General features: G+C 40.6%; 5 protein-coding genes and 1 long non-coding RNA gene across 6 annotated transcripts; 5 read left to right on the top strand and 1 right to left on the bottom strand.

The window, feature by feature from the left end:
- Positions 1-13,206: 13,206 nt before the first annotated feature.
- LOC117663096 (keratin, type II cytoskeletal 3-like) lies at positions 13,207-16,211 on the top strand. The gene is made up of 4 exons (XM_087885050.1): positions 13,207-13,328; positions 15,054-15,274; positions 15,626-15,660; positions 15,747-16,211. Exons 1-4 carry the CDS (start codon positions 13,245-13,247, stop codon positions 15,932-15,934), a joined length of 528 nt encoding a protein of 175 aa, XP_087741176.1. The 5' UTR covers positions 13,207-13,244; the 3' UTR covers positions 15,935-16,211.
- An 18,122-nt stretch (positions 16,212-34,333) lies between these two features.
- Positions 34,334-47,687, top strand: LOC117662708 (keratin, type II cytoskeletal 6A-like). Its single transcript, XM_034412248.3, has 9 exons — positions 34,334-35,199; positions 36,449-36,663; positions 39,143-39,203; positions 39,326-39,421; positions 41,372-41,536; positions 43,413-43,538; positions 45,488-45,708; positions 46,011-46,042; positions 46,184-47,687. Exons 1-9 carry the CDS (start codon positions 34,615-34,617, stop codon positions 46,501-46,503), a joined length of 1,821 nt encoding a protein of 606 aa, XP_034268139.2. The 5' UTR covers positions 34,334-34,614; the 3' UTR covers positions 46,504-47,687.
- A 21,207-nt stretch (positions 47,688-68,894) lies between these two features.
- LOC148115341 (keratin, type II cytoskeletal 6A-like) lies at positions 68,895-79,516 on the top strand. The gene is made up of 9 exons (XM_087886820.1): positions 68,895-69,518; positions 71,374-71,588; positions 72,467-72,527; positions 72,981-73,076; positions 74,129-74,293; positions 75,045-75,170; positions 76,725-76,945; positions 77,966-78,000; positions 78,940-79,516. The coding sequence occupies exons 1-9, from the start codon at positions 69,003-69,005 to the stop codon at positions 79,092-79,094; spliced, it is 1,590 nt and encodes a 529-aa protein (XP_087742946.1). The 5' UTR covers positions 68,895-69,002; the 3' UTR covers positions 79,095-79,516.
- Positions 79,517-91,474: 11,958 nt separating this feature from the next.
- On the top strand, positions 91,475-101,857 carry LOC117663095 (keratin, type II cytoskeletal cochleal-like). The gene is made up of 9 exons (XM_087886821.1): positions 91,475-92,083; positions 93,991-94,205; positions 95,057-95,117; positions 95,569-95,664; positions 96,781-96,945; positions 97,455-97,580; positions 99,456-99,676; positions 99,958-99,992; positions 100,626-101,857. Exons 1-9 carry the CDS (start codon positions 91,568-91,570, stop codon positions 100,934-100,936), a joined length of 1,746 nt encoding a protein of 581 aa, XP_087742947.1. The 5' UTR covers positions 91,475-91,567; the 3' UTR covers positions 100,937-101,857.
- A 7,385-nt stretch (positions 101,858-109,242) lies between these two features.
- Positions 109,243-119,442, bottom strand: ETAA1 (ETAA1 activator of ATR kinase). The gene is made up of 6 exons (XM_034412246.3): positions 119,174-119,442; positions 117,760-117,897; positions 116,316-116,392; positions 113,023-113,150; positions 110,881-112,775; positions 109,243-110,027 (listed from the first exon to the last, which is right to left on the bottom strand). The coding sequence occupies exons 1-6, from the start codon at positions 119,319-119,321 to the stop codon at positions 109,915-109,917; spliced, it is 2,499 nt and encodes an 832-aa protein (XP_034268137.2). The 5' UTR covers positions 119,322-119,442; the 3' UTR covers positions 109,243-109,914.
- On the top strand, positions 119,376-135,638 carry LOC148115340 (uncharacterized). The gene is made up of 4 exons (XR_015732427.1): positions 119,376-120,020; positions 120,497-120,585; positions 134,061-134,213; positions 135,440-135,638. It is a non-coding gene; the product is annotated as an uncharacterized LOC148115340 (long non-coding RNA).
- The last annotated feature ends 8,541 nt before the right edge of the window (positions 135,639-144,179 follow it).

The raw sequence follows: 144,179 nt of genomic DNA, 5'->3' as shown, positions 1-144,179 counted from the left end.
GGACACTTTTTCAATGTCACATACTTCACAGGGTATTGCAGGCCAGGGGGCATGAAATTGGGAGAGTAAATGCAATGTATGGAGCCATGTGCTTCTGAAAGAAAGGAGAGAGCGAAATCTAACTGTAATAAGGGGAAAGGCATCTTTCTGAGGTACTTTAGTTCACCCCCTGCTAGGAGTGACTGGAAAATTAAATCCCTTTGTTGACACCTTTATTGTGAACCACTTTCTCCCTTCCCCACCTGCCTTCTGGGGAACCAAAAACTGTAATCGTCACCTCACCTGGGTCTGGCTAAATTACAGGAAGGAAAACTAAACAAAAACTTTGGGGAGTCAACAGCCCAGCCAAGCTGAAGCAGGTAATAAGAGGTCACAGGTTAACTCCAGGATTTAAGCATAAAATAAACATATTAAATGTGCCAAAAGAAAACAAGGTTCCATGCATACAAGACATAGTTTAAATACATAATGTAATTCCCACTATAGCTAATGAAGGGTCCTTGGTGCTCTCTCAGCCTGCTTGTTTTCTTGCAAACATTTTATTACCCAAACTAGGTTACATCATCAGTGCTGCATGAGCACTGATGAAATTACTTAGTTTGGGTAATGAAACATCTGCAAGAAAACAAGCAAGCTCAGAGAGCACCAAGGAACCCCACATTTCAACCCTGAGCTACAAATATTCTCCTTTATTGGTTCAACTATAGCTAAGTAACTCCGTTTTCAATCTTGCCTGAGGGTGTCTATGACAACTGACCACAGCCAATTTATCACAGCCAATTCAACACCACCAACTTGCCATGGACAACTCACCATGGGACAACTCACTGCGGGACAAGAGTTACACTAATATTGAAGAAATTGTCAAATACAATCATTAAAAAAAGAATGCCAAAGGAGGGACAAAATAAAATGTGAATGACAAAAATTAAAATATTTTTTTAATTATTTTAAATAGTTAAATTGAATTGTTGAATTGTCCCTCAGCAAGTTGTCCTGCAGTGAGTTGGCCATCGTGAGTTGGCCATGGCGAATTGGCCATGGCGGGTTGTTCTATTCCGGCCTGAGATGACCTCCTCCCTCCAGGACTCCATCTGACAAAGGACCCCCTAAATGCCTCCTGCCCAAGCTCTCACAGAATCTCCTTCTTTTCCTTTATTGGCTCTCAGGGGTCATGTGACACCCTCTGGCTTGTGTTTTAAAGGGTCAGCTGCTCCCTGCTATGCTAATAAAATATAGCAATCACAACCAGGATCAGCCACTACATTGTTAAGTGCTGTGATCACCAAGTGAAGAAATCAAACGACCACAATAGTCTTATGACATTACTTCCCATTTGGTTATTGAGTGAAACGTCACATGACTGTGTGTTATAATCTAACCTCCACCTTCTCTATTTAACTTTTCTTGTTGCAAGCCAGTTGCAAAGTGTTAAATAGTGGGTGCAAAGAAGGACTGGACACAACGTTGAAGTAAACACTTTTATTAGCTCCGTAAATCGCAATGGTTGAGCTAGCCGCGGCAGCTCCTTTTATAGCTAGGAGCTGTCCCCGGCTTCAGCCACTGACGTTCCTCTGAATTTCCCACTCCAGTTCCTATTTCCTGATTGGTCCGTTCAAACCTGTCATTCAATACTCAACACAAAGCACATGAATAATGGCCACATGACTGTCAGATGCTGTGATAGTTATAAATGTGACAATGGGTGGCAAAGCTACTTTTTCTACCATCATAACAGTTGGGTAAGTGTGGACTATTTGTAGAAAAGTGCTATGCTATTGATGTAAATTCTAATACAGATGATTCATTCATCTCTATGACACTGGAACTAAGGAAAAATACTGATGGTGGTGAAAATGAATGATGATTCAGAACACTGCTTAGAGAAATCTCAAAGAATCTCTTTGGACTTAAATCAAAGGAATTATAAAATGTTACAGTATCCGCGTGCTGGTATGAAAGCTCTCCCAAATCTACCACATTACATATATTATCTTGAATTTTTTAAAAAACTAATTTGCAGGATTAGCTCATAAAGGAACTAATGAATCCATTATCCAGTATTAATATATTTAATTCAATTCAATTTATTTTTGTAGCATTGGATGCAAAATGCATAACTCTGGGTTTGCTAAACTAGGAAACTATGTAAGACTCAACAGTAAATGTATAGAGCTTAAAACCAATATAGCAAAATTTGAATGAAGCTTGGAAGAGATGAAAAAGTTGTTGCGGATTATGCAGAAGAAAATAGAGCTTGAAGGCCTTACCTGGAAAATATTAAGAAAAATCAGTTTATCTTCCCAACCCAAAGCATGCAGCAAGGATCAATACCAGGCTGCCACAGCAAACATAGTTATATACATTTTTTAAAAGAAATCATTTGTACTTTTGTTTTGGTCAATACATGTAGTTATATCTCCAGACAAAGCACTGATCACATCCAGTCATTTTATAAGAATGGCTAAAAAAAAATCTATATGGAGCCCAAGATCGTGCAAGCAGTTAATTCTTCGTTTTGCAGCAGTCCAAGTTACTGTAATTGTTTTCTTTTTCTTTGCTTGTTTTTTTTAATATCTTAAAAGATAAGTCAAGAGAGTCAGGGAATTTGAAGGATAGCATTGAAAGAGTAAACTTTCAATAACCAGCTGCCCATCTCTCAGCTGATCTTAAACAGGGAATGCGAAACTATTCAGACAAGCTGTCCTTTTACTAACTCAAACTGGAATTAAGTATTTCCTCCAACTATTTGCTATTGGCAGGCCTAGAAATGCAAACAGCATGAACTAAATGCATAGGAATTTAGGAATCTCTCATCCTCATTATTGCTAGTTATAAGGTCTTTCTGTGAAGATGTTCAGCAGATTTGCTACTGCTTGTCTTCAGTAAACACTATTAACTGTATATGTCATAGCGTAAACTATTATGACATATTTCATAACAATCAACTTAATAGGATTCATGACCAGAATATGTGATGATTTGCACATGCTTAGCTATTTTTCAAACTAATGTCATTCTAAGACAAAAGATTTTTTTTTAAGTAGAGCTGAAATCTTGCAGAAAAATACTGATTTAAAATGCATTGCATTTGTTTTTTGTTCAATATATGTTTCTTGATTGCTGATTATCGTGCTTGTTGCTTGTTGCTGTTGATAAATCTGCTGTGATTCTTTGTACATTCTTCAAAGCCTTTCTGGTTGAGGTGGGTCATTTTCTGTTCTGTCCTAGGCTTCCTGAGAAAGCATAAATCACAATCTTAGTCCCAAAAAACCTCTTTTATTGAGATGGCTGTGAATTACAGTCATTCACAGCCCATAATGATTCACAAACAGTCCGTGCAAATTCCAACAGATGTCTGCTCGAGTTGACACAGTCGTTCAGGGTAATGTTGATAAGCACCCACCTTTATCTCCCTTGAAACGCTGCCAGAGACCTAATTGCCAATTAGTTTTGCAAGGCCACACGTAGCACAGAATCAAACAGGACTTCTCAAAGCTTGAACCAACTATATGAACTAATTGCTTCCTGCAAAGGCTCAGGTCCGTTTGCTCCTCTTTTATGTCTTATGGAAGGGACCAATCAACTCCAAGACTTACTCCCGAGTCACCATTTTTATTCATTTATTTATTTATTTATTTATTTATTTATTTATTTATTTATTTGATTTGATTTGATTTCTATACCGCCCTACTCCCGAAGGACTCAGGGCGGTGCACAGCCAAACAATAAAACACATACATACAAAATTTAAAAGTAGAATTAAAATCAAATTAAATAGTTTTGGCCCAGACAAATTAAAACCCCAAACTATTTAAAACCCAATTTTAAAATTTGAATATATAAAATACTAAAAGATATTTAAAATTAAAAATCTTTTATAAAAGAGGGAGAAAAATTAGGCCAGGCTCGCCTGGTGAAATAATAAGGTCTTTAGAGCGCGGCGGAAAGTGCGCAGATCCGGGATCCTCCGTATCTCCGGGGGGAGCTCGTTCCAGATAGTAGGTGCCCCCACAGAGAAGGCTCTCCCCCTGGGGGCCGCCAGTCGGCATTGTTTGGCCGACGGCACCCGGAGGAGCCCCTCTCTATAGGAGCGTACCGGCCAGTGGGAGGCTATTGGTGGTAGTAGGCGGTCCTGCAAGTACCCAGGTCCTGAGCCATGGAACGCTTTAAAGGTGGTAACCAAAACCTTGAAGCGCACCCGGAAGACAACCAATTATCTTTAATTGTTCTTGCCTTCTGGCAGCTCTGCACATGCGCACACTAAGAACAGGCTCACACTATTCTTCTGCCTCGCTGATGTTGGATTCCGGGGGCTCCGGAGGCAACACATAACTAACAGATGGCCCTGGCCCCCTCTCTGCCTCAGACGCAGAGCCCTCGTCCGAGCCTTCCCCAGACTCCAGGACTGGCCCATGTTCCTCCCCAACCTCCTCACTGTCTGACTCTGCTGCCAGCTCCGCAGGCTGCCGGTGGACCACAACACTTTCCAAAAAGTTGACTGGACCTAGCTTATCTCAGCCTTACAAAAGTAAACTCAAGAGACTGTTGGCTATCATGGATTTGAACTAAAAAGATATTTTAAAAATTGACAAAGGAAGGAAATTCCGGAAGTAAGTAAGAAATATGGGTTAAGATTAATATTGTGATCTTGCATTTAAATGAGAGAGTGAACATTAGAATGCCCTTGGTTCCCATGTAACTCTTATTACACTTCTTCATTCTTACCTACCTGTCCATTTTTCCTATTAATGTTTGTTCTTATACATTGATAGCAGTGCAAGAGTATGAGCATCTACATTATCTCATAGCTGTATTTAACATTTTGGTTTTCTTGGCACACAAAAAATTTTCATTCTTTCTATAGTTATCTGAGGGAGTATATTCATGGACTCAAAACATCTGCACAATGCAACCTATGGGAAGAGAAGATTTTTGGTAGAAAGGCTTGACAAATCTTAAAATTACTGACTGCTACTTATTGTTTTGCTGTGGACTTCCATTTTGGCCTAGATTTTTTTCCTGGATTATTTTTAGTTCCTCAACAATTTGATCCATACCTTTGATCTAACTAGAATCATACACAGAAGCATCCTCTCCCATCACAATATAAAAAGAGCCACAGATATTATCATCAGTTTATGAAGATCTTTTGGGGAACAATGGTTTGGACTAGACTCTAATTAGGGTTAGAAAGGAAATTAATTAAACAATATCCTCTCATCATGTTTGCAAGTCATGCAATTTTTTTTTTATTTCAACCTTTATTTTCTGGTTTACTAGCAGTCTAGCTTCTTGAAGATCATATTTTGCTGCCAGGCATTCCAACCACATGAATCCTCATCTTCTCATGCAACCAAGCCTAGATCCTCAAACACATAAAAGAGAGGCCAACTCAAAAGTCTCCATTGGAAGTGTCTAATATCCAGATCTTTACCCTTCTTCTCTGCAGCCCTTTCTATCAGAGCAAGGCAACATGAGTCGTCAGATTTCAGCGGGCAGCCAACGAAATGCACAAAGCCCTTTGACCCACTGTGGTGCAAGCAGCTCAAGCTCCTGGCAACCTTCTTGCTCCACGAGCAGCAGGAAAATGTCCAACTTTGGAGGAAGGACAACTTTATCCTTGTGTGGAGATCACAAGAGTGGCAGCTGTGGAGGTGGAATCCAAGGAGTATCAAGGAGATACAGCATCCAGGGAGTACATGTTGATCCAAAACTGTTGGAGCCATTCCATGTCAAGATCTCCCCCGAGATCCAGAAAGTGAAATGCAAAGAGATGGAGCAAATGAAGTCCCTTAACAGCAAATTTGTTGGTTTCATTGATAAGGTGAGACTTTTAAATCTGAAGGTTTAAAGTTCCTTACTCTACTGGGCTACTGATAAAACTAGGATTGCTTGTACAATTTGGTACCATTTCTAGATTGATCCTATGTTTTCACCATTTGAGATTACTGTTGCACTAAATATTCTTATTTTGCCAACGTGGTATTATTTTTGGCCAAATATTGTTCTGAAATGCTCATTGCTATTTTTGGTTATCTTCCGCACCCAATATAGTGCTCGCTTGAGTTGAACTGCTAAAGTCCAAGTTTTACATAATCTCTCGTAACTATGTTATATGTATTCTTCCTCGTCTCCTGACATCTTTTAAAGTGTATCTGAAAAAGTCCATAGCCCGGTTGCATGTGTTGAATAAATTGTTTCTATGGAAGCAAACCTAGACATTTTAACAAGCTGAACCAACTTCTAATAATAATTGTGGTTTATTAAGTATTTTGTAAATGAGCCAGTAACTTGATTGGACTACTTAATATTCAAGTCTGAAGCCTTGAGAACCATTGCTGGGCCATGTCTCTGCCATAATTTACATTGAGCAGGCTCTGTTTCTTCCAGTCTTTTCTAATACATATTCTACCTTCTAAATTATTCCTGCTTTGGCTTCCATTTGAATTCCATTTATCAGCCCAATAATGCATTCTGCATCTTTGTTAGATTGCTAAAATGGTGTTTGCATTTCAAAGCATCCTATGAAACAGAACTTCAGCTTTGACTGATGGATTGTTTTAATGTACTGATGGATTCGTGGATGGATTTCACCTTGGATTTTAGGTGCAGTGCCTGGAACAGAAGAACCAACTGCTAGAAATTAAATGGGCCTACCTCCAGCAACAAACTAAACCACCAACTGAAAGCTTACAATACATGTTTGAACAATACATTGCAAGCCTGAAGAAGGAGTTGGAATATTTGCAATATGAGAAGGAGAAATTGCAAAGTGATAGTGAAAGTACAAAGGCACAAACTGCAGATTGCAAGTGCAAGTGAGTTCCTCTTGAATTATGCAGAGAATATTAAAAAATGACAAAGATTTTGTGCTTCTTAACAAATCTGCACTAAGTCTCTTATGATGCTGAAGGTGTTGACTTGGTAGCAAACTTCACCAAAAATATTGAGACTTACAACTGAGTAGAATTAGCATAAGATTGCTCTATCTAATTCCTGTTTTATATGTGTTCAGGATATGTAGCACATGCAGTAAATGTATGAAGTGACTTTCTGAGAAGGAGATCATTGTTTTTTCTATCTGAATTCGTCAAACAGATTTCTCATATTATAATGCTCCCTTTTCCTTTGGTCCTAAGGTAGCTTAAGAAAGTCCTGACGCTAAGCAATGGAGGAGAAATAATGACATCTGGTTGTATTTCAAGAGTCAATCAGGCCTTGAGATGAATATGAAGATAATAAATAAATAATAAATAAATAATTTTATTTCTATACCGCCCTTCTCCCGAAGGACTCAGGGCGGTGTACAGCCTATTTAAAAACACAGAAACAAAACAACAATTTAAAATTTAAAATCATTAAATAATTAGGCTCCAATTAAAATCCCAGAAATTTAAAATACCCCAATTTAAAACGTTATGTTAATAGCCCTGCCTGGCGGAACAACAGATGAAGTAATATACAGAGCTGAGGAAATTGTATGGGAATTTTGGAACAGGGAGTTATTGCATTAAATTGTTTCTTCCACTATTGTTAAGAGAACAAACAAATAACCATGTATTCAGGAAGAACAATCTACTATCACCTGTTACTTATTCCTTTTAACTAGAAATAACTGAGGCTGAGTTTTTCGTGCATGGGACCATTATTCTGTCCATAATTTGCCAATATGTCAGACAACGCTTATTTTCCCAATCCTCTTTCCCAGAGATATTTTGGGAGTGATACATATAGAAACATTTGGAGCAGTGGTGAAATGTAAAATTTGTTACTACCGGTTCTGTGGGCGTGGCTTGGGGGGGTAATATGACTGGGTGGGCGTGGCCAACTTTTTTTAAAAAAAACTTTTTAAAAGCATTTTTTTACAATCTATTTGGGTGAATAGGTTGTAAAAAATGCTTTTAAAAAGTTTTTAAAAAAAGCTCTGATGATCACAGCTGTGGCACGTGATGGTCAGAGCCTTTTTTTTTACCTTTTAAAAGCAGGAAGTAATGACACCTGGGTGGGTGGGCAGAGCCTCGCGCTGCCATTGCTACCGGTTCTCCGAACCACCTGCCATAATCGCTACCGGATCGCCCGATCCGGTCTGAACCGCGAGCATTTCACCCCTGATTTGGAGCCACCATAATACTGCCTCATTGGGAAGACTATAACTTCAGGTCACCCATGTTTACTGTTTGATTCATTTCCCTCTCTATTGTATTCTTGATGGTCCTTCCCACTAGATATGAAGAGAAAGTCAACCAGCATGTTGCAGCACAGAAAGAGATTATAGCACTTAGGAAGGTAAGTAGAACTCCTTTGAACCGTGGTGGCGCAGTGGTTGGAGTGCAGTACTGCAAGCTACTTCTGCTACCTGCCAGCTGCCTGCAATTTGGCAGTTCAAATCTCACCGGCTCAAGGTTGACTCAGCCTTCCATCCTTCCGAGGTGGGTAAAATGAGGATGCAGATTGTTGGGGGCAATATGCTGACTCTGTAAGCCACTTAGAGAGGGCTGTAAAAGTACTGTGAAGCAAGCTATTGCTATTGGTGAAGTTAGTTTTAAAAAATTAAAATCAAGATAATGAGAAATGGGATAAATGTTACATTTGGGGGAAAAAGAACTTCAGATGTTACTATTACCATCATCATTATTTTTCAATGATTCTGGCAATCCAACTTGTTAATTTTTAACAAGAATGAAAGAAAAATATTTTTGTGTAAATAATCAGCCAGACATTTTGGATAATATAATATATCCTATAATAGCATTGCAGTATGGTCTTGCAATGATATCTTTGCAATGGTGAATTTGGAGTAGTATGTTTAAAATGGGTGATGGAGAAATAGCTATGCTGATTAATAAAACTTTCTAAATTATACATTGAATCAGTATTCAGATACTAAAGAGAGTAATTTTGCAAATGTAAAATGTATGGATTTTTAATTATTCAACCAGTACTATTTCTATCCAATTGAGTGGTACATTTATTTCACATTCCTCACATTATTCCATACGAGCCTGTAATTTCTCTTCTTTTATTGGGTTGCAAAACATTTGATTCCCCCCCCCCAAAAAAATCTTATTACAAATAGCTTCATTTATACAACCCATTAAGTTTGGTTAATTTATCCAGGTCAGATTTTTTATGAGTCATAGAATGCTGTATACATCACCTACCTTCTACCAGCTACCTATACTTTCCAGTGTAGTTAGCTGATAGATCCAGGTTTACATTTATCAACTAATTGGTTTAATTGTACATCAAGCATAAAACAAGTTTAGCATGTGACGTGAACACAGAAACTATAAAATACCATTACAAATATTATTATATTTTGATAGGAAACATGTTATGAAATTGTAGATTAAAAATCAAGACTTAAAAGAACATATCAAAATGTTTTTTTTAAAAAAACCCTGCAGAAATAAATACAGAAATAAATAAAATATAAAATAGCAATAATTTTTAAAAATGGACTCACCCTTTCATGTATGCAAGATCTTACTTTAGGCGTGTATTTAAAAATATTTCATTTGCCTCACCTTTTCCAAATACTTGTATGATATGTTTAATTAAAATAAATAGCTGAAAAGAAGAAAAGGTGCCTTCAACAGCGCAGTATTTTTACTCAAGAATAAAAGAAAAACGTATTTTCTACTTAATGCTTTTGCAAATAATAGAATAAATTCCTTGGCACAAAGGGAGATATCCCGCTTGAGTTTAAGAGCCATCACATGGGGACATGGAACTTGGGAATAATGGATTTAAAAATCATGGCATGATTGTTGTTATTATTTATTTAAATTTTTGTAATAACTTTTGATCCCTCTTAATGGTTTAAATGAATTCTGATTCCCCCCTTTCTTTGGAAGTCTTCCCATAAAAAAGAATATAATTCAAGAATGTCATCTGTTTAGGATGTAGACTGTATCTTTTCAAATAATGCAGAGCTGGAGAAGAAAGTCAGTCTCCTGGCCAAAGAGATCAAGTTCTTGAAATGTGTATATAAGAAGGTAAGTAGGGAGGGACCCACTGAAGAGATCCTCTTTCCTTTGCGTGACTGCCACTTGGCCTAGTCAACAGAACTGACAATGCATTTGAATCAACATCTAGGAGAGAGAACAGCTTGACAAACAAGACCAAGACTTGGATGTGGTTGTGAAAATGGACAACAGTAGAAAATTTGACATGGACAACATCATAGCCTTAGTCCGAAAAGAGTATGAGGAAATTATGAAGAGAAGTAAAGCGGAGGCAGATAAATTTTACCAAAACAAGGTATTTCACATCAGTGCAAAAATTGGTAATTTTTATTTGGGGAGAGATACATATATATGCCTGCATGTTAGGCAGTTGTATTAACCTCTGAGCCACAAGTTCTCCTCCCTTCATCAGCTTGAGCCAGGGGAGAGATACAGTGTTTTTCTGTCGAGACACCTGGTCTACCCCAGCATGTGGGAGGAAGCATACTGCATCTCTTTCGCATTTCAGCTCCAATCCAGGAGCCCTCAAGCAGTCGTATTCACGACAAACCATTTTATACCAAATTTATATTTCGCTGATAAAGAATATATATATTCTCTCTTTCTCTCTCTCTCTGTGTGTGTGTGTGTGTGTGTGTGTGTGTGTTTTCATAGATTTTCACGGGTAGAGGTATGCAAGTTTTGGTGTATTCAGGTCTTTTCCCGTGTAAGATTGAGAGTATCTTGGCGACGTTTCGACGAGGTCCCACTCGTCATCTTCAGGCTGGTGTCTTCGGCTTCGTGCTTGTGCGAGGAAAGCGTGATCGGAGCTGCCGTCTCTCTATAAATATTGGTGGGGAGGTGTGGGGTGCTGGCTTTGTTGCTGTGAGTGGGTTGATTGCCAGTGTTGTTACATCTTAATTAGTTGATGGAGTTGATGTTTGCAGATTAGTCAGCTGTTTCGTAACATCCTGTGTGGGTGAAGTCTTTGATGTGTGCCCATTAGTCTTTTGTGTTTTAACGACCTGGGTAATGGGCTGTGTGTTAACATCCTGAGTTCTAGTGTTGTGATATCCTGAGTTTTTTGATGTAGTGTCCTGAGCAGATGGCTGTGATGCCACATCCCGGGCTTTGGTTTGGCTCCGAGTTTGAGGTCTTACCATGTGTTCATGGCGTGTGTCAGTTTGCTTTGTGTGGGATCGGAGGGGGGTGCAGCAGCTGGTGATGCCGCCATGGTCTGGCTTCTGGATGGTGGTTGTATTTCGTCTATGGGATGGGTTTGGGTTTGAATCTGGTGAGGATGATTGGTGGTGGTGTCATGTGTTATCTTGGGTCCGGTGTTAATCTTCATGGCTGGGACTCTTCAGTTGACTAGGGCTAGTTTCCAGATGTCCGGTAGGCAGGAGGTATCGTCACATTTATTCATGTTATGGGGGTGTTTCTCTATTTTGATGGCTTCCATGATTATTCTCTTGTTGAAGTGTTCAGTTTTGGAGATTAATTTGGTTCCTTCAAAGTCAATTTCGTGTCCTGTTGTTGGAAAAGGGAGGAAGTTTTTTCTTCTTTTCTGATTGCGTTCTTGTGTTCTGCAATGTGTGCATTTATTCTCCTATTAGTTTGTCCAATGTATGTGGCTGGGCAGATTTTGCATGGTATTTCATAGAGTCCTTGGTTTTCTAGCTGGATCTTGTCTTTGGGGTTTCTTAAGATGTTGGCTATTTTTTGGTCAGTGCAGAAGACTGTCTTGATATTGTGCTTATGGAGAATTTTGCTGATTTTACCTGTGGTGCCTTTGATGTAAGGAAGGAGGGAGTTAACACACAGCCCATTACAAAGGTCGTTAAAACACAAAAGACTAATGGGCACACATCAAGGACCTCACCCACACAGGATGTTACGAAACAGCCGACTAATCTGCAAAGATCTTCAGGCTGGTGTCTTCAGCTTCATGCTTCGTGCTCGCACAAGCATGAAGCCGAAGACACCAGCCTGAAGATGACGAGTGGGACCTCGTTGAAACATCGCCAAGATACTCTCAATCTTATAGATGTTCCCTGCTTATTTCTCTTGTCACTTCTGCTAACTTTTAAGCATAGTTTTGTATATGTTTGTGGCTTCCTTGCTGACTGATTACCAATCTAGCTTCTTAATATATTTGGGGAGACTGCTCATAAGAAATAGGGCTACTTCTCATTTCATATACAAAGGCCTCTTGAACTAGCAGAAGAATCTTACTCGGATATAAGTGACAGGAGAGTATCCTCTGTTGTCAGAGGTGGTATTCAACTGGTTCGGATTGGTTCAGGCGAATCAGTAGTGGTGACTGCGGGTGGCTCAGTCCACCCGCCCCGGTGTAATTCCATCCTATTTAGCCACGTTTTCGCATGCGTGGAAGGCCAGGCACATGCACGGAAGGCATGCACATGTGCAAAGCAAGGGTGCACGTGTGTGGCAAACCAGTGGTAAGAATATGTGAAACCCACTACTGTCTGTTGTAAAGGACAGCAATGGCATATCTTCCTCAGTCTTCAACATCTTCTTGCTGCTCTGCCTGGCTCTTTCTTGGTCCTCCTTCAAACAAATGTTACAGTAGAATGGCCATAATGTCAGCAACTCTCCTGTAACCACCACATGTATACCATGCATTTTTGAGTGACAGCTTCCATTGGATGGCTTTCCATTCTGCCTACTTCCCTACTTTCTCACTAATTTATTGGAAGAAAGGGATTAGGCAAGACTGATAGACATCCCAGGTAAACAATAAGAGATACTCAGCAGAAGTGTGGCCAACAATCCACTGCTAAATGGTAGGATTCCATTGCTTGTAGCCATGTAGCTATCAGACACTGAATCCTGCAAAAGTTGATACCTGTTCTTCTTTCTGTCTCATCTTCAACTGGCTGAAAAAGGCAAACTAGACTAAGTTCAAAAACTGCTAATGAGGGCAAGCTGAGATCATCAGAATTCTCCAGACAATTATTAATTTTAGATAAGTTAGATATTTTTGCAGTGATCTGGACTAATTTTTTAAAAAATTCTCTTTAAAAATATAAATTTCAGCGGGTGGCATAATCTTACTTTGCATTTATAAAGATTTCCCCTCCCCCCCCAAAAAAATTGCTTTGATAGCAAACTGCCTTGTAATATTTTCTATGTCGTAAGCCACTTTAATTATGATTAGCATGGAAAAGCTGTAATGTAAACATATGATTGTGATAATGTTAAAGAAAGCTGTTATACTGACACCCTTAGTATGAAGAGGCTCAAAGTAAGAGATCTCGTTTTGAATGGGATATGAAGAATCGAGAACAGCAGATTTCAGAACTTATTGAACAAGTTGAAAAAGTCCAGTGTGAAATTCAGAGTTTGCAGAAGGAGGTAAGACTAAAGCAATGCAAATTAAACAACTAGGGTTTGGGTTTTTTTGGCAGAATAATTCAAATTTCAAATTAGCAATGGAATAATTCATTAATGAGTACTATAGAATATATGTAAGGTGCCTCTTTGTGTAAAGAAGCTTATTTGTGCTTACTATTTTTAGTTCCAAAATCTGAATTTGTTTCACTAGTTATGTGTAATTAGTAAAGAGGCAAGGGCATTACAAACACTAGTTGTGAAACATTAAGAAGATATGAAGCCAGGTAAGAAGAATTTGAATCTCTTCTTTTTTGCAAACAGACCTAAAATTGACAGCGTTTCTCATGAAAATGTTGACAAATTTAAATCATGTTTGAAAAAAATGACTTTTAAAGTGAAAAATAGAACTTTCTTGTTTGAATATGCATTTAATATTCTGTACAAAAATATTTTTACATGCCATAGGACTGTGATGGTGAACCTATGGCACGCATGCCACAGGTGGCACATGGAGTCATATCAGTGGGCACGTGAGCTCAGCCAATTTTTGGGTCTTCTGGGCCCACCGGAAGTAGGGTAACAGGCTGTTTCCGGCCTCCAAAGGGCCTTGGGGGGGTGGAGAAGGCTGTTTTTGCCCTCCCCAGGCTCCTAGAAAGACTCTAGAGCCTGGGGAGAGCAAAAAACGGGCCTTCCGGTCCCACCGGAAGTTGGCAAATGGGCTGTTTCGGCCTCCGGAGAGCCTCCGGGGGGGGGAGCTGTTTTCGCCCTCCTAGAGCCTGGGGAGGTGAAAAACGGGCCTACCGGGCCCACTGTGCCATTGTGTGCAAAAGTGGGGGGGGGTGCTGGTGGGTCACGTGCACATGCATGGGGGGGCAGGGCAAATAGAATTATGGGTGTGGGCACACGCATGCACAATCCCCCCCGCTCCCCCCGCTTTTGGCACGCGATGGCAAAAAGGTTAACCATCACTGCCATAGGATATTTATGCTCCACAGGTATAGTAATTCCCAATATCCTGATTACAACATATCCACATTCCTGTTTCCAGTATGCAGTTGGTATAAAGAAACTGGTATCTGTATGCTAAAAGTATGGTGGGGATTGTTTGTATGTTGTTTCTGAGTGTTGGAGGAAATTGTACAAAAGCATATGCAAGACCTGTATTAGCCCATACTACCAACATCTCTTGTTCTGATAAAGATGCTCTCAAGTCTTGAGCTCAGTCCTTAATGCTCACATGGACATAAGCATATGGTTTTCTTGGCAAGATCACACAACTGGTTTGCCATTACTTTTTTCGCTGGATGGTTTTCAATTTTCCAGTTAAGTCTACTGTCTACAATCTTCACTTATGGGTTTCCTTAATCATCTCCCTTCTGGAATACTCAATGCTGATTAATGCTGTCCAGGTCTGGGACAAGATTGGTCAGGTTGTCCCAAAAGTTGTATGTTGTCCATTGGGTTTCCTGGGGAAAAAAGAAGATAATATGTTGAAGGACAGAGCCTGAATTATTAGATGTAATGTTAAATGGATTTCATTATTCTTTCCTTGAATGAATGAAGCAAAGATTCTAATGTTTTTTCCATGATTCCATGGATTCATGTTTTTTATCCTTAAAAACATGATTCCATGTTTTTTAAGGATATGAGCCATACATTTCTAGATACATTTGTTGAAGGGCTGCACACTAGTTGTGTGGGACTAAGAGGTGGGTGATAACATGTCCAACCCTATCACTTTTACAGAACGAAGAGCTCAAGAAGACAATTTGCGAGGCAACCAAAGGAGGTGAACAAGCCTCCGTGGAAGGTCAACAGAAATATGCTGAGCTGGTGAAGGCCCTTCAAAATGGCAAGGATGAACTGGCCAGCCTAGTACGTGACTACCAGGAAGTCCTGAATGTGAAGATAGTTCTTGATATTGAGATTGCAGCTTACAAATGTTTGTTGGAGGGAGAAGAAGAGAGGTGAGTCTCCTATGTTAATTTATTTTAGTTATTTAATTCATTCTAGATCAAGCTTTATAGGATCCCTGTCAGCAAGCATTATATGGCCCAAACTCCAGTTACTTCTGAATATATGTAACAGTACAATACAGAGATATTTTAAAATCCTTCAAATAGCACTTTTAAACAAAGGTATTTTCAAAAGAGATGATGAAACATTGAGCAACGCTTTTTGTATTCTGCATTAAATGGGTATAAACGCTGTGGATTCATTCTTGAGGAAAGAATGAAGATGATAAACTTAAAACAGCGTAAAGGCAGGCCTGGAAGTTGAACAAGAAAAAACAAGTGAATGTTTTCTTCTCTCCACAGGATATCCAGAGATTCTTCAAATTCCATCAGTATCTGTAAGTACTAAGTTGCCTGTTTGCTTGGTTATTTTTCCCAAAAAGGTGTTTCAGGAATAACCATTCGGTGTGTGTTTTCTTTCCAGCTGTGATCAACTCCCCATGCAGTTCTCAGAGTGCAACGAAACAAGGAAAGGAACGCAGTGAGAAGGCCGGAGGCTCCTGTCGATGCAAACCGACTGGATCTAAAACATCCATTTCCACTGAGAGTAAAACCAAGTGTCAGAGTGAAAAGTCATCTACTGTCTGCAAATGGTCCAGTAATACAAAGTAAAATTGAAGAAAGGAAAGTAGACAGGACGCTATCTGACAGTTTCACAAACGATGGAAAGGAACAACTTATCTAGATTTGATAGATGAAAATATTTGTAACTCAGAATTGAAATGAGGGATTCTTGGTGCTTTCTGATGCTGGTTATTTTCTTGCAGATGTTTCATTACCCAAAGGAGGCAACATCTTCAGTGCTAGTAGCAGAGGTGGTATTCAGCCAGTTCACACCAGTTCAGGCGAACCGGTAGTGAAAATTTTGAGCAGTTCTGAGAACTGGCAAATCCCACCATTGGCTGGCCCCACCCCTGCATGCACCTGGCCACTCGCTCCCCGCACCTGCTTGCTCCCCCCTCCCACCTGTTCCCCCCACCCACCCACTCATCACTCGACCCCGCCTACCCACTCATCTGCTCACCCCACCCACCCACTCACCCTGCTCGCCCACTCACCGCTCACCCCCGCCCGCCTGCTCTCCCGCTTGAAATTTTCGGGCACTCTGACAATTATCTGTTCATGATACTACACCTACTTGTTTTGCGCTTTGCTGTACTTTTCTGTCTTGTAGGTAATAAACTAAATGCACACAAAGTACATTGTGTTCTTCTCTTTTCTTATTCCATCTGCATCTTCCCAAGGTTCTGAGGTGGCTTTACTTTTTTTAAACAGCAGTTGACATTAAAATAAACAAAAGGCTAATAAGCTTATGTAATAAACTGCTAGATAAAAAAAACATATAAGCACCACTAGGCAAATAGGAACTATCTTAATTTGCAAACTTCATGAAAAATATCTATTCTGTACTGTGAAAGGGGGGAAAAGGTGCCATGACTAATAGGGAGGGGTTGTTCATTATTTGTACATTGAAGAGTACTCATCCTTGGAAATTCTCATCATCTGCGTAATGATACAATCATGGAAATTTTAAAAGCGGTTCATTCCAGGTGAAGGCCATTGCATTGAATTCCAATTTGGCCATGCCCTCTGCTACTTTACTCATGATATCTTTTTTTAATTTTGTGAAAAACCTTCTGTCTTGCTATGTTGTTGTTATTAGTTGTGAAGTCATATCTGACCCATCACAAACCCCATGGACAACGTTCCTCCAGGCCTTCCTTTCCTCTACCATCCCCTCGAGTCCATTTAAGTTCACGCCTACTGCTCCAGTGACTCCATCCAGCCACCTCATTCTCTGTCATCCCCTTCTTCCTTTGCCCTCAATCATTCCCAGCATTAGGCTCTTCTCCAGTGAGTCTACTATAGTGAGGAAAAAACCCTTCTCCATTGCATTCACTGCCAAGATTCTGTTACTCCCTGACTATTAAACGGAAAAGAATTGTGCAGAGATAGGGCCAAAAAACAGATCTCATATCTTTTATTCAGCACTTCATTTAAGAACCCAATATCAAAACTATCACAAGCTAGTAAGATATCGAAATGGGAATTTTGCAAGCCAAACCTTTTCATCTGAAGAGTTAATAACCTTTTCATCTGAAGAGCCTTGGTAGTACAGTCGTCTAAGGCACCCAGTTATTAAGACCAGCTGCCTGCAATTACTGCAGGTTCGAATCTCGCCAAGGCTCAAGGTTGACTCAGTCTTCCATCCTTTCTAAGGTAGGTAAATTGAGGACCCAGTTGTGGGGGCAATAAGCTGACTTTGTATAAATATACAAAAGAATGAAGGCTATTGCTTAGCACATTGGAAGCCGCCCTGAGTCTCCGGAGAAGGGCGGCATATAAATCAAATTTAAAAATAAATAAATAAATAAAGGAATAAGGTGCAGGCACACTGGAACTGAAATTGAACAAAGGTTCATATTCCAAGTTGGAAGAAATCAGTCATTTTGTGTGACATCACATTCCGGGTGCTGGAAATTACAGGGGGTGGGGAAAGACATATTAGTCTCTGACTTCCAAATGATTGCCCACTCCTTCCCACTTCAGCCCTTCCCTAATATGCCAATGAAGTTGCCATTTCTAACATGGAGCTGAATTGGCCAGAAGGATGGGATTCAATAAAAATCACCATCATGTATTTTTTCCCCAATGAAAATGATCCTTGCAACTGTCTTACTCATTGCTATTCTGAAATTGGCTTTCCCCATCCTGAATTGCATTCCCCTCAACCCAGGTAGGCTAAAGGAGGTGTCATGAGAATTTGAGGTGAGCTAAGCAAGCAAGCAAGCTCTCCCTTTGTTCCCAGACAGATCTAATTACACAGAGAAGGAAATCATTTTCTTTCCAGGTAAGTTTGAATCAACAAGTCAACCTTAAGCACTTTGTGACTAAGGAGCTACTTAGCAAAGCCTTTCTAGAATGACTTCACCCACGAGTTCCTATCCAGCACTCTCTAGAACAGAGGTGGGAAAACAATGCCCCACTTTATTACTTGCAGACTTCAACTCCCAGAATTCCTGAGCCAATTCAATTCTGGGAATTTGTATTTGCATTTATTAGTTTGTCAAACATGTACAAGATAACAGGTATAAATATAAACATGGATATGAACGAAAGAAATGAATACAAATAAATGGGGACAGTAAGACAGGGACGCTAGGCATGCTAGTGTGCTTATGCACGTCCCCTTTATGGACCTCTTAGGAATGGGTGAGGTCCACGGTAGACAGTTTGAGGTTGAAGCTCAATAGAAGTCCACAAGTCATAAAAGGGCCATTGTTCCCCATCCCTGCTCTAGAAAGAAGAATTTTCTTACAGCTGAAATATCTGCTCTCTTTTCCCTTTCCTACCCCTTAGACAAAGGTCTTTTGCCTTGAAATGCCCAAATGTCTGGACTAAGAAGCAAACTCCAACCTAGGTGCAGTGTGCATTTCACTGGTATCATGTGAAAATGTTTGATTGCTTTGTGAAATGTATTGGCTTGATCAATGACGATGGACAATGCGAAGATCATGTAATTAACCGTTTATTAACAACAGCTGTGCTAACTGCCACAGCTATAACTGAAACTGCTGACAGCTCTTATCTTGCCAGCTGTCAGGCGGCTTAACCAATCAACGAACAGAATGTTACTTTAACCAATCAACGAACAGATGTTACTTCCTACTTCAGCAGACTTAATACATTGCACCCCTTTCCACCTGGATGGCGCATGTGTAGTCCAGGAGGTATGCCGGTCGGCGCCAGCTTCTGATCGAACGTCTTAACCCTGCCTCACTCACAGACTCTTGCGAGGAATTACTTTCCCCAGCAGTTCTAATAACTACAGGTATGTTACTGCTTTCGACCTGTATTTCAATTTCTCCCCCGGGGTTTGTCTTGTCCGAAGTAATCTGTCGGCTCAAAATCTGCTGCTCAGCATCTGGTAGCTTCTCAGCTTCTGGTATGCCCCTTAACCCCTGGCTGAAACTCATGTTCAGTGCCCCATCTGACCCTTAGCTGGTTTTGGTGACGTCTCCAAACCTTGCCTTGTCCCATATCAACCTTATATGAGCATGGACCTGTAATATCCACCACCTTACCTGGTAACCATAATGGCTGACCCCCATAATTCCTGGCGTACACTTTATCACCCACACCAAAAGGTTTAGATGTCCTACTTGAATCCAAAGGCTTGGCAGGGGCGTAACGGGGGTGTAACCTATCCAAAATTGTACGCAGCTGGCGACCCATCAGTAATTCTGCCGGACTCTGATTGGTAACCTAACAAGGGGTGGTGTGTTGCACTAACATATACTCCGCTATATGGTCATGCCATTTCCCTGGTCCCATGCAGCCTAATGCCTCCTTTGCGGATCTCACAGCCCTTTCTACAAGGCCATTACTGGCCGGGTGGTAAGGAGAGATAAGGGTATGCCTGATACCTAATTGGGAAAGGAACAATTCAAATGTGGTAGAAGTTAATTGGGGCCCATTATCTGACACCAATAGATCAGGCAACCCGTGGGTTGAGAATAGTGTATGAAGGGCCTTTATGACAGCCTCTGAGGATGTTGAGTGCATAAGTATCAGTTCAATCCATTTAGAGTACGCGTCAACCACCACTAAAAAAATTTGACCATGAAATGGCCCCACAAAGTCTATATGAAGGTGGGACCACGGGCCAGCGGGGTCTTCCCATTCCCTGGGCTTACCCTTAGGGGGCATTGGCCAAGACTCTTGACAAGGGCGGCAAGTGGCCACCCAGTCGGTGATACATTGATCAAGAGTAGGCCATCAGAGATAGGCTCTAGGTAGAGCCTTCATTCGGACTATTCCTGGATGTCCAGAATGCAATGATTTTAACACAGAATCCCGTAAAGATTTTGGAATCACCACTCTGTGTCCCCACAGTAAACAACCACCCATGGTAGATAATTCTGTTTTACGGATAGTGTACAGTTTCCACTTCATGTCCACGGGCCCTTGTGGCCACCCCCTTAGCACCCAGTCCATGACTGTGGAGATCTCTGGATTGCGGGATGAAACTCGAGCGATGTCAGCCGCTGTCAAAACGAAAGGTGAGTCTTCAATCATCAGGACTGACGAGGCGGGAGCTGGGTCAGAGAGCAACGTTGGCATGGGGCACCGGCTGAGGGCATCAGCATGGGCCAGATTCTTGCCTGGCACATACAGGAGCATGTAGTCATAGGCGGATAAAAACACAGACCACCTGGTGAATCTCGGGGATAGGAATTGCGGAGTTTGGCGGTCAGCTGCTAGTAGACCAAGCAGAGGCTTATGATCCGTCACTAGTGTAAAAGGTCGACCATATAGGTAATGATGAAACCGCTTGACTCCAGCTACCAATGCTAGAGCCTCCTTGTCTAGCTGTGAATAATTTCGCTCCGCTGAAGCCAAAGTCCAGGAGAAAAATGCAATGGGGGCTTCATGGCCATCAAGGAAACGGTGATTTAAGACTGCTCCCACCCCATAAGGAGAAGCATCACATGCTAGTACGAGGGGTAGGGACTCGCAGTAGTGAGCGAGGACAGAGTTTGAAACGAGTATATGTTTGACATTAGTAAATGCAGCGGCTGCAGTTGAATCCCAGTTCCAACGTGTCCCCCGGTTCAGCAAATGATGCAAAGGTTCCGCAATAGATGCCTTGTGTGGTATGAAAATTGCATAAAAGTTTAAAAGGCCTAAGAAGGCTTGAAGTTCGGCCTTGTTGGTGGGAGCAGGGGCATGTAAAATAGCGTTCGTCTTAGACTCTGTAGGGTGTATACCCTTACCATCAATTAGGAAACCCAAGAACTTGATTTTGGAAGCAGCTACAATACATTTGCTTTGCTTAACTTTGAGCCCCACTCTCTGGAATTCGGTTAGAACCGATCTGAGTCTTTTAAGGAGTTCGGTGGTGCTGGTGGCCGATACTAATACGTCATCAAAGTACGGTACAACCCTGGGAATTCCATTAAGTAAACACTCCATTATGCTCTGGAAGATTCCCGGGGTGACTGAAACCCCAAATTGGAGGCGGCGGCAATGGAAAGCACCCCGGTGTGTCACTATAGTTTGTGCGTCTGCTATTTGGTCATCCACAGGCAGTTGTTGATATGCCTGTCCTAAGTCTAATTTAGCAAATAGGGAGCCACTACCCAAGGAGTGCAACAATTGTTGCACAACAGGAACGGGGTATGCATGCGCCTGTAATGCACGATTAATTGTTGCTCGGTAATCTGCGCAGATGCGCACTGAACCATCCGTCTTCATGGCAATAACAATGGGGGTCTCCCATGGTGCGTACTCAACAGGCTCCAGGATACGTTGTGCTATTAATTTGTCAAGTTCAGCATCCACCTTTGGTCGAAATGCAAATGGTACTCTTCGCGGCTTAAGGTGGTGAGGCTGCACTTGAGGGTTGAGATTGAATGAAACCGGTTGTCCGGTGTATTTTCCTAATTCCTCAGAGAAAATTGAGGGGAATTCATTACATAACATGTCCAGTTCAGATGATGAGATGGCATTAACCCCTTGTATAGTTAGACCTAATGCATCAAACCAATTAAGGCCCAACAGGCTGAGGAATTTTCCTTCCACAATGGCTAGTGATAATAATCCACTAAACTTCTTAAATTGTACTCAGAATGTGCCACTTCCAACAATCGGAATGTTGGCTCCTTGGCAATCTTTTAGCAGGAGATGGCAGGGGTCTAGTTGTCATTTAGCCAGTTTTGGAACTAGTCGTTTAATTGTACTCCATGACACCAAGGATGTAGCGGAGCCGGAATCAACTTCCATGGTGCACAGTTTCCATTCAATGAATACTGTAAGACGAATCTACTGCTGGCTCAACATATTTGGTGGTGTTACTAAATTCACACCAGAAGAAGATCATTGGTCAATGAACAGATGTTACTTCCTACTTCAGCAGTCTTAATACATTGCACTTTGGGTTTAAAACATATAATTATTTAAATTAATTCATTAATGCCAATGAATGATAGCAGTTTCCTCCCAAACTGATTTGGATAAATTGGATTATGACGCATTGGGGGGGGGGTGTTAAATGTCCTAGGCAATGATATAACCTGAGTGTTAGATCCAGGGCCCATCAGATAGGTGCTTTCCAGGTATGTTAAGATAATGAATGCACTGAAATGTACTTTTGATTCAAGAGCAGGACGTCTGCTATTCAGGGTAGACCAGATCAGGAAGAAGGCTTCATGGGAAGACTAGAAATATACTTTAGTAAGATAGACGATAATTGCAGAATCTCGCAAGTATGTTTGTGCTTTACCTTCCCTCAAATCAAATCAAATCAAACCTTTATTGTCAATGCACAACATGTGTACTAATTAAATTGAATGAACCTCCCTTGGTGCAGCCCCCCTGAAAATACAGAATACATCTCAATAACTCTATAATAAAAGAAAAAGAAATCCCTAAACCCAAATAAGTAATAACTAGCACACATTCCTATATATATATATATATATATATATATATATATATATATATATATATATATATATATATATATATCTTTGGTTATTCGGGTCTTCTCCCACGTAAAATTGGAAGTGTCTTGGCGACGTTTCGACGAAGTCTCATTCGTCATCTTCAGGCTGGTGTTCTCGGCTTCGTGCTTCCAGAAGCACGAAGCCGAGAACACCAGCCTGAAGATGACGAATGAGACTTCGTCGAAACGTCGCCAAGACACTTCCAATTTTACGTGGGAGAAGACCCGAATAACCAAAGACCTACATACAAACACCCGCGAAAACCTGAGAAAACAAATATATATATATATATATATATATATATATATATATATATATATATGTATATAAATATTATATTACACCGGTATAAACATGTTGCATGTTGCACTGGCCCTGCAAGCCTATCTTATTAAACCTGATTGTGGTGTTATGTTGCATTCAAAAGTCTGTCACAGTGGTGGGTTGCCCCCCGTTCGGACTGGTTCGCAAGAACCGGTAGTAAAACCGGCACGAGGCCCCGCCCACCACCCCAGATGTCATCATCGGTGATCTGCACATGCGCAGAAGGGATCCCGTTTCAAACCAGTAGTAAAGGTAAGTAGAACCCACCCCTGCTGACAGCCCACGGATAAAAGCTATTTTTCAGCCTGTTCATTCGGCTGGCTATGCTTCTATATCTCCTGCCCAATGGTCGGAGAGTAAAGAAGTGCTGACCAGGGTGTGAATCATCCCTTCCCATAGTGATATGTTTTAAGACAGGAGATCACAAGGATTGCCTGGCTGCCATTGTGGAAGAATTAGCTGACTCTATGTCATTGCCCAGGGGACGCCCGAATATAGGATTCCTGCACTCTTCAGGGAGGCTTCTTCCTTGTCCATATATCCATATGTCCTTGTCCAATAGCGCTAGTCTCCTCCATATATGAAGAAAGCTCTCCTCTTCACAATGTAACTGTGGTGCTCCAAAGTAGACAGTGCAGGATATTGAGGAATAGTGCCCTCTGGGCAGGGGTGAAATCCAGCAGGTTCTGACAGGTTCTGGAGAACCGGTAGCAGACATTTTGAGCAGTTCAGAAAACCGGCAAATACCACCTCTGGCTGGCCCCAGAGTGGGGAGGGAATGGGGATTTTGCAATATCCTTCCCCCAGAAATGGGGAAGGAATGGGGATTTTGCAGTATCCTTCCCCTGCCACACCCACCAAGCCACACCACGCCCACCAAGCCACGTCCACAGAACCGGTAATAAAAAAATTTGGATTTCACCACTGCCTCTGAGCGCATATCAGAGAAGCCCCAGAGACTTTCTGCAGGTAACGCCATCATGTATTACAGATTACCTTCAAATTTGTAAATAGAATAAATAGTTCCATATTTGCTCATTGAGAATGTAATTGTGATGCATTTTCCCATATTCCACGTCCCATATGTGGAATATGATTGGAAAATTAACTTCATGTCAAAAAAAAAATGATACAGATCAGTGGTGGGATTCAAAAATTTTTACTACCAGTTCTGTGGGCGTGGCTTGGTGGGCGTGGCATGACTTGGTGTGCATGGCAGGGGAAGGATACTGTAAAATCTCCATTCCCACCCCACTCCAGTACACTCCCAGTACACTCCCACCAATCATGCTGAACCACATCAATCTGGATGAAAATAAAAATTAATGCCACAATGATTAGTATTAATATACACATTGTATAGAAAGAAGTATTAGTAAGAGAAGGGAGCAGTAGGAATTGGCTACTGACTCAAAATTAAATCATGCAACCCTTAATTTTAGTTGTGGTGTAATCAACACAAAATAGACTGTTTCAGCAATTTCCGGAATGCTGGACTAATTTCAAAAGGCTACAGCAAGTGTTCACAGGGCAGCCTGGAACATTTTTCTAAATTTAAGGTGTGGTAGATTATAATGTTGACACACTACCTTTAAACGTGGTTCAGTGTTCTGGAATCTGCTGCAACAGTCATCTTACCCAATGCCATGTCCTTTTGAAAAGGCCACAATTGTTTCACTTGCTTAATTTGGGAATAAGTGAAGCTGGCTGATGAGAATTTGATCCTGCAGAAATTACCGAAGACAAAATAAAAAAGAAGATAGAAAATAATACTATTTTTCTGACTATGCACACAGTTACTAATGGTGAACGTTTCTCAAATCAGAAACATTTGAGATGATTTTCTGTTATTCCAGGTCTGTGGTAGTTGAGGATTGAACAATAGTCTTTGTATTTTTTTCTTTGTGTGTAATTGGAGGAAGGCCCTGATCAGCCATAGCGATCTCTGTATTTCTTTAATATGTTTAATTTGGCAAGAGGATTGCAGGGTGATTTTGGCTCCTGGTGGTCTTCCGGGTGCGCTTCAAGGTGTTGATGACCACCTTTAAAGCGCTCCATGGCTTAGGGCCGGGGTACTTACGAGACCGCCTTCTGCCACCAATAGCCTCCCACCGGCCAGTACACTCCCACAGAGTGGGCCTCCTCAGGGTGCCGTCCGCCAGACAATGTCGGCTGGCGACCCCCAGGGGGAGAGCCTTCTCTGTGGCAGCGCCCACCCTCTGGAACAACCTCCCCCCAGAGTTACGTACAATAACAGACCTCCGGATTTTTCGTCGGGCCCTGAAAACCCATTTATTTCAATTAGCTGGGCTGGCTTGAGTCAAATTTTAAACTGATTTTAAATTGGAATGGTTTTAATTACGGCCAAAATTATTTAATTATTTTTAAACAGTTTTTTAGATTTTGTATGTTTTGTATGTATGTCTTGTTTTTACTTTGGCTGTTCACCGCCCTGAGTCCTACATTGGAGAAGGGCGGTATAGAAATTTAAACAAATAAATAAAATAAATAAATAAATAAATATGACTTTGGAGGAAGACAGAAACAGTGATGTGCCCATAAAGAGGTTTCTATCAACCGCAGAAAATCAAGAGTCCAGGCAGTGCAAATGAATATATAGGTTTATTGTGGGCGCGAAGGGACTTGAGACTGATGATGCATTTGACCCCTCGGACTCATCTCCTATAGTTTCCTTTGAAATATCGCAGCATTAATTTTGCAAAATAACAACTCCCCAAAATCCTAAAGGAAAGTGTAGTCTTCAAGATATTGTGATCTAACTTCGCAACAGCTCCTGTTAGCATAGTCAAGGGTGATTTTCTCCCGTTTCTCCAAGTAAGTTTGTTGTCTGTTCTAGGTCAATCAAAGAAAATATAACATACAATGTCTTTCTTGTAAACCCTCCTGATTTTTTTTTTTATGTTTAGCCTAAGAAGGCTACAAAGATGTTTTCTGTCATAACCAAAGGAAGTGAAATATGGTTAACATATTCAAACAGACCTAGATCTCTCCCTTCCTTTCTGTGAATGTTTTTGAAAATGTTGAATGTAGTAAATTATTGGACCATCTAACTGCTTTATGCTTCAGACATTAGCTGTCTCTCATCAGCAAGTTCTACTAAAATGCTGCATGCCTATCCAAAAACTAGCTGCTATAACAATATTCTTCAAAGCATTAATGTCAAGGGGTCTCAGTAAAATGTAGCTGGCAGCCTCAGTGATGGTGCAGTGGTTAGCATTGCAGGCTAACTCTGCCTACTACTAGAAGTTCGATCCTGACCAGCTCAAAGTTAACTCAGATTTCCATCCTTCCAAGGTGGGTAAAATGAGGACCCAAATTGTTGGAGTGGGCAATATGCTGACTCTGTAAATTGCTTTGAGAGGGCTGTAAAGCAGTGTGAAGTGGCGTATAAGTCTAAGTGCTATTGCTATTGCTGGTTAACAAAATGAGGATCTTCTTTCTTGTGTCTTTGGAATCTTTTTTTCCCTCTGGATATCTGAAGAATTCACCCAACCCATACTATAACATCCTCTTATTCTGCCTCACCACTGATTTGGAGTTAGTCTAGAACTTGCATTTCTTCAGCAGACAGTGACTACCCAATTCCATCTTCGTTTGCTCATTTTGCTTAGAGCCCAACTCCATCGCTATTAACTTCCTGCTACTTCAACTTTCATCTCCATGAGAAACTCTGTACATGTGCAAAATCTTATGTTCTTTTCTCCCCACTCTTTTCCAGTCTCTATGACACTACAAGGGCAGATTATATGTATGAATTCAAATGTCAGGATAATAAATTGTATTTACCTCCTCTGTTCTATCACGGTACTCATAGGCTTCAAATATACAATCCCTTTTTCACAGCAAGAGTGCTGTGGACCGGTTGGGGTATGTAGTCTTCAAAATATTCAGTTGATCACCAATTAGTTCTCACTCATTATTAAAAAAATACTTCATGATTGCAGATTAGAGAAGACTGTCGCCTTGAGGATTAGAGATGACTGTCACCATAATTGCGAACCTTGCTTCAGTCTCACTTAGCAATATTTTGTTTTGTTCAATCTATGCCTTTAAGTCTCGAAGAAATATACACTAAGAGGAAAAGGGGGGTTATTGTGCAATTGATATCTCTCTTTCCAGTCCTAATATATCGATAGGTATGGAATAATGCATAAGATAATTCACAGATGAGTTGCTGATCAGCCCTGTGCATTTGTGACCTTTTCACTCTGTTTCTGCAATTTGAAAAGATCAAAGCCATTGCAGGCAAGCATGGTGAGGATTTGCATGAAAGCAATACAAGGCAATTACCAAATACTTCAAGCTGGTGATTCAAAGGATATAAATAAAAATTGGGAAAACTATGAACTAGGTATTTTTTTTTTTGTAATTATCACAATATTGTCTCCTAATATGCAACAGATCAATACTTTAATTCAGAGTGTCTACTGGTTAAGGTTCATTGAGTGGAAACCATCTACAACTGACCCCATTTTCACAGCTTTATTGAAAATTTGTCCATACTGCCCTGGTTTTCGTTGCTCATTGTTAGGAATATGATGCAATACTAAAGAAACCTTTTAAACCTTATTCAGCAGGTGTGTTTTCTTCCATTGGGGAAAGAATGTTAATTACACTAACTTATTTTTTAAAACAGTCTAAAAGGACTAAACCTAATGCAAATATTAGGATTTGGGAATGGAAGACAAGGATCCTTGTCCGTTTCCTCACCAATCAGTTACATCATCTTCAAGAGACCATCCAGCCTTTACTAAGGTGATACAAAGCCTTTCTGCATTACTGTATCTTGGCAGAATGATACTTGGATGATTCTAGAAGAAGCTATAAGCTCCCTGACAGGAAATATTATTTATTTATATAACAATAATTTGTGGATTCTCTATTCATCAGAAAATATTTTAAAGTTTAGCAAAAGAGGAGGACACTTGTGCCTGATTTTATGGCTATCTTTGCAATGGTTGATAAATGAATCTCATGGTTGTTAAGTGAATCCAGCTCCCCCCCCCCTTTGACTTTTCTTGTTGTAAACCAGCTGAGAAGATCGCAACTGGCATGCTGCAACTGGCATAAATACTTACCAATTGCCAAGCATTTGAATTTTGATTACTTGACTGCTATGAAGATGAAGGATCTGTCATAGCTAATCCCACCACTTGCTGGCCCCGCCCACGCCCATTTTCAGGCCATTTTTGGGCCATTTTTCAGGCTGTTTTTCAGGCTGTTTTTCAGCCCTTATTTGGGCCATTTTGGGGCTGGTTTTGGGGCCATTTTGGATGTTCATTAGTAATAAATAAATAGAGAGGGAAATTGAGTCAAAGACCACAACAAGGTACAATTTCTCTCTCTATTTATTTACTACTATTGAACATCCAAAATGGCCTGAAAAACAGCTCAAAAATGCCCTAGAAAACACCCCGAAAACCGGCCTGAAAATGGCTGAAAAACAGGCCAAAAATTGAAGATTTCAAATCTTCAATTACCCCTCTTGAAGCTGTACAACAATCTAGATTTGAAAGGGGAAGAGGAATTTTTAGCTTGTATGGGTGCACATTTCAGACCTCTCAATACCTCACATCCATTGTGCTTTTTCCTGCCTTGCTGCACAAATCTTTTAAACATTTCCTGGCAAACACAAAGTGAGCCTTCACCCCAAAGCTTATTCCCCCTTCTGAATTTAGATTATTACACAACCATATGAAATAGTATAAAATTGCACTACTAAGCACAGTAACACCTGGACTATAGCAAAACTTTGTGAAAAAAAATGATATAAGTTTCCATACCCAATATATAGATTATGTTGAACAAATGTAATGTCTTTGGGTTGATTTAAAGCCAAAATATGAAAATAAAGAAAACAAGAAAATGTCAAAAACTTGAATTGCCATAATATTGTCTTTCTAAAGTCCCTGCTTCCTTCTTTGCTCCAATTACAATTTCTGTACTAATAAACTTCATGTCCAGTTTTAGAACCAATTCTGAGAAAATAAGCTTGAAAGAGGGTCAAAAATCCTTCCACCCACTTGGACCTTTTCCTCATATCAGTACATCAGTAATGGGGTAGGGAAGGGAAGGAATCTTAAGTATCAGTGTAAAGTTCCTTTTTTCCAGTGATAACAGTTCTAGGATAAATCAGATCAATAATAATGTCTGTCCGTGTATCTCTCCTGCTCAGCTTTTCCTCATTATCTGACTATTCCAGAATATAAATAAAGACAGAGGAGGACAGTTTTATGATTGGGAGAACTTTGTGTCTATTTTTAGAGTCCCATACTACAAATAAAGAGAATGGAGGACAATTATTGTTATTGAGAGAACTTTGTGTCTATTTTTAGGGCCAGAATGATCACAGCTCAATGACAGAGCATAGATATTGCATATTCAGGCAAGCAGAGCTGAGGAAAACTTCCATTGAGATCATTGTGAACTTCTCATAAATTATGGTCCATGAAGGTGGGGAGATTAGTGATCCTTAGATGCCTTTCTATATTTTTATGCATAAAACATGTTTCTATTAGAATCTTCCTTCATAGATATGCTGCTCAGGATAATCTGTAATATTTTTTTTTAAGGATACCAAAACACAGATCCCTAAAAAGGATCTTAATTTGTCCATTTTTGACAGGGTTTTTCAAACTTGCAATCCTAAAATGTGTGGACTTCCAGAATTGCCTGGACAGCATTCTGGAAGTTGAAGTCTACATATCTTAAAAGTTGCCAAATTTGAAAAACATTGATCTATCAGAACATCTAGCCCAGGGGTATCCAACCTTGGCAACTTTAAGATTTGTGGACTTCAAAACGGGCGGGAAAATAAGCGGAAATAATTTCTGCTGGTTCGAATCTCTCCAAGGCTCAAGGTTGACTCAGCCTTCTATCCTTTCTAAGGTGGGTAAAATGAGGACCCAGTTTGTGGGGGCAATAAGCTGACTTTGTATAAAATATACAAAAGAATGAAGGCTATTGCTTAACGCATTGTAAGCCGCCCTGAGTCTCCGGAGAAGGGCGGCATATAAATCAAATTAAAAAAAAAAAAAAGCGGGGGCGGGGCCAGCCAGTGTTGGGATTAGCCCGAACCAGTCCGAACCGGCTGAATCCCACCTCTGCCTTTGAGGCAAGTGGCTGGGTGATGAGTAACGTTGAGTTTGCCATGCCCACCCAGTCACATGACCACCCGACCACACCCAATCCAGTCATTAGGACAGAGAACCGGTTGTTAAATTATTTGAATCCCACCACTGGTTGTAAGTCACATTTTTCAATGCCGTTGTAACTTCCAATGGTCTCTAAATGAAAGGCTGTAAGTAAAGGACTACCTGATATATATATATGAAACAGTAAAATTAAAGCTTTTCAACTATGGTTCCCATGTTTTTTTTTCCCCCTCCTAGAGTTATAGAGGAACAGAGGATGAAAAAAAAATTTTTTTCTCAGAGTAATAAAGGTAGTCAATAGAGAGTATCTGCATACCTCTTGTGAAAAACAATCCAGCTAGAATATCTTGGGTGTCTGATGCAAGTACTATGTAGAACTTTGAATAAGTACCCAGGGTTTCCTCATCCTTTTCCAGCTTTTTTTTTTTTAATGTCGTTTAGAGAATAGACAGTTTCATGTGTCTGCTTGTCTCTTCTGAAAAACAATTAAGTTGGGGAGTCTGGTGTCTGATGAGCAGAGATTTCAAAGTACCCCAATTTTTTTTGTTATTCTTCTTCGTCTTCTGAGTTTCAGTAATCTCTTGCAAAGATTGCCGAGAAGGCATGATCTGCATTTCACTTCAAGTGCTTTCTTCCACTACTTTTTTTTTTTCCCAGCGCAACGTATCAGCATTGCAACTTTCCATTGAAAATCAAATTGGGAAAAATCACAAGAACTTTCTGGCTCTTGAGTTTCAGATCCATCTTTGTAAGACATTTTTATCTGAATCAAAGCTTATGGAACACGGAAATTTCAGCAGGGATAAGAAGAAGTTCAGTCTATTTAAAGTAAACCATTCTACGTAATCACTAATTCACCTTTGGGCCTCTTGATTGGTGCCATAGCTATGCCACCTCAGTTTATTCCAGTGATGGTTAACCTTTTTGGCACCGAGTGCCAAAACTGGAGCATGCGCGCATGCTAGAGCACAGGAACCCGGAAGAGAGCAGCTGGCCAGTGCACATACGCACGGCAGCCAGATGCACTTCCAGGTTCCATCGCGCACATGCACACTGGCCAACTGGTCTTCACATGAAGATCAGCTGGCCAGTGCGGATGCGCACACCAGAACCCATAAGAGACCAGCTGGCCGCTCCACACATGCACATGACGGAACCCGGAAGAGCAGCTGGCGTCGGTGTGCATACCCATAAAGAGGGCTCTTCATGCCACCTCTGGCACACGTGCCATAGGTTCCCCATCACAGGCTTATTCTTTAGTTGAAATATTCGGATTTGTGACTGGTTTTGATCAATACAGAGCAAGCATTGTAATATTGAATAACCGTGCCTCTTACGAGTTCATAATGTATATGTAGTACTTATTGAAATATACAGTGTGTGCATGCATTGATTGTTCAGCACTAAACCCCACACTGAATGCTTTTTCATTTCAACTTCTGAACTGACTTCTGCCCAAGGAACGGCTGGGAGGGACAAAAGTTTGTACAAATCACACAAGAATTAAGGTGCGCTCCATTGCTTCACTTCCAAGGTGACAGCACCCCCTTGCTACAGCATAGGCTTCCCTTGCTGTTGAGGTTTCCTTCTAAATAATATCTCAAGTACAATCAAGGATACTTTGATGTGCCTCCAATGTGAATGACTCAAATTCCTGGCAACACATAGCGACAGGAATGCTTGAAAATGAAGCAAAAGACTCTTCAGAATGCTATGAGGAAAGCAATTGGCACTTCGATTCAGGTTCTGTCAAGATTCTCAATAGACTGAGGAGGACAAAAAAAAAAAAAAAAACAGTAACAGTTCATATCATCACCCAGATCTCGGAAAGACTTCAAAATGATTGGACAATGCCGATGCCCTACAGCCATTCAAGTTTGGATAGGCTTGTATCTCACAGGTCTTATGCAAATTCTTATTCTTCTGGGATGGATCTGCCCATTCTACTAGTCTTACCACATAGCTGTCTTCTCTGTATGTAAATGCCACAAAATTGCATATGTCAGCTACTGGGGGTAGCACCAAGTGGCTTCTGTGAGGCTTCCTAGTGGTTTCGGATCCAGAGAAGATTCATTTAGCTGGAATGTAACAGCATGACATGCCCTTCAAACTTCCTTTGGGGTCAAGAAGCCACGATGTGATCCATGTGCACAGTCAAAAAGAAGCATCCAACCTCAACAAATTTCAGATTTTTGAACTGATCAGAGTCTGGGGTAACTGATCCTCGTGTGCACAATTTGTCCTAAAAGTAATGGTTCTCTTAAGGTGACAATTCATTATGGGAAAGGACAACGTAAAATTACCTCTCACTGTCAAAATTTGCTTTTCATGACTTTCTTTTAACTTTCTAGTCTTTGGTTCCGGAGACTATTTCAGAATAAATGATTTAAAAATTATAAGGTGCATGTGTCTGCATGTATGAACAGAGGAAGGCAAAGGAAGATGTATATGCGTAGTAGAAATCAACTATAGGAATATTCTTTTTATTTTAAGGAATTTTAAAAATAAAATTAAAATTAAAGAATTTAATTTTAAAAATAAAACAGGAGTCTTCTTGCCAAAACTAAATGTATTAATAATTAAAATGATATTTATTTAACAGACAATTCCCCTCAGAATATTTGTGGGTAGTGGTGATGGGGGGCATTTAACGTGAGGATTTTTTCATTTGAATTATTGTGATCAATATAAATATTATTTCTAATAAAATGCATTCCTCCATTTAAATAAAAAGCCAATTGTACGAGCCAAAAACAAGTTAGTATGGAAACATGTTGACGTTAGGGGCCTAAAGTTTTTTTTTTAATCTTTTTTTTTTTAAAGTCACGTTTCTTTTTTTAAAACCCTTGATATTTAAACCAAAAAAATATGTAAGAACAGTGCAGCCGAATCTTCCTCCACGCAATGGTCCTCCTTTTCACAGGAGAGAAAGATCAGAGATAAAAGCATAAAATTTCATAGCCGGTAGATATAATCTTGTCCAACTGCACTTGCTCAGGTTCTTGCAATTAGAGTTTCCCCGAGAGTTAGCTGTGCAGCTTCTGCTTAAGTACTTTCCACAAAGGAAAGCTCTTAATTTCCCCAAAGCAGACAAACCCGCAGTCTAATGGCTATTATCCTTTGGAAACATTCCGCTAAATCATAAGATATAGGTGTACCATTCCTTGCTTTTTTAGGAATATTTTAATCTGCCGTGTATGCAAACCACAAGCTGATCTATAGACCCTTCTGATCCTAAATTGCAGTATTCCCAAACAAAAGTAACTTCGGGACTTGTTTGACAGAAGATCTTTACAACAGAATTCAGGCAAATACAGCCACCTACACAGAAATGCATGAAGTCTTACACAAGGGCCATTAGCGATGTGCCAAAGGTGTCTCTGCTGTTACAGGATCAGATGAGGACTTCAAGATTGTAGCCTTGAAAAAGCACATAGGGAGTAATGCCACTCAATACAATATAGTTTGAACTACCACCACCCCTCAAAAAAAAACCCTGTATAAAAGGAAATGCAATCTAGCAAATGGGGCTTCAAGGAATAGAGAACTGAGTTGCGACCTGCTTAACTATGGAATACCTTACTATTGACCATCCTCAGTGTCAAATATATGTATTATATGCAGATTACTTGTGTCCAATCCATTGAATGTGCACAACAAAGACTTTAGCTACAGGGACCTAGTACCGCTCACAAAGGATCACCTATGGACCCAACTAAAGTTAATTTATTGTAAGGTGTCTGTCCCACCTCACAAGTTTGCTCCCAGTGCTCAACACACTGAAGACCCTAGACAGCTCTTGACAGACTGAAAAATATATATATATCTGATATATTTTGGTAATGATCAGAATTATAACTGCTTTCCTTATATTTGATTAAGACAGTTGAGTAGCCAGAGTATAAATGTACAGTATTGTGATTATTATGCTCTGTTTTTATTTGCTTTCTTGCTAATGAAACAGCCTCCTAAAAATAAAAAAAGGGGAAAATGTTGATCCCTTCAAGATCTTTCTCTCTGACACACAAACTCTCTACGCCAGTTCTGTAGTGTTATGTTGACTGGAGTAGGCGTGTCACAGAAGACAAGTTGCTGCAAGGCACATCAAGCATTTGAGTATCCAATTGTCTCAAATTCTGTGCCAGGTTCTTTCCCAAACAGATAAAAGGGGAGGTTTCCTGCTCCTTTATATCAGAGAGGTTCTGCCTTCTTCTTTCTCTGCTTTCTCTGCAGTGCTGCTTATCATCCAAAACTTTCTTCATCTTCTCTCTCTAAGCAAACCATCATGACAAGTCGTGTTTCCTATCGAGCATCCTCCGGAGGAGCTAACAGAGGCTTTACCTCCGGGTCTGCAATTGTTGGTGGTAGTGGTGGCGGGAGAAGAAGTTTCAGCTCCTACTCGGTCTCTCGAGTTGGAGGAGCAAGAGGTGGAGGGGGTGGCAGCTATGGACTTGGTGGATTTGGCAGCCGAAGCCTGCACAACATGGGCGGAAGCAAACGAATTGCCTATGGTACCGTTTGTGGAGGTCTAAGATCTGGTTATGGTGGAGGATATGGCCTTGGAGGAGCTGGTTTGGGTTATGGTATGGGTGTAGGTGGAGCTGGAGCTGGCTATGGCATGGGTGGAGGTGGAGCTGGCTATGGCATGGGTGGAGGTGCTGGGGGCTTTCTGGTAGGTGGACCAGGTTTTGTAAGAGGTGGTCCAGGTTTTCCAGTTTGCCCCCCTGGTGGCATCCAAGAAGTGACCATCAACCAGAACCTTTTGCAACCTCTCCACCTTGAGATTGACCCAGAGATTCAGCGAGTGCGTTCTCAAGAAAGAGAACAGATCAAGACACTCAACAACAAATTTGCCTCCTTTATTGATAAGGTAAGAGGGGGTGATTTTACTTGAACTTTGGGGCCTCTAAATTTGAAGTAACCCTTCACAAACTTAAGTCACCAATCGAGTGGCTATTTATCAGTTGTCTTTGGGTGCTCTCTGATAAGGTCACATCTGATATAGGCAAATGAGCAACAACAGGCAATTACTTCTAATATTGTTCAAAGTCATTGCCACCATCAAATTGTTCAATTAACTTTTTTATTCTGAGGATGAAGGGTCATGTAAAATAACAGAAGGGCTTCTAGCCCAAGATCTGATGAAAAGTAAGGCCCCAATTATAGACAATTTAAACATCTTAGTTTCAAAGTCAGCAATGCCATTCTTAAATATTACAGTGTTGAGAATAAAGCAGTTATTTCCTCTGTTTTTCTGGATTTGTGTACTTAGTTTGTATCCTTTGTGGAATACACAAATACCAACCCTAACTGAGGCCAATTTATCAAAAATATGTTTTAAAAATAGATGGCACAGATATGCTAAATGCTGAGGCCAAGAAAGAATGCTTCATATATTCACCGCAGATAACAGAAGGAATTCACACCCAAATTATAATACCGTTATTAATCTAGCTTGCAACTTAGCATTTTTTGGGAGGGGAGCATGACATGTAACATTCTATCATTGCTTTGGATGTTGCAATCTCATTGCCATGTTAGGGGCTCTCTGCACACTATAGAGTGTGTGTGATTTCACTGAAGCTGTGGAGACTAGGTTACGGAGGATAAAAATATAATTGCTAAATGATCGTTCTGAAAAGTATATATTTTTAACCTTAATTTTCATGTCACTTGGAACAGCAGCTCCGTTCCCTGCTAGCTTTCACAACCTCCTCTTTGGCCCCCATTTTTTCCCCTTCCCTTTTCAGCCTCCTTGCTATTTTTTTGTCCCTCCTGAATTGCTGTTTTTGATTTTGTTCTCTTGTTCAATTTGTTCTGCACATGGTTGACACCATCTAGAGATGTGGAACTTTGCGGGGCTACATAAGAGGCATAATGGTTTTCTGCTACAAGTCGCTGCCAATCTACCCAGTGAGAAGGGACAAGAGAAAATAAGACGGGAAAAGCCATTCAGGTTTTGTTTAAACTGGAGCAAGGGCCAAAGTGGCCAGCAAAAGGCTTCCAGGAACAAGCAGGGTGTGCGCCCATTGATCTCTTTCCCGGACGAGTTCGCTCCACTGAAGTGTTACTTTGCTTACATGCCTCATTTTCATGTCTTTGTCTGTTCCATCTTGCAGGTCCGATTCTTGGAGCAGCAAAACAAAGTCCTTGAGACGAAATGGGACCTCTTACAACAGCAAGGGACTCAGGTTCAGCGACTCAACCTTGAGCCCCTTTTTGAGGGATTTATCAACAACCTCAGGAAACAACTTGATTCTCTAGTAAATGAACGGGGAAGACTGGACATGGAGCTGAGGAATATGCAAGACATGGTGGAGGACTTTAAGAACAAGTAAGCAGTTTTTCATTCTATTCCATTCAGTCTAACATATTGAAAGGGCTGAAATGGGCAAGATGGGGACCAGAGTTGCTTAGGCTAGACTGAACCGTTATGTAAGGACTGAGCAGAATCTCCATCTCTCAAGGCTGGGGAAACAATGGCCAAAAATCCATTGGTTAAAAACATTAAAAAAAACAGGATAAAAACAACAACTCCAAAACAGATTTTGATTTCTGTGTTCTGCCTGATTTCTGCATAAAAGCAGTTTATGTAGGATAGTTGTAAAGTTTCCACTGTAAGCAAATTCCTGACTCTCTGGAGATCCAAGACTTATTGCAGTGCCTGCGTCTACATAAAAGATTGATATTTCTTACTGAATATACAGCCCCATCCCATGCAATTCATTCCAAAGGGGCTTACTGCCAGATACAGTAAATGCAAAGAATCTGATACTAATTATCTGAATGCATAGAACAGCAAGCATTCTCTATTCACCTCAAACCATCCAACGAGCAATATGAACTCATTCTAGTGGGAAGAACCCTGTGCATTTGCACTGCATTCCTATCACAAAACCTGGATTTTGGGTTTAGGGGAGAGGTGGGCAAATGTGGCTCTTTTACAACCTGTGGACTTCAACTCCCAGAATTCCCCAGCCAGCTTGGCTGTCTCAGGAATTCTGGGAATTGAAGTCCACAGGTTGTAAAAGAGCCACATTTGCCCACCCCTGGGTATATGGCTGTATAAGTTTTTAAGAAATGAAATAATGAAATGAAATGAAATCAGATAGCCAGATGGCAGACAACGCCCCTCCTTTCCTTTTCTAAAATATTTGAGAGTTTTGTTTCACCTGTGATTTGAACCAAATGCAAGTTCCAAGGCAGGTGCTTCCCAAATCCACATTATTAACATATTTATTCAGGTTGATAAAGGCTTACATGGAGCTGTAATTCTTAGCCGTGAACCTCATGCCTAACCAAATTATTTATGTTCTTAGAAGTCTAGAAAAGCTTTGGGGGACTAAATTTTGGTTATGAACATTAGTGAACATTATGTCAGAATGAGATCAACAAATGCTAACTACTTCACAAGTATGCAATAGCTTGCTAAATAGCAAACAGAAGTAGAAAGGGGACAAAATAGATTCTGCTCAGTAGTTTGCAACCCTATAGCGAAGTTTACTTTTTTTTTCATACTCTCCCTTAATCACCCAGCCTTCTTTTCTGTGTAGTTCAAACTAATTCAGGTTTAGAAATCCACATGCTCAAAGGCAAAACGGATTAGGGCTATGGTCTGGCACCAAACTGTTCAGAATTAATCTGCAAAACCCTCCCGTCCTTCTTTTGTTCATTCCAGCCCCACCTTTCCTGCCGGATAGTTTGATTTGGCCTGACGTTATGAGACTTCACAGAGGGATGCCTGCAATGTACAAGCTTATCTTGGCAAATCCTCACAAAAGAATTGCAAATTAAATTACGCACCGCTACAAATTAAATACTTCATTTAGACTTTTGCACAACTGTATATCTTTATAACAGTCTCTCTTGTGGCCTTTAGGAGCATTCTACAAGCTATCTGCCAGCTAGCTGGTTGGGGTGAACATTCAGCAAGGAGATCCAATCTATCTGATAAGAATGTTGAATATGATGTGTTTCCCCTCCAGACCTGTGGGTTTTAAATTCATGTCAGCTGTACTTCTTTGAAATTAAGACAATGTTAGATATATATATCCCAAGTAGGTAAAGCATGCAAATCCGCATCAAATATTTGCAATATATGGCTTCAAAACCACCATTACTGAGCCAAGGCATAAGCATCAAAATTGGGGCAAGCATTTGAACACTTAAGGGCAAACTACAGTACCACTGTGTCTCAATTTTATTGCAGCTATAGTCATTATGATTTTATCTATAAAATACTGGGAATTATAGTGTAGGCTGCTTATTGATATTTTGCCAAACCTGTTCACCAAACTACATTTCAGGGTTCCCATTGGAAGAAGGAATGTTAAACCAATGTCAAATGAAGACCTTATGAAGACCTGAGCTTAAAATGTGGCATTCAATTTCAAGTCAAAGATGGTGTTTTAAAATTGCCCTTGCATTTTAAAGCCACATCAAAATTAAAGATAGGCCAAATTAATGAATCACAGTGATGTGCTTATTGAAGCACACTCTTCTCTCACTAACTATAACGAAGAAAGAAAAGATGTACCTGAAATTCTTTGTACTTGCCTATGAAAATTGTGTTTCTGAAAATATATCATGAATGAAGCAGCTGGAGGAATTCCAAGGATTGATCTTCCAAAAACAAAATAGGTTAACTTTCAAAGGAATAATTCAGTTGGCGTAGACTACGAAGATTTCTAGAATGCACTGATAAGATGTGGATTTATATAGTCTTATATATAGTCTGTCTAAGTAATGTTCAGTTCTCATATTGCAACCCATGCATATTGCTAATTCTATCATTCGGTCCTCTTGTCTAACAGATATGAAGATGAAATTAACAAGAGAACAGGTGCAGAGAATGAATTTGTGGTGCTCAAGAAGGTAATTGATTTGCCTACGATATTGGGGTCTCAATGAGATGAAAAAGAAGGTTTGAATGTGTTGAGCCGAGCAAGTTTGCTTTCTGCTCAAAATGCAACAGACTTTTCTTCTGTTTTGTGCAGGATGTGGATGGTGCCTACATGAACAAGATTGAACTTGCTAGCAAATCAGACTCACTGAATGATGAAATTGAGTTCCTGAAAGCACTGTTTGAAGCGGTAAGTTTCCTTTATTACATTATCAAAGTTCTATTTCTAAATTTAAAATAAGCTCTAGGTCTATATTCAATCAGAAGACTAGAGAATTTAGATCTCAATGTAAACCTACACTTGAACCTTAGAAAAAGCCTTAGTAAATCTAAATCTAAATCTAAATCTAAATCTAAATCTAAATCTAAATCTAAATCTAAATCTAAATCTAAATCTAAATCTAAATCTAAATCTAAATCTAAATCTAAATCTAAATGAGCCGCGGTGGCACAGTGGTTAGAATGCAGTACTGCAGGCTACTTCTGCTGATCACTGGCTGCCAGCAGTTTGGCAGTTCGGGTCTCCCCGGCTCAAGGTTGACTCAGCCTTCCATCCTTCCAAGGCCAGTAAAATGAGGAGCCAGATTGTTGGGGGCAATAGGCTGACTCTGTAAACTGCTTAGAGAGGGCTGTAAAGCACTGTGAAGCAGTATATAAGTCTAAGTCCTATTGCTAAATCTTCTACATCTGATTAAAGGCAGAATCTTTCCAAAATCTGTTAATTGGAAGCACTTGGAATTGAATATGGCATTTTATATGTGCAAGGCATGAACTATGATACTACCAGAGATCATGGACTATATTATCTCTCATCCCTTTAATTAATTCTCTTATATTTCTATTTGCCATTAAGTAGACTATAAATATATTGGAGGAAGAACTTAAAAAATGCTACTGAAAGCAAAAAAAAGTTATTTTTATTAACAGAAAAACCAGCTCCCTTTCAATACCAATAAAAAATATGTTAAAAATATTTTTAATCCCGCCTTTATTCTTTTTATAAAAAACTCAAGGTGGTGCACATACCTAATATTTCTTCCTTCTCAATTTTCCTCACAACAACATCCCTGTGAAGTGGATTGAGCTGAGAGACAGTGAATGATCCAAAATCACCCAGCCGTTTCATGCCTAAAGTGGGACTAGAAGTCCCGGCTTCTAGCTTGGTACCTTAACTTAACCACTAGACCAAACTGAATGTATTCAACATTTTACATATCACTCTGAAACTTGATAAATTCTCCAATTTGAAGTCTCCCATTATGTATATTTTCTTCCCCTCACCACTTCCCCTTACCCAGTTATTTGTTAGCACATCAACTTAATGCAGCAGAAAGATATCAGTGTAAAAAAGCAAAATCTTGTCATTAAGAAAAGAAATAAGCAGGGGGAAAGCTATATAATACCATTTTCTTAACAATGCTAAAAGAATGAGGAGTTGGAATTCCTAAGATAATCATAGCAGACTGATTTGTTGAAGCTTGTTGTGTATATTTCTTAATGTTTCACTGCAGGAAATATTAGATCAGTTTTTCCTTCAGAAAGGATATACTCCCAAAGATATCTTCCCTTCACCAGTTTTTACTTGCTTGGTTATATGTTTGAAGAGCTGACTAAATGTTTAGGCAAGCAGAGACTTAATGACATCAATTATCACATCTTTGGCAATATAAACTCAATTTCCTCCAGCTATTCCTGGATCAAGACAGAACTATATTTAAATAAGGGACCTCCACACTTCAGGGATGTCTAGTCTGGACTTGATGCGAGCAAGCAATGGAAAAAAATATCCACTCCCTTCCTTGGCAACTTTTCCGAGTGAAATTAATCACTTTGATTTGGAAACATTTATGAGTTACAGAACATATTTTGACTGAGCTTGGATTCCATTTATTGTGAATCATACCTTCTTTCACTAAAATCCCTAACTCTAACAAAAGGCCTTACTAAGAAAACTAAAGGGCTGCTACAAATTGGAATGTAAATTGAAAGGCTTCAAACAAAATTGAATTAGGATTTCAGAAAGTTCTCTACCCCCGTTAGGTACTTAGTCCATTTTTCCATAACTGCTTCAACAAGAGCATTCTACTTTTGCCCCGGTGTCCAGGTGACCTAATTTTTGTTTTATTTATTTTTTTTGCAGGAATTATCTCAAATGCAGCAGCAAGTATCAGATACCTCTGTCGTACTGTCCATGGACAATAACAGAAGCCTGGACTTGAATAGCATAATTGCTGAGGTCAAGGCGCAGTATGAAGATATTGCCAACAGGAGCCGGACTGAGGCCGAATCATGGTATCAAACCAAGGTTAGTAACTAGAATAATAAATTCATTAAAGGTCTAGAGCAACTTTCAATAATCAGGCCACCTCCTGATTGGTTGGACTACAGTCCCCAGGATTCCCTGCACTAGAGGGCAGCAGGCTGTAAATGTGTTGTCTTCCCATCCTTGACAAAATTATGCCAGTATCAATTGTGCCGGTGAGTGGCGCTGCCCTTCCAGGTTTAATGGGCAAATGAGAAAGAAAGAGACTGATGCACTCGGATATATTTCCCCGCCTAGGGCGTTTCCTATTGCTGGAGAAGCAGCCATCAATCACACTCCAGAACATGTGGTGGCTCAGGATTGGGTGAGCGTAGGCAGGTGTCTCAGGTGAAAGGCTTAGTCCCCTTTCAAATTGTCTGAGGAATAAATCACAGGCACATAGATGTGAGCTGGGATCAGTGGTGGGTTGCTACCAGTTCTCCCCAGTTCAGGAGAGCCGGTAGAGAAAATCTTGATGTGAGAGCGAACTGGTTCGCTCCAACCGTCAGCTGGGCCCTCCTGCCCGCCCCCGTGCTATACCTACTTTTATTCCTTCATTTTTAGCCCAGCTGTAAGGCGCGGCAGAGCGGATTGACATGCCTCTGCTGTATTGAATTACAATGCGTTTGGGCAAAGTGCAAGTTTGGTGTGTGTGCGAGCAAAGCAAGCCTGCACACGCCAATTGTGCGCAAAGCACATGCACGAAGCGAACCAGTGGTAACACCGGTTAGAACCTACCACTGGCTGGGATAGGCCATTTCTGTTTCCCCCAAATCCTTTGGCAGGAAAACAGTGTGGTTATTGGGGAGCGGGAAGGGAGGTGAAGTGAAGTGAAGTGAACTCTTTAGTCCAATGCTCCAATGTTGTTCACCAACTTTCTTTTGCGTCTGGGACTTGTGAGCTGGATGCAGAGGATGGGTGGGTCCCAAGACCAGAGCAGGGAGAGACACTCCCCCCTGCTTCCTTGCTTTTCCCCACCTGTTGCAAAACTGACTTGTTATAGGTACAGAGCATGTGATAAAGCAGGAGGAGGGTGAGAAGTCTGCTCCGTCCTCCTTCACCGTGTCTTTGTGACCATCAGTCTAACATTAGTGTGGCTTCCTTTCTGTTCATTCATTCATATTTTTGTTTATTTATACTTATCTCACTATCTAGAGTGCCTCTGGCTGGTTTACAACAACATAAAAGCATAAATATAAAAGGATAAAAAGCGTTAAAATTAACAATAATTAAATAAAAGGTTAAAACCCCAAAACAGGGATGGTACAGCAGTAGTCCCCTTTTGTCTCTCATTCAATCAGCTACTTCCAGCATAGTTTGTCCCCATTGGGGCCTCAAGCCATCGGGCAAAGCCAGGTTGTAAGGCCTTTCCAGAAGGTCAGAAGGGTGTAGACAGATCTCACCTCTGGTGGGAAGATGTTCTAGAGGGCACGGGCCATGACAGAGAAGACTCTTCTCCTTGAACCTGCTGGCCAAACGACCTTGGCTGACGGGATCTTAGGAAGGCCAAGACATGTGTTCCCGAACTGCAAGCTTCAGGCCTAAGCTTGTGATCCTGACTCTAAGTAACTTCATTTCCTAAACCTACAAAGAGTCCCTTGAAAGAACTTTTGCCCCCACATCAGTGGTGGGTTGCTACCGGTTCGCCCCGGTTCAGGCGAACCAGTAGCGGTGGCAGCGGGAGGCTCCGGCCACCCACCTGGATGCTTCTGCACATGTGCAGAAGCGGCACATGCATGCCCATGAGTGAACCGCTAGCGACGGGTTTTAAAACCCGCCCCTGCCCCACATAATGCCCCACATTCTCCAGCCTCTGTGCTCGGGGTCATTTTCCATCTCCTGTGTTTTGATGATACCATTGTTTATTTCTGAATGTCAGTATGAAGAACTACAAGTGTCTGCTGGGCGCCATGGCGATGACCTTCGTAACACAAAGTCAGAAATTTCTGAGCTTAATCGGCTGGTCCAGAGACTGCGAAGTGAAATCGATGCCGTGAAGAAACAGGTATTTTAATGGATCTTGCCATTTAGTTTGTGAGAACGGACTAAAGAATAGGCCCTTTGCTTTGCCAGAGCAGATTTGTACCACTGATAGGGTGAATAAACAGTTTTCTGAGTACTAATTTAATCCCTTGCATACAGAAAAGAAAACTAGGGAGAAAAGTACTTTGAATTATTTTTCATGATAGTGAGTTTTTTATGAGGAAGCACTCCTGAAGCAGTATATTTTTTTTAAAAAGGGTTTAAGTACTATTTGGTTTGGCTTCAAAATATTGGTAGAAGAAATATTGAGGCAAGTATCACTGGTGAATGAAAAAAAGGAAAGAGAAGCAAAGAGAAAGGAAGGAGGGAGGGAGGGAGGGAGGGAGGGAGGGAGGGAGGGAGGAAGGAAGGAAGGAAGGAAGGAAGGAAGGAAGGAAGGAAGGAAGGAAACTAGCAACAGTTAAATATGTTAACTGAAATTCAAGCAGTTGCCATTTCTGGTTAGCATTAACTAAAATTAATTGATTTGAATGCCAGTTACTGCTAACCAGAAATGATGGCCATTCAGCATTCAGATGACATAAATAAAGAAAAAAATAGGGACTGTGGTTAAACAGCATGCATTACAAGAAATAAGTAAGAAGCATGTGAGGTGCCATTATACACACCAAAGACTATGTCTAAGGAGATTCCCAGTCATCCAGGTCATAGTTATCTCAAAGGTGCTTTTTCAAAAGGCAACCGGACTTGTTTTTTCTTTGAAAACATTTCACTGAAGAAATGGAACTGAAGAAGCTTCTTGGATGAGAAGAAAAACGTTTTTAAGGATAAAACAAGTCCAGTTGCCTTTTGAAAAAGCACCTTTGGGGCACCAAAGACTAGCACACTCGAAAATTCTCCTTTTTAAACAGTATGTTATTCTAATCATAACCACATTTTAGTGTTTCTTGTACTCTGTGGGATTTTGCTAATGAATCCACAGATAGTACATCTCTCATTGTACAAATGTTGCAAGGTATCTACACAATCAAGTTGAACAAGTTGCAGTTAGTTGCTTTGCAATAGCTCTTAGGCATTGCAAATTAAACCAGGAATCCCCTCCTTCATCTTATTACAGCATAGACAAGCAGGCAGACAGGCAGGTTATTATATAAATTATTCCACACCCTAATATGTTCTAAAGGAAGGTAGCCAGGCAACTACAGTGAGCCAGTTTTTCCATATTATTAAAATATTTTTGTTCTTTTATCATCCGTCTTAAAAAAAAAAAAATCAATGATAGATCAGCAGTTTCAACAGCTTCTTTTGGAATTATTCCATTTATATCTATCCGGAGGCATTATTTGCTCAGAGCATGATAAACAACAGAAGATTTGTATATAAATATAAAAATTATCATGCAGTTGTTGAGAACAAGTTGCAAGTGAAGTTTTATAGAATTTTGCCCAGTTCTACCGTATTGCATGGGACAGATCTGCTTTCGCAATAGCGGAGTTTGCATATTCCTCTTTGCTAACTATGGTTTTAAGCCATAATTGGCTAAATTTCCACATAAACTTAGAACTTAAAGGCATAAAATTAGAATTTAAATGGTTCAGGTTACACAATACATTGAGTCAAAAATGAACAATCACCTTATATATAGCTTGTTTCCAGTGTTGGAGAAAATCTGAGCACTTAGTCCCATTTACGGAAATATTATTACAATGTTGGTGCATTGAACTACAAGCATTTGCTTTAGATGCAGATGTGTACTCAGCACCTATGTGTTTTATATACTAATATTGGTAGTATACAATTGTTTTGTTGCCCAGAAGTATGTTTTGTCTTTAAGAAGAGATTTTCAAGTTTTCTGTGCTTACAGGCTGGAAGAGATATTCTTCCTGAATTATCCAAAGAGAACCTGTTGTAACAGTTTTCACATGAATGGCCTCCAAGAACAATAATAAAAATTGTTATACCCATTCCCAGTGTGCCAAACTTCAGGCAGCCATTTCTGAGGCTGAAGAGCGGGGTGAACTTGCCCTCAGGGATGCTAAGCAAAAGCTGAATGAATTGGAAGAAGCTTCACAGAAAGCCAAACAAGAACTTGCCCGGCAACTCAAGGAATATCAGGAGCTCATGAATGTCAAACTGGCCCTGGACATCGAGATCGCCACCTACAGGACGCTGCTAGAAGGAGAAGAAATCAGGTCAGTTGAGATTTGGTCGGTGGGATTTGGGGGTTCTCCGAAATGCACAGAATCTTAGCTAGAGGTTCTCCCGAACCCCTGCGAACCCCCAGCAGCCCAACCCTGCTTCTGCTCCAATATGTGACAGCAGTCTGTCAGTCGTGACATTTGTGCTGTGACATTATGAGGCATGTTTCATCACTTGCCCCTAGACACAGGTTGAGTTCATATTACTGTCATCGCAATACTCCTTTTTATATTAAAAATTTGGTAATTTTACTGTAAGTTGAAGCGTTAACTCCAATTATTACATTGCTTTTTAGACTGCAAGAAGGCGTTGGAAATGTCAGCTATTGTAAGTATCGTCCCTATTTATAGATTTGTGGGTGCATGATTTTTTTTTTTAAAGGGGCCTTGACATGCATTTTCTCTATAGAAGTCACAGAAGCAACTTAATTTTCTTTCTCTCCACCCCTCACCCGCCATTGTTTTCCAGCTGTAGTCAGCAACACTACTACCAGTGGATATGGTGGTGGAAGTGGCCTGGCCTTGGGAGGAGGACTCGGAGGAGGACTTGGAGGAGGACTCGGAGGAGGATTCGGAGGAGGACTCGGAGGAGGACTCGGTAGTGTTGGCGGCGGCTATGGCATTAGCTGTGGCAGCAACTATGGAGGAGCCGGTTTTGGTTCAGGGTTCGGCAGCGGAGGTGGGAGCTGTTACAGTAGTGGAGGAGGTCGCCATTCCTCAGGTGGAGGAGGAGGTTCCAGTGTAAAAATTGTATCAAAAACCAGTACAAGCAGGAAAACTGCCTATTAAAGTCGGGTCCTCTCCTCCTCCTCCTGAATGACAATTCGCATAACCATGCTCACCGTGCCTGTCATGTAAATAATGCCAAGGGAAAACAAAACCACAAAAAAAGCGCTTTTCCTCTCTGACACTTTCACCTTTTCCATCAAGGTCTAGCTCTTAACATTCACCTGGATATCTGCATCCAAATCCAACACACTCAATCTGTTCCTCTGTTGGAACTTGATCTATCATGGCTGAAACACCTGGCACAGCTTTAGCAGGGAGGCCACAGTTGATTCACAGAAGGAAATGCAAACCCATTAAGCAAACCGTTTGTGTAATCGTTTCAGAAAGGTTGACAGTTTGGCGGTTCAAATCCCTAGTACAGGTCTCCTGCGTGAGCAGGGGGTTGGACTAAATGACCTCCAAGGTCCCTTCCAAGTCTGTTACTATTAGATCAGTGAGAGGGCTGTGAGCAGATATTACAAAAAGAATGTCTGCATTTGGACGTTACTTCTACCATTGCAGCATCAGCTGTTCAATCAATATCAGAAATCTTAATGGGTGTAAATCTTGTGCCAAACATTTCTCTAACAAAACTGATTTCTGCAACCTAGCCTTATTCACCTACATCAGCATCTTTTATTTTGTGCAAGAGACATTCCAGTTTGCCAGTTATTGTACTCCTGGACATGTCCAAAGTAAGGGTGGGGGTGGGGGGAAACATTCATACAACCAATAACTGTAAACACTTTCTTGGTTTCTTCAATACATTGTGTTAGCTCTGATATAAAAACAGATATAATGAGGGTTTCTAGACTGGCAAACTTCATGGACTTGTCTCATTCCAAACAACATTTCTGATCTTTTCTCCTTTTTGAGCATATTCTTTGGGTTTTCGGATGGAGTCTATATGAAGCTACAAACTATTTTAACCATGCACTCTTCTACAGAAAATTAGCTTTGAGACACAAATGATCTGTTACCTTGCAATGCTATGCAATGTTATGTTTCCACACAGAGTGCTTATGTTTCCACAGATGAGTACTCGTTCTCATTCTTTCTCTCTTTGTCACCTCTTTTCTTCCTTTCTTTAATGTGAAAGCAATATTGGAAAAGGTGATTGTTTCTGCTGCTGCTATTTTATGAATTGTAATGCTTGATTCTACGCAAGTCTGCATGACAAATAAAGAGCAATTTTAATTTTTGAACGTGCTGTTTTCTGTCATCTTTTCCCCTGGAAATCAAGATAGTTCCTGATCTACTAGAGGTATTTCCACACCATATTTATCTTTTTAAAAAAATAATCAAGCATTCCCTTTTAGTATGCCTGATTTGGGCCAATCCCTATATTCCAAAGATAGCAAGCAATAAAGTTTAATTTTTTCCCCAAAATCCTTAATGAGGCTGCATTAGTGTGAAAGGTGATTTGAAAGAAATGTTACAAATGTCATGCAAACACCACACACCCATTATTCCTTAAGGAACTCATTCTTTTCTCAGGGCAAAAACCTCACAAAAGATATGCTTATTGAAGTGATGGACCCATTAAAGGTGCAACTTTCCCTCCCCCCAAAACACCAAGGAAGTCTGAATAACAGAATAACAGAGTTGAAAGGGACCCCCGAGGTCTTCTAGTCCAACCCCCTGCTCAAACAGGAGACCCTGTACTATTCCAGACAAGTGTCTGTCCAGTCTCAAGTCTCTGGTGATGGAGCACCTACTACTTCTGAAGGCAAGCCGTTTCATTGGTTAATTGTTCTCACTGTTAGAAAATTTTTTCTTAGTTCTAGTTACCCCCTCTTCTTTGTGGCAGCCCCTCAAATATTGGAATACTGCTATCATGTCACCCCTAGTCCTTCTTTTCACTAGACTAGAAATATGCTATTCCTGCAACTGTTTTTCATGTGTTTTAGCTTCCAGCCCCCTAATCATCTTTGTTGCTCTTTTCTTTACTCTTTCCAGAGTCTCGACATCTTTTTTATAATACGGTGGCCTAAACTGGATGCAGTATTCTAAGTGTGGTCTTACTAAGGCTTTATAAAGCAGTATTAATACTTCACATTATCTTGATTCTATCCCTCTATTAATGCAAGCTAGGATTGCATTGGCTTTTTGGCTGCTGTTGTACACTGCTGGCTCATATTTAAGTGATTGTCCACTAGAAACAAAGTCAAATTGAAAAAGGTCAGGCTAATTTAATTGAGAAATGCTGTGCTTATACTGTATGAGGTCTGAAGCACTTCTAAATTATTTTCAAAGCATGCCCAGCCCCAATCTTTACTGTGCTTGTCGAGGTATTTGAGCTACTATGTTTGAGGGAATGACTTAAGGGTACTTAAATAAGACAATGGCAAAATTAAGTAATTCTTTATTTAAAATACAGGATGTGCTTTTAATAGCTTCAAACGTGAAATATTATATAGTGGTTCTCTCACTGCAAGCTTATTCCTCAAAAGTGCACTTGATGCATTTTTCCTTGTTTATCTATCATATTCTTATTATCCCAGGATGTTATTCGGGACTACAATATACATTCCCTGATTAATTTAAAGCCCTTTCTAGTCTCTTTCTGCATGCCTCCTTAAGGTCCTATTTTCAGTATGAAGGGCCATTGAATAGGATTAGGATTTGGTTTTCCCTGTGTGAAAACTAGGAAAGATCTCCACTGATACGAAAGGCAATGTGGTACAATAATCAAGATGCTGCATTAGAAGTGGAGACATAGGTTCTAGACTTCTTACATAAGAATGGAAGCCAGCAGGGTGATTTTTGGCCAGCCACTCCTGGTGACAAGATGACTAATAGATATACAGACATGCATATACATACATACACCCGCGTATATGCCATCGTATCATGCACCTGATACCTTGGTTCTTTTGCTCTGACTGCAATCGAAATACCAGCAAACCCTGCCATTTTATAGACATGCATATATGGTATTAATATGGTATATCATATTATATGGTATATCAAATAATTTATATTTGATCCGAAATGCTTTATCTAATTGCAATACTCAGTCCTGTAAAGCAGTGGCCCCAAATCTTTTGGGCATCAGGGACCAGTTCCACGGAGAAAGGTTTTTCCATGGACTGGAGGCGGAGTGGTTTTGCATTCTTCCTACACCACGCAGATGGAGCTTTGCTTGTTTGCGCAGCTCAGTTGCTGGCATGCCACGGACCGCTGCCAGTCCATGGACCAGGGGGCTGGGTACCCCTGCTGTAAAGTAATTACTAGGGTAAGATGTGGTTACAGTAGAAATATCAGTAGATGTATCAGGTGAAGAGATGCGAAAACTCTTACCGTATTTTTCGGACTATAAGACACACTTTTTTGTCTCCCAAAAGGGGGTGAAAATGTCTGGGTGTCTTATAGGCCAAATATTGCTGAAGCCGCGCCCACCCACGGCTGTTTTTTTTTTTTTGCCTCCGCACATCCCATTTAGGGTTGCCAGGTCTGCTTCCAAAAAATAGCGGACAAGCGGGGGGGGGTGGTGTTAAGTAGTAAAAAAATAAAAAAAATTACAATTAAATTATGTATTTTCTTACAAACATTTTAACACGTATTAAAATAATCACTTCAAAACTTTACTTACAATTCAAAACATCAAATATATTATTATAATAATATGTAAAATATTAAATTACCTTTTAATTTCATCATAAAGCTTTTGAATAAAAAAAATGTCCACTATTTTGTGAAAAAAAAAAATAGTGAACATAATGTGAAAAAAGCGGACTGTCCGCTCAAATAGTGGACACCTGGCAACATTAATCCCATTTTTGGACCTTTTTTGGGCCTTTTTCAGGGCTTTTTTCAGCTCATTTTCAGGGCTTTTTTTCAGCCCGTTTTTGAAGCTTTTTTTGGCCCATTTTTAAGGCTTTTTTCAGCTCATTTTCAAGGCTTTTTTGGCCCATTTTCTTCAGCCCATTTTTTGGCTTTTTTCAGCTCGTTTTTAAGGCTTTTTTGGCCCATTTTCAAGGCTTTTTTCGGCCCGTTTTCAAGGCTTTTTTGGGGGAACTTTTTTTCAGAAAAAAACAGCCTGAAAAAAGCCTTGAAAATGGCCTGAAAAAAGGCTCGAAAATGGACCAAAAAAAAGGCTGGAAAAGGCCCCAAAAAAGGCCCAAAAATGGGGCGCACAGAGGCCAAAAACTTTTTTTGTTGATTTCCTCTTCTAAATTTAGGTGTGTCTTATAGTCAGCTGCGTGTCATAGTCCGAAAAATACGGTATGTCTTTTATTAGGTTTATAGAAGAAATAATTTTATTGAGAACAATTTGTAGATACAAGACCCCTGCCCTCTTTACATTTGACTGGAATTCTGGCAGATCCAATATTGCTCTCAAGGCTTTCAAAGGAAACTTTTTCAGCCCTGCCCATAAATGCCAGAGACTGAATCAAAAATATTCTGCCTTTACTAGCTGGGAAATCTCTACCTGTGTCAGCTTCAGTTCCCAAAATCCCATTACCAAAGTAGCCATCACTAAGAATTCTGGGAACTGCTGAATAGAAAATATCTACCTTAGGGAAGAGCATTCTGCATGGCCTCTTACTTTCTATCCTGATACATGTGGAGATAAAGTCTTTTTAAATAAAAAAATAAATTAAAGTTCTTTGCAGATAATAATCAGCATTGTAGTAAAACCTTAATGCCCTATGAAACAGATATTTAGCTGATTTTACATTCAAATATTAAATAAATAAATAAATAAATAAATAATTTTATTTCTATACCGCCCTTCTCCCGAAGGACTCAGGGCAGTGTACAGCCTATTAAAAACACAAAACAACATCAGTTAAAATAGTTTAAAATTATTAAATAAATTCGGCTAAATTTTAAAACCCCAGAAATTTAAAACCCAATTTAAAAATGTTATGTTGATAGCCCAGCCTGGTGGAACAACAGGGTCTTTAGTGCGCAACGAAACACCCGGAGGTCGGAGATCTTACGTATTTCCGAGGGCAGTTCATTCCACAGGGCTGGGGCACCCACAGAGAAGGCCCTCCCCCTGGGTGTCGCCAGCTGACATAACTTGGCCGATGGCACCCTGAGGAGGCCCTCTCTGTGGGAGCAAACTGGCCGGTGGGAGGCTATTGGTGGCAGAAGTCGGTCTCGAAGGTACCCGGGTCCTATGCCATGGAGCGCTTTAAAGGTGGTAACCAGCACCTTGAATTGCACCCAGAAGACCACTGGGAGCCAGTGCAGCTCGCGCAGGAGGGGTGTCATGTGGGTGCAACGGGTTGCACCCATAACCACCCACGCGGCCGCATTCTGGACCAGCTGGAGCCCCCGAGTGATCTTCAAGGGGAGCCCCATGTAGAGAGCATTACAATAGTCCAGCCGGGAGGTGACAAGGGCGTGAGTGACCGTGCGCAAGACGTCCCGGTCCAGAAAGGGCTGCAACTGGCGAATCAGGCGAACCTGATAAAAGGCCCCCCTGGCCACGGCCGTCATATGCTCTTCTAAAGACAGCCGTGCGTCCAGGAGGACACCCAGATTGCGAGCCCTCTCTGTGGGGGACAGGGATTCACCCCCAATAGTCAGCGATGGCACCTGCTGACTATATCGGGACGCCGGGAGCCACAGCCACTCAGTCTTGGAAGGGTTGAGTCTGAGCCTGTTCCTCCCCATCCAGATCCGCACGGCCTCCAGGCAGCGAGACATCACTTCAAGGGCATCGTTGGGGTATTGATTCTTCATCAGGAATATTTTTATAATATATTATAACAAGCTATAATAGCCTTAATATTTGATTATGGCTATTATAACCTACAACAATAACACATAGTGGGATAAAATTATGAAGAGGAGGCTAAGGTAAAGGTAAAGGTAAAGGTTCCTCTCGCACATATGTGCTAGTCATTCCCAACTCTAGGGGGCAGTGCTCATCTCTGTTTCAAAGCTGAAGAGCCAGCACTGACCGAAGACGTCTCCGTGGTCATGTGGCCGGCATGACTAAACGCCAAAGGTGCATGGAATGCTGTTACCTTCCACCAAAGGTGGTCCCTATTTTTCTACTTGCATTTTTTACATGCTTTCGAACTGCTAGGTTGGCAGAAGCTGGGACAAATAGCGGCACTAGGGATTCAAACCACTGAACTGTAGATCTTTCAATTGACAAGCTCAGCATCTTAGCCACTGAGTCATCGCATTCCTTAGGAGAAGAGGCTAGTAAGGATTATATTTAGAGCTATGAATTCAGTAATTGTTGTTAGACAATGTTTCCAATACAGAAGAAAAATTGCACTAAGTTAAAAATGGTGAATTCCTCATAAGAAAATAAAAAACTGGAGCCTCAACCCCACTTCTAATTAGGAGGAGAAGGAGAAAAGAGCCTTGGAGAAACTATGCACAAATCATTAGCAAAATATGAATTCAGCCTGAGAAGGAAATAAGGTGTTAAAAAGAAAGTGAAAGTTTTCATTTACTCCCTTTAGTATAAGCGCTGCCAGGCTTTCAAGATCCTGTTCTTATATATCAATAATGGTGAACCTATGACACACGTGATATTTTAGGTGACATGCTAGCATTTGCCAACACTGACAACAGCTATTCTCGAAAGCATGTTCCATTCTCACATGATTTTTGAAAATTGTGAAAGACCATGGAAGACCGTTCTCTGAAGCTGGTTCAAGAATGAATGTCTCGTGTGACGCACTGCAGGCCGTGGGGCAGGGGTGGGTTCTACTTACCTTTGCTACCAATTTGCAACGGGATCGCGTGTGCATGCTTGCTTCACATGCACAGATCAACTATGACGACATCCAGGGCGGTGGGCGGTTTTACTACCGGTTCTTGTGAACCAATCCGAACCAGGGGCAACCCACCACTGCCATAGGGCCAATTAACAAAAAGAGAAGACTGACTGAAGGTAAGTGGTGCATGGCAGATCCTGGGGAACACTGGGTCATGGAGGTGATCATGCCATTCCCCAAGGCTTGGATTCCTAATATGAGTTGGACTTTTTGAGTGGCAGTGGTGGTGTTAGGAGTGAAGTCGAAGCCTGTGCTTCCACTTTAGTTACAGCCTCGGTATCACCGCTGACTGCCTTTGTTCAGGATAGCCTAGATTTGGGGGGGGGAGGGAGAGAGGGGGAGAGCAGATATAGAAAATTGTTAGTCTTTTGTTGGGGGGTGGAGTGTCCCTGTGATATGCCAGCAGTCATAAGTCCTTTTCCTAATTTTTGATACCAAGTCCAAAAGGTTTGCCATCACTGACCTATATCAATAAAATAGAATTCTAGTATTTTTTGTGGCATCTATTTTCTGACCTGGTGTAGGAAAAGAGCAAGGGGGGGGGGCAGAGTTAAGTGAGTTATCAGCCTAGAGTCTTTCTTTATCTTTATCTTTATCTTTTATTAGATTTGTATACCGCCCTTCTCCTTTCGGACTCAGGGCGGTGAACAGCCAAAATAAAAACATTTGTACACAAAAGTTAAAATAATTTTTAAAAATAATTAAATGAAATTTGGCCCATAATTTAAAACATTTCAATTAAAAATCAGTATCAAACGTTAAAACCAACATGGAATCAGGCCAGCCTGGCTAACTGAAAAAAGTAAGTTTTTAGGGCCCGACAAGTTCCCACAAATGGTCTAAATCCAACTCTTCTTAAATTCTGTTAACCATTATCTGGTGCCAATTTATTATTTAATGTTAGTTGACAGGAGTCTTGTATACATGTTTGAATAATAAATCTTCTTAACTGCAATTAATATATGGTCTGTTTCTTTGCACCTGACGCCTAGCCTACTTCAAAGGGCTAACAGGGAAGCCTGTTTTAAAATATATTTTATTATCAAATTCAGTGATAATGAAGCATGCATAAAACACTTCTACATTGCATATACATAAAGTATATACATAAAGTATGTGCTGTATATGCTGTGCTTTTACTTTGGTCTGATTCTGCCCTCAGAAATTCTTAAAAAAAAGGTGTAGAGAACAGTGACAAGGGTTACTAAACTTTAAAAACATGGCTGAAAAATGTAACTTTCCAAGGGAAATTCCACAGGGAGGTCCTCTTTGCTCTGGATTTTTAGTGGGTTTAAGTATTATTTGGTTTGCTTCAAAATATTGCTAAAAGAAATATTGAGGCAAGTATCACTGCTGAATGACAAAAAGGAAAGAGAAGCAAAGAGAAAGAAAGAAGGAAGGAAGGAAGGAAGGAAGGAAGGAAGGAAGGAAGGAAGGAAGGAAGGAAGGGGGCACAACATCATTTAAAAGATTTTTAAAAACATTGTTTTGGCACACAGTTCTGTGAATTTTTTTGTTTTGAGGGAATGGGAAATTTTTTCATGACCAAATAAATCAAAACCTACACTCTGTATTAAAAAACAACAACAAACGTTCTTTGAACATTCATCCAAGCCTCTTATTATCAAGTTATGGTGATTCTTTGAAAAGAAATGAAAGTATAAGCCTCCACCGGCATTTCCCTTGAAATATAAAATTATGAAAAAAATGGAGTATGGGCCACACCTTGATCATGTTTCATGTCTTATTTTTGGTACCCAAGTAGAGCAGTTCTAATTACAATACTTCCTCGATACTCTCCACAACAAAGGCTTCAAGATTTCTAAGGAGACTGTTGCTATAAACCTGCTGTAGACATAAAGATGAGGGAATATTTTTAATATGATCTATTGTTGATGCTCTCTGAGCTTGAATGTTTGTTTGCAGACAATTCAATGCTATCTAGAGTACATTCTCCATTAACAAAAACTAATCTAAATCTAGATGATTGTTCTAAATTTCTAATGCAATTGTTTCTCTGGTCAGTCTTTTAGATTCTTTCTCTCTCTTTTTTTGCCTTCACATGCTCAAGTGTCCAATATTATATTTGTCCAGCATGTCCAAATGTCCAACATCAAGCAAAGTAGCTTCAGGAGACAAAGGCTCCAGACTTTGTAGTCTAACCCACTACACTAAGTAATCTCTTTCAAATTTCAGAGCAGATTTTCAAAATTATGCCAGGTAGGATTACTTTTCAGACAAAGCTTCTTTCCGGCAAAGCTCACTGACCATAGAGATTATTCACTAACAGCCCAAAACAGTAGCATTCCAAAAGTCAACAACAGTTCCAACATGGATAAGTCAAAAGGGAACAAATGAGGTGGGCTGAAGAATCTAAATATTCCTTGTGATGCAAGAACCAAGGAATCTAAACTGCAAGACTGAATGGTAGATGGTTGATGATACACTTCTATAATGGAGCCATTTAAATTCATCCAGAGAAGTGGTGAGCCAATGCATTGTTTCAATGCAAAATAGTTAGACAATTAAATTTATTACTAGTGTCTCCTTTAGCAACTCTCAAGCCTGACAATGGCATTACACCTTCAGGAGTGTCTGGTAATAAGGTAACTTTATCTTTGACTGAAAATTTTAGGAGCATAAGGCTGCCCCACCTGAGACTTGGCAGTAAGTTACACATGTCCTGTTTCATCATTTCAGAGTACAACTCAGCTTCTTGGTTTGACTAGGTGGAAAACTGCCTGATATATCTTGGCTAGGCTAAAAAAATCTTTATTTTAGACAAGTATAAAGCCACACAAAACAATTGACTGCCCATAGCCAATGGCAATAGGATTGGGCATTTATACCTTTATGGGTTTAGAGTCGTCTTCCTCCCTCTCTTCAAAATTAACAGATGCTTGTCACAGTTCCTCATCGCCTCAAAATTGAACAATAATGGCCATCTCAGGCTGGGAACTTTTGGTTTCTGCCTTGTCCATCTCAATTCCTAACTCCCCCCCCCTTTATTTTCCTTCTTCCCTCCCCTTTGATTGTAGAATAGCAACAACATTTAGGCTTATATACCAGCTTTTAGCACTTTACAGCACTCTCTGGGCAATTTACAATGTAAGCATTATTTGCATATTGTCCCCAACAATCTGGGCCCTCATTTTACTGATCTTGGAAGGATGGAAGGCTGAGTTAAACTTGAGTCCCATCAGAATTGAACTCCAGGCTATGGATAGAATTAGCCTGCAATATTGCACTTTAACCACTGTGCCACCAGAAGTGTTAGGTGCTTCACCTAATCCTTCCTCTTGCTTTTGTGCAGTTAGAGAGGATTCTCCTTCTCCTTCTGTCACCATTTCGTATTCTTCTAAAACTCCCCCACCTCAAAGAACTCCTCACTTCTTACTCTTCTTAATTGGGGAAGCAGAAAGGGAGGGAATTTCAGGATCTCCTTACCCCTACTTCAGCCCTCATTTTCATGAGGCAATCATGAAAGTATTGTTTACTTGGCAATCATGCAGTTGTTACCTCCCACAATCAAGTCCCTCATCCCTTCGATGTCAGAACATCTGGCAGGGGCAGATACTTTTTCGTTCAACCTGTTCAGCCACTTTGGATTGTGGGGGCACTGTAGTGCAAATATAACTGTCAAAAGAGGCAGGGTGTATGTAGCTCAACTGTCACCCTTCAAAAACATTTGGTGTCTGAATAGCCCACCCAATGAATCAAATCAAAATCAAGCCTATCTCTCTCTACAGAAAATCAAAATACCCTCTACTTTGAAGACTTCATCCATTCCTTGCACCAAGCTGGGTGGTAGAGAAGAACAGATGTTATTTATGGGACTGCCTCTCTCTGAGGCAGATTAGATTGGCTGGGTACGCTCCAGGTCCCTTCTTTGAAAATTGGCCACCTATTGGGACCTAGGAAGAGTACCTTTTCCACATCTGCCTCTTTCTTGTGGAACACCCTTCCCTAGTAATCCAGAAGACCTCCATCACACATATGCATTCTTTTAGTAAAGGTAAAGTTTCCCCTTGCACATATGTGCTAGTCGTTCCCGACTCTAGGGGGTGGTGCTCATCTCTGTTTCAAAGCTGAAGAGCCAGTGCTGACCGAAGATGTCTCCGTGGTCATGTGGCTGGCATGACTAAATGCCAAAGGTGCAAGGAACACAGTTACCTTCCCACCAAAGGCGGTCCCTATTTTTCTACTTGCATTTTTTATGTGCTTTCAAACTGCTAGGTTGGCAGAAGCCGGGACAAGTAATGTGAGCTAACCCTGTTATGCAGCACTAGGGATTTGAACCGCTGAACTGCTGACCTTTCAATCGACAAGCTCAGTGTCTTAGCCACTGACCCACAGCGTCCCTTCTTTTAAGGTATGTTTAAGTCAGTCTTGACTCCTGGTGGCTGACTGAACATGTCCCTCTAGTTTCTTTGGCAAGATTTTGGAAGTGGTTTGCCCTTGCCTGCTTCCTAGGCTTCCCAGGGCTGAGGAAGAGAGAGACTGGGCCAAGATCCCCAGCTGGTTTTGTGCCTAAAATCAGGAGTGAAATCCAACAGGTTCTGACAGATTCTGGAGAACCGGTAGCGGAAAATTTGAGTAGTTCGGAGAACCGGCAAACACCAACTCTGGCTGGCCCCAGAGTGGGGTGGGAATGGAGATTTTGCAATATCCTTCTCCCAGGAGTGAGGAGGGAATGGGGATTTTGCGGTATCCTTCTCCTGCCACACCTACCACACCACGCCCACCAAGCCACACCACGCCCACCAAGCCACCCCCACAGAACCTGTAGTAAAACAAAAATGGATTTCACCACTGCCTAAGGTGAAACTAGAACTCATAGTCTCCTGGTTTCTAGACTGAGGGCCTTAATCATTATACCAAATTGGTCCCTTCCCACTCTTTTAGCTTTGCAGAAGGTCATCAAGACTTGACTGTTCACGCAGGCACTGTGGTATAGTGAGGGAGGTCTATGGATGATGTTGAGGAGATGACTGAGATGCCAGGCCTCCTTAATTTTGGTTTTAGTTTTGTATTTGTGATTTGCACATTTATTATTTCTGTAAGAATGCCTAGAGTTGTGTCTTAAGATGGGCGGCCATACAAATTTTCAAACAAACAAGCAAGCAAACAAATGAATAAGAAAGGTTCACAAGGAGTAGGAAAGGTACTACAGAAGTAGAAAACTGGATGTAATGTAATCTGTAAATGAAGGGTTACAGGGTTAATCTGTAGTCACATGTGTACTAGTCCATTTAGCCATCTCTGTAGCCACCATACTTCTCCGTGTTTCAAATTCTAAACCAGGAGTCAGAACTCTCTGAAAATCCGTTTCATTATCGTGCGGTTTTGCATTCCAAAACCCACATTTTGCAAGATCTCACAATCTCATGCAAGAACTATAAAATCTTATGACTGCCCTTGCTGGATTCCAGCACTTTCCTACAAAATTGCTGAAGTCTTTCAAGATTTAACCATCTCATGAGATTTCTGCCTTTTGCATTTTAAAATTATTTTGTTTTAAATAAGTCTTAGAGAGGCGCAGGCATGGTTCAGAAATGCAACCGATACCCTTGTTGCTTACAGCTGAAAAACTGGGGTCCATTAAACCTTTCCTAGAATGAAACCATTTCTGTGGGGAGGCGGCTCATGATCTCAGGCTTCTCAGCGCAAAGGCTTGGCACCCAAGAAAAAGGGATGGGGAAGAAATCGCATTAAGATATCAGTTCTTATGAAAATAGTACAGACAGTATGATGTAAGGGCTGCCGCCAAGTAACAATCAACAAAAGCCTGAGGCATTTGTTTTCTCAGTAGATCTTTGATTTCTCTTCTCTCTCAGCTGCTCAGTATGTGGAAAGGAACCAACAGTTCCGTATTAGGAAACAAATAGTTTCTAAAACAATCTCGATGGTAACTGCTCTTATCAGTAGTCACTACTTAGCTTGTAACTGCAACTAGTACCTATGTTGCTTTTTTTTTTTAAATTTGATTTATATGCGGCCCTTCTCCGGAGACTCAGGGCGGCTTCCAATGTGCTAAGCAATAGCCTTCATACTTTTGTATATTTTATACAAAGTCAGCTTATTGCCCCCACAAACTGGGTCCTCAATTTACCTACCTTAGAAAGGATGGAAGGCTGAGTCAACCTTGAGCCTGGCAAGATTCGAACTTACTTTAATTGCAGACAGCTGGTGTTAAATTACAGTGCTTTTGTCTACAGAGCTATCCAGGCTCTTCTTTTTATACTATTTACTATTCCTTTTGGATTAATAAAAATCAGACTGGGCCATCTGTCCATTAACTGTTAAACACAAAGTTGGCTTTACATTTTAAATCTAAATCAAATTCTCAAATTCTTCTTGTTGCTATTCTGCACCCCCATGTCACAGCGTAGCACAATAATAGTTCACAGAAAAATGCACTTCCAGTCATTCACAACTGTATAACAAAACTGATGCATCATATCAGAAATTATTGTTCAAGGGCAACAAAACCCTACCATTTTTTCCTGATATACTCACCAATCAATATATTCCAAGAGTTTCCAGAGTGCAATGATTCCCTAAATGTGGATCGATTAGTACTTTCTAATAGATAATTCATGCAACTTTCAATGCTACCGAAAGTTTTTGAATAGCAATTCTACCAAATATTGCAGCATGAAGAGTCCAGCCACCCAGCATGACCCAGCCAATTTTCCCCATTCCATACTTATTTCACCTCCCATTTTCTAATTCCAACAAACAGAACCAAACAGCAAACTTGGGCCTTAAAGGTTTGTCTTGGATCTCATTCATCCATCCATCCATCCATCCATCACATTTCTACACAGCCTACTGCACCTAAGTTACTCTGGGCTCCTTTCCACCCCACCAAAAAATGTTTTGAACTTCTGAAAATAAGACTCCTCTTTTTACACCTCTGCATTGGAAGTTGCCATACACTAAATAAATAAGCTGGGAGTGAACAGCATTATAATTGCTAGAAAAGGATTCCTACTTAGACAAGGATTGACAAGGATTGACACTAAGCCATTATATGGGCAGGTTTTTTTAAAATGTATTCTTGTTCACCCCAGCCTTGTCATCAGACTAGTACTTGAGAAGGAAGGAAGGAAGGAAGGAAGGAAGGAGGGAGGGAGGGAGGGAGGGAGGGAGAAAGGACTATCCCAGTTGACATCAAAGAGAAAGCAAAAGGGGGAAGACAATCTTGACCTATGGATGGATTGAGGCCTGTGAAACCTCAAAGGGGGCAGATCTTGAACCTGCAGCTCTCTTCCCTAGTGGAGAATGTTCCCATAAAAAGGAGGTCCAGTGGGGGGAAGTTGCAGAGATAATTACTGGAGGAGAAAAGGGTCACCTACATTTCCTAGGCATGCCAGGCTTGCCTTTTGGGACAGGTAACACCAAAGGACAGGACCTTTTCTTACTGGGTGTGCCTTTGCAAATGCAACCCTTATTTTCACAACAATGTCTCCATCACAACGTCAGAAATCTTGTCATTCATTAATAACTGTCTGCTCCATCCCTTCATGAACTGTATACTTCATTTGTTGGAGAGAGTTGTTGGCATTGCATATAGTGTTACACCTAGGATTGTTTTTCATAATGCCCCGAAGTAGGCTAGGTTCAGAAAAGTTGTGAAATCCAATTTTTTTTACTACCTGTTCTGTGGGTGTGGTTTGGTGGGCGTGATGTGATTTGGTGGGAGTGGCTTGGTGGGCATGGCAGGGGAAGGATACTGCAAAATCCCCATTCCCTCCTCACTCCTGGGGGAAGGATATTGCAAAATCTCCATTCCCACCCCACTCTGGAGCTAGCCAGAGGTGGTATTTGCCAGTTCTCTGAACTGCTCAAAATTTCCGCTACTGGTTCTCCAGAACCTGTCAGAACCTGCTGGATTTCACCCCTGGTTCAGACAATATATTACGCTACAGCTTATGATTTTTAAACCATAATGGGTGGATGCCCATGAGAAGCGAAGCCAAAATTCAACAAAGGACATTATGTTTTAATGGTAGTCTGTAAACCTGGTGGAATATTTTATTTTCATTTTTAACCTAGCTTATAATAAAATTCAAGACCATTGGTGGTCTAATAATAAGATTCATAGGCTACAGGTAATAACAACAAAATAATGGGGCAAACAGAATTGATGGGAGTCAAATGAAGGAATAAATAACATTCAGGGCCAAGACTGCCTGTAGTTCAGAACCACTAAGATAAGAAATAAGAAAAATGCACAGTGAACCAGTCTGATCACAAATTCTGGCATTCAAATGATTCCTTTATTCTCCTTCTCCAAAACAAGGATTAAGTAATAGCAGAGCATTTCAACCTCCCAGGATGCTCTATGGAAGACCTCAAAGTGTGTGTTTTGTTGGGGGGGGGGGAGTAAGAGACTTTAACAGCACCATGGGGTGAGAAATTGCTGAACTCACATCATTTAAAGAGTTTCAGTTACTTTAAAAGAACAAATAATGGAGATTTGGGCACTTAGCACAAAGAATTAAATTCTTGCTTATGTTATTAAAACAATCTAATGTTTTAAATGTAATGTTTTCCGTGGATAATTTCTAATCAAAGATACACTGAGCACAAATGTACAATCAGGGCAATTGGTAGTACAGTGGTCTAAGGCACCCTGTTACTAAGCTGGTTATTAAGACCAGCTGCCTGCAATTACTGCAGGTTCGAATCTCGCCAAGGCTCAAGGTTGACTCAGCCTTCCATCCTTTCTAAGGTAGGTAAATTGAGGACCTGGATTGTGGGGGCAATAAGCTGACTTTGTATAAATATACAAAAGAATGAAGGCTATTGCTGAGCACATTGTAAGCCGCCCTGAGTCTCCGGAGAAGGACGGCATATAAATCAATTTTTTTTTTTAAAAAAAAAAATCCTTTGTCCACTTGTAGATATTATGTTTCTGTAGCCATTATTTTTTTCTTCTTTTTTACTTTCTTTGTAAATGTACATTTACAAAGATGTACATTGTAAATAATGTACATTTAATTGAAGGAGAGTTATAATGGTCTGATGATTGATGTAGTGCACACAAGTACAGTGTTCTGTAAATAGGAATCCACAGTCACCTCTGTTGTGTATGTATCTATTCTGTGCGGGAAATTCAAATGTACTGTGACTTGTGATTGGTTAACGGTTGCCCCTGAAAAGTATATAAAGAGGGCTGTTGCCTGTATTCTTTCGCTGAAGTCTCACTCTGAATTAAAGAGCTGTTGTCACTAACTGCTTGTGCCTCTCGTTATTCCCGTGCTACAACAACCTCTATTCACAGATAAATCATGATTGCTGATGTGATCTGTTTTCTAGGCTACAATACTTTACCCCACCCAACATTTGACTTTGGATCATTTCTTCAATAAAGAAATGAACAAGGACAATGTCTTTGATTCATTTGTTTAAATGGGTTCTTTGTTTTATTTAGCTTTAGGACTTATATGGAGAACAGGTCACAATTTAGGTAATATTTAAGCAGAAACATTGAACATTCAAAAGAGTTTTGAACATGGCAGCTAAAACAGATCAAAAGTGGGATGATATATCACAATGGAATAATATTGGAAACTGCATAATTTCATTTTCTTGCACCCATGAACCTCTATTGACCACTAGTGCAAATGGCAGAGATAGTTGAGGGAAAGGTCTTCAGAACACTGTCCCTGTTTCTGTTTCTCATCTGGCCTTTGGCTGAATAAATGAGCTTCTAATTTTAAAAGATAAAGGGAACTGTCTGTCTCTTTGTCTATCTCTTTTTCTCCTATGTTTCCTTTTTATCAAGATATTATTTAGGTAGATTTTCTGTTCAGATATATTAAGTCTAATGTTTATTTCAAATATATCGAATGTCTATTAACATTCACTCTGCATTGTGACAAATACTTTATGAATCCTTTTTCTAAATGGGACATTCAGCTTCTTAGTATTCTTCCAGTATTCTGTTTATATTCAGAAATATATATATTTTAAAAGGGTTCCTGCTGAATTCAGATCTCCAAGAGGGGATGCATTTTACGTTCCTAAATAAAAAAAGCAGGGAGAGGAGATATAATTAACCATTGCTGTGACCAGCAAGTTCATACCACCTATTAGGATAGTCATAGCCCATATATTGACCACAATCCTTGAGCTAAGCCTTGTTGTACAGATGGAGTAGACCAGTGGTGAAATCCAATTTTTTTTACTTCTGGTTCTGTGGGCGTGGCTTGGTGGGCGTGGCTTGGCTTGGTGGGCATGGCAGGGGAAGGATACTGCAAAATCTCCATTCCTTCCCCACTCCTGGGGGAAGAATATTGCAAAATCTCCATTCCCACCTCACTCTGGGGCCAGCCAGAGGTGGTATTTGCCGCTTCTCCAAACTACTCAAAATTTCCGCTACTGGTTCTCTGAACTGCTCAAAATTTCCGCTACTGGTTCTCTGAACTGCTCAAAATTTCTGCTACCGGTTCTCCAGAACATGTCAGAACCTTCTGGATTTCACCCCTGGAGTAGACTTCTTTTGCCATCATCATTATGGCTAGACAAAGATCCTGTGTGGTGAAACTAATCAATCCACTTGATGAATTCTAGGACCTTAATGCATAATCATATGGCCCTTCAGCACAAGGAGGGATTCAAAATGGCAACCACATGGCAGTAGCCATACAGGGGTCTGTCTTTGAACAATTCAGTAGATTTTATTTTTCATTTAATATAGTGGCTGTGCTGCCTAAAAACTTTTAAGAGAGGTTATCAGCACAATCACTGTACTAAACACTATTTATCTCATCTTTAAAAAAAAAAAAGATTTGTGGTTTGAGTTGCATACAAGCTGGTTCAATAGTAAAGGGAAAGGATAACTTGGGCTGGTTAGGAATAATTGCTGTAATGTATATTTAGGCTGTTTTTAGCTAGGAGGCCAGATCAAAATCTTTAAGGAATGGGAAACAAAGAAAACAAGGCATGCAAAATCGCACCACTATGCCTACCGTCCCTGTCCTAATGTCCCATTTCATGTATTCATAATCATGTTTATACCCATGTTTTCCCAAAAATAAGACCCTGTCTTATATATATTTTTGAACCCCAAAATAAATGCTTGGCCTTATTTTCAGGGAGGTCTTATTATTTTGGGGTGCGTGAAGCAAGATGGGGCTCCTCTTGCCGTCTTACCTGATTTCCAGCTCTGTGTTTAAATAATTTCAGGGAGGGCTTATTTTCAGGGGGAGACTTATTTTCGGGGAAACAGGGTACTTATATCTGTTATATAATACGCGCTTGACAAACAGACAAACAAACAAACAAACAAATAAATAAATATTTTTTTTTAAAAAAAGATTTTAGCTGTTATACCATCCCGATCTTGCAACCTTCAGACACCCCAGTAGTGAACTATGAGGCTCACCTTGTGGTATGTGTCTGGGAGACTGCTTGCATAAACCAGTTCAATCATCAATCACCTTTGCATAATTTCGAAAGCTGTATATTGCAACTCAGACAAATTGTTCCCTCTTTCCTCTTCTCGTATACCAGACATGTTCTTGACAACCTGCCCATTATAAATTTTCATTTCCAAACTGCCCAGTGAGAAAATAAAGGAGAAGAATTCTAAGCAGATTAATGTTTAGAGGAATAAAGGCATGCCCATCAAAAAGACTGTAATTTGCAGTTTCCCTGAAAAAACTACTCATTCCCTGCCTAAGGACATGTAGGTTTCCTTATCAGCTTAATTAATTAAAATGCTTTGATGCCTTTTTAGTATGACTGATCCTTTGAGTGATCCCAGCCAGCTGTGTTAATTTGGTAAAGTAGTGGGAAGCAACTAATTGTATTTGTCAAAATAAGCAAATTGATTCCCATCGTGGCTTCATGGCTTTTAGAAAAACAAAACAGTTTGTGAACCAGGAATTTTGGGTAAGGACTGATGTCTAGTTTGCAAGCATTCAAAATGAATGGGCATCTCATACCAAGAAAATTCTCTTAAAGCATGTAAATTGTTGGGTGAAGATTGATGATCAGCATTTTAAAGAAGTATTATTTCCCTTTCTAAATTGAAAGAGCCTTGGTGGTGCAGCAGATTAAAGTACTGTTAAGTAACACCAGCTGCCTGCAATTACTGCAAGTTCGAATCTCACCAGGCTCAAGGTTGACTCAGCCTTCCATCCTTTCGAGGTAGGTAAAATGAGGACCCGGATTGTGGGGGCAATAAGCTGACTTTGTATAAAAAAGAACACCGCTTTGGGGGGGTGGGCGAAAGCCCTACTAAGCAGGTATATACAAAAGTATGAAGGCTATTGCCGCCCTGAGTCTCCGGAGAAGGGCGGCATATAAATTGAACCAATAAATAAATAAATAAATAAAATATCTTGTAAACAGGCAAACAGGAAAACCCCAGCTTACTACATTGTAAATCATGATTGTCGTGAAGCAAGTCATCATGTGATCACACCCAATTTTATGACCTTTTTTAGTGGCAGTCATTAAGTGAACCCATTTTTTTGCTATGGGATGAGGTTTTTTGCGAGAAACCAGAAGCAAATGCCAGTTTCCAGCAAAAATGTCACAAATTGCGTTCATGTGCCTGCAGGATATTAAAAATGATTGTAAATGCAGGCTGGTTGTCCAGTGCCCAAAATACAGTCACATGACCACAGTGGGGGGGGGAACCATCAGAACTTCAAATTGGGGTCATAAGTGCTTTTGGGAGGGTCCATCGTAACTTTAAATGATTGCTCAGTGATCAGTCATACAATGAGAAATACCTGTAATCATAATACAGGTAGTCCTTGACTTACAACAGTTCATTTAGTCACTGTTCAAAGTTACAACGGCACTGAAAAAAGTGATTTATGATCATTTTTCACATTATGACTGTTGCAGCATCCTCGTGGTTACATGATCAAAATTCAGATTATTGACAACTGACTCATATTTATGACAGTTGCAGTGTCCTGGGGTCATGGGATCATCTTTTGTGACCTTCTGACAAGCAAAGTCAACGGGGCCGCCCGATTCATTCAACATCCATCTTACTAACTTAACAACCGCAGTGATTCACTTAACAACTGTGGCAAGAAAAATCGTAACGTGGGGCAAAACTCACTTAACAACTGTCTCACTTAGCAACAGAAATTTAGGGTTCAGTTGTGGTCGGAAGTCGACCTGCTACACTAAACAAAACCAGCCAAATAAGGCAACCAAAAAAAAAAACAACCCCAAACTAAAGCAGCTACAAACAAAAACCAAATAAAATCATTGCAGGTTGGCAGATGAGAAATATCTGGCTTGCCAGGAAAAGAAAACAGCTGGACATGGGTTGGTTAGGCTATATAAACTAATTAAGGAAAATTGGGAGAGACAAGTTAATGTCATCCCTAAATACAATATATAAATATTTTTCAGATGGTTTCATGTACACATACACACACATACACACAGACAAACACGCACCATGGAATTCAGTGGAACGTACTCTGAGGTAAATATTTATCTGAAGCCTCACCATGCAGTCCACTGCATAGTTACTCAGGAATAAGTGTTGAATGAAAACTAATCCCAAATTAAGAGAGTGACAAATGGTTAAGGTGATGGATTGAGAGCAGACAGGTCTAGTTAAGCATAGAGGCCAGTTGGGTGGCTTTGCACCAGTCACTCTCTCAACCTTGGACTGGGAAGTAGAAAAAAATAAATCTCCAAAGATAATGGCAACCAACCTGTGTAGAGTTGCCAAGGAAATGGCATGGAGCTCTCCATAAAGATGCCAGGTGTTGGGATTGACTTGAAGCGCACACCTCCCCCCCCCCCAAAAAAAAAAAACTCCCAGTACACACAGAGATGATTGCAGTGGTTTTTTTTTGTTTGTTTGTTTGTTTTGGATTGTTGAATTGCTTCACATGCTGCAAGAGAGTGAGTGATGATATCAGGCCACTTCCAACACAATTTCTGCTGTGGAGTGGGTTTTTAAAAATGATCTCATAAATTCTGGATGTTTGGCAACCTTATGTAAGGTTGCCAGAATTTTATTGAAATTATTATTATTTTATTGATCTCTTGTCTCTGGGGTATGGATCCATTTAGTTAATTATTTAATAGACTCCAGATTCACTCTGGGCAGCTTAAAAAAACAACAATAAAAAGGAACTAGAGTGACTGCTTAATAATATCCCGCCAACAAACATCCAGACCTGGGGAAACAACCATATTATTAAAGACTTCCAGAACCTCACTTGGGTGGAAAGCCATAGCAATTTCTGGTATGATGTTGTTCAGACATTATGAAAGAGAAGGTATGCTTCCTATGTCCCAATTGATGACAACGATTGATAGAAGGGACCTGAAGAAACCAACTCCGCTTGATTTTACTGGAGAGGCAGAAAGTATATGAAATAGACCTGTGATGGCAAACCTATGGCACGCGTGCCACAAGTGGCATGCAGCGCCCTCTCTGTGGGCATGTGAGCCATTGCCCCAGTTCAGCTCCGCCATGCATGCTGGTCATTAGGTCTCTGCCGAGTATGCACGGGGGGTGGGGTCCGTGCAGGGGTCAGGGCGCATGCAGGGGGGGCGTGCAGGAGTGCACACGCATGCGGGGGCGCATATGCATTGCATTTTGGGGCTTTGGACACTTGGTCCGGAAAAGGTTAGCCATCACTAAAATAGACAGTCCTTGGATACCCTGGCTCTCTACCAAGAAAGGCTGGCTTTGTAGGTAATAGTGAGCACAAAAGTGAATTGGCTACCAGAAGCCCTTCAGTAATCTATGCAACTTGTAGAGCAATGGAGTTATAGGAGCATGCCCAACAATACCTGTACCATTGAATTTTGGACCAGCTTTTACTTCCAAATGGTCTTTAAGAGTATATAGAGTACAATGCAGGAATCCAATGCAGGGGTGAAATCCAGCAGGTTCTGACAGGTTCTTGAGAACTGGTAGCAGAAATTTTGAGTAGTTCGGAGAACCGGCAAATACCACCTCTGGGTGGCCACAGAGTGGGGTGGGAATGGAGATTTTGCAATATCCTTCCCCCAGGAGTGGGGAGGGAATGAGGATTTTGCAGTATCCTTCCCCTGCCACACCCACCAAGCCATGCCCACCAAGCCACACCACGTCCACGAAGCCACACCCACAGAACCGGTAGTAAAAAAAAAAGTTGGATTTCACCACTGATCCAATGTGTGGTGATTACGGCATGAGTTATTGTCTAAAGGGCCTTGCAATCAAACAATAAGTACAATTAGTACACAGGATGAAAATAGGGCCTATTAGCCACATGGTCTTCAAGCAGGAGCTGCAAATCCAAAATCACCCCCAGACCATCTTCCTCACAAGCTAGAGCAACTTACATGGAACAAGATTTCCCACTAGGGTTTTTTTTTTTTTTTTCCCCTTGTTGTTCCTCCTTGGATACATTTCTCTGGCTCATTTCCATCATTTAGTGCTTAACTTAAGAAAAGTATTCATTATTCCTAAATGACAAGCCGGCATGTTTTAGCTGGTTGCACTTCCATTTAGCCTTTATGTGAGGTGTTTATGGAAGGACAGTCTGTTCCCATTTCGAAAAGCCTGAGGGCCGCATCCCCAGTGACATTATTTGGAAAGATGATCATGTGCAATCACAACCAATCCCACTTCCTTGACAATATATATATAAGAGAAGAAAATTTAAAACCTAGAGCTCACAACTACACCTGCCTCTGCTTCACTGACTGTGTCCTCTCTTTCTCTCTCTACCTCTTTCTGCATCTTTGCTCTTCAGCTCATCACCATTTAAAATGTCTCACCGAGCCAACATCAGAATTCAGAGGAGAGGCTTCAGTAACTCATCTGCCATCCTACCTAACTTGTGTCGCACCAACTGGAGCTCACAAAGTGTGGGCAGAGGTGGAAGCTGTGGCACAGGAGGTGCTGGCTGGGGCCGGGCCGGTGGGGCTGGTTTTGGCAGCCAAAGCCTTTACAATCTTGGTGGACTCAGGAGAATCGCAGTTGGAGGCAGTTATGGCAGTGGCATCGGTGGAAGCTATGGGTATGGTGGTGGAGTTTGTAGTGGCTCTGCTGTTGGTGGTGGTATTGGTGGAGGCGATGGGCTAGGTGGAGCTGGTTTTGGTGGAGGGAGAGGGGACCCTGGCTTCCCAATTTGCCCACCAGGTGGAATCCAAAAAGTAACTATCAATCCCCACCTGTTGACGCCTCTCAAGCTGGAGATTGACCCCACCATAGAGAAGGTTCGCAAAGAAGAAAGAGAACAGATCAAGACACTCAACAACCGGTTTGCCACCTTCATAGATAAGGTGAGAATAAATAAATGCTTTATTATTTCAGGTTGCTGTGGATTGGGAAAGATCTCAAGTGCCTTCCTCCAGCTCCTCTTCAATTTTTGCTCATGTCATTACAGCTGTTATTTATCACTGGCTGGCACCAGCTAGATGAGATTACACAGCTGCCAATTTTGCCTGGTTTTGCTGCTGTGCAACAGCAACTTGATTGGAGGAATGCCATGAGGGATATTTTTCTATTGCAGAAAGGGAGATTGGAAAAGTTAAGATAGTATTTTCTCTAACGTGAATCTCAGTAGGTCAATAGAGTTTCTCACTATATAATAGTGACAGAGGAAATGAGAGCTAATCAAACAAAATGTATGTATGTATGTATGTATGTATGTATGTATGTATGTTTTATTTATTTATTCAATTTATTTATTTATTTATTGGGTTTATATGGCCATCTATCTCGTAACAGTGAAAAGAAAAAGTAAAAAAAAAAAGTCAGTTCTTTTTCCATATATTGTTGAAAGTTTTTTTCATTTAATAAATTTTGATTTAATGTCCATCACATTTTTCTTTTTTTCCCCTTCCATGTCATTATTATTGGATTGTGGTCTGCCCATACATTTGTTTCAATCTCAATCTCTTGTATTTTAGCTATTAATTCTGTTGACATCCATATCATATCTATTCTTGACCACGACAAATGTCTATTTGAATAGAATGTATATTGCTTTTCTTTTGGATGGCTTCGTCTCCAAGCATCTCTGCAAAACGTGTGGGATACTAGCAAAGCATATATTAGAGGATTGAAATGACATATTTAGGAAAACAAAATAAACAGAACAGGCAAATGAAAAGAAAAAGTACTCTCCCCCCAGGTGCCAGACCATCGTCCTCATTGCTCAATCCCCATCCCAGTCCAATGTGTGGGGAAAGAGCCAGGTCTTCACAACCTTCCAGAAGATCAAAAGGGTAGGGGGATCCCTCAGATCTCAGTTGGGAGGCTGTTTCAATAGGTTGGGGTGGCCATTGAGAAGGCGTGACTCTGAGGTGGAATTTGGAGCCACAGAATCTTTTTTTCCTGACTAGTAACCATGAATCAAACTGCTTTGAAACACATAACTATGACCCTTTAGCCTAGAAATGTAAAACATGCAGATATGATGTAGTTCTTGCTCAGAGAAAATTTTTTAGCAGAGTTGAAGAAAGAATTAGGTCATGATGAGTAATGTGAGATATGGAAGAGGCAGGTAACACACTCAAAGTGTGTGCAAGAAGATGCCTGAGTAGGTTTAGAGTTCATTCACTCATTCCTGCATTCACTCATTCATCTACAATCGCAATTTACCTCATTTCAAAGTGTCTATTAGAAATATTTATGCAATAATGGGATACTTTTTGGGATGAGAATTGGAGCATTGGTGAGGTACAGAATTGCATGGGTAACTACACTCCCATACACAAACTAGTCTAGAGGAATATTTACTTATTTGTATACCACCTTTATTATTTTTAGAAATAACTCAAGGCAGTGAACATATCCTACACATCTTTCTCCTTCTATTTTCTCAAGAAAACCCTGTGAGATGAGTTGGATTGGGAGACAGAGACTGGTCCAAGGTCATACAGTGAACTCATAGCTAGAGGGCACTAGATACAGGAAGGCTAACTATTGGGGCCAGGCGGAAGGAAGGAAGGAAGGAAGGAAGGAAGGAAGGAAGGAAGGAAGGAAGGAAGGAAATAAATGCAAGAAAAAAGTAGACTTTTTGTAAAATCTGCTCAAGAATACATCAAAACAATTTGAGAACTATGTCAGGAATTACAAAAGGATTTGCCTCTTTAATCCTCCAACCCCCAAATCCTTGTCTTTCTGCCTCAGGTGCGTTTCCTTGAGCAAGAGAATAAAGTGCTGGAAACAAAATGGGCTCTGCTTCAGGAACATGACCAGAAAACTGTGAAGAGTAACCTTGAGGAACTTTTCAATGGTTACATCAACACTCTTAGGAAAGAACTGAATGATCTGGAGAAGGACAAAGTAAGGCTGGATGGAGAGCTACTTAACACCCAAAACCTTGTAGAGGATAACAAGAGCAAGTAAGACCTTTAAACCTTCAGTTTTGCTCCAAGTTTCATCTTACTCCCTCTTTTATGCATGTGTATGCCAGCAAGTCAAGGCTCTTTTTTTTTATGTCAGGCAATGGCCTGGACTGGCCCTTGTGGGTTTTTTTGGCAAGGTTTTCCAGAAGTGGTTTGCCATGACTTGCTTCCTAGAGCTGAGAGTAACTGGCCCAAAGTCATTGACTTGGCTTTGTACCTAAGATGGAATTTAAAAGTCACAATCTCTCAGTTACGAGTCTGGTGCTTTAACTACTATCCCAAAGTGGCTCTTAAAGTTTTTAGCCATTCAGCTTTGCTCCCTCATTTACACCCTTTGCTGATATTGCATCTAAGAATCTCACAACAGGTTCTGTTAAAAACAAAAGTGCCGAGGTAGTTTACAAGCTAGGTGTGAGCGGATCAAAGAACTACAGATTGGCTCTTGGCCAACAGGTGTAGGTGGATTTAAACTCCTTAGGATCTCAGCATAGTTAATATTCCCGGGTTGCACAAATTCAGATTATCGTTACATTGACACAGAGAATCATAGGACTGCTAACTCTTTGCAGATGATTCTTCAGCCTTGTCCAGTCCAGGTATGGCAAGCCTAAGCCACCCCCAACTACAGAATGTTGGCAGGGAATGAAATACTCAAAACTTTGTCCATCTTTCTATCTGTCTGTCCTCCTTCAGGCCTTGTAGGTCCAGTTGGGTAACAAAGCAAATTTTCTCAGACCGTTTTGTGATAATTGATCAGCCATATCTGAGAATCACCCCTGGGATATAGTCAGGACTCTTTTAAAAACATTTAAGAAGTGCAGCAGCTTTACTAGATTTCTCTAAGTAGGTGTTATTATTTTCTCCTCCCCAAATAGGTATGAAGATGAGCTCAAAAAGCGTGCGGAAGCAGAGAATGACTTTGTAATCCTCAAGAAGGTGAGAGTCTGTCCCAGTGGTGAAGTTAAATATTTTTTACTACCGGTTCTGGGGGCGTGGCTTGGTAGGCGTGGCAGGGGAAGGATATTGCAAAATTTCCATTCCCACCCCAGGGGGAAGGACATTGCAAAATTTCCATTCCCACCCCACTCTGGGGCCAGCCAGCAGTGGTATTTTCCGGTTCTCCGAACTGCTCAAAATTTCCACTATGAGTTCTCCAGAACCTGTCAGAACCTGCTGGATTTCACCCCTGGTTTGTCTGCAGTGCAGCTACTTTGCAGAAAGGCAGCCCTTGCTGTGATGTTAAAAGGTGGGACTATCCCAGAAACAAGTACAATTAGTATACATGTGTGTGTGTTTGTATTTCCATACCGAAAAATAATCAGGAAACAATAATCCATTAATAAACAGTCCTTTAACTTTTCACCATTAAATTCAGTGTTTCCTTTTTAGGAAGTGGATGCTGCCTACATAGACAAAGCAATACTAGAAATTGATCTTCAAACTTTAATTGACGAGATAGAGTTTCTCAGACGCATATATGAAAGAGTAAGAGTCAATATCATTTTCTTTGAATTGCGTTATATTATGTAAATATACTGTATGTCCTGCCAAAGAGAAAGCTACAATATTTATTTATTTTTTGGAACTATTTTAAGTATTAAAAGTCCCCTCCCACTTACCTCTAGATAAGATGATAGTTCAAACAAGGTTCTAAAGCATTGCTTTGTAACGTATTTTGTTATAACAGGGAGGGGGGAGGGAGGGGGGAAGGAAGGAAGGAAGGAAGGAAGGAAGGAAGGAAGGAAGGAAGGAAGGAAGGAAGGGGAAATATAAATCAAAAGAAGTTGAAAATTCCTCAAGTAGTTTAAAGAACAATAAGAATTTCAAAATTGGTTCAGAGTTAATTAAGAATTATTTAAGAAATCCTGCAGTTCCAGGATCCCAAGAGCTAATGATAAATGCTGTCATCAGGAAGAGTCATTCCGTATTCTTTTACTCCAATATTTCCTGATCCTTTATTAATTCCATGGAAATTACTGATGTACCAGCACTGCATCAGTCATAAATTTATCTGCATAGGTTTACCTGCAGAATGAAATGTAAAATATGATTTTGTTAAAATAAGTTTAAGCTGTTCAGGATCAGCCAAAATACCAGTTGAACAGGAAGCATTTGGCACAGCATTTGGTAACCCCAAAACTGCCTTGTACAAGTTGCAAATAATTGATTGTACCTAGACAATAGATTCTTAAATTTAACAAGTTGGGAGGACAAAGATGACTTTTTAGGAAAACAGTGCTGAGGATTCTGTGCCCTGTGCAGTTCTTTGGATTTTTCCATAGACATTTTTTAATAGCTTTTATCTCAACTTGTCCTTTCTGGTCAACTGTATTTTCGATAAAAAAAACATGACCATTAGAAAAAAGTTGGAAGTAATTTGGGAAACAAAAGAAATTATGCAAAACGAACACCTCTTCCAATTTCCTTACTTACCTGATAGAAAGGACCGCTTGCTCTAAATTTTGAATTAGGCAGTTGCCAAGGAGTAATCTTTTTGTGTATATTTCCTGAGTGGACTATTCCTATCACACGTGCAGGAACTGGAAGATCTACAGAGGACGATCTCTGACACTTCTGTGATTTTGTCCATGGACAACAATCGCTACCTGGACCTCGACAGCATCATTGCTGAAGTCAAAGCCCAGTATGAAGACATTGCCAAGAAAAGCAGGGCGGAGGCTGAAGCTTGGTACCAAAGCAAGGTAAATCGTCATCCATAAAAGTTGGGTGGGTGAGCTGTTGCTGCCTTACAGTGAATAAGCTGTAAGGGGAGGCCAAATGTTTTCTTTCAAAATTAGAATTAGCAAAGCCAAACCAGTTGGAGGGATGTTGCTTCTCCTCCTTTCTCATTGTCCCACCAATCATTTATTGTAAACCTATTAGTAGTCGGGGAAACAGCATGTCACTTTGGCCTCTTGTAGAGTTCTTCCCTACTTCCTTTTGAATTTGCTGCAGTTATACTTTTAGAAAGACACTTTCCCCAAAAGAGATTGTGGTAGATGTATATATTGCAGCTTTCCCAGCCAGGTGTCCTCAAGTGCAATCTTCCTACTTCTCGGCTAGAATTCCCAGTTTGGGAAATGTAATAATCCAACTTTAATACCATTTTAGGATTTTTTTGCCCTTTGATGCTTGTCATTTTTTCTATAATTTTAAAATGTTTGGCCCTAATTTAGTTTTTAAATTTAGTGTTAATTAATGTTGTAGTTATTGGTCATATTAGATTGTACATCAGCCAGAGCCCCTCTTTGGAGGGAGATGGGTGGTTTAGACTCGTGAAATGTAAATAAACAAATAAGCAAACGTAAGATTTGTGATGCAAAATATCTTGAGGCACCAGATAGCGGGAGGCCAATAGACAAACAGATATATACACTCTCACAAATGAATCAATCTAACTCCCTCCCGTAATTAAATAATTAAACTACAGTAGCTGCCTTCCACTTTTTTTAGTACGAGGAACTCCAGGGTACTGCAGGAAGGCATGCTGATGATCTTCGTAACGCCAAGCATGAGATTTCAGAATTTAACCGACATGTCCAGCGGCTGAAGGCTGAAATTGAAGGTGTGAAAAAGCAGGTAGGTTTCTGCGTTCTCCCAAAGTTGTGATCGTACATTGGTATGGCTCAGCCACATTTCTGGCTTGAAAGAACATCGTAAGATGTCATCATATTACATTCCTAGAAGATTATTCCCAGGTTGAATGAGGTCCTAGATTGTTCGGGGCAATATGCTGACTCTGTAAACTGCTTAGACAGGGCTGCACTATGAAGTAGTATATAAGTCTAAGTGATATTGCTATTGAAATGCTTTATTTTTTTTATCTTAATAGATTGCTACTTTATTGCATATATTTAAATTCAAATTTAGCAATACTTGTATGTGAAACACAGAGGACATGCTGAGAAGACAATTCCCTTTTTAGATTACTTCCCTGCAAAACAAAGTATAGCACAGCATTGGTGTTGCTCATCCTCATAACTTTCACAAAACCAATTATTCTTTTACAAATAGCCGTAAATCTAATTCATTCATTATTAATTAATTAATTAATTAATTGCCACTTAATTGGTATTGTTTATTATTATTTTTAATTGGTATTGGTAGTGAGGGACATGGTGGTTCAGTGGCTAAGACACTGAGCTTGTCAATCGATAGGACGGCAGTTCAGCGGTTCGAATCCCTAGTGCTGCGTAACGGGGTGAGCTCCCGTTACTCATCCCAGCTTCTGCCAATCTAGCAGTTCGAAAGCACATAAAAAATGCAAGTAGAAAAATAGGGACCACCTTTGGTGGGAAGGTAACAGCATTCCATGCACCTTTGGCGTTTAGTCATGCCGGCCACATCACCACAGAGATGTCTTCAGACAGCGCTGGCTCTTCGGCTTTAAAACGGAGATGAGCACCGCCCCCTAGAGTCAGGAATGACTCGCACATATGTGCGAGGGGAACCTTTACCTTTACCCTTTAATTGGCATTGTAAATTACTAAACTCACCTGGCCAGCATACTAATGCAAGCAGCCATCTTCTCCCTGGACTTCTTTCCTTTCAACTTTCCATTTATACCACACTCCATCCTCTCTAAGCAAAAAGCAACAGCAACATGGCTGATCCTATTAATGCACTAACTAGAAATGGTTGGGAAAAAGGAAATCCTATTCCTAGTTACAATGCAACAGAACAATTGCTGCCTACAGGATGCTGAAAATATCCCATTTCATTGCAAGCTTAAATATCTTCCCAGAGTTGTTTGTGCTTCATCACTGGAGGCTTTCAAGAAAAAATTGGACAACCATTTGTCCGCACTAGTTGTAAGGACTCCTGACTTGGGCAGGAGGTTCAATTAGAAGATTTTCAAGATCCCTTCCAGCCCTATGACTCTATACTCAAAAGGGCTCTTCCAAAGTTGGAAGTCATATTATTTCATTAGTACCATCCATGCTTACAATGTCTGGAGCAGGAATCCCTTAACATTTTGGGGTGTCCTTGGAGATCCTACAAAAGTCCAAGGATGGGTCTTGGCCCAATATAAGTTTATTATATCTGCTTATGGGATAATGTAACTGAAGATATTTTACTCTCTTCTGAAGAGATGATCTTCTATGCTAATTTCTCTTTCCTTCCTCCCTTAAGGGTGCTAACCTAAAGGCAAAGACTGCTGAAGGAGAAGACCGAGGTGAACTGGCACTCAAAGACGCAAGGCAGAAACTGGCTAACCTTGAGGATGCCGCTCAGAAAGCCAAGCAAGAGATGGCCAGGCAACTCAAGAAATACCAGGAGCTACTGAATGTGAAGCTCGCCCTGGATATTGAGATTGCTACCTACAGAAAACTTCTGGAAGGAGAAGAATGTCGGTCAGTGATAGACCATCTAAGTAGAATCTTTACAAACTCTTTACTAGTACTAGTTTTTTAAAAGTCTACCTTTTTACTATTATTACTTGAATAGTGGAATAATATATATGGTGTGGCCTCCAGTAACCTTGGGTTCAGTCCACAATCTCCCCCCAAAATTCCATTCCCATTAGCATCTAGTTCAGTGAGCCTTTTTCCCTTTAAGTTCATTCTTCAGTGTCCTTAAGGACTTGATGACTTTGCAACAATAGTCATACAACATTGGTTTTCTTTCAGTTAACTACCCTGTTTCCCCGAAAATAAGATATCCCCTGATAATAAGCCCAATTGGGCTTTTTTAATTTTAATTTAATTTTAATTTAATTTAATTTATATACCGCCCTTCTCCCGAAGGACTCAGGGCGGTGAACAGCCATAATAAAAACAATGTACAAAAATAGAATTTAAAAGCAGATTAAAATAATTAAATCATAGGCCGAATTTAAAACTCTCATTTTAAAACCAATTTTAAAACCATATTAAAACCAAATTAAAATCATTTATCCCATCAGAGCAGCTTGCTGGAATAACAGGGTCTTCACTGCACAACAGAAGGCGCGGAGGTCGGGGATCCTTCGTATGTCCGGGGGTAATTCTTTCCAGAGGGCAGGGGCCCCCACAGAGAAGGCTCTCCCCCTGGGGGTCGCCAGTCTACATTGTTTGGCTGACGGCACCCTGAGGAGGCCCTCTCTGTGTGAGCGTACCGGTCGGTGTATGCGCTAAAATAAGTCTCCCCCTGAAAATAAACCCTCCCCAAAAATATTTAAACGCAGAGCAGGAAATCAGCTAAGACAGCAAGAGGAGCCCCATCTTGCTCCATGCACCCCAAAATAATAAGACATCCCTGAAAATAAGGCCAAGCGCTTATTTCGGGGTTCAAAAAAATATAAGACAGGGTCTTATTTTCGGGGAACATGGTATATATGCTCAGAATACATTTGAATTCTTACTTATGCTTGACTTCTGTTTTGTTTCCTACAGATTGGCAAATGATGCAGCAGATGCGGTGAACATCTGTAAGTATACTGAAGAATATCCACATTATAAGACATTTGCTGTACAGTGGTGATTAAAAGGCTCCTTGCTTCTATTTAGATAGAGACATCTGTCCTTTCTGCTGTCCCTGAACCCTCCTGCCCTGCCTCTTCCCCTGCAATTGTTGGTTTTGCAATTACAGCTGCAACAATTACACTAGCAGCAACACAGCAAAGTTCTTGGTGTGTTATGCCAATATCAGTGGTGGGATTCAATTTTTTTTACTACCGGTTCTGTGGGCGTGGCTTGGTGGGCATGGCATGGTGGGTGTGGCAGGGGAAGGATACTGTAAAATCTCCAATCTCTCTCCACTCCAGGGGAAGGATACTGCAAAATCCCCATTTCTTCCCATTTCTCAGCTGGGACTCGGGAGGCAGAGAATAGATGGGGGCGGGGCCAGTCAGAGGTGGTTCTCCAAACTATTCAAAATTTCTGCTACCGGTTCTCCAGAACTGGTCAGAACCTGCTGAATGTCACCTCTGGCCAATATAGTGCCATAAGCATGGGCTGAAAATCTGCATCTATCTCCATTTTAAACACCCTATAGAATGCCGTAGGACAGGATTTGACCAATTTTTCAGGCCTCAGAAAGCAAGAAGCGAATTTGTGGGAACTCTGATCACCACCAAATCTTTGCAAAATATTAGTAATTTCATCCTCAGATCTCATGCGACCTTCTTGCATTTGATCTCAAGCGAGATCATCATACTCTTTCATCTGACCTTTGGCACCATGGAGAAATAAAATAAATAAAGAGGTTTTAATTTTTTTTCACTTGGGGGAAATGTTTGAAGGTCCCATTTTAGGAAGGATGGATTTAACAGAGTCTGTAGAGATCACCCTTCCCATAATTTCCACAAAGTAGCTGCCTTTCTTAGAACAGAAAATACCCAGTTCTTCTCTATTTCTTCTTTTCGCAGCCATTACCTCTTCACATATTTCACAAGGATCTGCTGCCGGCAGCAGTCTTGGCTATGGAAGCGGCCTCAGCATGCGTGGAGGTAGTTGCTTTGCAATCGGCGGCGGCAGCAGCAACATTGTAGCTGATGAGAGGTTGCTCAAGCCATTGTCCTAGCGTGAAATTCGCTTACTGTCCTCCGACAAGATACATAAGATAAAGATCCAATTCCTTGTACTTTTAAAAATGAAACATGTGGACCATGTCTTCCCTGGACCTCTCCGTGCAGTATTCATATATCTGTCCTTTGCTCCCTGTTCAAATTTTGTAAGACAGGCCATTTCTTTGATTGTCTGTCAACAGCGCTCTGCTTTTCAAATGAGTCAAACTGTATAGAGGATAGGCTTGTGTTCTTATTCTTCCTTCTTTCAACCAAGTCAGATTTCTACATTTTTCAAGGTTTGTGTAAACTAGATAATCTTCTGTATTGTTTTTTTTTTTTTTTTTTTTTATGCTTGAAATCTGTACTTTGAAATATGGCTTTACTTTTCGGTGTGCATATCCAATAAAAACATGATTATGAGGCAATTCATTTAAAATTAGTCTCAGCATCATTGTAGCAGGCCAGAATCTTGATACTGCAAATGGGTGGTTTGGACACCTATGATCTTCAAGGGAGTATGTTTTGGGAAGATCTGAACAAAGGTCAACCCAATTCTTGGACATTAAACTTTTCTTTTTTTTATTTTGTTTCAAGTCAATGTTGACACCTGGCAACTGCCTGGAGACATCCCTGCCCTTTTTTTTTTTTTTTTTTTTTTTGTAAGATTTCAGAAGAGATTTGCCAGTGCCTACTTCCCAGGGCTGAGAAAGAGTGATTGGCACAACATGGTCACCAAATCGGATTTATTTCTAAGGCATGACTGGAACTCACAAACTGGTGTCTTAACACTATACCAAACTGGCTTTTAGAAGACCAGTGTTGCTGGTTTTTCGTTAGAAAAATTTAGTGCAATTGTTTATCTAGAACAAATTAGTTTGCATTATATGTTAGATATATGACTTACTGCAACCACATAAGAAACTGAAGGAAGCAGATTTCTCCCCACAATAAACCTCTTATACTGTAAGAAGCTTCTGCTACTTCTTGCAAATCTATCGGAAGACGTATATTATTCTGGAGCATGGAATACTTCAGATAAGCAAAAGTGGTATGCTTTCTGTTGGAAGAATGCATCAATATGTTGGTGATGTCCTAAGTTGTTTTTTGTACCCTGGGTAACCTTTTTAGGCAAACTCTTCCAGATTCTCCATGGAGGAAACTTATGAATAAGATTTCAAACAGTGTAGTGTCAATATTGGTTATAATAAGCATGAAATACTATATGGATTCAGCTTTCTTTTCTCACAGTAGCTGATCAACTTCCTCTGGGACGCCTGCAGAGCATAATTATTTCCCAGCAAAAATGCATTGGCTCTGATTTTTGAACTAATTTACCGCTACTAACAACCCCCAATACATTTGTACTATATGTACAAAATATATTCCTCTTTTAAAAGTCCATTGTATAAAGCAGGGGTGTCAAACTCGTTCATTGAGGGCCGCATCAGGGTTGTGTTTGACCTTGGAGAGGCCGGGGGCATGGCCAGCTCAATGTCACTCATGTCAAGGGCGCCAGTGGTGGCCTCAGTGCTCTGCCAGTGAAAACGGGTTCCTGAGCTCCGTTTAGGGCTACGACGGCTCCCTGCAACCCTCCCTGGCAGAGGGACCACAAGCTGGTCCTTTGCTGTTTCCAGGGTGACTCCATGGGCCAGATCTAAGCATCCCATAGGGAGGATTGGTCCACAGGCCTTGAGTTTGACACCCCTGGTATAAATGATTTTATGATATACCGTATTTTTCAGAGTATAAGACGCACCTTTTACTCCCTAAAAGGGGATGAAAATTTAGGTGGGTCTTATAGACCGAATGTAGCCCCGCCCACCCACTGGCCCCCACCCTTTGGCCTCTGCCTCCCAGCAATTTACCTCTTTGCAGCAAGCAGCAAGAAGAAACAGCTCATTTCAGCTTCAGCACAGCCTAATTAGCACAAGTTGATTGGGTCGGCCTCCCGACTCTCAGCTCTTTTGCTCTCAGCTGTTTTTCAGGGCCTCTGCTGCTTGCTGCAAGGAGGTAAATTGCTGGGAGCAGATTTTTTTTTTCTTGTGCTAATCAAGCTATGCTGAAAATGAAAATGAAAGCAGGCTGTTTGTTGTTTGCTGCAACAAGGCAAAATTGCTGGGAGGCAGAGGCAGATTTCTTTTTCTTGTTTTCCTCATCAAAAAAGGTAGGTGCGTCTTATAGTCCAGAGCATCTTATACTCCGAAAAATACGGTAATTTTATTCTGTTTGAAAAAGTTCCAAAAGGAGTGATTTTTTTCTTTCCCATCTATTTACTCCACATAACGCATAAGTCTATAACTTTCTTGCCTTCAAAGCAGAAAACTCCCACGTTCAAGAAAGTATCTCACATTGCTCTAGAGACCTTTGATCATTGTGATTGTCGTTTTCTCTATCTCGTCCATCGCTACCACATCCCTCTTGATGTTTTTTGTTTTTTTTTTAAATCAAGTTTTATTGGTTCCCCCCCCCCCCCATTCACCCACATCTTTTTTGAACAGAGTATTGGCCATATCTTATACAATTTATCAAATTCAAATACATTTTACTCAATTACAATTTTTGCCACAATTTTCTTTTTCCCTTTTTTTAATCATATCTCAATATTTCTTTGCTTACTTATATAAACATCTTCATTCACCCTCAAATTCTAATTTTCCTGCTTATTCATATTTATTCTCTTTTATTTTTTAACCGTTCATTCTTTATCTTAGTATATTTATATATGTTTGGGGTTGCCTTTCTTCCATTTCATCTTTTTTGTTGTACAGCAATCTTTCTTCTCAATCCTGCCATCTCCCTCTCTTCTTTCCTTCTTACTTTCTTTTTCCCTCCTCTCCTGCTCCTCTCTACTTCCTCTTCCTTTCGCCTTCTCCTTTCTTCCTCCCTGTCTAGCCCTCTCTCCTACTCTGATTTCCCCTCTTTTCCTTCCTCCCCTCACTTCCATCCCTCTCTCTTCTCCCCTTCTCTTCCATCTCTCTACTCTCTACTCCTCTTTCATCTCTCTCTATTGCTGTATTCATTTTCAATTTAATATTTTCCACTATGGTGTCCAGGCAACCCCAATCTTTCTCATTTATTAAAAATATTATTCGCAATTGCCCTCCTCTTTTTAATTATTGACAAATATTTCAATTTATTGCATTTTTTCCTTGAAACCTTTGTTAAAATAATCTTCCAACCCTTGCTTTTTTCCCTTTAACAATGTATTTCTTCCGATTTACTTCTTACAAGTCTGTCATTTACATCATTTACTAACATTTCATTTTCATTCAATTTTACATTTCAATTTCAATTCCCATCTTAATTTCAATTAATTCTTTTGTTGCTTTGATTTCTCTCCACTTAGTGCTTCCTCCAACATCAAAAACATAGTTCATTTTTTTTCACATTTCATCTACTGATCTATTTTACATTAAACAGTATTTTCACATATAATTTCTACAACTAATATCCTTCTCTTTATTAACATATTAATATTTTCACTGACTCTTAACCATTTTCTTTTAAACTCTCCACAATCCCATTTCTTGATGCTTTCCTCCCTTTCTCCCATTCCCTTATCTTCTTCCTCTTCCTTTTCTTATATCTCCCTTTCTGCCTTTTTTCTTTAATTTTCACTCTGTTAATTTTCCCTCTCAATATTTCCCCATTTATTTCTCTTCTTTTCAGTTTTGAGATGTATTCTCTCTTATCCATTTTTATTCTATCACTGTTAATCCCAGTGTAATCATCTTTATCGTTATTTTCATTTATTTCCTTTTCAATATTTTCTCCTTGTTACTCTTGCTTCTCATTCATCTTTTCTCTTTCTTTTTCCTTGCATTCTAACCAATCCTCTGCTTCCTTATTTCCCTTAAATCCTTCTCTTATTTTTTCAAACATCTCCCAAGTGCAAATTAGCCACTAATTGCTCGTTGGGACTTGTTTCAAGTTTTTAAAAGTTTTTTCTTCTTACCTGTGAGTTGGCCAATCACTCATCCAGTAACAATACTCTGTTCAATCACCACTCCTGCACTTCCTCTTTCTGATTGTGGCCGTTCCGGCTTTTGACAGCTCCATGGCTGCCTTCCTTCGCCGATGGGTCGAAGACTAATGCCGGCACTTCAGGGAACTTGCTCTTTCCCTATCAGTGCCAGCCTGCATCTTCTTTCTTCACTGTCCCTACAAGACAGCTATGATCCCTAGGGATCCCCAAAATCAGCTGGGATATCGGTGCTCTTCTGGAGCTCCCCCCCCCATCTTGATTTTTGTAGGCAATTATTTATAATCTATAATTTTGTGGGGAACAAATGATCCAAGAAAAGGGATGCATTATTGTAGGCAACCATTTGTAACAATTCTATGCAAGACTGTTAAAAGTTGGCAATTTTTTATACCTTTTACACCTTTTCTTCCCTTGATTCCATTCCGTTGTTCAACATCATAAACACTGATGAGAGAAATGAAAGCACCATTATCTAGTACAGGTAGTCCTCTACTTAACAGCTTGCTTAGTGGCTGTTCGAAGTTAGCAACGACACCAGGGGTGGGTTTCATTTACCTTTACCACTGGTTCGCCCCGTGCATGCATGCTCGCTTCGTGCATGTGTGTGCTGTCCATGCATTCACCCGTCCTTCCGCACATGCGCTTTGCTTGCTCACACATGTTCTGTGCATGCACCTGGCCTCAAAAACTTACCTAAATAGCATGATTTGGAGCCAGGGTGGGTGGATGAGCAGGCCCACCTGCAACCGCCATTACCGGTTCACCCAAACCAGTGCGAACTGGCTGAATACCACCTCTGAATGGCACTGAACAAAGTGACTCATGACCATTTTTCACACTCACGACGTTGCAGCATCCCCATGGTCATGTGATTTACATTCAGATGGTTGGCAACTGGTTCACATTTATGACAGTTTCAATGTCCCAGGGTCACGTGATCATATTTTGCAACTTTCTGAGAAGCAAAGTCCGCGGGGAAACCAGATTCACTGAACAACCGTGTTACTATTCTAACAACTGCAGTGATTCACTTAACAAATGTGACAAGAAAAGTGATAAATTGAGGCAAAACTCACTTAACAAATGTCTCACTTAGCAACATAAATTTTGAGCTCAATTGTGGTAATAAATTGAGGACTAGCTGTACTAAAGTTTTGGGTCTTAATGGACTCTGGTAGAAAAATTATTCTAGTCTTATTTGTGCATGAAAAGCCATAGTTTGAGAAGTGAACGAGATGGGGACTGAGAATCATGCACTATTATCCTAGAAGCAATGCTCATCTAAATGTTGTATCCTCACCAATCCATAGCTTAAGGGGAGCTTCTTCATAAAAGACAGGATTGTCATCCTAAACAATAAGAATACACACCATCAATGTAATTAAATGGGCACACCTATCTAATTTATCTCAGTTCTATCAATTCTAAAATTAATTTTTAAAAACATTCTAACATAATGAGAATGTCCTCAGGAGGGCAGATAAGAAAACATGTAAGATGATGTTACCCCACATGTAATACTGTAATTTACATACTTTATCAGGTGTTCCGATGAAAATGCATAATCATGACATTTATGCAATTACGGTATATTATTACAGTAATTAATATATAATTATTATGATGTCATTATGATCTACTGTGGCTACCTCAAGTGTCAAAAATGTACATCCTGATTTTCTGTTAAACCTACCTCAGAGGAGGCATATAATACAAATAATAATTAGCTATGATATTATTGAAATGCTGCCAATTGGACAATGTAAGGAAGATGGAGGAGAGCCATGTAGAGAGGTAGACTTCTATATAGAGAACAAAAGTTCAGCTATTCTTTGTGGATGACCTTGTCCTATCTGGGATGGAAATATCTGCCACCAAATCTGAAGTTCTTTAGCTACCCTAGGTCGAACAGTGAGGGACTGGCACTGGGTCCCCTTGGGGATAAGACAGAGGTGAAATGCTCCCGGTTCAGACCGGATCACTTGATCCGGTAGCGATGGCGGCGGGTGGTTTGGAGAACCGGTAGCAAAAATCCCTGCGCGCCCCCCCACCCCCACCCCATGCCCAGCTGAGCTGCGCGATCATCAGAGGCTTTTTTAAAAAAACTTTTAAAAGCATTTTTTCTACAACCTCTTCAGCTGAAGAGAGTGTAGGAAAAAAAAAATGCTTTTAAAAGCCTCTGACGATCCCAGCTGAGTTGCCTGATCGTCAGAGGCTTTTAAAAGTATTTTTTTCTTTACTTTGTGTAAAGACAGATGCAAAAAATAAGGTTAAATACTTCTGCTTTCTCCCTGTTGCTTGTCACCTTCGACAGGGAGAAAGCAGAACTACTTAATTCAATTAATGATTTCTGAGACCTCAAGTGTATGCCCATCTCAAGTATACAGGTTTTTTTTTAATGTTGCCTAAAAAAAGAAAAAAATACTGAATCTGAATGAGAGTTCCTGAGCCTTAAAAGCAGGCCACGATTGGCTAATGTGTAACCACAGTGTTTCCCAATGTAGGAGTGCATTAAACCATCATAATAAGCCCTAATTCTGGCTTCAACAAAACTTGCTAACATCTCTCACCCCCCAAAATATGGATACATTTGGCTTGCTGAATTGTCTCAAGGTATTTTCAGTACTACAATACCCCCCTCCCAAAAAAATGAGAGAAACACTCCCCTTTCAGCTGTGACTAGAACTACTCTGCAGATGAATAGAATAAAATAGAATAGAATAACAGAGTTGGAAGGGATCTTGGAGGTCTTCTAGTCCAAACCCCTGCTTAGGCAGGAAACCCTACACCATTTCAGGCAAATGGTTGCCCAATCTCTTCTTAAAAACTTCCAGTGTTGGAACATTCGCAACTTCTGGAGGCAAATTGTTCCACTGATTAATTGTTCTAACTGTCAGGAAATTTCTCCTTAGTTCTAGGTTACTTCTCTCCTTCATTAGTTTCCACCCATTGCTTCTTGTCCTGCCCTCAGGTGCTTTGAAGAATAGTTTGACTCCCTCTTCTTTGTGGCAACCCCTGAGATATAAGAACACTGCTATCATGTCTCCCCTAGTCCTTCTTTTCATTAAACTAGACATATCCAATTCCAACAACCATTCTTTATATGTTTTAGCTGCCAATCCACTAATCATCTTTGTTGCTCTTCTCTGCACTCTTTCTAGAGTCTCAACATCTTCTTTACTTCGTGGTGACCAAAACTGGATGCAGTATTCCAAGTGTGGCCTCACCAAGACATTATAAAGTGGTATTAACATTTCACGTGATCTTGAGGCTATCCCTCTGTTAATGCAGCCTACAACTGTGTTGGCTTTCTTGGCAACTGCAGCACACTACTGGCCAATGGTGAAATTCAAAAATTTTCCCTACCGGTTCTGTGGGCGTGGCTTGATGTTCATGTGACTGGGTGGGCGTGGCTTGGTAGTCATGTGACCAGGAAAACCAACTATAACACAAAAGCTACACAACTGACTCACACACAATGCAAAAGCAGCTGGACTTCACACAAAATGGCCCCTGCAACCAAGCAGGAACCTCACAGAGTCACAGGGAGCTCAAAAACAAACTATCACACTTTACACAAAAATACCAGTTCGGGCAATAGGTAGTAAAAAAATGCTTTAAAAAGTAAAATAAACGTTCTGACCATCGCGTGGCACAGCTGATTGTCAGAACCTTTTTTTTTTTACTTTTTTTAAAGCATTTTTTTTACTACCGGTTCCGGCGAACCAGTAATATTTTCACTACCCAAACCGGTAGCATTTCACCCCTGCTTCTGGCTCATATTTAAATGATTGTCCACTAGGACTCCAAGATCCCTCTCACAGTTACTACTATTGAGTGAGGTACCACATATACTGTACCTGTGCATTTTGTTTTGCTTATGACACAATAAGCTTTAAGCAAACTCCAGACAGCTGTCTGTTCTAACAGTCTTGCTCAAGGAGTGGAAACAGTGGCAGTATGTAGACAGGCCTATCACGTAAACTGATTAAAAACTAAAACACCTATTACAGAATGGATAGTGATGTTGGAAACGAGTGATTAAAAACATATCAATCCAATCTTTTAAGCTACAGGAACTTCCGATTCCTTGGGAAATGAAACCAGAGATCCAATTCCCATCTTTACTTCCAGCCTCATGATCCCTACTCAGGAACTGGGTACTCAGTTTACTGGGCACTCTAGGCTCAGGATCATGCTACTGAATGCCAGGACGATTGTAATAAAACCAGGCGCACCAGTGAATTAGCATGTATTACAATAGAGGGCCACATTGAAGACCTTGGAAAAGGTATCCAGAGACATTAAAAACTTGTAGAAAAACATGGTTTAAGGGCAAGAAACAAAGAAAACATAAGAAAGAAACTTAGCCTTGCTCTGCTAACTCTCTGGGATGTAAGGAGAGAAGGGAAAATGCATGCGGGCTTTCCAGATTCTGTTGCTATAGCCAATGTCAATACCGTGTTTCCCTGAAAATAAGACCTCCCTGGATAATAAGCCCAATCAGGCTTTTGAGCACATGTGCTTAAATAAGCCCTCCCCAAAAATATTTAAACGCATGCGCAGCCGGTCCCCGCCATTTCCTCTGGTTAGGGATAGGGAGACAGAGCTGGAAATCAGATAAGGCAGCAAGAGGAGCCCCATCTTGTTCCATGCCCCCCAAAATAATAAGACCTCCCCAAAAATAAGGCCAAGCGCTTATTTCGGGGTTCAAAAAATATAAGATAGAGTCTTATTTTTCAGGGAAACACAGTATATCATTCCAATCAAACCAGTAGAATTATTTTCTTGCTCTGGCTTACTTTAAAGTGCTCACAATACTAAGAATTACCTGAATGGTCCATGGAGCGGGGAGGAAATTCATGGAGGTCAAATTCCATTTTTTTTTTTTTTTTTTTGCAGGGAAGAGGATATGTTGTGTCAAATGTATAGTGTGATATGCTTCTGGGGGGATTTTCCATCTATATCATGGACAGAACACTTCCTTGTGATGTTAACTGAAATCACCAATCTCTGCACCTATTAAAGTGGTCCATCCATCTTAAACATCTAATGATCCAGCAAATTCCTTGCTGGCACTTGGAGAATTTCCAAGCAATTTGGAAGATGTTTCTGTTGCTGACCCCTGGGATATAGAAGTAATAAGGGTACACAAGCGGAGTACCCCTGAACAGCCTCTCCCCACCTAACGTCCCGGGCAGTTCTTTGTTTTATTGTGGAGCTCGATGAAATGGTGCAGTGCAGTGGTGAAATCCAATTATTTTTTTACTACCGGTTCTGTGGGCGTGGCTTGGTGGACGTGGCAGGGGAAGGATACTGCAAAATCCCCATTCCCTCCCCACTCCTGGGGGAAGGATATTGCAAAATCTTCATTTCCACCCCACTCTGGGGCCAGCCAGAGGTGGCATTTGCTGGTTCTCCGAACTACTCAAAATTTCTGCTATTGGTTCTCCAGAACCTGTCAGAACTTGCTGGATTTCACCCCTGCATAGCCTTAACTTTCAGCCAGTTATGTGATCTTTAGCTAGTCATTGCCTTCATCCTTGCAATACAGGAATAATAATAATAATAATAATAATAATAATAATAATAATAATACCACCTCGCTATTTAGAAACCTGTCAGAACCTGCAGGATTTCACCCCTGGTGCAGTGATGCCAGCACAAAACAAAAAGCTGGTGCAGCCAGAAAAGAATAAGCGCCCAGATGCAAGACAATTCTTGGCCATAAGGGTGGTGAAATATAACTACTTCTTACTTCTCGGTACTACTTCTTCAGGTACTTATGGCACCTGCAGAACGCCAAATGGCTGCACTGTTTAAGGTGTCATGGAACCTTTTGGGAAAGGATCAGCATGAAAATCCAGTCAATGTAAGTTGAGGTGGCCTGGTAGACTATTTCATGGATAAAAATCACATTTTCTCCAAATGTACAAAGGCTATTGAGATGATAAAGGTGCTGTTCAGTGGTGCTACTTGGAAGCTTTTTGAACCTGCGATTCTGAAGACGTGCACAGAATCACTGGGTTAGCTTAGTTCCATCCATTTGTGGCTTGGCATTGTGCCCCACTTAGCTAATTAAAGCAGATAGCAGTAGTGCAAATGTACTAGAGGTGTAACTGCAGAGCACTCACAAGTATCCAGGTTATGTGGACCATTGATTTGAGCACAGGATGGAAAGTACATTGGTGGTGCTTATGGGTGACCAATGGCAGAGCACTGAGCTGTTCCTAAAATTGCGAGACTGACACGCTTCCTTTAAATTCCAATAAACATACGTGACTGCAATGCTTATTTCTTATTATTATTATTGAATTGCTTCACATGCTGCAAGAGTGATGGCATCAGGCCACTGCCAACACAATTTCTGCTGAGGAATTGCTTTTTTAAATGATATCATAAATGCCTGGGTGTGTAGCAACCTTATGCAGGGTTGCCAGGATTCTACCGACATTATTATTTTTTAATTGATTCTCTAGAACTGGGACTTCGATAATCAGTTGATTAAAACGACAGGCTAGAAGCAATTTAAATGAGTAAAACAGAACGTCCATTTCTGACTAGATTCACAAATGGTATTATTTAAGTTTTGCTCGAGCATAACCAATAATAAGTGGTTGGGTTCAAGAATATTCTCTTCAATTCAGATTTAGAAATTTATAAGTATTTGCTGATACTGATATCAGCAAATATAAGTATTTGCTGATACTGGATATTGTAAACTGTAGTACTGAGACGATATAATTGATTAATTTGTAAACACTTTATTGCTTTTCTCTTGCTGGCTTTTGTTTTTTATCTTGTTTTTTCCTTCTCGTTTTTTTTTTAATGTTTTTTTTTAACTTGTTATAATAAATTTAAAAACAACAACTGATAGGTTTACCACGATGATAAGACCTTACCCATGGTATGCAACTCACAGGGGTGGGATTATGCTATGTACTAAACCATAAATCATGGTGTGCAAATATTCACAAATTCTCAATAAATGAAGCATGCTAGGCTCAAAACAAACAAGTCACATAATGGCTGAAGAGGTTGCAGGAACCCAGGTTGCATCTACAGTGTAGAGAACAGACTATAGACTGTCCGGGAAGGTTCAAGAACCCGAATCTCTCCCCCAACCCTCATCTTGCAGTGCAAGTGAAAGATACAGGATACAGTCACCTCTCCCTTAAAGACAATGGCCGACTTGTCTAGCATTGCAAGCCTTAGATAAGACTGTAATTCAATTCTGCAAAACATCCCCAAGTTGGGGAAGATACTATTCCAGAGCCATTGTTTTTTTTTTCTCCCAATGTTCTGAAATTTTATTCTGCTTTGCAATTAGACAATAAAGGCGGGGTGTCTCCATCCCTGTTGTGAATTTTTTTCCTTGAAGGAAAGTGACAAAAGAAAAGACCATCACCCTCAGAGGCACGAGTAACTGATTTGGAGCACAACCTTTCATCAGTTCTTGTTCTTTAGCTTGATCACAAATTGGACTCATTTCCCTGGCCCATTTTCATCATCTAGGGCAGGGGTGTCAAACTCAATTTCATTGAGGGCCACATCAGAGTTGTGTTTGACCTTAGGGAGCCAGGGTGGGCATGGCCAGTTCAACTTCACTTGTGTCGTGGGCACCTGTGGTGGCCCAAGCACTCTGCCAGCGAAAACAGGCTCCTGAGCTCCATTTTTGGCTGGCCTCCTGCCAGCAAAAACGAAGCTTAGGAATGCCACCCGCGGCCCTTGCGAGCTCCATTTTCAGCTGTGATGGCCTCCTGCAACCCTCTGCCAGTGAAAACTGAGCTCAGGAGGGCTGCACACAGCCCTCCCAAGCTGTTTTCTCTGGCCCTTCGCTGTTTCCAGGGTAGGCCCAGTGGCCAGATCTAAGCACCCTGTGGGTCGGATCTGGCCTCCAGGCTTCGAGTTTGACACCTGATCTAGGGAAAAACCTGAGGAAATTATTATTCCCAAATGACAACTAACAATGGCTTAGATTGGTGGTGAACCATATTTCTAAGGGATCACAGTAGGTTTCTGAGGCAACCACCCAAATTTATCTGCCAGGCAAATAATCAATAGGTCGTTATTCTCACATTTCACTATCTGTGCTAATCTCAGCAGCATGAATACTGAAAATTACTACTGTTTATAATAAATAAAAGCAGATATGAGAGGGAGCCAGAGATAAATGAGCCACAGAAGGGGGCCACAAGCAAGAAAACATTGAGAACCCTGGACTTAGATGATTGCACCACCATTTAGCCTGTGTGGAGCGTGTATGGCAAAACAGTGATGTCACAATTCAAAAAAGCCTTAGGGCATGCCCAGCAACATTTAATCAGAAAGATGATCAACTGCAATCACAACCAATCCCACTTCCTTGACAATATAAATAAGAGAAGAAAATTTAAAACCTAGAGCTCACAACTACACCTGCCTCTGCTTCACAGACTGTGTCCTCTCTTTCTCTCTCTACCTCTTTCTGCATCTTTGTTCTTCAGCTCATCACCAATTAAAATGTCTCACCGAGCCAACATCAGAATTCAGAGGAGAGGCTTCAGTAACTCATCTGCCATCCTACCTAACTTGTATCGCACCAACTGGAGCTCACAAAGTGTGGGCAGAGGTGGAAGCTGTGGCACAGGAGGTGCTGGCTGGGGACGGGCCGGTGGGGCTGGTTTCGGCAGCCAAAGCCTTTACAATCTTGGTGGATTCAGGAGAATCGCAGTTGGAGGCAGTTATGGCAGTGGCATCGGTGGAAGCTATGGGTATGGTGGTGGAGTTTGTAGTGGCTCTGCTGTTGGTGGTGGTATTGGTGGAGGCGATGGGCTAGGTGGAGCTGGTTTTGGTGGAGGGAGAGGGGACCCTGGCTTCCCAATTTGCCCACCAGGTGGAATCCAAAAAGTAACTATCAATCCCCACCTGTTGACGCCTCTCAAGCTGGAGATTGACCCCACCATAGAGAAGGTTCGCAAAGAAGAAAGAGAACAGATCAAGACACTCAACAACCGGTTTGCCACCTTCATAGATAAGGTGAGAATAAATAAATGCTTTATTATTTCAGGTTGCTGTGGATTGGGAAAGATCTCAAGTGCCTTCCTCCAGCTCCTCTTCAATTTTTGCTCATGTCATTACAGCTGTTATTTATCACTGGCTGGCACCAGCTAGATGAGATTACACAGCTGCCAATTTTGCCTGGTTTTGCTGCTGTGCAACAGCAACTTGATTGGAGGAATGCCATGAGGGATATTTTTCTATTGCAGAAAGGGAGATTGAAAAAGTTAAGATAGTATTTTCTCTAACGTGAATCTCAGTAGGTCAATAGAGTTTCTCACTATATAATAGTGACAGAGGAAATGAGAGCTAATCAGAATGGCTTCATCCTTATCCTTTATGAACAGATTGTATTTTTAAGAAGTGGGATATGAAGTGCATCTAACCATTTTGTCAGGCATGATTATGAGCCTTTATTCTAGAGATTTAGCACATAATATGATAGGGAGAACTGAGTTTTGATGAGTAATATGGGATATGGAAGGGGTGAGTATCCCATTCAAAGTGCGTACAAGATAAGGCTTGAGAGTTGAACATGATAAGCAGTGTTGATTCTTAGCAACATGACATTCATAGATTTCTCCAGGTTGATCTGTCCTTAACCAGATCTTCAAATCTTCCAATAGGTGTACTCATTACTTCTGTAAATGTATCTACTCACATTGCTGCTAGTCTTCTTCCACCTTTCTCAATATTAGAAGCTTCTCCAGGGAGCTAGATATTTACATAATGTATCTGAAGTAAGATAAATTAAGCCTGGTTATTTGTCTCTTGGGTGAAACTTTTGGTTGATTTGTTTGATGATTCACTGGTTTTTTTTCTTTGCTATCCATGATAGTCTCTGTTTTCTCTAGCACATAATTTCAAAAAATGGCAGTACTCTTTTTCTACCTTACTTCTTCAAAATCCAACTTCTATTATTATAGTGTGACATGGAATGTATTAGCTTGACCTTTCTTACAAGATCTTGCGATCCTTTGCATTTTCAACTATGAGCATAAGCATAGCATGTTATTGATGGTTCTTCTTCCAGTCTTAGTGGACAACCAATTAAATATGAGCCAACAGTGTGCAGCGGCAGTCAAAAAAGCCAATACAATCCTAAATTGCATTAACAGAGGGATTCAATCAAGATCAAGTGAGGTGCTAATACCACTCTATAAAGCCTTAGTAAGACCACACCTAGAATACTGCATCCAGTTTTGGTTACCACACTATAAAAAAAGATGTTGAGACTCTAGAAAGAGTGCAGAGAAGAGTAACCAAGATGATTAGGAGACTGGAGGCTAAAAGATATAATGAATGATTGCAGGAATTGGGCATGGCTAGTCTAGTGAAGAGAAGTACCAGGGAAGACATGATAGCAGTGTTCCAATATTTAAGGGGATGCCACAGAGGGGGTCAAGCTATTTTCCAAAGCACCCAAAGGCCAGACAAGGAATAATGGATGGAAACTGAACAAGGAGAGATTCAACCTGGAAATAAGGATAAATTTTCTGACAATGAGAGCAATCAATGGAACAGCTTGCCTTCAGAATTTGTGTGAACTTCATCACCGGAAGCTTTCAAGAAGAGACTGGACTGCCATCTGTCAGAAATGGTGTAGAGTCTCCTGCTTAGGTGGGGACTTGGACTAGATGATCTACAAGTCCCTTCCTACTCTGTTAATCTGAATCAGTTTTAAAATAATGCTCACCTTTTCCCAATCCACATTCCCTTAATATATTCTGCATATATCCAGCGTATTAAAAGGAGAAAAAGTAATATTTACAATCTGCTCAAGAGCAAATCAAGATAACTTGAGAAACATTGTAGAGGATTTAATTCCCCTACTCCACCCCCACAACCCCCCCCCCCAAAAAAAATCCGTGTCTTTCTGCCTCCAGGTGCGTTTCCTTGAACAAGAGAATAAAGTGCTGGAAACAAAATGGGCTCTGCTGCAGGAACATGACCAGAAAACTGTGAAGAATAACATTGAGCCACTTTTCGACGCTTATATCAACAATCTTAGGACACAGCTGAATGATCTGGAGAAGGACAAAGTAAGGCTGGATGGAGAGCTACATAACACCCAAAACCTTGTGGAGGATTACAGAAGCAAGTAAGACTTTCAGATTTTCAGCTTTGCTCCAAGTTTCATCTTACTCCCTCTTTTATGCATGTGTATGCCAGCAAGTCAGGCTTTTTTTGTTTTTTTTAAATGCCAGGCGATAGCCTGGACTGGCCCCTGTGGTTTTTTTGGCAAGGTTTTCCAGAAGTGGCTTGCCATGACTTGTTTCCTAGAGCTGAGAATAACTGGCCCAAAGCCATTGAGTTGGCTTTGTACCTAAATTGGGACTTAAAATTCACAATCTCTGAGTTACGAGTCTGGTGCTTTAACTACTATCCCAAAGTGGCTCTTAAAGATTTTAGCCCTTCAGCTTTGCTCCCTCGTTTACACCCTTTGCTGATATTGCATCTAAGAATCTCACAACAAGTTCTGTTAAAGACAAATGTGCAGAGCTGCTTTACCAGGTGGTGCTCTGCACACATGTGGATTTCAACTCCCTAGGATCTCAGCGTAGTTGATATTCCGGCTTGTACAAATTCAGATGATCATTACATTGGCACAGAGACTCACAAGACTGCTAACTCTTTGCTGTCGTCTCGTGATTGTTCAGCCTTGTCCAGTCCAGGTATGGCAGACCTAAGCCATCCTGAACTGCACAATGTTGGAAGGGAATGAAATTGTGTAGAGATGCTCAAAAATTTGTCCATCTGTCTGTCCTCCTTCAGGCCTTGTAAGTCCAGTTGGGTAACAAAGCAAATTTTCTCAGACCATTTTGTGATAATTGACCAGCCACAACTGAGAATCACCTCTGAGATATAGTTAGGACCCTTTTAAAAACATTTAAGAAGTGCAGCAGCTTTACTAGATTTACTAGGTGTTATTATTTTCTCCTCCCCAAATAGGTATGAAGATGAGATCAATAAGCGTACGGAAGCAGAGAATGACTTCGTAATCCTCAAGAAGGTGAGAGTCCGCAGTGTAGCTACTGCAGTGTAGCTACTTTGCAGAAAGGCAGCCCTTGCTGTGATGTTAAAAGGTGGGACATACGTACATGTATGTACCAGGGGTGAAATCTAGCAGGTTCTGACAAGTTCTGGAGAAACGGTAATGGAAAGTTTGAGTAGTTCAGAGAATCGACAAATACCACCTCTGGCTGGCCCCAGAGTCAGGTGGGAATGGAGATTTTGCAATATCCTTTCCCTGCCACGCCCACCAAGCCACACCATGCCCACAGAACCGGTAGTACAAAAATTTGGATTTCACCACTGGTATGTGCATACATACATGCTTACATACACACAGTACATATAGGTATACGTATTTTAATATTGAATAATACACAGAAAGCAATAATGAATTAATAACTCTGCAGTCCTTTAACTTCTTGCCCTTAAGTACAATGTTTTCCTTTTAGGAAGTGGATGCTGCCTACATGATCAAACCAGAACTAGAAATTAACTTACAATCTTTAGTTGAGGAGATTGATTTCCTCCGAGTCCTACATGAAATGGTAAGCCTCAATAGTATTTTCTTTGAACTGTGCTCTATTATGCAATTATATGTCCTGCCAAAGAGATAGCTACCATATTCATTTACTTTTCAGAAATAGTTTCCCTGTGAGAAATCCTGTTTCCGTCACCCCTCAATAACCAAGATTGCTAAGAAAGAAATTTGTAGCATATTTTGTTATAGGGAGGGAGGGAGGGAGGGAGGGAGGGAGGGAGGGAGGGAGGGAGGAAGGAAGGAAGGAAGGAAGGAAGGAAGGAAGGAAGGAAGGAAGGAAGGAAGGGTTAATTCAGGGGTATCAAACTCAAGGCCCACGGGCCGAATCTGGCACGCAAGGTGCTTAGATCTGGCCGTGCTGGAAACAGCCAAGGACCGGCCAATGGTGACTGTGCCAACGAAAAGGACCTCCATTTTCACTGGCAGAGTGCTCGGGCACCGACACAAGTGATGTCGAGCTGGCCACGCCCATCCAGCCCCCACCCCCACCCCCAAGGTGAAACACACCCCTGATGTGGCCCTCAGTGAAATTGAGTTTGACACCATGGGTTAAATTAAAATCAAAAGATGTTGAAAATCCCTCAGGTAATTTAAAGAACACAAAGAGTTACAAAATAGGTTCAGAATTAATTAAGAATTATGTAAGAATTCCTGAAGTACCAGAATCCCAAGATCTAAAGATAAATGCTCTTATTAAACAAAAACATTGATCAGGCATTTGGTAACCCCAAAACTCTCTTGTACAAGTTACAAATAATTGATTGTACCTAGACAATAGATTCTTAAATATAACAAGTTGGAGGTCAAAGATGACTTTTTAGGAAAACAGTGCTGAGGATTCTATGTCCTGTGCAGTTCTTTGGATTTTCCATAGATACTTTTAAATAGCTTTCATCTCAACCTGTCCTTTCTGGTCAACCGTATTTTCTATCAAAAAACATGATCATTAGAAAAAAGTTGAAAGTAATTTGGGAAACAAAAGAAATTATGCAAAACGAACACCCCTTCCAATTTCTTTACTTACCTAATAGAAAGGACCGCTTGCTCTAAATTTTGAATTAGGCAGTTGCCAAGGCCTTTTTGTGTATATTTTCTGAGTAGACTATTCTTATCACACATGCAGGAACTGGAAGAGCTACAGAGGACGATCTCTGACACTTCTGTGATTTTGTCCATGGACAACAATCGCTACCTGGACCTCGACAGCATCATTGCTGAAGTCAAAGCCCAGTATGAAGACATTGCCAAGAAAAGCAGGGCGGAGGCTGAAGCTTGGTACCAAAGCAAGGTAAATCGTCATCCATAAAAGTTGGGTGGGTGAGCTGTTGCTGCCTTACAGTGAATAAGCTGTGAGGGGAGGCCAAATGTTTTCTTCCAAAATTGGAATTTAGCAAAGCCAAGTCAGTTGGAGGGATGTTGCCTCTTCTCCTTTCTCATTGTTCCACCAATCATTTATTGTAAACCTATTAGTAGTCAGGGAAACAGCAGGCAACTCTGACCTTGTAAAATACAAGGGAGGAAAATCTGATTCCCCTCCCATTTGTTTTTCAATTTGCTGCAGTATTTACATGCCTGCTTTCCCAATTTAGTGTCCTCAAGAGCAACTTCCCTACTTTTCAGCTAGCATTGCCAATGACTTTTGACTGGGAAATGTAAAATTTGCATTCCAAGGCACCTTGAAGCATCAGATTGGGCAAGGCCGGTAGACAAACAAATATATACATTTTCACAAATGAATAAAACTGACTCAGTTAAATAATAGTTAAAACTACAGTGGCTGCTTTCTCCTTTTTTTAGTACGAGGCACTCCAGACTACTGCAGGAAGGCACGCTGATGATCTTCGTAACGCCAAACATGAGATTTCAGAACTTAACCGACATGTCCAGAGACTGAAGGCTGAAATTGAAGGTGTGAAAAAGCAGGTAGGTAAAGGCATTCTCCCAAAGTTGTGATCATACAGTGATACTGCTCAGCCATATTTCTGGCCTGAAAGAATATCAGTGTCGTGATCTTTCTATTCGTTTCTGAAGTGCAGATTATTCCCCAGTTGAAATACTTTTTCATCCTTAATATAATGCTACCTTTCAACATGTATTTAACCTCAAAATTAGCAACACCTGTATAGTGGTACTGGGGTATTCAACGTCAATTGGTTCTAAGAGGCACAATGGATACTAAAAATTACGAGTGCCAAACAAACCAGGTAACTTACCACATGACTATATGTTTTAGCCAGGAAAAACTTTGTCCTTTTGCCGGTCAATGACCTTCCCACCATGGCCCATTTCCTGTCCACTCTCTGTGCTCATCCCCCTTTCTTTTGCAACGTGCCAAATACCAAAGAAACTACAAATACCGGGACAACATTTTTGCATTAAAATACATTCAGTATCAAAATCGGCAAGTTTAGTAGTAGTCGAATACCGAGGTACCGCTATATATGAAACACAATAGGACAATCCGCCTATTTACATTACATTACCTGCCTGAAAAAGAAAATATAACACAGCATCTATGATGCTTATCTACATAATTTCTCCATACCGATTATTTTTTTCAAACAGCTGTAAATTTCCTGGCTAGCATACAATTGCAAACTGTCATCGTTTCCCTGGTCTGCACACTTCTTTCAACTTTCCATTTACAGGTAGCCCTTGACACATGACAGTAATGAAACCTGCCCGTTATCGTTGCAAGTTGTTACAGTTGTCAGGCGAGGTGATATAATCGCCTCACTTAACAATTTTGTGATTGTCTTGCTTAATGACCCCACCCCAGCTTTCCCCAATGTTGTCATTATGCAAAGCATGGAGTGCCTCAGGTGTGGGAGGCCTGCCCGGTTCTCTCAAGGTCTCCTGACTCCCTGAGGCACCCTCCCTCAGGATCCCCACATATCTTAAGTCTGTTTCCCACCCAACCAGGCACCACACCCTCCTCCTCACACCAATCAAACACTTTAGAAAAGCCCTGGAGCATTGGGGCAGAAGGGCAGGCCCTTCTGCCCCACAGCATCCCTGGGCTGTGTGACTTCATCCCATAAAGGGGAACCATTTTCAAAAGAGCCACAATTCATGTGGGGTTCATGGGGCCTGGTGAGGTGGGAAGCAGGCCCAGGGCAGGATGTGGAGGGGGTGGGGAAGATAGGCAGAGGGGCCCGCTGCAACATACTTGCAGTCAGTCATAAAGGCCATAATTTCAACACCGGATTGTAAGGATCTGTCATAACTTCAAATAGTCATAAATCAAGGACTACATGTACACGGTACTTCATCCTGTCAAGCATAAAGCAGAAGCCACATGGCTGACCCTATTACTGTACTAACTATCCAAGAAATTGTCGCAAAAGCAATCCTCTCGCTAGACATGAAAAAACAGACCAATTGTTCCATACAGGATATTGAAAATATCCCAATTCATTGCAAACTTAAATACTTCCTTCCCAGAGTTGTGGGTGTTTGATCACTTGAGGCTTTCAAGAAAAGATTGGACAACCATTTGTCCAGGATGGTATAAAGACTCCTGACTTGGGCAGGAGGTTCGGCTAGAAGGCTTCCAAAGTCCCTTCCAGCCCTATCATTGTATGATTCTAGACTCAAAAGGGATCTTCCAAAGTTGGAATACTTTGCACATAGTCATATTATTTCATTAGTACCATCCATGCTTACAACGTCTGGGGCAGAAATCCCTTGATGTTTTGGGTGTGTCCTTGGCTTATGGGATAATATAATTGAAGATATTTTACTCTCTTCTGAAGAGATGATCTTCTATGCTAATTTCTCTTTCCTTCCTCCCTTAAGTGTGCTAACCTAAAGGCAAAGATTGCTGAAGCAGAAGACCGAGGTGAACTGGCACTCAAAGACGCAAGGCAGAAACTGGCTGACCTTGAGGATGCCGCTCAAAAAGCCAAGCAAGAGATGGCCAGGCAACTCAAGAAATACCAGGAGCTACTGAATGTGAAGCTCGCCCTGGATATTGAGATTGCTACCTACAGAAAACTTCTGGAAGGAGAAGAATGTCGGTCAGTGATAGACCATCTAAGTAGAATCTTTACAGGTCTTGCTGTTTTTTTGGTGGAAATCCTCAACCTCCATCAAAACAAAAAAAATCATCCCCATTAGCATCTAGTTCTGTGGGCACAATGAGTCTTTTTCCCTTGAAGTTCATCCTTCAGTGTCTCTAAGGATTTGATGACTTTGCAACAATAGTCATACAAGATTGGTTTTCTTTCAGTCAGCTGTATATGCTCAGAATACATTTGAATTCCTACCCATGCTTGACTTCTGCTTTGTTTCCTGACAGATTGGCAAGTGATGCAGCAGGTGCAGTGAACATCTGTAAGTATAGTGAAGAATATATACACAGTATACCCATATAACGAAATTCACATGACACCCAGAGACCAAGCCCAACACACGTGACAATCCCCAGATATTAGAAGGAGGGAACTGCATTTGGTGCTGTCCTTCCACCCTCCTGCCCTGTCTCTTCCCCTACAATTGTAGATTTTGCAATTGCAACTGCGGCAAATTAGACTAGTAGAAGCACAGCAATTCTTCGTGTGTTATGTCAACATAGTACCACACGTATGGAATGAAAATCTGCATCTGCTTCTATCTACTTTTTTAAACATCTATAGAATGCCATAGGACAGAATTCAACCAATTTTTCAGGCCTTAGACAGCAACACACAAATCTATAGGAACTCTGATCCTTCACCAAATCTTGCAACGTGTTAGTAATTTCATCCTAAAATCTCATATGACCTTGGAATTCTTGCATTTGATCTCATGCAAAATCATCATACTCTTTCACCATTCGTTTCATTTTGAGAGAATGTCTGAAGATCCTTTAGAAAGGATGGACTTGACAGAGTCTGTAGTAATTACGCTTCCTATAATTTCTACCAGGTAGCTGCCTTTCCTAGAACAGAAAATGCTCAGAGTCTTCTCTGTCTCTTCTTTTCACAGCTGTTATCTCTTCACATGTTTCACGAGGTTCGGCTGCTTGTAGTGGTCTTGGCTACAGAACTGGCCTTAACCTGGATGGAGGTAGTTGCTTTGTAGTAGGAGGCAGCGGTAGCTGCAACATCAAAAGTGCGAGCCAGGGAGATGGTAGCAGCAACATCAAAAGTGCGAGCCAGGGAGATGGTAGCAGCAACATCAAAAGTGCGAGCCAGGGAGATGGTAGCAGCAACGTCAAAAGTGTGGACCATGAAGATGGTAGCAGCAACGTCGAAAATGTGGACCATGGAGATGGCAGCTCCTCTAGCGTGAATTAGGCCTCTTCTCCTCCAACAGATCACATAAGCTTAACTTCCAATCCCTTGCCCTTTTGAAAATGAAACATGTGAACAATGTCTTCTCTGGCCCTCTCTCTGTGCAGTATAAGTAGTCCTCGCCTTACTACCAGAATTGAGCCTGGATTTATGGTTGTAACTGAGTCCATGTGATTGCCTCAATGACCACCATGCAATCTCTCCATTGTGGTTAAGTGGAGTGATGGGTCCCTTAGAGACTGCTAAAGCTCCTGGGAGGCCAGACACAGGCCCACATTAGAGTATCTCCCCATAACACACTTGTCCTGCATTGGGCCAGGGCCTCCCTCCTCTGAAAGGCCCCCCTTGAACAGCTTCCCACCACTCTTGGTTCCATACACTTGGAAGTCTCCTCCTCCACTCTACTTACTTTTTCTCAAAGCCACCTTTCCCAAGGAGTTTCATTGTGCAGTCATCCTACACAGAAGCCACGGGATGCCATCCTGAAAATGGGTGCCACTTTGGAGAAAAGAAGAATGTGAGAACTGAAGCAGTTTCCAATATGGCACCTGCTTCCAGGATGGCATTACGTGGCTTCTATGTAGGAAAGACCACATGGCACATCGGCTGCTTCTCCTTGGGAAAAGGGATCATTGGAAAACCTAAGTGGAACAAGTCATGACTGTGGGGAAGGATGTGGGACCCAGCAGGGCAGGAAGTAGGCCCAAGGGATCCAACAGGGTGGGATGAGAGGGAAGATAGGCAGGTAGGGGGAACTGCAGTGTTCCTGTGGTTAGTCTTAAGGGCGGCAGATTACAAAGTACCCAAGTATTATTCATGTGCCTGCCAGGCATACAGCAGCCATAACTTCGGGCATAGGTTGTAAGCCCCTTTGTCCATTGCCATTGTAATTTCAAACTTAAATAAATGGATGTATATCAAGTACTATCTGTATTCATACATGTGTTTTTTCCTTTGTATTCAGCTTTTGAATAAGACAGGCCCTTTCTTTGATTGTATGTCAACAGGACTCTGCTTTTCAAATGAGTCAAACTGTATAGAGGATAGGCTTCTGTTCTCTGATTTTTCCTTCTTTCATCCAACTCAAATTTCAAAGTTTGTATAAACTACATAATCTTCTGCGGGGTTTTTTGTGCTTGAAATATGTACTTTGAAACATGGCTTTACTTTTTTTGCGTGTATCCAATAAAGTACACATTGTGATTTATAAAAAATATCTAGCTATTTTAAATACCTAATATAAACATGATTACGAGGGAGGTCATTAAAATAATCTTAACATTACTGCAATAGTTAGAAAGCAGGCCAGAATTATGATACGATTATGATCAGAGCTGCGGTGGCGCAGTGGTTAGAGTGCAGTACTGCAGGTTACTTCTGCTGATCACTGGCTGTCAGCAGTTTGGCAGATCGAATCTCACCAGGCTCAAGGTTGACAATCTGAACAAGGGTCTTCCCAGCCAACCCAATTCTTTGCCATTAAGAGGACTTTTTGGAGGGGGAATGACCTAACGACTGCCTGAAGAAGTTCCTGTATTTTTCTTAGTAATATTTCAATAATAGTTTGCTCTTGCCTGCTACCTAGGTCAGATAGAGTGACTGTCACTAAACTAGATTTGTGCCTAAGGCAGGACTACAACACATAGATACCTGTCTTTTAGCCTGGAGCCTTAACCACTACACCAGATTGGCTCTTAGAAGACTATAATTGCTGTTTTTTCACTTGAAACATTTCATTCAATTATTTACCTAGAATTGCCTGGGACAACATAGGTTGCACTATGTTAGATATATGACTTACTATAACTACATAAAAATCTGGAGAAAGCAACATTTCTTGTAACACCTCCCCATAATAAATATCTTACAATGTGAGAAGTTTCTGCTACTTCTTGCAAATCTACCAGAAAACATATATCATTGTAGAGCATGAAAACTTCAGATAAGTGGAAATGATCTGCTCTCTGATTGAAGAATGCATCAGTGATGTCCTAAGTTGTTTCTGTACACTGGGTGATCTTTTTAGACAAACTCTTCCAGATTCTCCATTATAAAAGATTATATAATAATGATGATGATGATAATGATGATGATGAAGAAAAGCAAAGTTTGAATGATTATGTGAATCAAAGTACAGAAAAATTGGTGCAGGCTGTGAAAAAGGAGAACATTACAGAAACAACAGAAACAAAGGCAGAATATAAGGAAAAACAGCTGGATGACAGATTAAATAGATGGAAAACCAAAGCTTTCAATGGACAGCACTTGAAAAATATTGAAGGAAAATGTGATGACAACTTTACATGGGCATGGCTTAAGATGGGAACCATCAAGGAAGAAACTGAAGGTTTAATACTTGCTGCTCAAGAACAAGCACTACAAACTAATGCCATGAAAGCAAAGATACAAAAATCCACCAACAATCCAAACTGCCGACTTTGCAACAACAAAGTTGAAGCTGTTTCACATTTAATATGTGAATGCAGCAAAATCGCACAAACTGATTACAAAGCTAGACACAACCGAGTTGCTAAATTAATCCACTGGTCATTATGTAAAATATACGATTTACCTGTATCCAAAAAGTCATGGGAACATAAAGTGGAAAAAGTTATAGAAAATGAGAAGGCGAAGATCTTGTGGGACTTTCAAATACAGATGGATCGTCACTTGGAACACAACACGCCAGATATCAGTTGTTGAAAACTGAAACAATATATTGACATTGCAGTACCAGATACCAGAATCGAAGAAAAAGAACTGGAAAAAATCATGAAATATCGCAACCTGGCCATTGAAACTACACAGCTATGGATGAAACACGTAACAGTGATACCCATTGTCATTGGGGCACTTGGTACCGTGTCCAAGAATTTTAAAAGATACATCAACGAATTGCAGCTTCCTGCAATAACACCAGTTGAACTGCAAAAAACTGCGCTACTTGGAACATCGTACATCTAAAGAATTGGTTGATATCTAGGACGCTGGCAGCAATCTGTATCAACCATTAGCACCAGTCAATGGGTATTTGTGATGCATTTTTGAATGTTCAGTTGACTGAGTTTCATGTTTAATGAATAAAATATTTTAATAATAATGATGATGATGATGTTTCAAACCGTGTAGTGTCGACATTGGTTATAACAAACACAAGATGCTATATGGCTTCAACTTTCTTTTCTCACAGCATCTGACCAACTTTCTCTGGGATGTTGGCAGAGCAGAAATATTTCCTAGCAAAAATGTGGTGCCTCTAATTTTGGAGCTAATTTACAGCTACCAATAACCATTGATACCTTTGTAGTCTAATCCTCTTTTAAAGGTCCATTAGATAATGAATTCTCTAACACAACTTTGTTCTGTTTGAAGAATTCAAAAAGAAAGAAATCTTCAAGGCAATTACATTTGGAAAGATCTGAATGAAGATCTTAGATTAGGCCAACTCTTGCTCATTAGAAGACTAGCAAATTTTTAATTCAAAATATTTCATCGAATTGTTTACCTAGTATCCTATGGAAAATATGGGGCACTGCATGAACACGTCCTCTCGTGATAAAGCAGGTGATGGAAGTGGCTATTTTTGGCCATGAAATCCAACAACTCAAATTTTGCTCTAGAATAGGCCCTTCTTGTGACAAACTCAATGACAGACATTTTTCAAATTGGAAAATAGTTTTATTCTTAGACAATCAATTTAGAAATCTATTTTTTGCCAATAATTCCATGTCAGTTTAGGCACTGAAATCTATGACTTTCTATTTAAAAAATTGGCTGGGAGACAGTTTAAAATAAATATTAGGTAGAAAATTCAAGCTATGAAATAACTTTGATAAGTATGGTAGGATTACCAAGGAATAAATCTGAGCCATACTTATCAGTTCTGTTAAGCATATTTTGGGTAGCCCATCAGGCTCTATTGAATGGATCCTTTGCCAATAACAAAAAAAATAATTATTGGCCAGCCATTGTGGAATGGATTACCTGTGTCTGCTCTGACTGCAGAGGCTCACGCTTTATTATTTCCCAGTATGCATCTTAAAAAATGGGTCTGAACTGTTTTAAATGAATTAGCATTGGGGCTATTTTTGCCCTGAATGCCTAAACTATAATTAGTTTATATAATTCTTTAGTACTTGTCTCAGCTCTTACAGAACTTCTTTTAAAATCATTTATCCATGACCCTATGTTGGTAAAAAAACATTATTAAAGTAAAGAAATGAATTTATACAATAGGTTCCCCAATTATTTGCCAGTTATATTTCATGCTTTTGGAAATGTCATCACTTTCCTTGGAGGGTAGAGCCGAGGGTACCCCCTTGGAGGGTAGAGCCGAGGATTTTGTTCAATATCTGTATGACAAAATCACTCAGATTCGGGAAGATCTGGACTCCGACTGGGTAGTCTCAGGGGGAGGGACGGGAGCAGGTCTTGAGAATGTTATCTGGGATGAGATTGATCCTGTGACCCCTGAGGACCCCTGAGGACGTGGACAGGATTCTGGGTAGACTGAACGCGACCACTTGTTTATTGGACCCGTGTCCCTCCTGGTTAGTGCTGGCTTCTCGGGAGGTGACACGAGGCTGGTTCCAGGGGATTATAAATGCTTCGTTGGGTGAGGGTGTCTTTCCTGCCGCCTTGAAAGAGGCGGTGGTGAGGCCTCTCCTGGACCCGGCAATGTTGGTAAATTATCGTCCGGTCTCCAACCTTCGTTTTGTGGCGAAGGTTGTTGAGAGTGTGGTTGCGCAACAGCTCCCCCAGCACCTGGATGAAACGACGTATCTGGATCCGTTCCAGTCGGGCTTCAGGCCCGGGTACAGCACGGAAACGGCATTGGTCGCGTTGGTTGATGATCTCTGGAGGGCTCGGGACAGGGGGTGCTCCTCTGTCCTGGTCCTGTTAGATCTCTCAGCGGCTTTTGATACCATCGACCATGGTATCATGCTGCACCGGTTGGAAGAGTTAGGGGTGGGAGGCACTGTGTTGCGGTGGTTCTCCTCCTTTCTCTCTGACCGGTCGCAGTCTGTGTTGACAGGGGGACAGAGGTCGACCCCGAGGCCCCTCATATGTGGGGTGCCGCAAGGGTCGGTCCTCTCGCCTCTCCTGTTCAACATTTATGTGAAGCCGCTGGGTGAGATCATCCGTGGTTTCGGGGTGGAGTACCATCAGTACGCTGACGACACCCAGCTGTACATCTCCACCCCGGATCACCCCAACAATGCCCTTGAAGTGATGTCCCGGTGCCTGGAGGCCGTACGGATCTGGATGGGGAGGAACAGGCTCAGGCTCAACCCATCCAAGACCGAGTGGCTGTGGTTTCCGACGTCCCGATATAGTCAGTTGACGCCATCTCTGACTATTGGGGGTGAATCACTGGCCCCCACGGAGAGGGCTCGCAACTTGGGCGTCCTCCTGGATTCACGGCTGTCTTTAGAAGAGCACTTGATGGCCGTGACCGGGAGGATTTTTTATCAGGTTCGCCTGATTCGCCAGTTGCGTCCCTTTCTGGATCGGGACTCGTTACGCACGGTCACTCATTCCCTTGTTACCTCCCGCCTGGACTATTGTAATGCTCTCTACATGGGGCTCCACTTGAGGAGCACCCGGAGGCTCCAACTGGTGCAGAGTGCGGCCGCGCGGGTGGTAATGGGAGCGTCATGGCGCTCCCATGTGACACCTCTCCTGCGCGAGCTGCACTGGCTCCCGGTGGTCTTCCGGGTGCGCTTCAAGGTTTTGGTTACCACCTTTAAAGCGCTCCATGGCTTAGGACCTGGTTATCTATGGGACCGCCTACTACCACCAATAGCCTCCCACCGGCCAGTACGCTCTCATAGAGGGGGACTCCTCCGGGTGCCGTCAGCCAAACAATGTCGGCTGGCGACCCCTAGGGGGAGAGCCTTCTCTGTGGGGGCACCTACCGTCTGGAATGAGCTCCCCCCAGAGATACGGAGGATCCCGGATCTGCGCACCTTCCGCCGCGCTGTGAAGACTCTTTTATTCCATCAAGCAGGCTTGGCCTAATCTCCTCCCTCTTTTAATATGTAAATTTTAATCTGTTCTTAAATTATTGGGGTGTTTTAATTTGTCTGGGCCAAAATGATTTAATTTGATTTTAACTGGTTTTTTAAATTTTTGTATTTATGTATTTTATTGTTTGGCTGTTCACCGCCCTGAGTCCTTCGGGAGTAGGGCGGTATACAAATCAAATAAACTAAACTAAACTAAACTTTCAATTTAGTTTTACTGATGTTTAAAAAATTAAGAACACAGTAGGTATTTATTTTTCACAACAGACTTCTCGGGCTTATTTGAGTGTGCCAATATTTATTCATTCATTCATTCATTCATTCATTCATTCATTCATTCATTTGTTCGATTTATATGCCGCCCTTCTCCGGAGACTCAGGGCGGCTTACAATGCGTTAAGCAATAGCCTTCATACTTTTGTATATACCTGCTTAGTAGGGCTTTCGCCCCCGCCCCCCCCCAAGTGGTGTTCCTTTTTATACAAAGTCAGCTTATTGCCCCCACAAACCGGGTCCTCATTTTACCTACCTCGAAAGGATGGAAGGCTGAGTCAATCTTGAGCCTGGTGAGATTTGAACTTGCAGTAATTGCAGGCAGCTGGTGTTACTTAACAGTGCTTTAGTCTGCTGCGCCACCAAGGCTCTTAATAGAACCATCTCATCAGCATATAAAAGGATATTATTGAATTTATTATGGTTCTTTGGCATATGAATGTCTGAAGCTTATCGGAATCCTGGAATATCATAGACATTTGGGATAAAAAGCATTGGGGCTAGAATACAACCTTAACATTATAGGTAGATATACTTTTAGTTACAAAACCATTTACACCAGTATGGAATTTCAAATGGATGTTTGAGTACAGGGCCTAACCAAAATTAAGTGTCTGGTTTCCATATCTGAGTTAGCCAATTTCTTCCACAAAATATTTCTGTTTATAGGATCAAAAGCTGCACTGAGATCTATACTTTCATCTAAATTCAGCCACTAAGAAATCTTTCAGTCTTTTATTTTGCTCAGAAGATGTTTTGCATATATTTTAGCCACAATTCCAATAAGGTTTATCAGTCTATATTTTTTGGGGTCACCCACATCTCTCTTTTTATATATAGGGATTATTATGGCCATGTCCAACTGGGATGAAATCTTTATCTCTTATATATGGGAGAACAGCCCTGCTAACAGTGGGGCTCACCAATCAATATATGTCTTGAAAAGTTCTGGAAGTAGAAAATCTTTTCCAGATACCTTATTAGATTTCAGATAATGAATTTTATTTCTGACACTAACATTGGAGGACAGAGAATATCAGTAATTTACTTACATGGGTGGCCCTGGTTCGGTTTAATAAATAGAATTGCATAAAAATTCTCCCAAACTGAAGCTGGAATCCGAGTATTGAATTGGAATACACCTGATACAATATTCCAGAAGAAAATTAAAATTTGTCCCTTTTACTGAAAATTCCAGATCTGACCGTATTTTTTAGCCATGTCTGAAGCTTTTTTAGAGGCATATTTTTATGGTAAGATGTCCCTGGGGCTGGTATTATGTACAAGATGCATTACTTGCTGTAATCACATAAGAATCTAGAAGAATTAGTTTCCTTGTAACATCGCTTCACAGTAAACATCCTAAAGTGTGAGAAACTAGAGCTACTTTTGTAAATAAGAAGACGTGCACTGCTTCCAAGTCAATAGTGTATAAAACTCAATCCTCAACTCTGTCTTATGATGCAGAAAAAAAAACTACATTTTTTTTCCTTACTGAATCAGGGGTGGAATCCTACCTGTTGAACAACTGGTTTGCTGAGCGCGCGTGCGCAGTTTCCATAAAATTGAACTCCTGTGTTGCGAACAAGGAAAGGAGCAAGGAAAACAGCTGAGGAGGGCCAATTCAATCTGCTGCCCCTGATTAACTGGGCTTCAGAAGCAGAAATAAAGGTCAGTATAACCTGGGTGCGGGTGAGCCCACTTTCACAGCAACAGAGAACTCTCTGCTCGCTCTCAGCAGGAAGTAGGAACTACCGGTTCGGGAGAACCGGTCCGAACTGGTAGAATCCAACCACTGTACTGAATATGAGTAGGCCCATAACTAGCGACCAGCTATCATCTCCCTGTTTATTATGTTGAGCTACAGAATGGAATCAGAAAAGAACAGCTTAGGAAGTCACCAACACACAGATACATACTTCCAACAGAGAGAAGATCACTTTCACTTCTGTGAAGAGACAAGAATACTACGCTGATTAGGTTTTAATGACATATTAGAGAAGAGAGTAATCAGAGAATTGCTATCAGTTTAATCACAATTTACAGCATGTATGTAATTTACAATGATAAATAAATGATAGAAAACTTTCACATGCTTTTACTACAGAATCAGTCCTTTATAATGTAGTGATAAAATAAAATTAAAATGGAACCAAGCTGTGAGTTACGTTCAAGGCTCACTATTAAACGTTTACATTACTGGTACGCATTTTAAAGCTTGGAATGTTGTCATTTATGACCTCAGTATAAACAAAATGTTCGTTACAAAATTTAAAGATTAATCTTTCATGGGACATGGACTAAATAGCCAATATATAATTAAACCAGATATTGGTCTTCTCAAACATTCCAGAGTAAGAACTGACACATTATGCTTCATGGGGAATAACAAATGCCAACTGCATGATTTAATTACAAAAGAATGGATATCAGTTCAATAGATCTAATATCCCAAGTCCAAATAAATAATTTATTTTTTAAAAAAAAAACAGTTGTAAGCAATAGTGTTTTCAAAAAGGAGCGAAGGAAGGAAATTAAAAAGCAATTAATACTGCCATTATGTAGAAGAATAAAGACAGCAGTAGGTGAAGGAATTGGCAGTACTCTTCAATATAGACATATATTTTAGTGACAATGACTCCACTGCCCACCTGCCATTAATTCTTCTGTACTGAAAAGTACTCAGGTAGGTGCAGCAGTTTTGAACAATGTTTCCATTTTACACTTTCTTCGCTCAAGAGCTTCTTGCTTTTTCCGTGCAATTTCTTCTTGAGAACACCTCCTACTTTTATATTCTGCAAAGAGAAGGCAAACGGTCTGATGTAGCCACATTTACCCAGTACCTTATGTTTCTACTGATCAGGAGTAAGAACTTTATTAATAATGTATCAGAATAACTCTTGCCCTCTAATTCTTGCAAAAATGTCTACCAAGTAAAAGGGGAGTGGGGGTCACTTGTATCAAGGACAGTTTAAAATCTTGCCCTCTTCAAGAACCAATTTAGTAGGAAGAACAATTATTAAAAATTCAACTATTAATTGTAAGTATCACTTGCATGGTTTCATTTGTAAACATGGATTTTGGCAATTTTGTTAAATAATTGATATCATCCTGGAATGATTAAAAAAGGCAGAATGAAATTAGCTCTAGCTACATCAAAAGATCAGAACAGAAAGCATTAATGCCAGGCAGATGAATCATAAAAAATACACCATGGAGAAAACAAAGAGACTGTAGGGAGGAACTAGCTTATAATAGCACAAATAAACTTGAACCCACATTGTTCTCCTATGGAATTTCTGCATTTTGTCAGAGGTTTTATTTTACAATATAAAACCCAAATGATACCTAAGTGCCTTTGTTAAGAAATCACTGTATTCATGCCCCAGTAGTGGGTGCCTCAGGGAGTCTAACTGATCAATAGAAATTCATAATTGGATGAAAAGCATCCATAATCTCTTCTAACAATGCCTCTATTCAGATATAGTACCTTATCTATGACAGAACTTCAGGTTTAACTAATGCTGCAGTGCCAGTGTGCATTCTATAAAGATCCAGGGATTCCCCAGAGGATTCCATGAAAGAAGAGGGCTTACCAGCTTACCTATAAGAACTGTGTTATTTTGAGAAGAATCCAGCAACACCTACCTTTCTCTGATGGTGCAAAATCAATGCTCTTAACAACTGGCTTGCCATTCATGACTTTCTGAAATGGAATATTTGGTGCATTCTTGCTTTCCCACAGGCCCTTGTTAGTTCCAGAAGGACTGCCTACATTCACATTTTTATGGTCCAAAATAAGGGCTTGAGAACTACTGGTCTTTTTGAACATATATTTGGATTTTTCAGAAGATAACTGATTGCAGTTAGTTTTTATTTTGCCCACATCATGGCCATTCTGCCATTGCCTATTATTAATATTTATCTGCACACCGGACATAGTAGCTATGCCAGTTCCAGATGCAAAGCTGCCTTCAAACACTGTAGACATATTTGCAGAATTTTCATTCTTCCTTACTGCAATGGGCAGATCCAATGAAAAGGTCTTTCTGCCTGCACGATTCTTCTCCGTCTGCAGGCAAATGGGAAGCCTTTGACTGGGCCCTGGCTGACAAAGGCTTTGCACCAAATTGGAAGTACTCTTTGCCATTGATTTAGCTTTTCCGGTTTCCTTCATACCCATTTGGCTCTGTGTTTTCCTTTCTACATCATCACAAACTTGATAAAGCAAGTCATCATCATCATCACAATGGGTGCCCCAAGAGGTATTAGATTCACAAAACAATTCTAGAACTTCGTCTGAAAACTTGGGATCACCCCAATCATCGAATGAAAACATGCCTTTCTTTGCCACGGATGTCTGTGGTGGACAATCAGAGTTTCCCCGGTTAGCTGCCGTCTTTAGATCATGATAGTTTTTATTGGCAGAAACAACTGAGGCCTTGTAGCTTGTGCCATGCACGTGGCTTTTGAATTTCCCAGTCGATAGTGTAGCAAGATCGGAAAATGAAATTGAAGATCTTTTTTCAGAACTTGTATTTGTACCACTTTTAAGATGGGAAGGGCCATGAGGCACATTCCTATTTTCAGATTTCACTGAAGTAAAATTATAGTCCAGAGTGCTGTTTTGCCTAATTTTAGAAGATGAATCCACCTTGTTGGTTTTTAATGAGCTATCTTCATGAAAAGGAATAATCTTGGCTTTTTCTGTCCGAATGTTTTGGTTTGACATAGAAACACACGATACTGGTATGGTATTGGAAGCATTATAAACTCCAGCCTGGGCAATAGATGGCTTCTTGGGATTTATAGTCCATTTTTTTGATTCTCCCTTTTCCTCAGAAATACGAGCATCTTCTGTGCTCTTTATTGCATCTTCTGCACTCTTCATTAATTCGGGCTCCTGAACAATTTGCATGAGAAGTGAATCATCAGGTAACAAATCAGCATCCCAGTCATAGTTGTCGTCACTGAAAGTATTGTCAGGATTATTATTAGAAAGCTCTGCACCTGAAAATGTTTGTACAGAAGTTGTTCTAGCTTTTTCAGTTAGAAGGAATTTTGAATGCTGTTTAAGATGCATGGCACTTTGCCCTTGAGGTTCATCACTAACCGAAGGCTGTTCTGCCTCCAGCAAAGTACCCTTATCCTGCACAACAGGGATCAAGGAACAGTTTAACACACCTTGGCTCAATCGGCCACTACACTTTTGGGTAGAACAATCAAAAAGCTCATTTAGTGCCCCTTCAGCATCTAGATCTATGGATTTTTGACTACTGCTCTTAAGACTCTTAGCTGTCCCAGCATTATCCTTAAGTCTCCCATGGGACGAAGTAGAATTAAGTGCAGGATGTTCATTCAGCAATTGCCACTGATCTTCCCTCTGGACCTGGATATGATGGTCAGTTGATGGTTTTGCTGTTGATGAAACATGGATAGAATTTGGCTGCAAAATGTTTTGTTCTTGGACTGCATCAATCAGATTTTTATCAAACTGCTTTGCTAATTTCATAAGCTCTTCTCCATGTTTTAATTGATGATCTCTACATGAACAAGCAATGGAAAAAAAAATTACCAACATGAAGTATTTGGAAATGGCTCATTATATAATTATTGGAAGATGGATCAATCGTATCACAATAAGATTCAACTCTTACAAAAAATTAACTTTTTTAAAAATAGTTCATCATTTTTCAACACCTTTACCACTACATCAAACTGTTCTCTGGTTTTCCTACACAGAAGTTTTGTGATGATTCCAAAAACCAAATAGCAAGTTTTCCAACATACCTGGAACATCCAGCAGTATTTATTTTTGTTCTAGATCGTGCTTTTGTTACTCCAGGAGTACAAGGAATTGCATCTTCACCAATCCATAGCCCAAGAAAAGATCCTTCATAACAGGCAGGTTTTTCATCCTAAATAGTAAGAATAAACATTATCAATTTGACTAAATGGACATACAGTATCTATCAAATTTACCTCAGTGTTATGAATTCTAAAAGTACTTCTGAATTTTCCAATAGTGAGATTGCTCTCAGGAGGGCAAATGGCAAATATGCTTGATGACATTACAACATATATGCTGCATTTTACATATTTGTAACAGATATTAGGATACATAATCATGGCACTTTTGCAAATCTTTGCAATGTATAATTATTGTGGCATCATCATGTCCTGTTGTGAACACTGCTATTTTCAGACATTTATATCCTGATTTTCTGTCAAACCTAATCTCAAAGTAGCTGAGTGATTAGTTTTAATACAATTACATGGAATTAACACTTATATTATATAGGTTGGACAATGAAAAAAAAAATTGGATGATAACCAAGTACAGGCAGATTTCTATATAGAGAACAAAACTTCAGCTATTTTTTGGAGGATGATCTTGTTCCATCTGGGATAGAAATACTTGCCACCAAGTCTGACATGGGAAATCTTGGGTTAGCCTGATTCCAACAGTGATGGACTGGAACTGGATCCCTTTGGGGACACAGGTCTTACAGGCATTCTTGTCTTAGAAAGAGGAATCATTTTGAAGGACCACTTCATGATTTTCCTCCTCCATTGGCTCTCACTTCAACCTATTTAAAGGCCTGGGGGAAAGAGAGCCATGGGGTAAGCCAGTGCCCAGGAAACTTGTGCTTTGTGTCCAAGGAGATATCTCTTCCCACTGCACCTAAACAACTGAACGAGCAATCAACTCCGGCTATAAAAATGAAGATCCAAGGAGAAGTATCTTCTCAATGTCACGCATACAGACTGAACATATTTCCATCTCTTGAACCTCTCCAGATAGAAGCCAATGTGTTCTTTCCAGCTGGCTAGCTTTCCTGGGGTCCAGAGTCACCTTTCAGGGGCCCAGGTGATTAAAGAAGTAATGGGATATGAGGGGGAGAGCGTTTGCCTTATCCGTCAGATAGAAAATAACCCATAAGTCACTGGGAAAAAGGAAAAGAAATCTTCCATCCTTCCGCTTCATCTCCTCCAAGCCAGCAATCCTTGATCCCAAAGGCAGTAGGGTAGGGGTATCAAACACAAGGCCCGTGGGCTGGATGTGGCCCCATGGGGTGCTTAGATCTAGCCTGCGGGGCCACCCTGGAAACAGCAAAGGACTGGCCAGCAGCTCAGTTTTCGCTGGCAGAGGGCTGCAGGAGGCCGTCCCAGACGAAAATGGAGATCGGGAGCCCGTTTTTGCTGGCAGAGCGCTCGGGCCACCACAGGTGCCACCGACACAAGTGATGTCGAGCTGACCACGCCCACCCCAGCCCCCAAGGTCAAATACAACCGTGATGCAGCCCTCAATGAAATAAAGTTTGACACCCCTGCAGTAGGGAATGATTTCACTACCTTTGCAGAAGGGGCACAGTCTGTTTCTTTTCTCCGAGATCAATGAGGAACAGAGCTCCCCAACTGTTATTTCCTAGTTGCCCATACTCAACGGGCAACTATAAAATAGCAGACACAGGCAGCCAAAAAGTCTCCTAAAAAAACTTCTTGGGCCTTCAGAGACCACAGTGTTTCCCACAATGATGGACAGTTAGGCAAAAGAAAGTATAAACTGGGGTGCTCACCTCTCCTCTCATAACATAAAAAAGTTAAAAATGGTTCTATCAGTCACAGCTATCTAGTCCTATGGCAGAAACAATCCTCCAACCAGAGTTCCAAAAAGCCCCCTTACATTTCCACATCCCATAATTCAGTGGTTGCTGAATGCGGAATGTCAAAATAGGCAGGACTGGGACACTGCTAAGGTCCATAGCAGCATGGAAAGTCCACTGCCAAGCTGGAATAGCATCAGCTAACCAGCATTCTATTTTTTAATGTTAGCACAAACTGGGAGAAGAGGAACATGGCAAGCACATTTGTACTACTAACCTAAATGCGTATGGCCTATTTTCTGTATTCATATAATGAAAATTAAGTTCCGATGTATTCAAATGATGTTTTTTCTAAGGATTGTCATCTTAAGGCAGTGTTTCCCAAACTTGACCCTTTGAAGATGTATGGACTTCAACTCCCAGAATTCCTCAACCAGGCATACTGGTTGGGGAATTCTGGGAATTGAAGTCCATGCATCTTAAAATAGCCAAGTTTGGGAAACACTGTCTTAAGGTAAAGCCAAAAACCTCACATTCAGGAGGATCAGGATGTGAATGTTATCTGATAATCTAAATCAGTAGTTTAAGCATATCCTTGGGTAAAGGAAGCAATTTATAATTGCTTGTTTGTGAGTCAAGAATCCAATTTGGGACTTCCGCTGCTGAGAAGCTTGTGTAAAAAAAAAAAAAGATTTGCGTGAATGACATTTGAGTCTGTGAAAAAAGGTAATTTGGTCAAACAATTTAACAAACACTGGTCTAAATATCTATGGAGATTCTTAAGTCATCCAGGCCATGGTTTTCCCAAAAGTGCTTTTTAAAAAGGCAACTAGAGTTTGTTTTTTCTTGAAGACATTTTGCTTCATCCAAGCAGCTTATTCAGTTCTCACTGAATGGTGGGGAATGGAAGGATTTGTATTCCTTGCAGTCATGTGGTTGTCAGTCATTAGCTCTCTGAGAGTAGCTAAGACCACTTGGTGGTTTATTTGTGTCCTCAGGGCGATCTGAATCACCGTGCAAATGGGTGTGGAACCTTCTTGGAACTGCTGAAAGGACTGTGTTATAAACAGGAGATAGGTGGTCTCGTATCCCTCCCTTTCAATATGTTCAATTTTAACACAGACGGCCTCTTTTATCCCTCTTTCAAACCAGTGGTCTCTCTGTCCAGAATGTGGACTTTGCTGTCTTCAAGAGTGACCTTTGTCTTTCAAATGCAGATGGACTGAAAGATGGATTGAAAGAAAGTATGGCACAACATAGAAAACAAACCCATTAGGATAAGATTCAGCAGTCCATCTACACTTGAAAGAGTTTTGAAAAAACACCTTTAGGATTGATCTAAATAATTTTTTTTCTCTCAAAGTAGGTTGTTTATTTTTTACTGGACATATAGACTGCTCTAATCAGACCCAAATTCATGTAAAAGAAAGTAAAACATGCCGAATTTATAGAGCTGTATCCTAGAAAACTCATTACCTGAGGAGCAATTCGATTAACAATCTCTGAGATCTCAACTGTATGTCCACCAATTGTCAGTTTCTTTTGACTGTTACCTAAAAGAAGAAGAAATTGGTATAAGAGAGCTCTTCTACCTTAAAAGCAGGCCAAGATTGGCTAATGTGCAAGCACACTGTTTCCCAATGAAGAAATATATTAAACTAAAGGAGAATGACAAAAATAGGACAAAAATTAAATATTAAAAATAACCACACTAAGGACAACAGCTACAACAATCAGAACTTACAATGAAGACATCACAATAACAGATACTTTCTATCTTTTAGGATCAATAGACAACAATAAAAGACCAAGCACTCAAGAAATATGCTACACACTAGCACAAGGTAGAATAGCCACAAAAGCCTTGGAAAAGATGTCTAGATGCATGATGTGTTTATGCCTGCAAAGATCAAAATAGTGCATGCAATGGTATTCCCTGTGAAACTCTAAAGAAGGAAAGTTTGAAAAAGTAGGATAGAAAGAATATTGATGTCTTTGAACTTTGGTGTTGAAGAGAACTTCTGATAAAAACGTGAGGGGCCGAGGAAACAAAACAATGGGTCATTGAACAAATCAACACACATAATTGTTTTGGTTTTTATTTTAATTGTGTGTACTACCAATTATCTAGCTGCCCACTGTCAGGTGGGCAGCTATAAAACTTAAATTAGCACAAAACTCCCATTTAGCACTACAAACCCATTAGAGAAAGGACAAACACAAAACAGCAAAAGGACAGTAAAAATCCGAAAGGAAAGCAAGGCCTGTTTCTATTTGGTAAACTTAACAAGCTCAGCTCCTGGCAGGTCAAGCTGGGAAGAATGCTTTGTAATAAGGTTCCCCCACTAAGTTGGCCAACTTCATACTGGAAGATGGGAGCCCAACAGTAAAGCAGTTAAGTCTTTAAAAGGCTACACAAGCATATTTAATTGCAGATTTATTTTTTGACAGCCTGCTCCTAGACCAGGGGTCAGCAACCTTAAACACTCAAAAGAGCCACAAAGCACCAGAAGCCCCTGTTCAATTCTGGAGCTGACCGGAAGTCCAGTTCCCCCACCATAGAGTCTCCTCCTAGCACGGCATCCTTTTTCCTCTACCTGTCCTAACCGAAAGCGCTATCAATTGTGGAGCTGACCAGCAACAGGGAGGTGCAGCAGAGTGATGAAAGAGCCACATGTGGCTCCAGAGTCACGGGTTGCTGACCCCCGTCCTAGACAATAGCGTGGACATTAGTATACAGTTATACCCTGTTTTGGAAATGCTTTAATGAAAAATGGGCTCTCCTGAAGAGTTATTTTTAATAGATACAGGTTACTATAGTTCAGCATCGTGTATACAGTTAGGATGTTCTAGGGTTTGTAACCACACATTTTGAAAGATAAATTACTTAGAAAACATTTTAAATATGAACAATAATTACCGAGTTTATATATTGTAGGTGATTGAGGATCCCAAAAGATCTCTTGCTGATTGTCAATTTCATTTGTAGGAGAATTGAAAGTAGGCAACCGTGATCTGCTCACCTGAGTTCTCTTTGGCGTCTTATACAAAGACCTTTCTATGGAAAAATATAAAACAAAACACCTATTCAAAATGGACATGTATACCCACTTTATGAGCTTTGGTAAAATGAAACTATGCAAGTTGTGACAAATTATCTAGGCAATTGGTGACCAAAATTACTCCCAAGTGTTTTGAGTTCCATGCCAGCTTACCAAGTTCTGATGAGAAAGGATTGCCTGGTTACTTTAACTGAGTTACAGGGGACAGGGTTATGTGTGACATCAGCTTCCCCCACTTGCAATCTGGAACCGTATCCCTCCTGATTAGTGAAAGCTTCAACTACTAAGTATTTGTTCATGAAACTGGAAAATGCATCTCTGGAAGACCAGATTATGCATTCTACCTTCTTTAATCCAGCAATTCTGGATTAACCTGTTCCAAACATACCTTTCTTGGGAGTGTTAAAAAGGTGCAATTGCAGATAGTCCTAGAGGAAATGGATTATCTAAACCCATTTCAGGCCTGGGCATGGCACCAAAATATTAATCTTATTTATGGATAACATCTGGCAAAACCAAGGATAGTGCGATTCTCTTGGAGCTGCTTGATCTCTCAAGAGGTCTTTGATACCATTTATCACAATATCCTTTTGGATTGCCTTTGAAGGTTGGAAACAGAGAGCACTGTTTTGCTACAGTGTTTTTCCTCCTTACAGTGGATGTGCTAATCAGTGGGAGATACAGATCAAGCTGTGTGATTCTACAAGACTTAATGTTCCTGAAGACGTTACCGAAGAAAAAAAAAAGCCTTCATTTTGTAGTTCATACAAAGATATATTATTGGAGATCCTTGCAGACCCACAGGATAAGAACTTTATTTTTTCGAAAGTTGTAATAAATGCGTAAGTACTTTAAGTGCAATGCCTTTAACTCCCTATTTAAAAGTCCTACTTGCAGATCCAGTAGAAAAAAAATATAAAGATTCTGGAAATAATGGGAAACCAGTATTATAAATTAGGAAAGACTCGTTAACAAGGAGGGGGAAAGGGACTATGGATTTAAATGTGGTACCCGATCCGCCAACCTTCCGGTTACGTCCAGATGCTTCTGATAACACTTCCCATCAGTCCCAGCTGGAGGGGATGGTGGGAGCTGCGTTCCAAAGTCGCTACCATTCCTTGGGAATAAACCACGGGATCCAGTGCAAAATTATACTGTTGCTCAGGATGAAGCTAACGAAACGGGCAGGCAGAGAAAGCCGCATTGCCCAAAGCTGGGCTGAAAGGTGCAAATAGCAAGGACAAAACAGGGGGGGCTCCGCAGGCTTCTCACCCTCCGCTCTGTTTTCGTTACAGGGACTCCCACCACGTTGAGCACTCTCAACAGCAGCTCTTCGTCTATTGCTCCGCCTCGCCGGGCTAGTTACGATCAGCTTTTCAGTTCCCGTTACCGACACCGGTTGCCGCCGTTTGTTTGCCATGGAGGAATCCGGTCTCCCATACTCCACTAAGCCGTTCGTAAAGCCGCCATCTTTCTCAGAGTAGCGAAGGAGTAGTCGCTGATTGGCCGAATCGGATCCTGCGGAAGCGGGGGATTGGCCGCACTCGCTTTAAGAGGAAAAAAAAGAAAGAGGGGCGTGGCCTCTTAAATGCGCGCGGTTTAGTTTTAGTTAAAAGTTTAATTTAAATTTAATTAAAGGCTCTCTAGTTTTTCCACTTTGATTAAACAGGGCATGCACGCTTAAGAGAATGCTGTGAGTACAGTAATTAGGGGCTTTAACAGAAACTTGGTTGTCAAATCAACTGCAGAGGGGATTGCTTGTCAGCCGCGAGAACTTTGCACTTAACCAGGCTTTTGCGTTTTAGAATAGCTTTCTTATACGAGAAAAATCACATCCTACATACTCCGACTGAGAGCCTGCTGCTGTAAAGCGCTAACCGTATTTAAAAAACTAGCGTGCTGGATTAGAAGGGTGCACACGAAATTGCATAAACTTTTGCAAACATCTCTACAGTATTATTCAACTTTTTCCAACGAATTTATTCCACTACCTAGGAATAAAGAGCCTTGATAGTACAGTGGTCTACGCACCCTGTTATTAACACAACTGCCTGCAATTTACTGCTGGTTCGAATCTCTCCAAGGCTCAAGGTTGACTCAGCCTTCCATTCTTTCTAAGGTAGGTGAAATGAGGACCCAGTTTGTGGGGGCAGTAAGCTGACTGTATAAATATACAAAAAGGATGAAGGCTATTGCTTAACGCATTGTAAGCCGCCCTGAGTCTCCGGAGAAGGGCGGCATATAAATCAAATTTTTTTAAAAAAGGGTATTTTTTCCCTCTCATCCTGTTTAGATGGGAGTAGTTTTTAAGAAGAAATTGAGAAATAAGGTGGTTTTCTAAACAGAACAGGGAGAACAGTATATCCAATTTTCTCCTTGCTTAAATTATTTCTCTTTTTAAAATTATTACAAACCTCCCTCCCCCCATGCACACCCCAAACTGGCATAGTCCAGCTGTCATTCCTAAAACTCACCTGCAATCAAAGTACAAAAGGGAAGTGGTTTTATGCCACCGTAACACCACTAAGTAATTCAGGACAGATAAAAGACAAATTTGTAAATGATCTAGTCCCAATAATGCCTCTGTTGTCTCAGGATGGGGAATATTAATGTTCCAGGACATCTGAATGACATGTGAGGAAGCCACAAATGCTGTTGTAGGAGGAGCTTTCGCTGGATTGCAGGTGAGTTTTAGGGTTGTGATTTTTGCTCTCTGAACATTATCCTATCTGAAAAATATATGGAAGCATTTTTAGTCCATAAATGATCTCTTATTTTCATATAATTAATGACACTATTTTGAAACTTCTTTGATAGCTGTTAACTGTGAGAAGAGGCACTTAAGATTTACAGATTGCTCTTCAGGGGTGTCTTTGCTTAATGACAGCTCTGTCATTAAGACAACCTTTCAAAGTTATGATGGTGCTGAAAAAGTAAATTTCTGACTGATCCTTGCACTTCGTCACAGCATTCCTTTGGTCATGTGATCAAGATTTAGGTGTTTTGCAAACGGCCTGCATTTACAGTAGCTGCAACATCCTGTGGTCACGTGATTACTATTTGCAAACTTCACAGCCAGCTTCCGACAGAGTCAATGGAAAAGCCAGCAGTAAAAGCACAATTTAGTCTGTTGATATTTCTCTTAATGGCTGTGTCCTTAAGTGACAGAGTTGCCAGTTCCAATTGTGTTTGTTAGGTGAAGACTATTTGCGTATCTTTCTGTCATACAGACTGCTATATTATGGAATATAAAACAACTGAAATGTCTGTACAAGATATATGATACAGGAGGAAGAGGCTTGGATAACTGCAGCAGCCATAACGTATTTCTGTGAAACACTGTGAAACCATTTTAATTTATGACACAAACTGAATGAGCCCCTGCCTCATATCATTTTCAGGTGGAAGATTTAAACTGATGCTGCTACAATCGTTTTGCTCTCTTTTTGGATTCTGAGAGGGCTAGGTTACATATTAATCTGAAGCTCTCCTTTTCTATACTTTTTCTCAGTTGCAATATGCCATTTAGCTATTGATAACTTTCTAGGCATCTATGTAGTTTGAGTTATTTCCATTCCACCTGCCCACCCCCACCCTGATTTAGAAATAACTCTGTTTTTATTAAATATATTTCTGAAGGGCTTATTAAGATTGTATTATAAAGATGGTGCTGTAGTTGCAATTCTATTGGAGAGCAACAATGGATTCCCCACCCCCACCCCACTGAATGTTAGATTTCTCAAGAAAAATTCCATTTTGTGCATCTGATGAAATAAACTGTGGTCCATGAATGCTTATTTTGTTTACCTGTCATGTGCCCTCAAACTTTTCTTATGAGAAACAAATAGATTGCACTGTACTACAATTGTAGTAAAATTAAAATGATATTTACTATAGAAATTAATGTAACAGTATGCAAGACTGTTGAAGAAATCCTTCTTCCATACTGGGGAGCTCCAACTTGCTTGTAAACCCATCTTGGTTCTGCTTTGCTGCTCATGACAATGGGCTCAATCTAATTGATTTAGATTGTGATTTCTTTATTAGATTTATATCCTGCTTTTCATACAAGAGTTCAGAGGTGCATATTTATTTCTTAGACTTTTATCCCACCTTTATTGCTTTATAAGTAACTCAAGGTGGTAAAGATACACAATACTCCTTTTTCCACCTCTTTTTCCCCACAACAACTGCCTTGTGAGGTGGGTTAGCCTGAGAGAGAGTGACTGGCCCAAAATTACATAGCTGGCTTTTATGCCTAAAGTGGGACTTTAATCTCCTGATTTTTAGGCCAGCCTCTTAACCATATACCAAACAATACTGACTCTCCTGCCATCAAAAAAAAATGTTTTCACTCAACAACCCTGTCTAGTATGTCAGGCTGAAAGGAAATAACGTGTCCAAGGTCACTCTGAGATTCTATGCCCAAGATTTTATTATGACATATGAACCAAAATTGTAATTTATTTGTTTGTGAATTAGTGAGGAAAATATTTATTCAGCCTTCCATCCTTTCTAAGGTAGGTAAATTGAGGACCCAGTTGTGGGGGCAATAAGCTGACTTTGTATAAATATACAAAAAGGATGAAGGATATTGCTTAGCGCATTGTAAGCCACCCTGAGTCTCCGGAGAAGGGCGGCATATAAATCAAATTAAAAAACAAAACAAAACAGATACATAATTTTTATTAGGCAATTATTTGCTTTATGTGGTGAAGTTTTGTATGTGTGTAGACTAATGCTAAAATTTGTATCTCACAAATTCTGTGAATTATTCTATAGCAGTTACCTAAGCTAAAATTAGTGATTTTTTTGATTGGAATAAATGTATATTCTAACACTGTAATCAAATTAAACAAGATTTTAAAATATATAAATATTATGGGTTCCCCCCAATATTTTCAATTGGGCCCCCCAAAATGTCAGTTAAACCCCACCCCCACCCCGACATTTTGAATTTGTTACATAAGTGTCTGATGGGGGGGAACTTTCAAGATTTCATGCAACAATGATTTTGAAGAAGATAAATTATATAATCTGTTTACCTTTGTATATGTTGCTGTGTGGAAAACAGAAAGCAGAATTGTTTATTATATTATTATAGGATTTCATGGCTGATATCTGCTTAAAAATCTGCTTTCTAGACCACAGTAACTAAACACTGAAGTTCAACACTGTAGTATTAGTATTAGTATTACTAATACCCAATAGTATTATATAAATTCACTGCCTAGAGAGAGAGAGAAAGAGAGAGAAAGGCAAGGGAAAATATAATAATAATGACAATAATAATTCAAACAGACAACTATCTGCCACATACCATCCCCTATCAACAATTGTTGATAAGAAAAACAAAAAGTGAATAGTGGACATTGCTGTACCTGGAGATAGCAGAAGAGAAGAGAAAGAACTGGAGAGAATCGCACACAATATAAAGACCTGTAAATAGAAGGACTGTGACAAAAGAAAACAAAGATAGTTCCAATATTAATCGTGTCCTGGTTGCAATTCCAAAACCTCTGGAGCACCACTTGAACACCCTCGGCATTGACAAAATCATTAGCAGTCAATTGCAAAAGGCAGCTTTACTTGGAACAGTTTACATCCGGCAATGATACCTTTAACGCCATTGTCAAACAACACCTGCCTATCCCAGGTCCTTGAGAAGGACCCGATAGGTGGATAAAAATGCCAAAGTCAATCTAAACATCTGGCTAACTGCAGCCAAACATAATAGTCAGTCACAACCAAATTACTGGTAGCTATTTTTCTCTGCCCAGAAATAGGGCTGCAAACTGTATAATTCCCCTAATAATGTAATATTACATTGTAATGAGGGAAAAGGTGCCCTTGGGGGTTGAACCAGCCCATCCCGTAATGCCCATCAATTTCTCGCTCCATTGCCACACTCCACCTGCGCTGTTCTTCCTCGGGAAGCTGGAGGACATCTGTGTATGTTTTAGGGGCCATGGTAACGCTGTTGACCGAGGCCACACAGCCAATGTCCAACCTTTTGGGTGGCACCCCTTTATTGGAGCGTTTTGACCATATGGGGAATTGCCACTCACCATCATCACTGTCATCCGGAGCATCGGTGTCAGAATTGGAGCTGCCGGATGCATCTTTCCAATCGCCTGTCCCAGGCGCTGCGAAGATATGGACGTTTTGGTGAGGCGGGAGGTGTGAAGTCACCCAGGGATTCCTTGTCCAAATCGTCAGAGTCAGGTAGGGATTCATCACCATCCAGATCTTCGCTGGTCTGTAGTTTGGAGTATGTTGGTTCATCCTCTTTAGGTGGTGCTGGTAGTTCAGTGTCATTTCTAATAGGGGAATAACCAGGTTCATTGGAATGAATTCTTGACCAATTTGACCCCTCCTTAAAGGAAGCTGATCTTGAGACAATGATAAGATTATTTTTGTCTACAAATCTAGAGGCCTTGCTGCCGGTTGCATAACCTATAAATCTGAGCCTCCTCGATGCCTTGCCCCCCTTTCTTCTGAGGTGCTTGGGAATATGGATCCAGGCATAGGAACCAAAAATTCTCAGGTGTGAGAGGCTAGGTTTCCTTCCATGGACCAGGAAGTATGGGGTTTGGTTAATGGCACTACTCCATGTCCTGTTGACTAGATAATTAGCCATTTTGACTGCTTCTGCCCAAAAACCTTGGCTCATGTCAGCATCTGCAAGTAAGCAGTTCATGAGCCAAGGTTTTTGGGCAGAAGGTGTGGTAATCCACACCTGAGGAAGAACAATGACTGGAAAAGCCCCAGGGGTGAAATCTAAATTTTTTTGCTATCAGTTCTGTGGGCGTGGCTTAATTAGTGGGCAGGGCTTGTTGGTCCTGGGCAACTAATGGGCAGGTAAGGTGACTGGGAGGGCGTGGCTTGTTGGTCAGGTGGGTGTGGCCAAGTCAATGTCACTTACTTGCCCTTTTTTAACCTACAAAACACAACACAACACAACTGGCTCACCCACAATATAAAAGCAGCTGTGCTAGACCCAAAATGGCCCCTGCTACAAGCAGGAACCTCACACAGCCACAAAAAGCCCAAAAAACCAACTTTCACACTTTACACACACAAAATTCCACGTACAGCTTTGTGAGATTTAGTGTTTGTGTAGTTAGAGTGAAACACTACAGAAACACACTAAATCTCAGAAAGCTGCACAAATATTATTTTATTTTATTTTATTTTTATTTTTATATAAAAACTAAATTTAAAACTTCCTAAACTTTAAATAGCTAGGTCTAAAAAAAGAACAACTAAAAAAAAACTGCAATTAACTATTTTTTTTAAAGCTCCCAAAGGGGAAAAAACTTACCCAATAGAACGGGTCTCCAATCTTGGCAACTTTAAGACTTGTAGACTTCAACTCCCAGAATTCCTCAGCCAGCTTTGTTTTGCTGGCTGAGGAATTCTGGGAGTTGAAGTCCACAACTCCCTGCCTGCTTGATTGCAGGCAGGGAGATTCAGTTGCTTGCTGATGCAATAGATTGCAGGGATTACAGCAAGGCGTTGCGATCAGCAGCTAAGGTAAGCAAACTGAGGGGGGGAGGGGAGGGATTTTTGCTACCGATTAGCAGGCAACTCAGCTGAGATCGTCAGAGCTTGGCTCGTCAGAGCCATTTAAAAGAAAAAAAAGGCTCTGATGATCGCGCGGCTCAGCTGGGCATGGGGGCGGGGGCAGGGATTTTTGCTACCGGTTCTCCGAACTGCCCACTGCCATCGCTACCTACTCGCCCGAGCCAGTCCGAACCGGGAGCATTTCACCCCTGAAAAGCCCCCTTGCTGCCAGCCCCACCTTCAGCCCCTTTGTTATAAGCCCATGATGGTGAAACTATGGCACGCGTGCCAGAGGTGGCATGCAGCGCCCTCTCTGATGTCATGCGAGCTCTCACCCCAGTTCAGCTCTGCTGCGCATGTGTGCATGCCTCCCACCAGCCAGCTGGTCTTCGGGTCTCTGCTGCATATGCACGGGGGGGTGGGGTGCATTCAGGGGCCATGCACGCATATGCGGGGGCAGAGGGCGTGCACATGCATGGGGGTGGGGCACATGCAGGGGGCCATGTGTGGAGGGGTGGGAACGTGCGGGGGCTGCACGCGCATTGCATTTTGGGGGTTCGCAGGCACGCGTTTTGGACACTCAATCCAGAAAAGGTTAGCAATCACTGTTATATGCCATTTTCTCCCTCACCACCCTTCTGGGGAACCAAGAGAAGACTGAAATCCTCATCCCACTCTGGGTCTGGCTAAATTGCAGGAAGGTGAGGGATTAGTCCTGGAATTAGGAGGGAGCCATCCTGAGGAGAGTGGAGACATCCCAGGAAATGATGTATGTGTGCTATGTGCCTGGTTGAGCAGAAAGATAAGATGTGCCTGGCAGAGCAGAAGGGAATTAATAAGTGTTTAAAAGGATGGTGTGGTTGTGTACCTGGCCAAGTAGGGGTGCATCAGGTGGTCTGTCCACTTGATGTTTCATATTAAGGCAAATAATGTATGTTTAACCAATGAGATTTTGTAACCATCCTTTTTCCTTGTTTTCTTGCTTTGAACTGTCTAAAAGTAATTGGAAAACACCGCTCTGGGCCTTGGCTCCTTTTGCTGGAGTACTCCAATAAAAGAAACCGAAAATGCCATTCCTTGTGTCTGGTGGTCTTTATTGGCTTTGGAGCCAGGCTAGGACTCATTTTGGGTACAACAAAGGGAAACCAAATAAAATTTCAGGGGATCAATAGCTGAGGCAGGTACTAGTCAACTCCAGGATTTACGGTAACTCAAACTCAACTTTATTGAAGATGCCAAAAGAAGACAAGGTTTTACACCAAATACAGTTTTTTTTAAAAAAAATAAAATACAATTTTAACGCTATTCCAACTACTACAGCTAAACAACTCAATGTCCAGGTTTTCCTGAGGCCACCCCCTCATACAGGACTCCAGTTAAATTCCCCCAAACCCATAATCTCCACCACCACTCAACAGAAACACCCTTCTTTTCCTTTATTGGCTCTTAGGGGTCAGGTGACGCTGGGCATATGACTGATTTGCTCTTTGAATGACCAGCTACTCCCCACTACCTATTCACATCAGGTAGATTAAAATTGTGTGTCATCTGTGACAGTCTTAAGTAGCAGCAGTAGGACATACACACACCCCAAAATGGTGATTTTGTACAAAGAAAATTTCTTTAATCTCATATTATTCCAGCAACTTCATCTTGCAATCTAATGCAGTTTCGGCATTCTTGTCATCATGATGCCCAGGACCTGTAAAGTTTATTAATACTTGAGGTTAATTAATCAGTGTTAGAAAACTTGAAACTCAAGAGCAATATAATATATATTTTCCATTTTGTAAAATCTATACACTTTATTGTATAAGAGGGGAAATACTTCAGAACACTACTTTTATATGTTGAGAAAGTACCAGCTGGGAAGTGTTCTTATAAAATTAATACTTACGATATGCAGACAGACCGCTGCTGCAGAGCAAATTAAAGTGTAACACAGTATGATCCTTATATAGTAATTAAAAATGGAAATGTCCTATTCTGATGCCACGTGCATCTCATCCATAGAAGAACAGAGGCCCCTAATGGTGGCATTGGGAAATAACATAGGCAACGCATTTAGGATCCAATATAGAAATGAAGAAATTAACAAGTGGAGATGCTTCTGAAATTTTCATATGAATTTTTACTCAGAATTGGGGTTATTAATTTAATTTTTAAGAATAGAATAGAATTCTTTATTGGCCAAGTGTAATTGGACACACAAGGAATATGTTTTGGTGCATACGCTCTCGGAGTACATAAAAGAAAAGATACATAAGTCAAGAATCATAAGGTACAACACTTAATGATAGTCATATCAACAGTCAATATAAATCTTAAGGATACCAGCAACAAGGTTACAGTCATAGTCATAAGTGGGAGGAGATGGGTGATAGAAACAATGAGAAGATTAATAGTAATGCAGACTTAGGAACTAATCTGACATTGTTGAGGGAATTATTTGTTTAGCAGAGTTTAGCCATTTTTTTTTAGCAATTTTCCTTTGGAAGGGGAAACTGATTATTTCCAAAACTTTCTATTCCTCCATTATTTATTTTGGAGCAACTGGACACTGTGGCCCTTAACTTCTATCCTTTCACTCACACCCTGTTATTGATGTGCTTTTGCATGCATGGGCAATTACATATAATTGTGTGGATTAGTTGTGTTGATTTTTTTTGGCACACTTTTTATTCCTGAATTCCTGAAAAGTGCAATTAAAGAAATGTGTTAAACACCCCCCCCCCATGAAAAAGAGGGGGGCCCTGAAAATTCTGGGCCCCACCCCTAACGAAGTCCTAGTGTTATCACCACATCTCCAGTGATCTTCCGCAGGCTAAATAATGAAGAGGATTCACACTCCAGCCTCAAAACTGTAGCTTATCCCTATGAGGAGGAGGAGGATGAACATGAATTAATAGGAGATGTTTCCAGTTATTCCCTGCAGCTGAGATCCAGGGCACACTGATGTCTCTAACTCCAGAATCTGATGAAATGTTTTGCCAATCCAAGCACTGAGATGTTGAAAAGGGAAATCAATTTTCTTCCTGCCAAACCTAGGGATGGGTTATCTCCTTCATGGCATGAAATAGGGTGTTATATCAAAGTGGGTATTACCCAAGCCAAATTCTGAAATTCAATTCCCATTACATTCCTGAGAATCTCAGGAGCACAGTGAGGGCCCAAATACCGGTACTTCTTCTTGACCCTTGCTGCTCCTTTTCCATCCAATTATTCAGCTGGATCAGGGCCATGGGGTGGTCACAGCCTCTCTGTGATATCGGTATGTTCTGGGTTGCTTATTCTGACTAATTCCATGGTCCATGCTGAGGTTTCCCTATCAGGAGTGGCTCAGGAATTCATAGTTACCACAGCAACTACAAAGTCTATGGTGAGTTATTTCTGGCCCTACCCATTCAGCTGAATATAGTTTTAACTAGATAATGTTAACTAGATATCCCATTGGGTTATTGTTTCAGAGACATTTCCTTACATCAACAAAAAAACAGAATGAAGACAGGCCAAAAAACAGTGGGAGTGAGAACAACTTCCAACTTCCTGCTAGCTTGCCTTGTGTAAGGTGACCAGACGTCCCGCTTTTGGCGGGACAGTCCCGATTTTGAGCAATTTGTCCCGCGTCCCGCGGCGTTTCAAAAGTCCCGATTTTTCATTCTGCCTCTTGAGCCCCAGTTGATGGCTAGAAGGAAAAAAAACTGTTTAAACTCTTGCCCGGGGCTTCAAAGGGCCGCCCTACAGGCAATCAGTGTAAAGAGTTCCTGAAGCAGTTTTTTTTCCCCCTAGCTAAGCTCCGAAACCGAAACCGAAACCAGGATCTTTGGTGCAACGTGACAAAATGAGGCAGAGAGAGATTTATTTTTATTTTTATTTTTCTTCCCCAAAAAAGGTAGGTGAAAAACTGCAAACAATGGGAAATTTAGGAGGAGAGTTCAAGATTTTAAAACACAAAAGAAAAAAAAGCTGTATTTAACTAGGGAATTGTAATAATTGAGATACTATTAATTGTATATTGTGTTGAAAGCAGAAATGGTTAAGTTGTGGTTCAGAGGAATATATGGGGGAAATTATTTGGTTTATTATTATTGGTAAATATAATTAATTGATTTGTAAGAAATTGGATTGCATGGAAATAATTGGAATATTCATGTTCATATTGATTAATATACAAAAAAGATAGTTTTATAACTAATTGATTTATATTAAAATGTTGAATTTGTATTAAACAACTGTATTACATAATTACATAATTAAACAATGTGAGGATGGATTTAAAAATAGATGACAATGGGAAGGGGTATAATATAGAATAGAAGGGAAAAATTGAATTTGATTAAGATTAGAGATGAGGATGAAGGGTAATATTGGTTTTTTAAAAAAATAGATGAGGAATAAATATGGCAAAAAGGAAATATAGAAATTGTAAATTTAATTGAAATGACTAAACGCTGTTTAAATTTGTGAACCAGCCAAATATTCTGTTCAAAGAAAATACATTGTATGTTTGTATGTGTGTTTCTAATTATTGCTATTTATTCATATTTGTTCTCTTTTATTCTTTAAAGTTTAACAATTCATTCTTTATCTTAATATCTTTATATTTGCTTGGGTTTGGCTTTCTTCCCTTTCATCTTTTTTATTGTACAGCAATCTTTCTCCTCAAACCTACCACCTCTCTCTTTTCTTTCCTTCTTACTTTCTCTTCCCCCCACCCTCTTTTTCTCCTCCCTACTTCCTCTTTCTTTCTCCTTCTCCTCCTCTCTTCCTCCCTCTCTTACCCTCACTCCTACTCTAATTTCCATTCCTTCATCCCTCTCTATTGCGGTAATCCTTTAATGCATATGGACTACTCAGAGGGCTGAAAAAGTTATTTTTTACTGGTCCTCACACTTTTGACCAGTCCTCGAACTTATGACTGTCCTCACATTTTACATTTTTGCCCTATCTTGTCATCATGGTGAAGAGAAGCAGTTGTGAAATGAGTGACATGGTTGTTAAGAATGCTGCACGGGCATAAATGTGAGGATGGTCATAAGTGTGAGGACCAGTCAAAAGTGCGAGGACCTGTCAGAAATGACTTTTTTCAGCTCTCTGGTTAGTCCTTTTGTGCATATGGACTACTCAGAGGGCTGAAAAAGTTATTTTTGACTGGTCCTCGCACTTTTGACCAGTCCTCGAACTTATGACTGTCCTCACATTTTACATTTTTGCCCTATCTTGTCACCATGTTGAAGAGAAGCAGTTGTGAAATGAGTGACATGATTGTTAAGAATGCTGCACGGGCATAAATGTGAGGATGGTCATAAGTGTGAGGACCAGTCAAAAGTGCGAGGACCTGTCAGAAATGACTTTTTTCAGCCCTCTGGTTAGTCCTTTTGTGCATATGGACTACTCAGAGGGCTGAAAAAGTTATTTTTGACTGGTCCTCGCACTTTTGACCAGTCCTCGAACTTACGACTGTCCTCACATTTTACATTTTTGCCCTATCTTGTCACCATGTTGAAGAGAAGCAGTTGTGAAATGAGTGACATGGTTGTTAAGAATGCTGCACGGGCATAAATGTGAGGATGGTCATAAGTGTGAGGACCAGTCAAAAGTGCGAGGACCTGTCAGAAATGACTTTTTTCAGCTCTCTGGTTAGTCCTTTTGTGCATATGGACTACTCAGAGGGCTGAAAAAGTTATTTTTGACTGGTCCTCGCACTTTTGACCAGTCCTCGAACTTACGACTGTCCTCACATTTTACATTTTTGCCTTATCTTGTCACCATGTTGAAGAGAAGCAGTTGTGAAATGAGTGACATGGTTGTTAAGAATGCTGCACGGGCATAAATGTGAGGATGGTCATAAGTGTGAGGACCAGTCAAAAGTGTGAGGACCTGTCAGAAATGACTTTTCAGCCCTCTGAGTAGTCCCTATACACATAGCCATGGCCACCCGGTCACATGACCAGGTAGCCACGCCCACCCAGTCACATGGCCTCCAAGCCACGCCCGCACAATAAGCCACGCCCACAATGGTGTCCTTCTTACCAATGTTAAAATCTGTTCACCTTACCCTATAGACATAGCCATGGCCACCCGGTCACATGACCAGCTAGCCACGCCCACCCAGTCACATGACCAGCTAGCCACGCCCACAAAATAAGCCACGCCCACAATGTCCCTCTTTACCAATGTTAAAATCTGGTCACCTTAGCCTTGTGGGAAGTTCACAGCCCTACTTTTATTTTAAATCGTATAAGATTTTATTGGTGATATGTGTTTGCACCTTGTGCTTTGATATGGCCTATACGCTAATCAAAGCTATCATTTTAAACTGTATTTTATTCCAATTTCATTTTAAGTCGTATTGTATTCCAATTACATCTTAAATTGTATTTTATCCGATTCCATTTTAAATTGTTTTTATTAGATTTTTGTAATAATTTGTGTCTGGAACTCTGCACTTTGATATGGCCCAAGGGCTAATCAATAAAGTTGAAGTTGAAGTTCCTGAATCTTCGGAGAGGGGCAGCATATAAATTGAATTAATTAAATTAAATTAATTAAATTAAATTAAGTTGGGAAGTTCACAGGGTGCATTGAAAATCTCCCTTCTTTCCCTTCATCTTTCTTCCTTCTTTCCTGTTCCTTCCTTCCTCCCTCCCTCCCTCCCTTTCTTTCCTCCTTCTCTTTATTTCTTCCTTGTCACTATTCCTCCCTTCCTTTCTATTCCTTCCTCCTTCCCTCTTTCTCCTCTTTCCACCCTTCCTTTCTTCCCTCCCTCCTCCTTCTTTCCCTCCCTCCCTAGAATTTCAGTTGGCTTCCCCATTTACTTTGCTTGTGGGAAGCTTGCAGGGGGAATGTGAGTGGGGAAGCCAGCTGGAAGTTGCAAGTCTGAGGCCAGTAAGCAGGTAAATGACTGCTGTCATGTGGAAGAGGGAGCAAGGGGAGGTGTGGGTCAAGAAGGTTGTATGGGTATGAACAAAAGATGCAGTGTGGGTTGTGGAGGGTACATGGATGGCTAACATGGGTCAGGGGGATGTATGGGTGCATGAGAGATGCCATGTGATGTTAGGTAGGGTATGTGGGGAGCAGTGCAAGTCAAGAAGCATGTATGGAGGTTGTAGGGCTATGTGAGAGGTGTCAGGAGGGCAACATGGGTTGGGAAGGTTTGTGGATTTGCCCAAGAGGTGCCATGTGGATCAGAGAAGTGTGGTGGAGGTGAAACAGGGACAATGTACTATATGGGTTGGGAAGACAAACGGGGAGGGGATGTGGATCGAGGGAGCATATAGGGAGCAGCCTAGACCAGGAAGGATGCACAGTAGGTTCTTTCTTCCCTGTTTCTTCCTCCCTTCCAGGGGTGAAATCTAAAATTTATTACTATCAGTTCTGTGGGCGTGGCTTGGTGGTGGGGGGTTTAATGTGACTGGGTGTGGCCAACTTTTTTTTTTTTTACTTTTAAAAGCATTTTTTTTCTACAGCCTTAAGAGGTTGCAGAAAAAAATGCTTTTAGAAGCCTCTGACGATCAGGCAACTCAGCTGGGATCACCAGAGGCTCTTAAAGGCATTTTTTTTTCCTACAATCTCTTTGGCTGAAGAGGTTGTAAAAAAAATGCTTTTAAAAACCTCTGATGATCCCATCTGAGCTGCACGATCATCAGAGGCTTTTTTTTTTTTTTTTTTACTTTTAAAAGCATTTTTTCGGCCGAAGAGGTTGTAGAAAAAATGCTTTTAAAAGTTAAAAAAACAGCCTCTAATGATCGCGTGGCTCAGCTGGGCATGGGGAGGGGCGCAGGGATTTTTGTTACCGGTTCTCCGAACCACCGGCCGCCATCACTACCGGATTGGGCGATCCAATCCGAACCGGGAGCATTTCACCCCTGCTCCCTTCCCTTCCCTTCCCTTCCCTTCCCTTCCCTTCCCTTCCCTTCCCTTCCCTTCCCTTCCCTTCCCTTCCCTTCCCTTCCCAGGAGACAGATAAGTGGCTGAAGTTGGATGGGGAGAGATTGTGAGAGCGGCTAGGAAACTTATGAAATGTTAAAAATGAGCTTCTCATGACTGCAGCAACAGTCTGGCAGAGCTGAAGTAACAGCAGTCTGGCAGCATTGAAGCAGTCCCAACTACTAAGTACCCACTGCTAGTACTGAATTTATAAGTAGTTGAGTTTAGAAAAATTGGACAACCTTGGTCTAATTTCCTGTGGGGGTAGCTTCAGAAATTTTCTGCCATTAAATCCAGTTTAGGTCTTTGATATGAGAGGTGTGTCTCTTTTCTGCCACATGCTATTTGGGGGAGAGACAAAGTTGGTTCAGCTCCCACTGGCCCTGCTGGCCTGGATTTATGGAAGTTAAATCCAACACATTGGGGTATACCAGGCTAGGAAAACTTCCCCAATGAAAAATAAATAGTGTCTCTCTTTTAGCCCAATCCACCTCACAGGACTATTGTTATGGATATACTAATAATAATAGGCTTGCATCTTGTTTCTCTGTGCCAGTGGCCAAAAAAAATCAATCCAGATATTTTTATTTGGAATAACAAAACTGAAGTTTTTTTTCTGTGTGGTAAGTTGTTTAAAACTGAATCCTGGCTGTTCTTCTTGCAGTGTGCCACTATGCAGGCAGCCATTGAGGATGTGAAAGAACATGGAGAATTTGCTCTTAAGACCAAAGCTTGCTGAATTGGAGGAGGCACTCACAAAAGCCAAAGCAGAGATAGCCTGTCAGCTGAGGGAGTACCAGGACCTGCTGAATATCAGGTTGGCTCTGGATCAGGGGTGAAATGCTCCCGGTTCGGACCGGATCGCCCCATCCGGTAGCGATGGCGGTGGGTGGTTCGGAGAACGGGTAGCAAAAATCCCTGTGCCGCCCCCCCCCCCCCCCCGCCACCATACCCAGCTGAGCCGCAGGATCATCAAAGGCTTTTTTTTTTTTTTACTTTTAAAAGCATTTTTTCTACAACCTCTTCCCACGAAAAAATGCTTTTAAAAGTTAAAAAAAAAAGCCTCTGATGATCCTGCGGCTCAGCTGGAATAGTCAGAGGCTTTTCAAAGCATTTTTTTCTGCAACCTCTGGGCCGAAGAGGTGGTAAAAAAATGCTTTGAAAAGTCTCTGGCGATCCCAGCTGAGTTTCCTGATCAGCAGAGAGGTATTTTTTTAAATGCCTCTCTGACGATCCCAGCTGAGTTTCCTGATGGGCAGAGAGGTATTTTTAAAAAAGCCTCTCTGACGATCCCAGCTGAGTTTCCTGATTGGCAGAGGCTTTTCAAAGCATTAGAAAAAATGCTTTGAAAAGTTAAAAAAAAAAAAGGGGGGTTGGCCACGCCCACCCAGTCACATTACCCCACCATCACCAAGCCACGCCCACAGAAGCGGTAGTAACAAATTTTACATTTCACCCCTGCTCTGGATGTTGAAATATTTATCTACAGGAAGCTGATTGAAGGAGAGGAGAATAGGTGAGTGGAAAGCCAAACAAGAGATTGCAGAGAGTATGCTATTTTCTATATCATAAAATATTTAAATTTTATTTTATTCAAAAGTTAAAATACAAACTCAAAAAAATCCCCCAAGAACAGAAGAAAACCAAACAAGACCTCCAAAAATACACCTATATTGTCCCTTCTAGTTGAATGTAGCATAAATATATTTCAGCATAGTAGTTTTTCCCCTTACAGATAGAGTTGCCAGGTGTCCACTATTTGAGCGGACAGTCCGCTTTTTTCACATTATGTTCACTATTTTTTTTCACAAAATAGTGGACATTTTTTTATTCAAAAGCTTTATGATGAAATGGTACGTAATCTAAAGCTGTACAGTCTAAGAGAATAAGGATAGGAGAATCGCGTTTTGTCTTTTTTTTCATAAGTTACAATGAAACAAAGATCAAATATCCATTGAACTCGATTCTCCGAAAAAATTAATGATGAGATTAAAATAAAAATATAAAATTATGTACAGTTCACATTTTTAAAATGTATTGTAGCTTGTGTCGACTGACCTAAAATGGCGTCGAGTGATGAGAGTGACAGCGGCGAGATTCTTTAAAACGAAAGAGAGGAGTGTGCAAATACACCAAAGACTGGGAAGCTACTTTTGCATGGATTACCAACAACGAAACCGACAGAACAAATACGACGGCCTACTGTAAATTGTTTGTAAGAAAATATATAATTTAATTGTAATTTTTTTTTTAATTTTTTTATTACTTAACACACACACACACACCGCCCGCTTGTCCGCTATTTTTTGGAAGCAGTCCTGGCAACCCTACTTACAGAACAGGTCTACAATATATAAGCTTCTAACGCAACCGCAAAAACTAACTTCAAGACCCTCTGTTAATAATCTATTATTGTATTTAACTCACAGAAAGTTTGCAACGGCTTCAGTTTCAGCCTTATCCACTACAGTCATTGCCTCTCGTCCATCCAGGATCAAATATCCTTGTCTGATTCATAATAATAACATTTTACCTTAAAATTATTACTAGGATCTTTTAATGCAATTGCATTTCATTTCCCAAAGTCATAAATCTCTGCTGTAGATATATCCACACATTTGTTTTTCAAAAAGTCCATAAGAGAGTCCAATTCATCACTGATCTACTTTGTCATCTCTAGATCTCTTGGATTCATAATCCTTTCAGTTTTATCCATCAAACCTATAATTTTCCAACAAAGTTCCTTCTCCAACTCTGTAGGCAATAAATTAATTTCCAACCACAAATCTGATTTATTATTGCCTGTATCTGAATATCCTCTTTAGGTTGATTTATAATTATTGCTTCATGGAACCTATTTTCAAAAAGAGCTTGTAAGTTAAGAAGCATTCTTTTGAAAGTTTCCCATAAAACTTTTGTTGTTTGCATTTTTACTGTAATCCAAAAACATAGACAATTCCCCTCAATGACAATCTTCCACAAACAGTTAACTGCAGGAGGGATTGAAATATTTTTCCCATCATAAAGAGTAAATGGATGCTTATAAATATTGCAAATTAGCAGAAGCACAAGGGAGGAATCAAATATCTTCTTTTTCTTTTTTTTCCTTCCTTTTTCTTTTTTTCTTTTTTTGTAATTGTCAAATTTGCTGTCTTCATCTTTTCTTCTCGATGTAGACATTAATATTCAGTATCAATACAATGGAGATCTTAATACCAAATTATCATCTTAAAACAAAAAATGTTTATTCTATAACAAATCCCTGGATGTAATCTGCAGCATTTTTTATTCAGTTCTGGATGTAAAAGGTAAATAATCTGATGGTCCTTAATATTGACATTTTAAATCATAATTAACACCAATATAATATTTTACATTCTTTTATCTTCAATGGTTTAAGTTATCTAAACATCTAATGTGTTAGCATTTAGGCTATATGGTATAAATACCACTGTATCAAAATAATGAATTGTGTATGTGTCTTCATTGTTTACTCCAACTAATTTCACTCACTTTCAGTTCAGGATATACTTCAGTGCATTCTGAAATTCACCTGATTTATCCATGTTCAAAATAAGACGGATCCTGATTTTGTAATCAAGTGTTCTGAGATAAAACACAGTTGAGGAAATAGCTTTTAGCTCTCTATGAGGGTTTTTTTCTTTTTTAAATATAATCTGCGTAAAACTAATCCACACATATGTACTCTATATGGATTAATAATCTGTCGCTTGAAATTATTTTCATTTTACCAAACCTCTAGAGTATGCACAAACTCATAGAAAGAAGAGTAAATATGCTCCTATGTGGCAAGTTCAGGATATGGCACCTTTTAAACTTCCCTAAAAGTAAATTATAGGCTATGTAAATTTTATGACCAAATGTCATTTTACAATTGTGATTCAATGGGAAAAGAAACTGTGCAATCTAATTGCAAAATACTAGGAAGGTACATATAACCTGCAAGTCTAACCTATTTATCCATGGTTAGCAACTTGCTTGCCAGACCTGAAAATACTGACAACTTACAAATTTTTCAAGGCAATGTCAAAAGTGCTTTGGGCAAAGTCCAGTGATCATACATTTTATTTTATTTTTTAATTTGGGCCATGCATGAACCACCATCCAGCACTGCATGTGGTTCTTGGGGCTGAGGGGATTGCCCTGCTCTGCTATAAATGTTCTGTGGCAAACTGTCTTCCTTTCTGCAGATTTATTGCTGTGAGTATATGCTCATTTCATGGACTTCTGCTTTCTCAGCAGCATAGGGATTTGACAAAAGAGCCCATATTTTCCTGCAGTAAGCAAACGCTTTGCAAGATCAAAGCTGCAGACTACTGGCCTAGGCAGGAAAAGGAGATTAGAACCAGGCCCCAACCGTGAAATGTCCCTGTGCTGAGTACAAGTTTTGTTTCATTCCTGTATAGAAAGGGAGGGGAGATTAAGCACTTTAATGTGTGGCGCTTTTAAGTGTAATAAAGAATGTTTGTGAAATACTTGAAACCTAAAAGCCATGCTATATATAGGCCAGGTAGAAAGCTGGTGGGAAACCATGCTAGCAATAGCACTAGCACTTAGAACTTGTATGCCGCTTCACGGTGCTTTACAGCCCTCTCTAAGCGGTTTACACAGTCAGCATATTGCCCCCAACAATCTGGGTCCTCATTTTACTGACCTCCGAAGGATGGAAGGCTGAGTCAACCTTGAGCTGGTGAGCATTGAACTGTCGAACTGCTAGCAGCCGGCAGTCAGCAGAAGTACCACTGCGCTAACATGGCTCATCATGGTTACTCCATGATGCTGGAATAACCACCTGTGGCCCAAGCAGAGATGTGTGTACGGATGCCACATCTCTTTGCAGAAATGCAGGGAGTTGCCTTGCTTCCCGCCTTTATGGCTTGCTCACATGTCCCTGTCCAGGTGGCTTCAGATATGGGAATGGAAGGGGAGCCGGTGTCCGATTTATGACCAATTGTGTATGTAGTCTTTAGGAAACCAAAGAGCCGCGGTGGCGCAGTGGTTAGAGTGCAGTACTGCAGGCGGCTTCTTCTGATCATCAGCTGCCAGCAGTTTGGCTGATCGAATCTCACCAGGCTCAAGGTTGACTCAGCCTTCCATTCTTCTGGGTAAAATGAGGACCCAGATTGTTGGGGGCAACAGGCTGACTCTGTAAACCGTTCAGAGAGGGCTGTAAGCACTGTGAAGCGGTATATAAGTCTAAGTGCTATTGCTATTGCTATGTAAGACCCACAATAGTTTGGAAAACTGATACCAAGAACAAAAAGAATATTACTGGCTATAAATAACAATGGTTGCTTCAAAACAAACAAACAAACACAGCTCCTTTCTGATGCCTTGTTGCCAATAGTTGTTCAGAAATGCTAAATTGATAGTTCTCACCTTATCTTCTCTAAGGTGGGAGAAAAGCCACATTGGCAAGGTGAGGTTTCCAACAGAAATGTTCCTTCTCAGACATCTTAGCTGATCTCTTTCCCTGACTTCCCCGGAGGAGACTGGAATGACCTGCAACTTCTACCTCTTGTTCCTATCAGAGGAAAGAGTTATCAAAGCTTCCCAGATTTGCAGTCAAATTGGTCTATATGCTTATAGAGGTAGTCCTCCCTTATTGACCTCTCATTCAGCGACTGTTTGAAATTGTATCAGCACTGAATGAGTGGGACTTATGACCAGTCCTTGACGTTCTGGTCATTGCAGCAACCCCACAGTCCTACGGTTGCAATTGGGACTCTTGGCAACCAATTCATATTGATGAGGGTTGCAGCCTCCTGTGATGAAGTGATCACCGTTTGTGACCCTCCTTGCCGGCTTCTCGCAAACAAAGTCAATGGGAAAACAGCCAGAGAAAGTTGCAATTTGTTCTGGTAAATCTTCCTACGCACCAGATTGTGCCCTCCTTCCCTCAACCTCCCTGTGCTTGCACCCACTTGCACTACCATGTCCTCTTTCCCTCGGCCTCCCTGAGCTCAAATGTGCTTGCACTGCCACGTGAGCCTCCTTCCCTCAGGTACCCTGCACTGGTACCTGCTTGCACCATGCCATGCCCTCCTTCCCTTAGCTTCCCTGGACTCAAATGTGCTCACACCACAGTGCACACTCCTTGCTTCCCTGCACTTATACATGTTCGCACTGTACCATGCTGTTCTTCCCTCAGTTTCTCTGCCCTCATACATGCTTGCGCTGCACTGCACTCTCCTTCCCTCAGCCTTCTTGCACTCGTACATGATAACACTGACCCACACTCTCCTCTCCTCGGCCTCCCTGAATTCACTGCACACTGGAGCATCCCCTCTCCTAACTCACTTGTGGCCTGGGCCAGGTTTTCCAGGACCTCTTATATCCCTTTGGGGCAGTGGTGAAATCTAAAATTTGTTACTACCGGTTCTGTGGGCGTGGCTTGGTGGTGGGGGTAATATGACTGGGTGGGCGTGGCCTTTTTTTTTTTTTTACTTTTAAAACCATTTTTTCTACAACCTCTTTGGCGTAAAAAAATGCTTTCAAGACGCTCTGAGGAACCCAGCTGAGTTGCCCGATCGGTAGATGCTTTTTTTCTTTTAAATGCCTCTGACGATCAGGCAACTCAGCTTGGATTGTCAGAGGCATTTAAAAGAAAAAAAGGCTTTTTTTCGCTCTTCGCTCTGAAGAGGTTGTAGAAAAAATGCTTTTAAAAGTAAAAAAAAAAGCCTCTGATGATTGTGCGGCTCAGCTGGGCATGGGGGGTTGGGGGCAGGGATTTTTGCTACTGGTTCTCCGATCCACCTGCATCCATCGCTACTGGATCGGGCAATCCGGTCTGAACCAGGAGCATATCACCCCTGCACGCCTTACCTGGGATTCCAAGCACTTCCTTCTTAACAACCCACATATTTTGGGATTATGATGGCAACTGGGATTGCCTGGATTGTCATCCCTAAGCAAAGCAGTCATGTGACATCGTGTTTTACAACCACATCACTTAGCGATGGCAATCCTGATCCAATTGCCATCCTAATCTGAGGACTACCTGTACATGGCAAGAAAATAACATGAAAAATGAATGCAGTAAAAGAATTCAATCTTTCAGACATAATACTTGTGAATTTCCCTTTCTTTCTTTCTATGTAGTTAGGAATTTCAGTAAGTGTGAAAGCTTATATGTCCCTCCCTCTCCAAAGTACCGAAACAGGTATTTTCACAATGTTTTCATGCTATAAAGATGATTTCATATAATTATCGTTATCGCTATAATCCGCTAAAGACTTGATCGGGCTTAGGCCACCCAGAATACAAAGGGATTTACATCAGGGGAAGTGTGATTTCATTGCAAATCTGCTGACTGCTTATATGAGATTCGTAAGCTTTTTAATTTAATATGCTTCTCCTTGCCTTTTCTTTTATCTTGAGGGTGAGCGTTCTCTGTATGAGAGAGACTTGTTAGTAGGTATTTTGTATGATCTGGCTATTGTCTGGCCATTCCCTGTGAAAATCTGACTTGTTACAGCTTCTCTTGTTTCTGCTTTATATCTTGAGCCATTTATACCAGCAATGTGGAGCCATCTTGCAGAATCCAATAACTGCAGCTGATTTGAAGATGGAAAGCCTTGTCTCTCCTTTAAAATCCTAGAAAATGAAAGCCCATTTTCATTGTCAAAAAGATAAAACTATACATCTTGACCAGTGGTGAAATCTGAACCAATTTGCTACTGGTTCGCTGGCTGTGCATGCACGCTGCACGCCAAGCAAGTGCTGTGTGTGCGCATGCACAGTATTATTTATTTATTTTATTTATTTATTATTTATTTATTAGTTCGATTTATATGCATTAAGCAATAGCCTTCATACTTTTGTATATACCTGCTTAGTAGGGCTTTCGCCCCCCCCCAAGCAGTGTTCTTTTTTATATATATATATATATATATATATATACAAAGTCAGCTTATTGCCCCCACAATCCGGGTCCTCATTTTACCTACCTCGAAAGGATGGAAGGCTGAGTCAACCTTGAGCCTGGTGAGATTTGAACTTGCAGTAATTGCAGGCAGCTGGCAACTAAGTGCTACTTTAACAGCACTTAGTCCACTGCGCCACCAGTACACGCCAAAAGAAGGCTTGAGAAGGTAAGTAGAACAGCTGGGGGGGGTGAGAAATCAGTTGTGGCACGCGAGCTTGGGAACCTTTTTTTAAAACTTTTTAAAAGCATTTTTTACTATCAGTTCTCCGGAACCGGTAGTAAAAAAAATGCTTTAAAAAGGTTAAAAAAAGGTTCTGACAATCACAGCTGTGGCACATGATCGTCGGAATCTTTATTTTTTTTAAAGCATTTTCTGGAGAACCAGTAGTAAAAAATGCTTAAAAAGTTAAAAAAAAAAAAAAAAAGTTCCGAAGATCAGCTGAGCAACACATGATCGTTGGAAGTTTTTTTTTTTTTTTTTTTTACTTTTTAAGCATTTTTTTATTACCGGTTCTCCAGAACTGGTAGTTAAAAATGCTTTAAAAAGTTTTTTTAAAAAGTTCCGACGATTGTGCGGCGCTCAGCTAATCTTCGGGACTTTCTTTTTTACTTTTTTACTATCGGTTTGGCGAACTGGCCCAAACTGGTAGCATTTCACCTGTGATTTTGACACAAAATCTGCCTCTTTGAAATTTCGACCCATCAGATCTCCTTAGACGTGTCCACCAGCTTAAGGGCAGAGGTGTCAACCTCGGCAACATGATGGATGAAGAGTTGAAATGCAATCCTTGCCTCCTTCTGTATTTTTTGTTAATAGCAATCTTATTAAAAATTATGATTATAATCATAAAAAACTAAAAGAAATAAAGGGAAAAAAATAGAAGGTGCAGACAGAAAAGAAAGAGGAAAAAGAGAAAATACTGTCAAGAAAAAGAAAAACATATAAAGAAGTGACTTCCCCCTTCTTCACAGTAATAAATAATTTTAGAAATTTATCACTTTCTGTAAGATACAATAAATCATCTCTTCTTCCCATATGCCATCTCTTATCTATAAATAAATCCATATAGCCTGTGTTGTTTCAGTCCTGATATCAGCAAAAGTCCATTGAAGGTTACTAGAGATAACGTATCTCTCATAAATTAAGGCAAATATATGTGTCCCAAAATAATGTTGCAGGATCCAATCTGGTTCAGTCACCGGGACCAAAGGTTTAGTCTTCCGAGCTTTCGAATTCATGCCTGAGCCCATCCTCGGGATCATTGCAAAAAAGGCATTAAGAGTTGTCAATCTTATTTTATGAGGTTTTCTCTCTGGTAATGCTATACCTCAAACTAGGGCATATAAAACCTTTGCCAGACCTATACTTGAATACTGTTCACCTGCCTGACATAAATACATTAGAGAGGGTCCAGAGATATTTTACTAGAAGAGTACTCAAATCTTCTGCTCGAAATAAAATTCCCTATCCCACCAGGCTTGAAATTTTAGGCCTGGATAGCCTCGAACTACGCCGTCTACGTTCTGACCTATGCCTAGTTCATAAGATTATTTACCAAAAAGTCCTACCTGTAAATGAGTTCTTTAATTTAAACCGTAATAACACAAGGGCTATCAATAGATTCAAACTCAATGTAATTCACTCTTATCTTAATTGTAGGAAATATGACTTCTGCAATAGAGTAGTAAATGTCTGGAACACTCTACCTGATCCTGTTGTTAGTCTCGCTAATCCCCATACCTTTTACCTTAAACTGTCTACCGTGGACCTTTCATATTTCTTAAGAGGTCCCCAAGGGGGCGTGCATAAGGGCACCAGCATGCCTACCATCCCTATCCTACTGTCCCCATTTATATGTACTTATTTTATGTGTTTATGGCTACGTTTTGCCTATTTATATCCTTTTATTTGTGCCAATTTTTTTCATGTGTCCATGTCTATGTCTATACTGTTACTTGTTTCCTTGTACTTATTGATAAATAAATAAATAAATAAATAAATAAATAAATAAATAAATAAATAAATAAATTTCTACTGGAATGTCACGTTCTGGAGAGAGAGAAGTTCCCTGAGGATGGGTTTCAGCACGAGTTCGAAAGCTCGGAAAACTACACCTCTGGTCCCAGTGATCGAACCAGATTGAATCCTGCAATATATCTATTTTAATCTTGATCAAATAAATGAAATTTATATTCTTCCTTTTACTTCTAACTATCTTGGTTTTTAGTCCTTTTCAAGTAATGTCATAGAACTTGATTTCTTTTCATTTTTTTTTTGTCCTTTCCTCACAAAATTCTTCAAAGCTCAAACAAGCTTCTTTTGTAAATCCAATGCAGGAAAATTATCCAGGTCGCTCTCTTGATTTGTTATTTGTACAGCTGGATCCTTTTACATGTATAACATCTTTCTCCATGGTACCATCAGGGTTGGGGCCTGCCAGACTTCAGTTACATAGCGCCCACTCTTATTAAGATCTGTATGAGAGATGTTAACTTCAGTTGCCTCTAGTTAGAAATATTCTGGGCCTTCTCAGTAGCCAGCTCTGAGCTCTGAAATGCTTTTCTCTGGAAACCCGGAGAATGTTCATGATGCCTAGTAGTTAGGAAAGATTTGAAAATAAAATCTTTTAGTCAAGTTTTTTCCCTCACCTGGAATTTGAATATTTTTAGGCATTTTACTCTACTGTTGTATAATTTGGGAAGTGCTTTCACACATTTAGTATTTTTTTTTCTTTTTACAATTTTGTAATCCCTTAATTCAGGGTAGAGTCGGGACAACTGAATGAAACTGAGTATTTCCTGGCAGGATGTCCTTCCTGATGCCTACTTGAAGTT

The sequence above is a fragment of the Pantherophis guttatus genome, chromosome 2, assembly GCF_059756535.1.
Source record: "Pantherophis guttatus breed Tessera chromosome 2, ASM5975653v1, whole genome shotgun sequence".
In the NCBI taxonomy this organism is placed as follows: domain Eukaryota; kingdom Metazoa; phylum Chordata; class Lepidosauria; order Squamata; family Colubridae; genus Pantherophis; species Pantherophis guttatus.
The sequence above is the reverse complement of the archived record's forward strand: the minus strand, read 5'-3'. Positions and strand labels throughout refer to the sequence as shown.

Bases quoted from the DNA above. Each gene is read 5' to 3' on its own strand.
- LOC117663096 (XM_087885050.1), top strand. From the start codon at position 13,245: ATGAAGAATCGAGAACAGCAGATTTCAGAACTTATTGAACAAGTTGAA. The intron at 13,329-15,053 runs GTAAGACTAAAG...TCACTTTTACAG, and splicing joins TTCAGAGTTTGCAGAAGGAG to AACGAAGAGCTCAAGAAGAC. The intron at 15,661-15,746 runs GTAAGTACTAAG...TTTTCTTTCCAG, and splicing joins TTCAAATTCCATCAGTATCT to CTGTGATCAACTCCCCATGC.
- LOC117663095 (XM_087886821.1), top strand. From the start codon at position 91,568: ATGTCTCACCGAGCCAACATCAGAATTCAGAGGAGAGGCTTCAGTAAC. The intron at 94,206-95,056 runs GTAAGACTTTCA...CTCCCCAAATAG, and splicing joins GTGGAGGATTACAGAAGCAA to GTATGAAGATGAGATCAATA. The intron at 95,118-95,568 runs GTGAGAGTCCGC...TTTTCCTTTTAG, and splicing joins ACTTCGTAATCCTCAAGAAG to GAAGTGGATGCTGCCTACAT.
- ETAA1 (XM_034412246.3), bottom strand. From the start codon at position 119,321: ATGGCAAACAAACGGCGGCAACCGGTGTCGGTAACGGGAACTGAAAAG. The intron at 117,898-119,173 runs GTGAGAAGCCTG...ATTTTTCCATAG, and splicing joins TAACGAAAACAGAGCGGAGG to AAAGGTCTTTGTATAAGACG. The intron at 112,776-113,022 runs GTATGTTGGAAA...TTGTTCATGTAG, and splicing joins AATACTGCTGGATGTTCCAG to AGATCATCAATTAAAACATG.
- LOC148115341 (XM_087886820.1), top strand. From the start codon at position 69,003: ATGTCTCACCGAGCCAACATCAGAATTCAGAGGAGAGGCTTCAGTAAC. The intron at 72,528-72,980 runs GTGAGAGTCTGT...TTTCCTTTTTAG, and splicing joins ACTTTGTAATCCTCAAGAAG to GAAGTGGATGCTGCCTACAT. The intron at 73,077-74,128 runs GTAAGAGTCAAT...TCACACGTGCAG, and splicing joins TCAGACGCATATATGAAAGA to GAACTGGAAGATCTACAGAG.
- LOC117662708 (XM_034412248.3), top strand. From the start codon at position 34,615: ATGACAAGTCGTGTTTCCTATCGAGCATCCTCCGGAGGAGCTAACAGA. The intron at 36,664-39,142 runs GTAAGCAGTTTT...CTTGTCTAACAG, and splicing joins GTGGAGGACTTTAAGAACAA to ATATGAAGATGAAATTAACA. The intron at 43,539-45,487 runs GTATTTTAATGG...ACCCATTCCCAG, and splicing joins TCGATGCCGTGAAGAAACAG to TGTGCCAAACTTCAGGCAGC.